The sequence below is a fragment of the Bufo bufo genome, chromosome 1, assembly GCF_905171765.1.
Source record: "Bufo bufo chromosome 1, aBufBuf1.1, whole genome shotgun sequence".
NCBI lineage: Eukaryota > Metazoa > Chordata > Amphibia > Anura > Bufonidae > Bufo > Bufo bufo.
The window spans coordinates 741,117,897-741,238,646 of record NC_053389.1 but is presented as its reverse complement, the minus strand read 5'-3'; the positions used below and the strand labels follow the sequence as shown (position 1 = coordinate 741,238,646).

The following is a 120,750-nucleotide window of genomic DNA, read 5'->3' as shown; positions in this document are numbered from 1 at the left end:
AGAACGGCCTGGGTAAGTAAAAGCGTTTTTAAGTTATCAGCACTTAAAGTGACACTGGTCAGATTTGCAAAAAATGGCAAAGTCCTTAAGGTGAAATAGGGCTGAGTCCTTAAGGGGTTAAAGGGTGAGAGATATGCGTACGGTAACCAAGACGGTAAATAAGCAGCCAGAAACGTTTACTCAGGTGATTTTATTTTATCCATTTCATTTTACCCCTTGAGAAATACAGGGGAGCAGCACTTTAAGCCTTTACACCAAAACAGATGCATCTTCTGGCTCGATGTTGTGTGGTAGCATTCAGTACACCAACAGTATGAGGCAGGGGTGTTCTGGTAATGCCTAATAAATAGCATCTAAATTTACAGTACAAGCCAATCAAAGCACAGGTTATACAATACATCTGGTCACACTACAGTACAGTCCATGCTGGGAACACTGCTTTATCACGGTGATACTGCTCGGTGGTGTGTGTGTTACCCCATTATAATATCGCACATCCAATATCACAGGTCTTTTTACGTGCTGAGTCTATCCTGATGGGAGTGCGGCACATGTACTGAAAACTGGTGAGATGTGCACTTTAATTCATTCAAATATCATGTTCTGGCTTGATTCAATTTCAACTATAAAAGTATATATATTTTATTTAATTTTTTTTCCTGCAGAAATATAACACCTGGGTGAAAACATATACTATACGGTCATGCACTTTTTTTTTTTTTTAAAGTGTTGGAGAAGTACATGTAACAAATCACTGGGGCCCCATCAATCACGAGAACGTGGGTTCCCAAGTCCCTTGTGTGAACGGAGAGGTAGTGTGTGTAAATGTCCACTGCTCCATTCAATGTTTATGGAACTGCATGCAGTGCTCACTCCTCTCTGCCAGGCTAAAGCTCCAGAGGAAGTGAAAGGGGTTTTATACAGTCATCAGTATCTGATCAGTGGGGGTCCGACACCTGGGAATCTTGTTGATCAGATGTTTGAAGACCCTGCTCAGGTGAGTGCCACAGCCTTCTTGCAGTGTTGTCACATTCATAGGTCAAATGGCCTAGGAGCAGCTCAGTCCCATTCAAGCTGAGCTGGTAAGCTGCGGCACTCAAAGAGCTGATCGGTGGGGGTCCCAGATGTCAGACCCCCACCGATCAGATACCGATGACCTATGCCGAGGATTGGTCATAAGTATAAAACTAGAAGTGACTTCAAAAAATTATACCCAGTATATCATCCACCCAATTTTTTAAATAAAATGTTAATATAATATTTTTTAGTCCCTTTTTAGAGGGCTAACCAATGAGGTATATACCTAAAATGATGAGTGAATGATATGCAATAAAAGAGGAAAATAATATGTGGCATATGACCCAGAAATGACCGATTGTCAGGTAAGCCAAAGATTAGGCCATAATAACTTCTTACATGTTTGGAAAAAAATGGGAAGACTGTAAGTGGATTACCAGATATCAGGGACTACATGACTAGTATTTGAGGCGCTGCTTCCAAGTGATAACAGGATGACCTGCAGAGGGGTAGGACAGCCTGCCATTTACTCCTAATATAAACCGTAATTACCCTGAAAAGCTTTGCAGAGGATGAGCAGCTTCTGAATCACTAGCATGATGTGGCTCAGGACCTGTCACCACTCCAGACATGTCTCAGGACCTGTCACCACTCCAGACATGTCTCAGGACCTGTCACCACTCCAGACATGTCTCAGGACCTGTCACCACTCCAGACATGTCTGTTTCCAGTAAATAATTGTATTTGGCTTGAAATTACCATTCTGGAGTATCTATAATTATAACTATGTCCATTATTATGTCTACTAGAAGTTTATGTATAAAGGTACAGCTGAGTGTTACCAGTAGGGGGTGTGTCTCTGCACAGTCTGAAACTGGCAGCATTGATTGGATAGTAGCAGACTGTGCAGGGACACAACCCCAACTGGTAACACCCAGCTGTACTTCTGGCAGGAAATATAGCGTAATGGCACAGCATAGAGCTCGAAGAATTGATGCTCCAGAATGGTTATTACATGGGGAATGCAAATCGTTATTAAAACAGACATGTCAGGAGAGGCGAGAAGTACTCAAAGCCCTGGGACTGTCAGACACTGTCAAAACAGTGACACACATCTGACTAATAGTTTCAGTCCATTGTAATCCAGACTGCAATGGTATCACCCATGCCATCTAGTCACTATCACAACCTTAACCTTCACTTACACGCTCGGCAGCCTACCTCATCTTAGAACAAGGCTAGGTGACAACTTTACTTAGAATTACACATCAAGTCAAACAACTTGTAAAGTTCATGGCAAACCTGAACTAAGGTGCACATGTACCTACAATAGCGGATTTGGCTGTCACCTATTTCTCTCAACTCAGCCGAGCATGCATGTGGGAGAGAGGGGAGAAGTTGCTGTCAGACACCTCCTCCCTGAGGATCGTCCACTGAAATCTAACATGCTCGACCTTTCTTTCTCCAGATATCATTTTGTGGGGGATAGTCAGGAGTCCCCTGTACACATTAGATAACCATCCAGTCCCACCAAAATCAGAAGGTGCGGAAATCTTTTTTTCTACATAATTCAAAAATTCTGTACCGACTATTTTCTCAACATTTTTTACAGCTTTATTTTTTTATACAGAGCTCCAAATAAGGCTGCGGATCCGTCATGGATCTGCACAGACGGATCCGTTCAGATAATACAACCGTCTGCATCCGTTCAGAACAGATCCATTTGTATTACCTTTAACATAACCAAAACGGATCCATCTTGAACACCACTGAAAGTCAATGGGGGGCGGATCCATTTTCTATTGTGCCATATTGTGTCAGTGAAAACGGATCCATCCCCATTGACTTCCATTGTGTGTCAGGACGGATCCGTTTGCCTCCGCATCGTCAGGCGGACACCAAAATGCTGCAGGCAGTATTTTGGTGTCCACCTCCAGAGCGGAATGGAGGTGGAACGGAGGCAAACTGATGCGTTCTGAGCGGATCCTTATCAATTCAGTATGCATTAGGGCAAAACTGATCCGTTTTGGACCGCTTGTGACAGCCCTGAAACGGATCTTACAAACGGAAATCAAAACGCCAGTGTGAAAGTAGCCTAACCTGCATCACTATAGATTTAAATGACAACCTTCTAGGCTTACTGCATACAAAACTAAAGGAAACTTACTGAATACTAAATATACATTGAACTCAATTATAAAATTGTTTGCAGTAGGCTCCCCCTAGTGGTTGCTGTGCGGAGTAAGAATTTATCACCGAACTGTCTATGCAGGGAATTTGGAGCTCTGTAACAGAAAAACAGACCTCAGAGTGCTATAAAGATATATAAAGAAATTGATCAGCACAGAATTTTGGTTTTAAAGGAGTTTCCCAAGACTTTTATACTGATGAGATATCCTCAGGATAGGTCATCAGTATCCGATCAGTGGGGGTCTGACACCCAGGACTGCACCGATCAGCTGTTTGAGACGGCACCCACGTTTGCAGTAGCGTGGCAGCCTTCTCCAGCTTTGCCTAGGCCATGTGGCGTCACGTTCATTGGTCACATGGCCTAGGCACAGCTCAGGCCTGTAGAAGTGAATGGGGCTGAGCTCAAATACTTAAGCGCTACTGCGAACGCCGCTGCCTTCTCAAACAGCTGATCAGCAGGGGTCCCGGGTTTCGGACCTCAACCGATCAGACCTGAGGATAGGTCATCCGTATAAAACTCCTGGAAAACCCCTTTAAAATAACATCATGCTGGACATTTTCTATAGGCAAATCAAGGTAAAAAGACACACTACATGATACCAGTACAGTAAATTGCTTGAATCTTTAGGCAAAAGGCCTAATTATGATATCTTGTGCTAGCCTTACAAATGATTCACAGTATCTATGGGGAAAAAAAAAAAAAAAAAATTGTAGTCATTAGGATTAAAGATGAGAGGGTAGAGTATTGGTAGCTATTCAGAAGCAGTGTATCCATCATGTAAGTGAAGAAGGTAAACGCATTCCGTAAATCCAGTTGTCCTATGCGTAAATCTAAACTGACAAAAAATTCTGACAAAACATGAAGTAGTTGACCATATCAATCAGGTCACATTTGACATATGAGAGCTGGATTGGATTCTATGGGCACCCGCTCCACTTTTTGTCTTCACTCATGAGGCCAGAGAATTTGGTGGATAAAATGTACAAGGTATCAGCAGCCATTCTTTCCAAGTGCTTTTTAATATGTTAGAAAGAACACTGAAAGAGGCAAGGGGGGGGGGGGGGGGGGGGGGACGGACTTAGAATTAAAACAAAAAATATACAATTAAAGTTAATAAAATCTAAGGAAGAGATGGAGGATTCCTTCTCATATTTCTAGGGCTGGTGGACCAACGTCAGATCCTATATACAAATATAATAGTAGGCACTCTCCACCTGGCGCTGCATGGATCCGTTTTTTGTAGATTCTTAGCAGACCTTTTGTATATATTTTCTGCTGTCCTTTGTGGCTCTCTGATTTATAATATACACTGTAATGATGTGTGAATAATTTACATTTGCGTGACAGAGATTTTTGTGCACTTTTTATATATATGATCCATACCAGCTTTTTGAAAAAACTATGCATTAATCGAAATCCCGCCATGATGTTAATGAACTTCCCTTATAAAGCCAAAAACTTTGCCATTACTATCTACCACTGAAGAAGGAGAACTTTATCTCCAAAACGCGTTTGGTGATTTATTTGGCAATATTTGGCATGGAATAAGAAGAACCATCACTCTACAACCAAAAATTACAAACATGGTGTATGTGCCTAAAACGCATGATTGAGGAACTTTTTCATCCACAAACGCAGCTATACAACCCGCTCAAGGACCCGGCGCATCAAGTGTAAGGACTGCCGCCCGATCACGTGCCATTCCAATCTGACCGGCACAGACAGCGGAGAACTGTGGACGCTGCAGCGCAAAGTCTACAAGTGGTAACGTAACTAATAATCTGTGTAAAGATTTCATGCATGCACATACCATGTCACAGAGTGCCTTGTGAGAAGTGGAGAAAGGCTAGTCATTTTACATAAAGAAGATTTGCTACTTACCTATCGGGATTGGGAATCCCTGGGGTATCAATGATGTGCTATTTAATAAGAACGTCTAAAAAAGAACTGCCATATTTGGTGTCATAAAAGTGATAAAAACTAGACGATATTATCAATATACTGCCATTGGAATATATTATGCAGATATATGATCGCAATATATTGGTCACCATATGTGTTTGAACAATACCAATGAACAACTGCAATTGAATATCTGTATCTACCTCTGGGATTTTTCAGTTTTTAGTTTATTTTATTGACTATATTTTTAGAAGTTTCTAATAAATTGTTGTACATGTGACTATAAGGCTATTTGACTGATCCATGCAGCGCCAGGTGGAGAGTGCCTACCATTATATTTGTATATTCATTTTAAATTGACATTTGGACGAGTCTATTGTTTTGTGCACCCATTCCTTGTTTGAGTGGAGTTTTGAGCCACTGGATACCTGTTTATCTAGAGCAGGCATCCTCAAACTGCGGCCCTCCAGCTGTTGTAAAACTACAACTCCCACAATGCCCTGTTGTAGGCTGATACCTGTAGGCTGTTCGGGCATGCTGGGAGTTGTAGTTTTGCAACAGCTGGAGGGCCGCAGTTTGAGGAAGCCTGATCTAGAGCCTTAAAGCAGTTATCTCATCTTAGACATTGGTGGTATAGAGGTGGGACCCAGACCTATCTCCAGAACGGGCCCCCCAAAAGTGATGCACGGTGTGCTTTCCAGAAAATAGCTAAGAGAGCATGCTTAGCTATTTTCAGAAGCTCTATTCACCTCTAAGGGACTTCCGAAGATTTTCAGCAGCCCTATAAAAGTGAATGTAGGGCAGCGGCACGTGCACGGCTGCTTTCTGCTCACTTTTGGGGTCCCATACTGGAGACAGGGTAAGGTGGTACCCACATCTACACTTCCTGATATTGGTGGCATATGCCACCATTGTCTAAGATGAGGCAACCCTTTTAAAGAGATGCTGTTAGAGCACCAAACCCTACACATCCAGTAGAAATCCTGCATCTCCATAAATAAGGCACCTCAATGTCTATGGTCTTAATACACCCTACACTAAACACTGACAAGGATTGAATGAAGAAAAAATAAATCAAAAATATCACTAACACATTAAACTATTATAGAAATGGCATACAATAATAGAAAGCGAGAAATGGATAGCTAAAATACATCTGTCATCTACACACAGTTAGCAGGACATGTTGGAAATGCAGTTTGATGGTTCATGAGTATAAATTTATTTATCACAGTGATTTCAGAGGATCCTGGTGAAGTCAGGCTACATTCGAATTAAAGGGACTCTCCAGGACATAGAAAGAGATGCTGAAACCTCCTTGTGTCTCAATGAGGTCCAGGGGATCTCGTAGACCAACACATCTTCATACAGTAAAGTCTCAAAGATCTCAACTTCAAGGCCACAAGTACTTGAGAAATGTACAGCACTATAAAATTAAAACAATTTCTAACTCCTCATGAACCCAGACCAGCTACTGTGTGTAGGTGCCAGGTGCACTTTATTGAATAAGTCCCTTCTGTGACAAAACAAGAAACACAGAGCAGCATAGAGCAGAGAATTGATTAATACATTAATAGGAAGTGCACTGCAAAAAGAAAGGTATGGGTTCTAAGGTAGATAGCTTCACCTATACTACGGATTTTGTCTTCCAGCTTTGGCAGGAAATGGAGCCAAGCCAAATGGATCTGCATTTGCAACCTCTGAAGTTCTATAAGTCACTGGGGTGATGGGAATAGATCCAGCTACAGAGGCTTTTGCAGAATGAGACACTACTTTGTAAGCAGCAATGGGCTGTGCTTCCACAGCCTGTCCTTCTTGCGGACTGTAGTGCCGGGAATACTTGGATAAAGACTGAGGGCAGAATGGTTTGGTTACCACAGTCCCAAACACAGTCTCTTGAGATGCCTCATGACCAGGAATCTTATGGTTTTCAGCACTGTGTAGCTCCTTAGTAGCGTTTAGATACAGAGAGGCTTCAGCTGGTTCAATGCTTCTGCTGGAATGTGCATAAAGGTTTCCAGTAGTGTACGAAGTCTTCATGGAACTGCCTCCCACCTTTAAGTCAGTATTTCGGAATGTAGAATTTCCCACTGCCGTCACTTCACCTCCTTTTACAGAATGATGTGCTTGAGCACAGGAGGGGTCTTCAACGCTAATCTTCCTTGTAAAAGGTGCTCTGAGGAACACATCAGGTTCCTCCAGCTGGTTTAAAGAAGTTGAGGACTTACCGAAAAATGGAGCATTGGTGAATATATCAGAATCATCCTTTGATATTTTTGAACTTTTGAATGGCGCTGTGGCAAAGACATCTACCTCTGTACCAAAGTCTCCTGCAGGCATATGGGCCATCCTTTCTGATGGAGTGTACATAGGATTGCCCTGGCTAGAAGTAGGCTCTTCAGAATTGGGAAATGCTGCATCCTTAACTTTCTTTGACCCCTCCTCCTCATCCGAGTCCATTAAGAGAGGTCTGGAACCACTACAATCCAAAAGGTCTGGCTCATGGTCAGTGCCTTCTTCTTCACTGCTGTGAAATGAACTGCAACTAGATGGGCCTTTCGATGGACTCTCCAGCTTTAATTCTAATTCAGATGATAAGAGACATGCTGCAGAACTAGGACCTTTAAAAATCCCATCATTTCCCATATGGAAAGGCTGGGAAGCTTGTAGTAGACCTGTAGATGGAAAAAAAAAAAACATATTTAATGTTAATTCTAGAAAATCAATACCAGATCATAGTGGTGCTGTAATGAAACATGACAGATGTCCACTATTGAGAATTACTAAATGTTCAGTTATACTGACAGGTCAAGTGTGGCTTCCTTCCCTGTAATTATCTTGGTATTTCTAATGAATTATACTAAAGCTAATGGTTGCCAGAAATTGTCTGGAGATGATCTTTAATTCAATATAATTATGAAGAGCAGAGAGGAAAGCCAGGGAACATGGATACAGTATAAAAAACACATACGGTAATATGATGAAAAACATTTAGCTGTAGGCAGATCAACATTGCAGTAATAAGTACCGTAATCAATTTGCAGTTGACTGCAGAGTGCCTGATACAGCTTCTGAGACGACCAAGAACCCATCCCATAATGCACAGTGAAACCTCTCCAGAAGACCACCTCCTTGAGAAAGCCACCCCGATCTATTACAAATTGTCAGATCACTTTCATCTTGTGGATATCCTTGGCCCTCTTCTTTGAGAGAACCAACCCTCTAGAAGGCCATTTTAGATGCTGCATATTTTCCACCGCAGAACTATGGGAAATTCACAGCCTGTGAGCTGAGGAAAAAATCTGCAGTGGAAATTGTCCTGTGGTGTGGATTTTAAAGAGGTTTTCATATTGAGGACCTATACTCAGGACTCCAGGCACCCCCGCCTATCAGCTGTATAAAGTGGCCACAGCGCTTTTTAAGCACTTAGGCCTCCTCCTAGGCCGTGTCACATTCATCAGTCACAAATGAATAGGGCTGAGCTGATATACCTAGCACATGCGCTATCCAACAGACGGCCCTGTGCTTGGTAAGCTGCGAAAAGGCAGTGGCCCTCTGTCTTCAAACAGCTAATCGGCAGGGGTGAAGGGAATCAAACCCACCGCCTTTCTCATATTTATGACCTATCCTAAACATAGGTGATCAATATTGTACTCCCAGAAAACCCCTTTAGATCAGCATCATGTGAATTAATGATACGGATTTGACCCTTTATAATACATAAGATGAACTCCGCTGACAGTTCTTGACAAGTCGTGTAATACACGTACAGTACATACAGATTTTGCAGCAGAATCACTGCAAATTCAGTGATGGAAATTCTGCCTGTGTGGCCATAGCTATAAAATGAGATTTTGGATGGTTTCACTGGTCACAATTATGGAATTTATGGAAGAGTTTAAAGGTCATTTCATCATCCTACACATTACATGTGAAGCCAGGAGTTGATGTATAATACACAGGAACCAACATAACACTCAAAGAAGAAAGCTTACCTTGAAGTTAGGAATTGCAGGTAATTAGTATTTGGGAAGAAATGCTAAGAAGTAGCCATGAGAAGATGAGGTCAGAAGAGAGAATAATCTGGAGTCTCCTTGTGCATGCACACCAGACTGGTGCCCATTGCAAAGAGAAGTCTCAGCTTTGTCCAGTGATTACTGATATCATGAACGCAAACCCACCTGTCCTGGTATTTTCTGCACATGGCAATTGTATATTGTATTATAAGACGAGACCTATCGTATACAGTATAACTGTTACTGACCTGAACGATCCTCAACAGATTTTCACACTACACTGCCATGGGACTGATGGGACCGCAATACGGATATAGTTGTGTGCAAAAGGCCTTATGAAAACGTGGATGAAGAGATTTCTAGTTTTATCCAAAGAAGGCTTCATGGGACTGTCTAGTGAAGGGATAGGCAACCTTCGGCACTCCAGCTGTTCCGAAACTCTCATAATGCCCTATTCACTTCTATTGGAGTTAGAAGAACAGCTGAGCATGTGGCATGCTGGGAGTTGTAGTTTCACAGCAGCTGGAGTGCGGAAGGTTGCTGATCCCGGGTCTAGTAGTATTGATTTGACTCACAAGGGCTTAAAAATAAAAAGAAAGCATACTCACCTTACCTATTCCCCTGATGCTTCTGTTTTAGCTCTGGTCCCTACTCGCAACAAGAAACGCCAATCATTGGCCACAGCTGTGGCTGACCTCAGCCAGTGATTGGTTGAACACGGAACAGGAAGTGGAAAGTAGTGGGACGGAAGCCTGTTTTGGTTGTTTTCTACAATGTGTACACTGCAGGAGACAGATTTGTGCTTTGACCAGGTTGTAAAGAACCCATCTTGTGGATGAAACAAGAAGACCAGGATGGACAATGGTATAGATTGCAACCAGATAAGGAAAATATGTGACAATGTCCTGCTATAAATGAAAGTGCGGGAGGAACGATAAAGAAAAATGTAATTTTCAAGGGGTTCTCTGGGATTTTGATATTCATGGCCTATCCTCAGGATAGGTGATCAATATAAGATGGATCCAACTGCCAGCACTTCTGCCGAGCATTTGTCTGAGGAAGCCATGGCACTCACTGGATCTCCAGTGAGCAACGTCGCCTCATCGCAGCTTACTAAGCACAGCTCCGTCCATTTGATAGCAGCTGTGCTTGGTATAGCATGAATCAGACTGAGCAGCGCCTAGGCCATGTGACCAATGAACATGACGTCACTGGCCTAGGAAAGGTCTAAGCGCTGACAGAGCGCTGCATTCTCTTCATACAGCTGATCGGCTGGGGTGCCAAGAGTTGGACTCCTGCCAATCCTTTTTTGATTTCCTATCCTGAAGATAGGCCATCAGTACGAAAATCCTGGGAGAACCCTTTTAACAAAATTGCGTCGACAATTTTGGCTCTCCATGTGCGTCCTTTAAAGGAGAGCCTAAGGAAATGAAGAAGAACTTGTAGCAATCAATTGGAATTCAACTTTTCAATTTTCTATCACAGGTAAGAATATGTAAGAAGAGATCCAACTACTGTGTTTCCCCAAAAATAATACATGCCCATAAAATAAGCCGTAGCATGGTTGCGGCTTATATGCTCAATATAAGACCTAACCCGAAAATAAGCCATAGTGATGGGCGTGGCTATGTACCGGCGCAGAGCGGTAAAGAAGACGCTGGCAGCCCTTCTCATCTGCCGCATTGTGACAGCCGCTGTAGGTGCTGTCTCACCTACTGTACCCCATCGTGACAGCTGCTGTCTCATCTGCCCCACATCTGGGAGAGTTGCGGGCAGCCACATCAACACGGTCGGCTCGCCCTGTCAGGTCCCGGTCGTTCTGTGCACAGCAAGCTGAGGGAGAAAGTTAAAGTAAAAGTCTCCTCAGCATCAGTGTGCAGATTGGACCCAGTTCTCACAGGATCCCTGATAAATAAGCCATAAGACATCCCCTGAAAATAAGCCATAGTGTGTTTTTTTGAGGAAAAATAAATATAAGAAAGACTGTCTTATTTTCGGGGAAACACAGTAGTTGCCGATGCCCAGTGTCCCTATGATGACACTGAGCTGCCAGAACACAGGGGCAGAAAGTGTTGCCACAGTGTCACAGACAGACACTCGTTAGTTTTATTTTGTGAACCTTGAATATGATTTTTATTTTATCACTATCCGCATTTATTAATATTAGGTGTTGTAGAAAAGAAACTTTGCATAAATCTAAATAATTAAAACCACTCAAGTCCAAGGCCATTGCCATTCTTTAAAATACTTTAATTCACAGAAATAGATTGGAATCTACTATACAATCAGGAAATGTGCAGGTTGTAAATGCCATATTTTTGCTTTTATTTCCATCTCTACTTAAATTTTTTTTTATACTTTTTTTTTTTGGAAAAACATAGACCTGGAGGGATCTGAACTGAAGTAGGGAGAGGAGCATGAACTAAAATATATTTATATATTTATATATACACAAGTCAAAATTCTACCAATCACTTCACTAAAGGATTTTTTATATTTTTTTGCCTACAATAATGATAATGCTCTCGGGTTGAGAAAACTTTTTTTTTTTTTTTTCCCCTTTCCATTCAATACAGAAGAATAAAGTAAGATCAGTGTATTGGAAACAGGTAGAAATTTGTTATACAGAGGAGATCCCCACAGACTTCGAAGGCTTATAATTCTATATACAGACAGCAAAATCCAGGACATTGCATGGAGAGCTTCCCGGAGACATACAGAGATAGGCCACCCAACAACTTGTACATCTTGTGTACAGTGTACAGATATATAGGAAACTCTCACGGACATCTGCACAAACAAAAGTTACACTGATCTTGTAGGACACGCGCACGCACACACATACTCACAGATACAGCATTAAATACTATTATAAATAACAAAAAATTATAGAATATCGGCTCACGCAGGTATCCCCCTTGTAGATTAAAGAGGTCCAGGTCACCAGTGCAATGTAAGAGATGGCGGATCCACAGACTGATATCTTATGCAGGGACATCCTGCAATGTTAATAGATGAAGGTCTCCAATTTTTGGAGTAAGACAATATCAGAATGACTGGTTTTGCCCATTTGCTAGTGACATTATGCATATTTTTGGCATCTACTCTACAACATTGCACACTGTGATATTCTATTTTGAACACTTTCGTCAAGTTTTTTTTTTTCGCGCCGGCCTTTTTGTTCATTTTAAGGGGAACCAGAAAAGTGCACTCTGATTACGGCATCTGAGAAATGCCCCATTTAGATTATGACATTCCAAATGGAGTCCTCAACTACCAAACTGGATGCCATAAAAAGCGAGTCCCACAGTTTCTTTCTGAATTTACTTAGGAGTGAAGTGCAAGTGTAAGTGTAAGCTGCAGTGAAGCGTCTAAAGTTGTTCCCAAGGAGAGAAATATCCAGCACCAAATCCGGATTCTTGGAAAAAAAAAAATCGAAATCTTCACAAAATCGATAACACAAAAACAGGAACCCCAAAGACAGGTCAATGCATTTCGTATTACTGAATCCTTATTCATTAGCTGGATTCAGTAATTCAAAACGCGTAATACACATTTTGGAAACCTTATTCATGATTCAGTAATCTGAAACGTGTAGACCCGACTGTTGGGTTCCTGTTTTTGTATTATGGATTTTATAAAGACTTAGATAAATTTTTACGTATTTTATTAAGAATCTGGATTTAGTGCTGGACATTTCTCTCCTTGTGAAGTTTTGGAAGATTGATTTCCCAAGAACCCAAGCACAGATTGGAGACAGGTAGTGAGCTGATCATTGTATGGTTTGTTGATCCAGTCAGATCGCCATGGAATGAATTATTTGACTCATCCCTTAGAGGTTTTACAACTTCTTCTGGATCAAAAAAAGTAAGCTAAGAGCTCATCTATCTTGATTGGACTGGATGTTGTGACTCCTCATGCACCAATTTATGGAGCAGACTTTTGACCCAGTCTCAATTTTCTGACATACAGCCTACAGCCTTAGCTGCCTTTCTACATCTTCTTCTTAGAGGCTATGATATTGTCTTGTAAATGTTTTAGTCTCCATACAGAAAAGTCGAAGCAAGTAGGACAAGGATATGTCTCTGCATCCTCCTCATTCATGGAAACGGATGGCAGGGAAATGTGTTGAACCATCACAGGAAACTTTAATGATGTCCATGGCTTCCGGAAATTACTAGGGAGGCAAAACCGCACTCACTTTTCCACCCTTCAAATTTTATAGTGTTTTATACAGATCTCCTAATATACAGGGAGTTATTTTTTATGCACAAAAATCATGCTCCACACAAGTAAAAGGCAAATCTGTCTACTGCAGACTCAAAAAGTTCTTAAGTTTCATAACCTCATGCTACCTTTCAAGAATTGATATTTAGAAAAGTTAATGAAGCCTTCTGCTCCTCTGATACTTGTTATATAACGATGAAACCAATGCTTTTTAAGCAAATCATGTGCAATGTAAACCGTAAGCTTACAGAAGAGGTCTAGTTTGCATAGCAAGCTTTGGTAAACCATTCCCGTCACGACATACATCATACATATCACTCATTAGATCATGCACACGGCTCGCCACTTACCATAAAGGCCTATATATTTATATACCCTGCTTCAATATGATATATTATACAGTGATTTCAGAACCTCTCACGTTCTGAGTCTTTCATATGACAAAATCTATTGCACCAGACTTGATTTTATAATATTTGCCTTTCAAGACAAGTCAGTTAAATAAGTCAAAAAAATCAAAAAGGTGGAAGTCTGGCAGCTGGGCCAAGAATGGACCCCCTTGTCCCCCAACTTCAGTAGAGATTTGGTTGTGAACTGTGCATGAAGATCAATGAAAGGCTTCCTATGAATGGTCTTAATGGAAGATGGAACTGGAACTATCCCCTCTTGGGTCTTGAGACTAGCTGATAGGTCTCCACCATTGTGGCATGGCACACTGACATGTCATAAAAGCAAATTATTACAAACTCACTTCATTTAAAAGGGTTTTCCGAGATTTTTATACTGATTTACCTATCCTCTCGTCCGACACCCAGGACTGTTAGCGCCGGGCCTTCTCAAACAGCTGATCGGCGGGGTCCAGGGTGTCGGAACGCCACTGATCATATACGCATGGCCTATCCAGAGGATCGGAATCTCGAAAAAACCCTTTAAGCTTATCAGTCTATGAATCTCCACGGTTTACTAGCACTAAGTAATAAATTCTGAAATACTTTTCTTTATTCTTTCATTAAATATGTCAGAGGAAACAGAGGTACCGAGAGAAAAGCACATATGTAACAAAGTAGAGGACATACATCCATTAACTTCGTAGATACCTTGAGTTTTCAGTTTAGGACTTTGTGTGCGGTATAGGACACCTTTCCTTAGGTTCCAAGAACTGCTGTTGCCGGGTTGTGCAGCCGCCGATAACACAAAAATTTTAAAGGTCTCCACTTCAATTTATTCTTACAAAAATCTGATTAGCATTACAAGATACAGGGACATGGCAAGCCTTTTTGACCCTTTTTTTTTTAATCCTAAACTTAGTATCAGTCTTGACCAGTTGGTAGGTATATGCTGCCTGACAACCCCATTTAAAAAGGCTTTAGCTATCGGAATGTGTACCATAGCATCCTGTTGTCTCACATTACTCATGTCAAGCCATGCCATTCCCCATCCGAGCCTGCATTATTAATCAGATTTTTCTAAAAATAAATTTGGGTGGTGAACTCTGTTAAGCAGAAACCCTAATGTGCTCTGCTTCCTGAGATATGAGTACTAACACTGAGTAGTTTAGGCAAGATCGATAGCATTGCAATCCTCAATGTCAAAAGGTCACAAGCTGTTCCCTTATACAACCAATCCTGAAGGAGTTATGTTCCGTCCCGAATATCTCAGGGTGACAAATTAGAGGCCTGCAGAAATTTCTTCCAGTACATCCAGAAGTATACTGAACAAGAAACATGGAGCAATAGCATTTCCACAGCTTAAGCACAACGGATTTTCTTTCATCTCCCACCCGACACTCAGTCGTCCATCTCGCACAGTCCTTCCACCACACAGGTCTTTCTGTCGCTTAAGACGGAAGCAGTTTGTACACGACGAAATAAAAAAAAAAAGGCGGTAAGGATATGTATTCAGAGTCAGCCAGAGGCTCCATAGCAGATCCACACTATACGGATGTGCACAGAAGGTCGAAATAAAAAATAAAGAGATGTACATATATCTATCTATCTATCTATATATATATGCAGGGTTACTCCTCTGTGGGGGAAGGGAGGATAGTGGGCTTCGCTAGCATGTGCGCCTTTACAAGTCTATGAGCTGATCCACCAGTAGAAGTGACCTGGTCATGTTTGGTAGGCTGGAATCAGAGTTCCCACTGCTGTTATTAGAGTGAGGACCTGGAAAGTGGGGGAAAGAGAGCGAATCAGTAGGTGTCTGGAAAAAACAGAGAAAGCTTGAGCAAAAGGTGAGAGCGCAGAAATGAGAGGGGGCAGAGACAGCAGTAATACATAAAAGTTAGCCACCAGGACTTGTTCACATCTAGCATTTTTAAAGCCAATCTCCTTTGTGTTTTTTATAGATTTCAGAGGGGAGAAGGATAAATATTTGCGTCGGCAATTAAAATGCTGAATGTGAACGGGCCTTAATACTACAATTAATTTGCCTTTTAAGCAGGTAGAGTTAAGCAGTGCAATATGTTCTGGCATATAGGGGGTTAATGCATTCACAGACTTACCAGCTGGTTATACAGAGCTTTACCTTAAATCAATGCATTTTTAGGATTCAAACTAATAGATACATTGATCTCTTCTTTTTGTAAAGGTTTCATGCAGCTTCAAGATTTAGAAGTCGCTGGGTCCCTCTTGTAGCTGAGCGTTACATGAATCCAATAGAAAATAAATAAATAATGCTCCAAAGGAGGTCTTATCACTAAAGCTTTATTTCTAGAGGAGGCCATGTGGTGGCATCATGGACATACAGGCAGACTTAAAGGGAACCTGTCATCAACTTTATGCTGTCCATACTAACGGCAGTATAAATTAGAGACAGGTGAGTTGATTTCAGTGGTCTGTAATTTAAAAGTTAAGGGCTCTTTCACACTTGCGTTGTTGTGTTCCGGCATAGAGTTCCGTCGTCGGGGCTCTATGCTGGAAGAATCCTGATCAGGATTATCCTAATGCATTCTGAATGGAGAGAAATCCGTTCAGGATGCATCAGGATGCCTTCAGTTCCGGAACGGAAAATGCTGCAGCATGCTGCGCTTTTTGCTCCGGCCAAAAATCCTGAACACTTGCCGCAAGGCCGGATCCGGAATTAATGCCCATTGAAAGGCATTAATCCGGATCCGGCCTTAACGTCGTTTAGCTTTTTCTGAATGGTTACCATGGCTGCCAGGACGCTAAAGTCCTGTTTGCCATGGTAAAGTGTAGTGGGGAGCGGGGGAGCAGCATACTTACCGTCCGTGCGGCTCTCGGGGCGCTTCAGAGTGACGTCAGGGCGCCCCACGCACATGGATGACGTGATCGCATGGATCACGTCATCCATGCGCATGGGGCGCTCTGACGTCATTCTGGAGCGCCCCGGGAGCCGCACGGACTATAAGTATACTGCTCCCCTGCTCCCCACTACTACTATGGCAGCCAGGACTTTAATAGCGTCCTGGGTGCCATAGTAACACTGAACGCATTTTGAAGACGGACACCTCCGGCAAATGGAGTGCACGACTGATCCGGACAACGCAAGTGTAAAAGAGGCCTAAAAGTAAGTGGTTGCCGAGAACCAACATCACAATCATTGCAGACTAGACCTGGAAAAGAGTCACAGCCACCTGAGAAGAGTCCTAGTTATTCCTGCTCTCCAGCATAAAGTTGATGACAGGTTCCCTGTAGTACAAAACTGCAGGGACTCCATATACACTGGCCCAGATTTACTATTATGTTTGCGCCTTGGCTATGGCACAAAAAGGTGTCTCAATTTGGCGCAAAAAGTTATACCTACTGTTTTAGACAGTTTTATCTGCCAGTGCTTAAAGGCTATGGAGACCTCTGGGGCTTTTTTATGATTGCATTTTACTCATTATGGGCTAAAGATAATTTTTTCAAAATAGTCTTTATTAAAAAAAAAAGTTCAGCCATCTTTGAGATACAGGGGTTAACAAGTCTGTTTGCAGAGTACCACATCTCAGTCCTGTCAGCTGACACCTCAAGGGAAACCCGATAGCTTGATCTCCTGAGTTCATAAGTATCCATTATAGCTAAACTCTTATTAAACTGATAAGTATATAGCTTAAATGAGTGTTTATGGGATTAGGAGATCAGAGATAAGGCTTCTCATGAGCTGTAAGCTGACGGGACTGAGAAGTAATACTCTGCACACAGACTGTTTTTTTTTTAACCTCTGTATCTAAAAAATGGCTGAACATTTTTAATAAAGACCAACTGAAAAAAATTATTTGTATCACAAAATGAGAAAACTGAAATGATAAAAAAAAATTGCCCCAAAAGGTGTCCATACCTCTAACAAAGGGTGGCACCAGTTATATATGACTTGGTTTGCTTGTTGTCATTTTGGCTTTTGTCATAACTTCTTCCTAATGGCCCACAAATGCAGGTCTTATGCCAATACTGATGTCCGGTCATTAAACTGATCAGGAGAACGGAAAGCCCTGACCAGTGTGGACAGCATTTTATTAGGAGGCACTGGTGAGGGAAACTGGTGGCATCTTGGATCTTAAATCTCACAGAGGTTTTCTCATTGAATGAGAAAACATCTTACAAAGCTGAGCAAAACATAAATAAATAAAAAAAATTTACCAATAAGATCAGGTCGATACAATATAAAAAAAAAAAAAAGGCATTGGGTAACATTCACAAATATTTTGACAATACGTAAACCGTCAATGTGATTGATCAGTACACAGAGGAAGGATTTGGGCCAATGCTTGAAGGCTACGAGACAACATCCTAGGGAATCAATCATATGACTTCACTCAATTCTAGTTTATAACATGGCCTTGTAGACACAAAGGTCTCGCCCGTGTCTTATAACTGTGAATGTTACTTGTGGCACTTTTTTTTTATAAATCAACTTGCAATTTAGTTAAAGGTACAAATCCAACTAAAAAGTAGAATAAGTCAATGCATAGCTTTAACCCCTTAATGCCAGAAGAAAATCAGCTCTGCGTATGATTGTTTGCACCATTAAAATCCTCGACCCACTGATCATCTCCCTTTTCTGTCTTACCTTGGGAGTTTTTGGAAACCAGTACCGGAATAGGATCAAACTCATCATCAGCCCTTTTTTCTGTATCATCCGGGATATCAAAGCCCGTTAGAAGGTTAGTATCATCTGCAGCGTGCGGAGGAGAAAGAGAGAAGCGGGAAGCTCAGACAGCGAAAGTGAGAAGCCTGTTAGCAATTTACACAGAGCCAAGCAAGGGGAGATCTAAGGGAACAATAACACAAGGCGATGGCCGGGGGGCAGGGAGTGTGTGGTGATGGGTACAGTCTTTCTCTAGCAGCTCCCTTTGGCATAAGAAAGCTTCTGCTTAGGATATGAAATATCTGATATTTGCGTAAATCTGAGAATCCTACTGATAACCTATACATGCATTTTTGCAAATCATTCTGTTTTTGGCATCACTGGTTCAATTGCGATCAGATCAGGGGCAAATTGACCTGTGTATGGAGGAACAGACTACCGGAGTTACCCCATCTGGATATTACCCGACTATAATGGGCTTTTCGGTATAAATGCCAAAAGCCGGAATTTATTCCTAAAAGCCACTGGTTCCTATTATAGTCAACAGGGATCTGGTGGTATCCGGCTCTGCTCTGCTGGAACAGACTACTGGATTACCTTTAGTGCAGATGTGAACCTACCCTAGGGGTTATTCCCATCTTGACATTTATGGCATATCCACCTCTATCTCAAGAACGGGGGTCCCAGACCCTTCTCTTACGACTATGGTGAATGGAGGGGATCACTTCTATGGGAGTTCCAAAAAACTAGCTAAGCATGCTTACTTGGCTATTTTCAGAGCTCGCATAGATGTGAAGGCAGCGAGCTGTGCATATACAGCCTCCTCTCTATTCACAGCAGCCGTAAGACGGGGGTCTCAAAGTAGGTGCTAGTGCCAGAGGTCACGTGGATATGTCATAAATGTCAAGACGGGAATAACCTTTTATAGAATCTGTCATATGATATGGTCATAAGATTTTTATTTCATCTCACCAATATGCTGTTTCTTCCATTAACAAAGTCTCTGTTCACACATGCTGTTCAGGTTTCATGCAACGTTTGGGTTTATCCAGCAGCAAGAATGCAGTCTGCAGAGTTATTTTTGCTATTAAAAATATCAAAACCGCATTAGCCCACATTAAAGTCATTGGGGGTCCATCAGCTAAAAAAAGCAGTGGTCATAAACAGAAGCTATGTGTGAACAGAGCCTAATTCTCGGCTGTAGATTTCTAATTCTCATTTTTATTCCCTCTCACTAGTTCTAGAAAAAGAGAAAAAGGTTTGTCCCCCTCAGACTACCCATGATCACTCCAGTATTGAGCCGCTACCATCAGGGGAGATGCCAACATGTTCACATTCCCTGCAGCAAAAATATCATAAAAGATGACTAGGGAGTCAATGGATGACCATGCCAAATCCCCCAGAGAAATGCTTCTGACTAATTACAAGTCAAACAGCTGATGGGTGGGGTTCCCGGGTGTCGGACCCCAGCAATCAGATACTGATGACCTGTCATGAGGATAGGTCATCAATATAAACAGGCTGCACAACCCCTTTAAGGCTACTTTCACACTTGCGGCAGAGGATTCCGGTAGGCAGTTCCGTCGCCGGAACTGCCTGCCGGATCCGTCAAAACGTATGCAAACTGATGGCATTTGTCAGACGGATCAGGATCCTGATCCGTATGACAAATGCATTGAAATGCCAGATCCGTCTCTCCGGTGCCATTTTTGCTTTTTTTTTTTTCACATTTTTTGCAGTCTGACCATGCGCAGACCGCGGGGCCAGATCCGGCATTAATGCATGTCAATGGGAAAAAATGCCAGATCCGGCATTCCGGCAAGCGTTCCGGAATTTTTGGACGGAGATAAAACCGCAGCATTAAAACCGCTGAACTGAAGACATCCTGATGCATCCTGAACGGATTGCTCTCCATTCAGAATGCATTAGGATAAAACTGTTTTTTTTTCAGTATTGAGCCCCTAGGACGGAACTCAGCGCCGGAAAAGAATAACGCTGGTGTGAAAGTACCCTAACGCATGCTTTTTTGGGCTTGTAAAAACCCCTTGAATTAAAACTTTTTGGGCAATTTGACTTACTGTAAGCATCGGACCACAAAACAAAAAAAACCAAAAAGGAAAAAAACACCAGGAAAAGTGATGCAAAATAACACAGCATTTATTCCTAAAAACGCTATAGGTAACAGTTGGACAGATAACCAGTGTGTCTTATAAAAAATACTGAACTGATAAAAATGTATCAGATCAAAGAATGATTTGTGGTCATGAGGTTTTCATAGAATCTTAATTTGCTGAGAATTTACCCTAAATTTGTCCCAATCGAGGCTAAATGTCATTTAATTTATGGCACTAAGCACACGTAAAGAGTACAACAGGACTGTTTAGCTCTGTATGTATGAGGATCCTTTGCTAGCTGCAATCACCGTTGTATGCAGTTTAGCAGTGTTTCTGTAAGGGGGCTGCTGCTGTGGATACCAATTAAATGGTCTCGTTTCATTATATGCATAAAGTTCAAAAAATTGGATCCTTCCTGGAGCAGCTTTCTGGTTAATGATTCATATAATTCCTTAGGACAATGTTTATTATGCAGTATACTTTATACATGTACATATTTAATACTCATTCTCTGAGGGTACATGGGAGCTATATGACCTAATCGGGATGCCAGGCCAGGAAGGATCACATTTTTGGACTTTTAAACATATATTAAACTCATGGATTCATCTTGGAGGATATTTGTATATCCACCTATTCTTATAGCCAGTAACTAAGGAAATGTTCTACGCAATTTAAAGTAAAAAACAAACAAACATCTGTTTAGTAAGAGGTCAGGATTGGGAATGACATGATGTGTATGGACAATCTATGATGGATCTCCACTAATAAGGTTTTATATGGTTGGTAATCACAAGTCACAGAAAAAGAGCGTTATAGAGAACAGATGGCCGATAAAATGACAATATCTGTATAATATCATATGAAACGTTATTCTTATTAATGGAGAATGGGGGGGGGGGTGTGATGATAACGATGGTATAATTAGATCATAAAATTGTGCACACCAATATATAATCAGAACATAGTAATCTTTATCACTGTATTCAGTGGCCTCCAAAATTGTTGAAGGCTGGGAAATGGGTCAGTAAGTGTTCCATTTCCCTGCAGCATCAACAATCTCCAACACTTTGTAAGAGGTGCAGATACTAAACATTAGACCCCCCACTATTAACTCAGACTATATGAAAATGGCTTGTCTTAACTGGACAACAGGATAGGTCACTCAAGCAATATACGTAACCGTACAGTCTCACATTAGAGGAGATGCAGTATGAGAACGCTATGGGCGGTGTTTCTACAGAATCAGGTCCGATGAGACATGGACTTGATGATGCTAAAATCACTCATTGGTGAAAAACATTAGAAAGCTGTTGGTCAAACCACTTCTTGGTTGATATCAATCTCCCCTAAATTGCAGCTTGGTTGAACATGCAGGTTATTTGAATAGAATAGGGAGATAAGTGGCAGTAGATGTTTCTAGTATCCTCTCATCTTTCTTGGAAACAATCTGGAAAATTCAGCCCGTGCCAATCTACGTTTCCCTTGATGCCAACCATCAGATACGATTCTGGCAGGCCCCACAGACATTTGATTATAAGTAGATTCCACTCTCAAAACTCTATGGACAGCTTTATATAAGCCTGTAGGCCTCTAAATGGCTTTTAAGGATAAAACTTTGCCTTAACACTCATATAAATAACACAGACATACATGAACATAATACATACAAGCATGCAGTGATATAACTACATGGAATAACGAGATTTTTGTATAACTTACCAGTAAAATCTCTTTCTTGCTCTTCCTTGGGGGACACAGGAGACCTTGGGTATAGCTCAGCTCCCTAGGAGGCGTGACACTAAGTGAAAACTGTTAAGCCCCTCCTCTAGCAGCCCCTCAGCCTGGAGAGAGAGACTGCCAGTTGCGTGTCCAAGTAGTGAGAAAAGGCAATGTCCAACAAGTGGAACCAACAAGCCAACTACCCAATGGGGTAAAACAAGTCCGGAAACCGTGTAGAAAAAACAATGAATGGGTGGGTGCTGTGTCCCCCAAGGAAGAGCGAGAAAGAGATTTTACTGGTAAGTTATACAAAAATCTCGTTTTCTCGCCCATTTTCCTTGGGGGACACAGAAGACCTTGGGACGTCCGAGAGCAGTCCAAGAGGGGGGGACCACAGCTCCAAGGCGATGCACCCGAAGGCATCAAGAAACCGCCGCCTGCAAACCCAGGCGGCCCAAGGCAGCATCTGCCGAAGCCCAAGTATGCACCCTGTAGAACTTGGTAAGGCGAGCAAGGAAGACCGGTGGCCGTCTTGCACAATTGCGCGGCCAAAGCCCATGTCTCCGGCCCAGGATGCACCGACCGCTCTGGTGAAATGAACAGTGACACCGAAGACGGAACCCTGCCCTTGGTGCGGCAACCTCCGCAATAGCCATTCTGATGAAGCGGGGGAAACCCACCCTGGAGGCCGTCAAACCTTTGCGCGGACCTCCTGGAAACACAAGAGTCCGAGCGTTGACAATTGCCGGTGATCTCCAAGTAAAACTGCAAGGCCCGAACAATGTCCAATCGGTGAAGTGTCTGTTCCCGGGGGTGGGAAGGGGAGGACGATAGCCTCGTTGAGATGAAAGGCAGATACCACCTTCAGAAGGAAGGAAGGGATGGGATGGAGAACAGCCCTGTCCTGGGGAAGGACAGAAGGCTCGGAACAAGAGGGGCCGCCATTCAAAATTTAAACAACAAGGAGAAAACAGCCCTGCAGAGCAGGGAGTGTCCTGCCTCCTTGGACACTAAGCAAAAACTGGCAGTCTCTCTATCCAGGCTGAGGGTATAGCTGCTGGAGGAGGGGCTTAAACAGTTTTCACTTAGTGTCACGCCTCCTAGAGAGCTGAGCTATACCAAGGTCTCCTGTGTCCCCCAAGGAAATGGGCGAGAAAGAAAACTACTGCACCAGCTACTTGCAGGTTTTACCAAACAACTATATGGCCACGAGACAGTACAAAACAAGTTACTATAAGGGTCCATTCACAAGTCTGTGGTGTATTGGGGATCCTCAATACACCTGGCCGGCACCCTTATAGAACTGCCTATTTTTGTCTGCAATTGCGGCCAAGAATAGGACATGTTCTATTTTTTTCCGGAGCTGCGGACCGGAAGATTGAGGCCGAGTTCCAGAAATGCGGATGCGGAGAGCATACTGAGTGCTCTTCGCATCCATTCTTGCCCCATTGAGAATGAATGGGTCCGCACCCGTTCCGGATATTGCGGAACGGATGCGGACCCATTCCAAGGACGAGTGAATGGAGCCTTAAATGTTGTTGCTGAAAACGTACAGAAATAAAATCACTTAAAAACCAAAACGCTAATATGAAAGCTGCAATAAAGGATGCATGAACAAAAAGCTGGATGTATGAAATCATCAGGCTCACTACTTACTATTACTACTTACTATCAAAAAGGGAATATTCCAAAAGACCCAACTTATATCACACAATGTATAATAATGAGTAATGTCATGTCCACCTTCACAATTGTCACAACGCATCCAAAATAAAAAGAAAAATACGTACAAAACAACCTTGTAATAGATCTTGATTAAAAATTTTCTAACGTTTTGTTTCTATGTTTCTACAGGAATATGCCTCCATGGTAACAGACAACAAACAGACCTTGTGCAGTCTGATCCTGAAGTCACATTCCCTTTCCAACTCTCCTCTACTTCTGGTTAGCCCACCGAAAGTGAGGTATAACTAAGAAAGAAGTATGAGACTGCATGTAGGATCATATGTCACAGACGTTTTGTTGTCTGTTACCATGGAGATGAATAGTTTACATAGAAGCTGTAGAAGCAAAAACGACAGGAAATGTTTAATTACAACCTTTTTAATTTAGTTGCTTGTTTTTAGAGTTGTTGGAACAATAAATAAAGTTTCGTTGGTGAATGTGTATATAACCTGTAATGGAGACGATAGGGACGGGTACACTTCCTCGGCACATTTCTTTACATTTAATTTAGACTGATAAATAATTAAAGATGCACTAATGTAAAAGCCAAACAACCATCTAATGCTATAGATGCAAAGATAAAAATAAATCTTCAGAAGCCCACAGAGAAATACTGTCTCAAAGTCATTATCTAAAAATGAAACATGGTTTTACAGAGAATCCTCTGTCAAGGTCCAACCTAAGATTTTCCTTTTCTTCAAAGGGTAGTGTCAGGATAAAAAGTTATCCTCTATCTACTGGGTAGGGAATAACCAACTAACCGGTAAGTGTCCAATCACTGGGACCTCCAGTAATCATGAGGAGTATCCCATTGCGCCATTCCGACATACAGCAGACTGAGCATGTGCCCTGCCGTTACTTGGGACTGTTGGAGATCGCCAAGTACAATGCTTGACTAATTCCAGCAGTCCCATAGAGAATGAATGAAGCAGCAGGGAGCATGGACGACTTGCTGCACCATCAAGATAGGGGAACGGGACCCCTTTCCTCAGGATCGGTGGAGGTCCCACAAGTCGGACCCTCACGATCAGTTAAGTTATCCCCAGCTAGTGATTCACTCTTTGGTGTCACCACCTCTTCAGGCCCTGCACGAGAGGTAAACAAATGGGGTAGATTTACTAATCCTGTGGAATATTTAGACAGTGTAAACTTAGACCAGACAGTATAAATATGTGTCAAATTTATCACCGTGGCTGATGCTGTATAATAAATTTGGTGCATCTTGCTAGACATGTTAGATCCTTTTGTCTAACTTCACTCCACCTATTAATTGGCTTATGTTGCATCAAAATTACTCTGCACGGTGTGGCATTTTAAGTTGAATCCTTTTTTAAGCTAAGCCATGCCCATTTTACCTACAAGCCACACCACCTTGTCTTGTGAGACACTAAATGTCTAAAACACATAATAAATGTACATGGTATATCCACTCGTACATACAATTCTGGCGCATTTAGCTTAGTAAAGCTCCTCCAATATGTTGGTTTTGCCTTTAGTGTTTCTTTAGCTCATTATGCATTTGATGATCACTAGGGAAAACGGATAGACAGGTATCTCTATGACACCAGTGGTGGCTGGCACACCTGGTCCTTGGCCAATCTTGAGGGCAGTGCATGAGCAGCAAACAGTGCCTAGAGATCTCCATTTTGGAAGTATTCATAATTTGCACACTATGCAACCCACTGCTCACCCCATGTATGGACAGTGATAGCTTCACTTCTAGGTCTTACAGGAAAAACAGATGAATGATATATTATATATATATATATTATATATATATATATATATACACACACACACACACACACACACACACTGACCAAAAATATAAACACAACACTTTCGGTTTTGCTCCCATTTTGCATGAGCTGAACTCAAAGATCTGAAACATTTTCTACATACACAAAAGACCCATCACTCTCAAATATTGTTCACAAATCTGTCGAAATCTGTGTTAGTGAGCACTTCTCCTTTGCCGAGATAATCATATCAAGGTGCTGATTAGACTGCATGAATATTGCACAGGTGTGCCTTAGACTGCCCACAATACAAGGACACTCTGAAATGTGCACAGTTTTGCCTTACTAGAGTGTGGGTCAGAAAACCAGTCAGTATCTGGTGTGGCCACCATTTGCCTCACGCAGTGCAACACATCTCCATCGCATAGAGTTGATCAGGTTGTTGATTGTGACCTGTGGAATGTTGGTCCACTCCTCTTCAATAGATGTGCGAAGTTGCAGAATATTGGCAGGAACTGGAACACGCTGTCGTATACGCCGATCCAGAGCATCCCAAACATGCTCAATGGGTGACATGTCTGGTGAGTATGCTGGCCATGCAAGAACTGGGATGTTTTCAGCTTCCAGGAATTGTGTACAGATCCTTGCAATATGGGGCCGTGCATTATCATGCTGCAACATGAGGTGATGGTCGTGGATGAATGGCACAACAATGGGCCTCAGGATCTCGTCACGGTATCTCTGTGCATTCAAAATGCCATCAATAAAATGCACCTGTGTTCATGGTCCATAACATACACCTGCCCATACCATAACCCCACCACCACCATGGGCCACTCGATCCACAACGTTGACATCAGCAAACCGCTCACCCACACGATGCCACACACGCTGTCTGCCATTTGCCCTGAACAATAAAAACCGGGACTCATCCGTGAACAGAACGCCTCTCCAATGTGCCAGACGGCATCGAATGTGAGCATTTGCCGACTCAAGTCAGTTACAACGACGAACTGCAGTCAGGTCCAGACCCCAATGAGCACGACAAGCATGCAAATGAGCTTCCCTGAGATGGTTTCTGACAGTTTGTGCAAAAGTTCTTTGGTTATGCAAACTGATTGTTGCTGCAGCTGTCCGGGTGGCTGGTCTCAGACGATCATGGAGGTGAACATGCTGGTTGTGAGGCCGGTTGGATGTACTGCCAATTCTCTGGAGACGGCTTATGGTAGAGAAATAAACATTCATTGCACGGGCAACAGCTCTGGTAGACATTCCTGCAGTCAGCATGCCAATTGCAGCTCTCTCAAATGTTACGACATCTGTGGCATTGTGCTGTGTGATCAAACTGCACATTTCAAAGTGGTCATTTATTGTGGGCAGTCTAAGGCACATCTGTGCAATATTCATGCTGTCTAATCAGCACCTTGATATGCCACACCTGTAAGGTGGGATGGATCATCTCGGCAAAGGAGAAGTGCTCACTAACACAGATTTAGACAGATTTGTGAACAATATTTGAGAGTAAGGGGTCTTTTGTGTATGTAGAAAAGGTTTCAGATCTTTGAGTTCAGCTCATGTAAAAAGGAAGCAAAACCGAAAGTGTTGCGTAATATATATATATACACACACATACACACACACACACACACACACACACACACACACACACAGACATACACACAAATACTGCATGTATATACCAAATATGAAAGGTAAAAGTACAGTACGATACCACAGAATGTTCAGTATTACCTGCAGATGCTGGAGCAGAAAGAGTTACTGGAGCAAACTCATCAAGGAGGTCGGCCGCGGGGTTAGACAGAATAGAATAGTCAAGCAAAGAGTCCTCACCGGTGAGGGAGTCTGGAGATTCCAGAGAGCAGCATTAAAAGGAAGGTAAAGTGTTAGAAGCATGGAGGTCAGTCTAGGTAATCACAGGCTTGCTATGGAATAAAATGATGGAATGAAGGATTCAGTATAAATTCCATGCAGTATGGAAATGTAAGCAAATACTCCTATGGCATACTACTACTATTCTTTACACCCTAAGGGCTCATTCAGACGGCCGTATGCTGTCCGCAAAAATACTGAATGCTATCCGTTTTTTAGCGGATCCGCAAAAAAAATGAAACATGTCCTATACTTGTCCGTGAAAATCAGGACATGGCCCCATTGAAGTCTATGGGTCCGCAAAAATACTGAATGCTATCCGTTTTTTTGCAGATCCGTTTTTTTGCGGATCCGCAAAAAAACGGATAGCATTCAGTATTTTTGCGGACAGCATACGGCCGTCTGAATGAGCCCTAACTCAGATGCATCAATACATTTTTAGCCTTTTCATTATGGGAATCTAGTCATGTGACCTCACATGTGACCAGCAGCCCAGAGCTTACTCTAATGTGTAAACAGGAACTTGGTCTCTTCCCCCACGTGGCTGACTTCCTGTAAACTACAGGATGACATCACCACCAATCAAATCTCTCCTGGCAGCTCTAAGGCCCGCCCCTCTCCACCCTTCGTGTTCCTCTGTATATCTCTGTATTCGGTTAAAGATATATTGGGTCATTTATCAAACTGGTGTGAAGTAGAACTGGCTTAGTTGCTCATAGCAACCAAATTACAGTTTTCATTTTCCAAAGGAGCTGTCAAAAATGAAAGGTGTAATCCGATTGGTTGCTATGGGCAACTAAGGGTACTTTCACACTAAAGTTTTTCTTTTCCGGCATAGAGTTCCGCCACAGGGGCTCTATACCGGAAAAGAACTGATCAGGTATATCCTAATGCATTCTGAATGGAGAGTAATCCATTCAGGATGCATCAGGATGTCTTCAGTTCAGTCGTTTTGACTGATCAGGCAAAAAATAAAACCGCAGCATGCTACGGTTTTATCTCCGGCGAAAAAAACTGAAGACTTGCCTTAAAGCCGAATCAGGCATTTTTTCCCATAAGAATGTATTAGTGCATTCAAAATACCGGAATGCCGGATTCGTCCTTCCGGTCTGCGCATGCGCAGACTGAAAAAAAAAGGTTGACACCGGATGACACCGGAAATACGGATCTGGCATTTCAATGCATTTTTTTGACTGATTAGGCATTTTTAAGACTTATCAGGATCCTGATCAGTCTTACTAATGCCATCAGTTGGCATACGTTTTCCCGGATCGGGCAGGCAGTTCGGCCACGGAAATGCTTGCCGGATCACTCTGCTGCAAGTGTGAAAGTAGCCCAAGCCAGTTCTACTTTAAACCAGTTTGATAAATGACCCCAATAATGTCTTCCCTATCTAAAGGACCATAAGTGGAGATACAGAGCAGGTGAATGTATACAGTAATTAGCTGCAGCCATATAAACCTCCTGACTCACACTTTCTGTATCATCTGTGTTTGTTGACTCTCCAGTGTAGTTTTATGAGATGTAGCTTCAGACTAGTCTCCCTGCCTCCTGTTTGTAAGAGCTGACAGGTTAAAGAGAGATGACATGACAGATAGGGCAGACAGGCTCAAACTGCATGACATAGGAAAACATGGTGACCCTGCAGTGTGAGGGGACAGCAGCTCTGTGTCACTAATTTGGCTGACCTTACAAAGGACTCAGAGCAGTGCGGTGAGACTCTGCCCCTTTTGTCTCTGCAAAGCCAGATGTGATGGGAAATGTAGGATTCATTAGAAAAAAAAAACATATTGGGGGGATCAGTATGGCAGACAACCCACAAATGGCACACCAAATAAGACAGGTCTATCCTGCACTATATAGGCAAAGGTTAAAAATCCTGGCATGTATCTTTAAGGCTCCCCTACAACAGGGAGACAAAGTGTAACAGAACAGAAGGCCATAGACCTCATATCTTCTTGGGCTGTCAGATTCTCACATGCAGTCAATGAACCAAAAGGAAATATACTTTATGCTTGATCCTTTTTTAGACCAGCAGTGTCAAGCTTATGAGGCAGCCACTTCCTGCACATTTGAGGAAAAGGTGGGCCTACAGTTTTCCTAGGTCTATCTTCAACAGGAACAAATGGTTGTAAGTAGTTAGGCAAGAAAAGTCAGTGGTTAGTTAAGAAAAAAGAATACATTTCACAGATGAGACTATACAAAATGACAAGTGTATGAACGGAGATTGCGAGATGGAAATGGTTGAAGGCAGAGCACCACTTGGTATACAGACCAGCTTAATGACATCATTCAAAATATATTTCTGTGAACAAAATCAAAGTAAAATAAAAAAAAGAGATTGGGTGGCTCACTGGCTGACTATCAGGAATTGGTGCTCTAATCAATATGGTTCACCCAAACACAAACAAATCAATGTGGATAGATGATTGGCACTATCTCCAGAATCACAATGGAGCATAGGGATAAAGAATATATACTTTATTCTAAATTGTCCACCCAAGATAATAAAACACACGCTAATATAATCAATGAAATATAAACGTAATATATAAAAAATTCATAGAAGTAGTATAGAACTTGTAGTGTATCTGATCGTACACTATATAGTATGGATGAGAATAATCCAGTATATAGTGGGAATAGTCCCCAAATGATAGAATATGTATCCTTTGAATGGTCCCTTGATGACAAACAGCAATGAATTGATGCGGCAATGTCCGTCCTTGTGACCTTTCATTTGTTCATTTATTAAGGTATTGAGGTAAGTATATATTGTAGAGTATATAATGTATATTGGTTACATTGACGGTAAGGCTTACTTATCCAAGACTTTTTTTATCAATACTCACTTGTTTGAGACCTATCAAATATCCCTGCTGGTGCTGTGACTGCGATCATTCATATGTGTATAACAGTTTACCCCTTTCTCATGCACTTGGGTATAAACCCGCTGACTTACAGTTGGTTGCTGAGGGATCGGGATCTTGGGTATAAGTTTATATTTCATTGATTAGATTTTAGCGTGTGTTTTATTATCTTGGGTGAACAATTTAGAATAAAGTATATATTCTTTATCAATATGCTCCATTGTGATTCCGGAGATAGAGTGCCAATCATCTATTCACATATTTCTGAGAACGCTGATCCTTCAGTGAAATGACCCTGGCAAAAAACTTTCAGCATCTCCATATTCAAAAAGCTGACTATTCTACGACAACATCTAGCACCAACCTGTGCGATTTGATGTAATGGAGTCTGCCTGGGAAGAGAGGCGCTGAGGCATGGGAGGCTCCAGCCCAGGAATGAGGCTTTCCACCACAGGCTCTGTCTTCCCTTGTATGGTGAAGGATAGTAGAAGTGGAGGTCACCAAGTAGAAGAGGGGAGTAGATGACAAAAGTAGAAATGAAACACGTGAGAAATCCCAAAGGTTCAGGACCAGACTTAGTATTAGAGATTAGCAGTTGCATATCCTACACAGATAATCTTCAGTTTATACAGCCATCTCTATAATGCCTCATGGATTATACAGTTAAGGGTCTGTCAGCTCAGCAATTCCACAGCAATGTATCTCAGAAAACCAGAGCTGCAGCCCATAAGTTCTCAAAATAGTGGGTTGTGTGGCTCACATATCCCAGCTAAGATCTCTTCTGATGCGAATCTGACTTGCGTATAATAGGTCACTAGAACCCCAAATAGTGCTACATTTTTCTGGTGCACTCAAAAAAATGTCTCCTGTCCGACATGACTGCTATTGATGGAAGCTGCACCTCAAAGACTTCAAATTTGGACCAGAAAGCAAAGAGAAATAGCTGACTGGGGGCAGAGAGCTCTCAGTATTAGGGCTCATTCAGACGGCCGTATTTTGTCTGCAAAAATGCAGATCCGTGCAGACAGTTCAGCATGTCCGCAAAAAAAATAAAAAACGGATTGCATACCGTTTTTTTGATGATCTATAGACTTCAATAGGGCCATGTCCTGATTTTCACTGACAAGTATAGGACATGTTTCATTTTTTTGCAGAGCTGTGCAATGGAAGAAAAGGGCCCCCATAGAAATGAATGGGACAGCATCTAATCCGCAAAAAAAAACGGATCCGCATTTTTGCGGACAGCATATGGCCATTTGAATGAGCCCTTACAAGTATTATGTGCAGTGGATGGGCAGAGCAGGAAGTCTGGGAGGTACAATTCCAGCCAATTGCAGCAGAGCAGGAAGTGATGTCACAGAAGGGATAATCATGTTAATAAGTTCTCCTGTACATGCCAGTAACATACAGCCATTGTGTATTTTGTTTGAAGTTAAGGACCTAGTATACAGAGCGCCTTGGAAAATTGCATTTGTGGGGGCCAGAGTGAAAGTATTAACAGCCTTGGTATGTTACATGACTCTAGTAAGTTAGTTTTATTTCCGCGTCCCTCCAGGCACTGTTCATCGAGGAACGTCTATGAAAAGCGACTATTAAAACGCATTAAAGAACACATTTTGTACACAAAACTACGAAAATCCAGAAAGCAGCCATGATTTCCTAATTTTTCTCTTTAAGGGCCATGATAATAAACATCAACTATAAATTACAACTCTGGCTACCTCACAACCACCATGGTGGAAATAAGGATTAAGACTTACGCCAAACATCTTGGTTTCCTTAGCAGTCTTTTTTCTCCCTCAAAAATATAATAGTTCCCTGCACCATGAACAAGGAAACCATTTTATAATGAAACTCAACCTTTCCTTAAAGCGGTAATCCAGAATTTTACTATTGATGGCCTATTGTGCATTAATTAGAAAGGGACCCATTAATTACAAAGAGACTCATGCCGAACACTCACTGGACATCAGATGGTTGCCCCACCAGCCAGACTACCTAGTGTACAGTTGCATCTCTTCATACTCGATTAGGCAGATGAATATGCCTGGGCAACCTCTTTAAGACTACTTGTGTTTTCATGCAGTACTGGGGTGGTACTGGCTCACTGAAGAGACTGATCTCACTGATGGAGATAGGTCATTAGTATCTGATCAGAGGGGGTCAGACACCTGGGACCCGCCAATAAGCTATTTGAGAAGGCACCAGCACTGGCAGTAGCGCAGCGGCCTTCTCCCTGCTCACCAAGAATAGCACCGTACATTGTAGAGCGGCTTTGCTTCGTATAGCAGCTCAGCTCCCTTCATTTCAATGGGGCTGAGCTACGCCAGGCCATGTGATTGATGAACGTGACGTCACATGCCCTAGGAAAAGCTGCGAGAAGGCCGAGACGCTACTGCAAGCACTGGTGCCTCCTCAAACAGCTGATCAGTGGGGGTCCCGGGTGTTGCACCCCCACCAAACTGATACTGATGGCCATTTAAGGCCATGCGACATGGGTAAATAGTAGCCAAACAAGCTCCTATCCTTAGACAGCACTATTTTGGGGTTCTTGCTCCTCATCAATACATAGCAGCGTATTGGCTGGATGAATGACATGCCTCACATCCAGCTCAGGGAAGCACAGGCTCTGATTGAGGAGACTCAGTACTGTATGGAGACTTCTTTTCGGGCAATGCTCCATTGGGGGGGGGAAAAAGCACATTTAATGTAACTGACCACACAAGGTTAACTACTGTGGTCTGATGTGGGCAGTGATAGAACTACCTGCATCATGAATATGACGTCCTATTGCCCAGTAAGAGGGGAAGGGGTTGCTGGGAGTTGAATCCTCGCCAATCTGATATTAATGACCAACCCTGAGAAAAAGCCATCAATATAAAAATCTTGGAGAAACCCTTTAATTACTAGCAACGTGAATATTCAAATACAGGAGTTCTATATTTGGCGGTATTTCTACGACATTGCTAGAGCATTACGTCTTCACCAGCCTCTGAGATGATTCATTATCTATAGAACACATCCCTAACACAAAGTGAACACCACAGGTCAGGAGCTTATCAGTGAAACAGTACATATCTGCCAGACATTTAATATGTGGCATTTAGCACAAGTTCACTGCTGACATTATTCAGCGGAAATGTGCTCTCTCTAAAGATCACACTGTAAGAAATAAAAGTCTTCCTTCATAATAGAGGCAAGTGTAAGTCGCTGTTCAAACCTGACAAGGGAGCCATGAGAGAATTATCTTACTAGAAAAGGTCATTCCTTTGTAATATATGAGCTGTTTCTTGACTTCTACAACACAATGCTGGACAGCGGATGCCTCTATTTGCCAAATATACGGTTTCGCTTTTCAGTTGGCCCATCAAGGGTCTTAGTAGTAGAAGCCTGTGGATTTTTTGTCTTTTCTGTCATCTGGGGAGCAGACGGGCTCCTTATCTCTGCTCTCTGACCCTATAAACACTCATTATAGCTTAGTTCTCATCTTACTGATAAGAATGTGGCTTAAATAAGTGTTTATGACCTCTAAGAAGTTTAGAGATGAGGTTTATTAGATGACCACACAAAGTGAAAGTAGTATGCGCACAGCTAGAAAAACAGTTAACCCTTTGTGACAGAATGGCTCAATATTTTTAATAAAGGCCAATTAAAAATAAGATTTTTAGCCAAAAATGAGTAAAATTGCCTCCAAAAGGTGTACCTAGCCTTTAATGTCCTTTTTTTTATCAAAGTACACATTTGTATTATTACTTTTACAATATTGATCCAGAAAGTGTTTCTATGGTTCCTATCTGTATATTAGTGCCCGCCTTGTATTTGTATTTCAGACACTTCAATATTCAGATATTTTTGGCGCAATTGTGTAGAAGAAAACCATTGAACTGTATAGATATGCAGGAAAAATGGAAAAACCATAAGTGCCCCTCTTTGACCTTCCAAATAATTGGGAGGTTTGCTCTATGTACTATTCTCAATGTTTATTGCCCACCCCCCCCCCCCAAAAAAAACCCACAGCTTTTGATCCATATGCAAATTACAATAAAAGGGGCTGTACCCATCGGCAACAGAGCCCAGCTGCTCCCATTTGAATTAAGACCTGCTCCTCCCGTTTGCACCTTTACTCCACCTCCCTCCGTTCCTGGCGTCATCTAACCACCACTTGAAATTTAGCGCAGGTGCATACCTTAGCTCTGTTTGCACATGCGCTGTCTGTGCCCTTCTGTGGGAAGCAGTATCAACAACTGAACTGCACATGTGTTCAGTTCAGTGAACATGGAAGAAGAGATCACACAGAGACGAGATGTGCAACTGCGTGAGATTTCCAATAGTGACCTGATGACATCAGGAGCGGAGGGAGGTGGAGTAAAGGTGCAGAGGGGAAGAGCGGGACTTAATTCAAATGGGAACAGCGGATATACATCATATAAGCATATAACGGTATGTTTGGGATTGGGATATGAGAACAATAGTGCATCAGGAATAGTTTAAAACCATACAGAAGTGGTGACAGACTCCCTTTAAAGTTGTGTAACTGTATACTATACAACTACAACTATGTTTATTTTGATATAAGACTAAAGAATTCCTTTAAAAACCCAAAGGAACAAAGGGCATGTAAACTTTTGCAACCATTGCTACATTAAAAAAACTTAATAATTTGTTTTCATTAATAAAATATATTCAGTTTTGTATCTACAGCTGCTATTTAGACACATGTGTCTCCATGGTAACAGACTACAAACAAATCCTGTGTAGTCTAATCATGCAGTCATGTTACTCCACTCAATCTGTCTACTCTACTTTCTTTATCTTAGAAGAAAATAAAAAAATATGGAAGAGTTACTTGTAGTCTGCACAGGAGGATATTTTTCAAAGACAAAAAAAGAAATAAAAAAATGATAGAAAAAAAAAGAAAAGATTATGTTTTTTTGCTTAATAAAAATTATTGTAAAAGCTCAAACAGGCAAAAGTTGTTGTTTTTTTTGCACTTTTCTGTAACTATTCCTGTCTTTTAAAGCATGGTTTCTACACACAAAATGGTTGCCGATACTGTGAAGTCATACATTAACATCTCATATATAATCATAAAGTTATATGCTGCCCCATCCCTCAGGTCTTTACCATTCACAGCCTCAGAGGTGCTCCCAAAAGGATCTGCCAGCTGAACAAGGTGAGGAAGCAGAAGCTGCGGCTCTGGAGATTTGAGACCCTCAATCAATTTCTCTGGGTAAAGCAGGAAGAAAAAAAAAAAAAAAAAAAGATAACATAAAGTAGGATAACAAAAGAACATTTCATAAAGGACAAGCAAAGCTTAGGGCACAGCATGCAGGTGAAAGGCAGAAAAACTGCTGCAGGTGGCAGATAAGTGGTGCTCGGCACAGCCATATCCAAAGAGTCCCTTGAATTTTGATGGCATCTACACTGTGTACACAATTGTTATGAAAGTGAATATTTTGACCATATAATTTTTATGCATATTTTACAACTCCAAGCTGTATAAACTTGAATTCATATTAGATTGAAGCATATCAGGTGATGTGTATTTATGTAATGAGGAAGGATATGGCCTAAGGAGATCAAGGCTGTGCATAATTATTAGGCAAAAAAAAAAAAAAAAAAAAAATATATATATATATACACACATACACACAGTACAGACAAAAAGTTTGGACACACCTTCTCAATCAAAGAGTTTTCTTTATTTTCATGACTATGAAAATTGTAGATTCACACTGAAGGCATCAAAACTATGAATTAACACATGTGGAATTATATACATAACAAACAAGTGTGAAACAACTGAAAATATGTCATATTCTAGGTTCTTCAAAGTAGCCACCTTTTGCTTTGATTACTGCTTTGCACACTCTTGGCATTCTCTTGATGAGCTTCAAGAGGTAGTCCCCTGAAATGGTTTTCACTGCACAGGTGTGCCCTGTCAGGTTTAATAAGTGGGATTTCTTGCCTTATAAATGGGGTTGGGACCATCAGTGGCGTTGAGGAGAAGTCAGGTGGATACACAGCTGATAGTCCTAATGAATAGACTGTTAGAATTTGTATTATGGCAGGAAAAAAGCAGCTAAGTAAAGAAAAACGAGTGGCCATCATTACTTTAAGAAATTAAGGTCAGTCAGTCAGCCGAAAAATTGGGAAAACTTTGAAAGTAAGGGCTATTTGACCATGAAGGAGAGTGATGGGGTGCTGCGCCAGATGACCTGGCCTCCACAGTCACTGGACCTGAACCCAATCGAGATGGTTTGGGGTGAGCTGGACCGCAGAGTGAAGGCAAAAGGGCCAACAACTGCTAAGCATCTCTGGGAACTCCTTCAAGACTGTTGGAAGACCATTTCAGGGGACTACCTCTTGAAGCTCATCAAGAGAATGCCAAGAGTGTGCAAAGCAGTACTCAAAGCAAAAAGGTGGCTACTTTGAAGAACCTAGAATATGACATATTTTCAGTTGTTTCACACTTGTTTGTTATGTATATAATTTCACATGTGTTAATTCATAGTTTTGATGCCTTCATAGTCATGAAAATAAAGAAAACTCTTTGAATGAGAAGGTGTGTCCAAACTTTTGGTCTGTACTGTATATATATTGAATTGACTCTGAAAATTCAAAAACTGTTAAGTCTTTGCAGTACTCTTGAAATTGCTAGGATAAGGTGGTGTGATCACAGAACCATCAAACGTTTCTTTGTAATAGTCAACAGCGTTACAAGAAACTTGTTGAAAAATATAAAAAAAGATGCAAATTAACTGCCAAAGATAAAAGAAGAATCAAACGTGAAGCGACCAGGAACCAGTTATACTCCAGTGCCGTCATATTCCAGAACTGCAACCTTCCTGTAGTGCCCATTACAAGATGTTCAGTGCTCAGAGACATGGCCAATGTAAGGAAGCTCGAAACTCAACCACCACTAAACAAGGCACAGAAGTTGATACGTCAAGACTGGGCCAAGAAATATCTGAAGACAGATTTTTCAAACGTTTTATGGAATGATGACATGAGGGTGACTTGACAGACCAGACGGATGGGCTCATGGCCGGATCAGTAACGGGCAAAGAGCTCGACTTCGACTCACGGGTCAGCAAGGTGGAGGTGGGGACAAGTTCTTCAAACAGTGCTACAGGAAAAAGTCTGCATCTTTCAAGAAACCATTATTTTTATGCAGGACAATGCTGTATCGCATGCATCGAAGTCCTCCACTGCATGGCTAGCCAGTAAAGGCCCTCATGTATGTTTTTGTACTCATGGATGTTTTTGCTTGCAGATTTGAACAAAACAAGAAATCGCGTGCAAAAATAGAGGTGATACTATAATAATAATAAAATGTATTTATATAGCGCCACCATATTCCGCAGCGCTTTACAAATTCATAGGGTTCATGTACGAAACAAAACTAACTGGCTAATATGCAACGGAAACACTAGGAGTCAGGGCCCTGCTCGCAAGAGCTTACAATCTATGAGGTACACTTTAAATACATTCCTAAAAAAAAAAAAAAAAGCACAAACAATACTGTAAATACTTTATAGGGTTTCTGTCACCCCACAAAACTCCTTTTTTTTTTTTTGGATAGTTATATTCCTTATAGCGCGATATAGGAGAATATAATAGTCTTACTTACTTTCATGCGGCCGATTCTTTATAAAACGAAGTTTTATAATATGTAAATGAGGGCTCTACCAGCAAGTAGGGCGTCTACTTGCTGGTAGCCGCAGCAGCAATCCGCCCCCTCGCCGTGTTGATTGACAGGGCCAGCCGTGATCTCCTCCTCCGGCCGGCCCTGTCAGTAATTCAAAAATCGCGCGCCTCTGGTCATTCGGCGCAGGCGCCCTGAGATGAGGAGGCTCGTCTCCTCAGTGCGCCTGCGCCGATGACGTCTTCTCTTTCGGTGATGTCATCGGCGCAGGCGCACTGAGGAGACGAGCCTCCTCATCTCAGAGCGCCTGCGCCGAATGACCAGAGGCGCGCGATTTTTGAATTACTGACAGGGCCGGCCGGAGGAGGAGATCACGGCTGGCCCTGTCAATCAACTCGGCGAGGGGGCGGATTGCTGCTGCGGCTACCAGCAAGTAGACGCCCTACTTGCTGGTAGAGCCCTCATTTACATATTATAAAACTTCGTTTTATAAAGAATCGGCCGCATGAAAGTAAGTAAGACTATTATATTCTCCTATATCGCCCTATAAGGAATCTAACTATCCAAAAAAAAAAGAAGAGTTTTGTGGGGTGACAGAAACCCTTTAACGCGATTCATGTCTCCTGACTAAAACTGTTCATGTGCTTTTACTGCATGCTGAATAGAAAACACAGGCTAAAATTTCTACAGACGTAGCAGAGCAAAATATGTTAACACTTTCTTTTGTAAACCTGGATAAGCCTCTATTGGAGTAGGTTTACCTGTAGATCTGTGGAAATCCACAGATAAATACATGACCAAATGACAGACCTAGCCCTGCTACATCTGTATGACTAGATGTCATAGCCTTTGATAAGAAGACCATGCGATCAACATCACCGTGTCCATACACCTTGGCTAGCTGTCGGCTAACATCTATGCCTCCTAAGATCCCCCAAATGCATGCATGTCCTGTTTGGCCAAGTGTGCATGCGTTCTCAATAGGCACACTGCCAGACACCTCTGGCAGGAGTTTGAGTCAGGTGAGAAGAGGGGATTGGGCATGTTGAAGTCAAACTTGCCAGATGTCAGGGAAGGACTGGTTACCTCCTCACATATTAGATGGTCAGTAGACCTTTTGAAAAATCGATGGGTTTAGCCAGTGTTCATCTAATGTGTATGGTATCACCAACATTAACTATACTGTCAGCAAATATAAAATATTGCATGTATATGACACATTCCCATTATTCATTTCTTGTGTTTCTTTTTTTTACTCTGTGCAATATAGAAATAAAATCTGCTGGAGACCATCAACATAAGTCTAGCCTCTTCCGAATTCTCTTTGGCCTGTTGCACACTGACGTTACTCGTTCCGACAGGGTAGTAGCCTGCCGTAATGACCGTCTACAGCCGTGCGCTGCCTGAAGTCCACCAGGCCTCATTCACTATAATGGTGAATGGTGGAGATCCGTCCGCAGCTCAGCAACTATGCCGAGAGGCGGCTGGACAAATGGGGCCAGGCAGACTTCAGACACCGCACGGCTGTACACGGTAGTTCCCCTGCCTGAACGAGTAACGCCAGTGTGAAACAGGCCTTTATTATAACTTGATGACTCTTAGTCATGAAAAGTTAAGCTTTATTTAGATATGAACATTTATACAGGATGAATACCCAATATCACTGGTTATGGCGCAAACTGAAAAAAAAAATGCAGACAGCACATACACTGCATCAGTATTTAGCAGATCTGCAAATCTGATACAGTCGTGTGCATGAAGTCTGAAAATGTAAACCGCAAAAAGAAACCGAAACATCAGCAGATCGAAAACATGGGCAAGGGGTAGTGAGAAGGGGCGCCACCTCCGACAGTCCCACAGTTACTATAATTTACACCAGGAACTAGCATGAATTAAAGCACAAATCTACACCAGCTCATATAGACTATATTTTCTGGTGCACGAATGGCCAGGAAATGTGGCAAATTTCTGAAGAGGCCTGTGCCTCTTTATAAATTTATGAAATTTACTCCAGTGCATTTTCTTTAAAATGAATACTAGTGAATGAAACGGCAGTCTCAATTAATTGCCCCTATTGTCTTCAGAATGTACTTAAACTGTTCTAATGCTGTGCTCTTAAAGGGGCTGTCCTAAGACCGTCTGTTGGATATGTGCTAAGTGTCAAGCTTGGAAGAACCCCTTTAACGTGCCACACAATGTATCAGTATAATAGCTTGGTGGTTAGAACTGGTGCCTTGCAGCACTAAAGATCTGAGTTTGAATCCAGCTATGCGCAACACCTGCATGGAGTTTGTACGCTCTCCCAGAGGTTCAATCAGTTTTTTTTCTGGTGGCTCCGGTTTCCTCACAAACTCCGAAAACATACTGATAGCCTTCTTCGCATACATTTGCTACTTTCTCTGCTATATTTGACTAAAAGGCCCAGTATGGGGTCAGGAAAAGAATTCTAAGACTGTTAAATGATTTGCCTCCACCCTCTTTGAGCAGCATGAAATCTTTCCATCCCTACTGTAAAAACAAAAAAAAGACAGCACAGTGGTTTTGAGGAAAACTGGGATTTCAGCAAACACTAGTTGGGAAGTACTGGTGTATCAATAACAAAAATAGTGAGAAATGTTCCCTTTTCTGGTGTCTGTGTTATTACCTGGAGTTTCAGAGATAGGAAGAGGTAAGAAGGGGTCAGGAGTTTTATGCAGCGGAGGACTGGGATCCTGACCCTGCAAGTCAACAGGTTTATCCACAGCTGGGTCCCAGAAAGGGATGAAATAAAGAGGAGAAAAGAAATAGGAGAATGGTAAGACAAGTAAGAAGACAGAAGAAAATTTGCAGACACACACTAATAGTCCCCAAGATCTAGTTGTCTCAGTGGTAACTGGTAAAGGGTTGTCAAGAACTATGGAGGCGTAAGGATCAAGGGAGCGTCTACATGCTTGTGTCTGTGGTCACATCTCAAAGGATGCATCTGTTTACATAGAATTTTCTGTACAGAACTAAGGGAGTCATTTATAAACAGATATAAGCCACTTTTGTGGCGTATATCTGGTGCCGATTCTGTCACACAATATATTGCGGCGGAATCTGCGACTTTCCCCCGCTCATGTCTAAAAAAGTGCTCTTGGGGAAGGGGACGGGCCAGTCTCATTCATCATTTTCTACGCCTGGTTTAGGCGTACAAAATGGTCTAAATATAAAAGACAAGGAAGCTGTCTTACATTTAGAATCGGTGGTGTACACGCCTCTACATCACTTGGGCAGATCCACCGCCAGAGCAGGGGCTTATTAAGAACGGCGTCTAAAATGTGCCCCTTAGTCCTTGCAACTGGATGAATGGGTGCCAAAAAGCAACCCTTGTTGCCTCCTGCTTCAGTCAAAATCTCCAACTCTAATTCTGCCATTGCAGACCTTAAGAACTGGAAGTAATACAGGTGTAGCCCATGTGCTGTCATTTTCTTTCACTGACCCATTGACTTGAATGGATCAGTCCTGCGCGAAACATGGATGACGATAGAAAATGGCTTGATTTTTCCTTACAAACAGATGCTCACTGAAAAATCGAGCTCATGGGCATATATACTGTATATACTCAATAAAATGAATGGGTCAATGCTCACTCCGGATGCTGACCACTGTAAAAACGGAACGCATCTGGACGGACACATTGCTAGTGTAAAATTAGCCTTATAGCCAACAATGGGATTCTATCAATTACAAATCATTCAGCTGTATAGCAGCAGGTGGGGGATAGACTTCTACCGCCCTCTGATGGGGACAGAACAGGATGAACCTAACGCGTTTATTTTGAGATCATGTTCCCACTGATTTCTTACTATCCTTGTACGTAATGCCCGTGATCACTGTAGGTTATTGAAGGTTTACTGAGAATGTAAATCATCAAGAAAGACATGCTGGGGGGGAATATTGGGCATTGTGGTGCGGGACTATATTCTAAATAAGAACAGTCATTAGGGCACAGTTTTCCTACATTACAAAAAATTCCAATACGTTCCAACATTCAATACACACTTAGAAATAAAATGTAATTAGTCACCTGCTCCACCAGAAAACAGAGAAGGTCCAAAAGCATCAGCTTGTGAGACAGCAGGGGGCGCTGGGAAGCCAGACAGAAGATCCTCTGCAGAGCTGCCTAATTGCTCTGGGGGTTTACCTAGGGAGACCATGGAAATGTGTAAAAGACCAGACAGGACATAGTCACCCAAAAGGTAACCTCACACCACACGGTGATCAACTGGGGGTTAGAAACATCAGTGAGACATCTCTCCACATCTGCCCTTGTTAGTGGGAAAACACCTTTAAGGGCACATTTAAAAAATTCTATTAAATAAATAATTGAACAAACAACTACCGTATTTTCCACTTTATAAGACACACCTTTTTCCCCCAAAAGTGGGGGGAAAATGGTAGTGCATCTTATAAAGAGAATACTAGTAAGGGCTTTGATTATGGAAGTGCCCACTAGTATATAGAAGGCGCAGGGAGCAGTGACTGTGGCGCTGCTAGAGCCGTATATACTCACTGCTCCCTGGTCTTCTGGGCACTATGCTGTGTCCTCACTGCATACACCATCAGGACACAATGTGCAAACTTTGACCTGACGCAATCAGCAGCGCGAAACTGAAAAGACCAGGGATCAGTGAGTGCAGGGGAGACTGCCGGACCTGCAGAGTGGCAGTGGAGTAGGAGAGGTAAGCTAATTTATTTATTTTAATTCTGAGTTCTGATATGGGGATCTGATCTGAGCTCTGATATATAGGGGTCTGATCTGAGGTCTGATGTCTGATCATGGGGATATGATCTCAGGTCTGATATGGGAAAGTGATCTCAGGTCTGATGATGATTGGGGTTTAATTTGGAGGCCTGATGAAAATTGAGGGTCTGTTCTTATTTTCCTCCACTAAAACCTAGGTGCCTCTGATCAGGTGCCTCCTATAAGGCAAAAAATACGGTAAATATATAAATAAACAAACAAAAGTACAACAATATCATACATAATAAAAATAAAAGTGCCAAAAGTTTTCTCACTTTCTCCCAGCTTGGCAAAATCCTTATTGAGTAATTCCTCAGCAGTGAGTTTGGAGAAGTTGTCATCATCAAATGGATTCCAACCAGAAGACTCTGGTGGGTTGTGGACATTCTGCTGTGAGGTCCTTGGAGAACCAGAGGGGGTTGTAGTAGCCGACCTTTGAGATTAAAAGACAAAAACAAAAAAAGCCGTCATATTACCACATCTATAGGAACACACGCAGTAAATGTTGCCTTAAAAGGGACACTGTCACCTGGATTTCATTTACTGAGCTAATAACATAACCACATCAGTCTCCACGATTTACATTAAAATATACTAGTATTACTGCCCTGTGTCTTTTATTTTGTCTATAAAGTTGGTTTTATTAATATGCAAAGTACCTCAATAAGGAGCCCAAGGGACGTCCCTCCGGCAGTTGGAGCCCAGCCGCGCCCATTACTTCGGAGCCCAGCACCGCCCCACTGCTAATTTATCCACTCCTCTTCGCCGACGTAATGTTTGTGCAGCGCCCGTAATCCCGCGCATGCGCCCTGGATACACATGTCAGTGCCCGTGCGGTATCCTGGCATCGGCCTCACAAAAGTAATTACGCAATAAAATCTACAGAACACCTGACCCAAACCCGAACTTCAGTGAAGAAGTCCGGGTTTGGTTCTGGGTACCACATTCAGTTTTTTCTCACGCGCATGCAAACGCATTGCACTCGCACGGAAAAAACTGAACATCAGAACGCAATCGCAGACAAAACTGACTGCAATTGCGTGCCTACTGGCACGGATTTCCCGCAATGCACTCTGAACCCATCTGGCCCTCACCCATGACGCCAGTGTGAAGGGGGCCTAAGACATCTTACCCAATCCATGTCATCAGAGGAGCTGAGCTCTTTGCTACATGCATAGATGTTTTCTAGATTCCTGGCCCTTCCTGAAGGTTTTCAGTGTACAGTATGCATGTACAGTTCCCTCATCTCTTAGGAATACGGCCTGGTAGCACATCTGTATATGCTCATTAACTAACTACATTAACAAATAAAGGAAATAATTAAAGGGAAGGGACCACTTAGAATAAACCACGCCGCCATACATATATTTAACGGGACACTGTCACCTGTCACTTTTCATCCACCTAAACCTTGGCGAGCTTACCCGAATTCTCAGATCTCAGAATTTACTATAAAACAAATATACTAACGAATATAAAACTCTATGTAGCGCTGCTCATCTGTACACAATGGCAAAAATAAATCCACAGATGAAGCAGAGCTAAATTTGCCGTTTTGCCCTTCACTACATTTTAATGATGCATGTCCTCGATGAAGAGTATGTACCTTGTCACAAAGTATCCAAAGATGCCTGTAAGAAATGCTAATAGTAATTTTACCTATTAGGAAGTAGCAGGACATTCTGACAAAACATGAACAATGCCCAGGCAGCCATTACTATAGTTATGCGTTTACTTATACATACTTGGATTTATTGAGGTTTGCCTCCGCCGCAGCGGCCTGTAGTAGTTGTGTAGATTTACTAGCAGGAACACCAAAGACGGCGCTGTGTGTGACATCGCTCAGGATCCTCCTGTGTCCCCCACGTTGTGTCTTAGGAGAGGAAGGAGGGGTGAGGGAGCCCAGTTTAGGTCCTGCAGTGGGTTGCGTTGTTGCTGGCTGCGGCTTTTGAGAGGCTCTTGCTGGAGCTTGGATCTGCTATGCACAAGAAACCAACATAATGCTAAGTATCGCAGAGTATCACCACCTGCGTGCGTACCAGTCTAAAAATGTCCACCAATGATTCTCCCAGGGACAGAGCTAGCAGCCGCAGTCCTTGAAGTAATATGTAGAATATGTATTAAAGCAGTCGGGGTCCCTTCTATCTAAATCTAAAATCCATTCTGGTACAGTAAGGCGTATACACAACAATGTGGAGTATTAGGATAAACATAGAGGTAAAAATCCGCAGCTTCTGATGGCACTCACCCCCTGTTCCTGAGCGGCAGATATTTGGACATTTACTGGTGCAGCTTGTGGCTGGGCAGGAGCCTGCATTGGGGCTGCCACTTTTTGCTGCATGGCAGCCTGCTGAGCCAGGAGTTGCTGCTGCTGCTGTTGTATGTAGTAGGCTTGAAGCATCTGCTGCTGCTGCATGGCCTGCATCTGTGGATCAGAGGAAAGATGACCATCGGTTAAATTAAATGAACTCATAGACACACTTTTTTTTTATCACCCTCAGGGACCACTTAGCTCCACCTTGTGCCCTATTCCCCTAGACCCAATAGTTACATGACCGACTGTTCAGCTGGTACTCTACCAGTAACTGTTCCTCTTTAGGTGGTTCTACGCTCTGGATCAACACTTACCGAACCCAGTGATATTAGTGGGACCGGCCAACCACCTAATGCGTATCGGGGCCTACAGGGAACCCTCAGATGTCAGGGTAAAAAATAGGATTTTTGTACTTACCGTAAAATCTGTTTCTCATTAAATTCATTGGGGGACACAGCACCATGGGTATATATGCCCAGCTACCTCTAGGAGGCGACACTAGATATTAAAAAGGTTGGCTCTACCCAGGTGGGCTGTACCCTCTCCACAGACACTAGGCTAATCAGTTTGTACCAATAGTAGTAGGAGAAAGAAACAAAAAGCAAAGAACCAACATGTCCTGGACCGGGGAAGGAAAGAAGAACAGCAGCCCGATGACAGAAAGAGAAATGAAAATAAAAAGGTGGGATCTGTGTTCCTCAATAAATTGAACGAGAAACTGATTTTACGGTAAGTACAAAAATCCAATTTTCTTGTTAAGGTGATTGGGGGACACAGCACCATGGGATGTCCCAAAGCAGTCCCCGAGAGTGGGAAGGAAATCTCATGCAAAAAGTTGGGCGCACAGGTGCAGGAGAACAATGTGACCCAACAGGACAAGGAGAGGCCATAGCATGAAATGATTTCAAGGAAAAAAAACTGTGGGAGACCCCCAGGATCCCAAGGACATTTGCCTGGGAAAAAAGGCCATATGCAAGAAAGGAACAAAGGGAAACACCCAGCTCCAGCCAAGGTGGGAAAAATAGGATGCTAGAATATAGGGAGCAGGGCTAGATGTCCTGCACAAGAACCAAGAGTTAAACAAGTGCGCACTAGAGAGCCAGAGGAAGGATCTGGAAGAACCAGGGCTCCCCCTAAAGAAACAGGAGAGCAGCACAACCGGAAGGCGTCTGTTGGTAATGACCTAGCGCTCTGCATATAGAAGGATACTCCAGGAGGAGGATCTATGAGAGGACAGACCCAACAAGAAAAATTAGACCATGAGGGAACCTGTCAAAAAAAGTCACAGCTATGACTATCACTAAAATAAGACATAGCCTTTAATAAATATACATTAAAAAGTAACCCCCCATTAAAATAAAGAAGGTAATAAACATACATAATATAACAACTGGGTGTCAGGATAGGGCTCTTGTACATACAAAGTTTGAGTCCCTGAATGGAGACTTTCCCTAATCCTGCCCCTATGCCTTCGGCCCTTCCTACAAACGGAATGGCCGTCCCGACAGGGGCGATCCCGTATTCAAGAACCTCCTGAAAGCCCCTAGCATATATTTGATGACCTAACCTAAATGCCAAAAACAAAAAACAATAATTATAGATATACAGATTATTCACTAATAAAATGTCGGATACTCTTTCCACTTGCAATTAAGCAAAATATACAGTCACCAATAATTGGCAACTTATTGCGAATCAATCTCATGTAATGTCCCATATTCTGATCCCATAGTTCCAATGCGTTTCGCCCGATACAGTTTAAGGGCTCATCAGGGGACCCAAAAAAAATATCACTGTCAATAGTGCTGCCCTCAAGCAGTGGATGGACACTATACTGCTGTGCGCTCTTCACCACGCCTGGGCAGCACTACATCTGGAAACGGTGCTACTAGGGGCATTCTGTCTCTAACCATGGGACGCGCGGGTATCACTGGGCTATTTATTAGTATAGCAGGAGTCTGATGTTTACATTTGTGTATGCGTTGGAGGAGGTTGCCAGATGACTTAATGGCCATGGTTTTCAGTCATTCATGTATTGGTACACCTGTGCTTATTGCATAATAGGGGGCTGGATGATTTACTGGCCACTATAACTGGTGACTTATTTCTTGCAGTATTGGTCACTCTTGGTAGTAGTATTCTGTCGGATAAGTATATTTTGGTTACCACTGCGTGAGGGCAGCATTATTGACAGTGATATTTTTTTTCCTGAATACGGGATCGCCCCTGTCGGGGAGGCCATTCCTTTTGTAGGAAGGGCCGAAGACATAGGGGCAGGATTAGGGAAAGTCTCCATTCAAGGACTCAAACTTTGTATGTACAAGAGCCCTATCCTGACACCCAGTTGTTATATTATGTATGTTTATTACCTTCTTTATTTTAATGGGGGGTTACTTTTTAATGTATATTTATTAAAGGCTACATTTTATTTTCATGAGGGAACCTGGCAAGAGAGAACATGCCTGGAAAAGGGCAGTAGCAGTCCTGAACCAAGGAAAAAACTTCCTGGAGACAATCTAAAGGAAGACCCAGTGTACCACCCCTCCGCAAAAGGAAGGCGATTCTATAAGGCCTGGAAGCAAAGGAACCCGACCAGTAAGAGGACCCGGCAAGGAAAAAAACTCTAAATTGTCTAACATGGCCTGTGCAAACACCATGTGAAGGGCATGGTAGAGAGGAAACAAGGAAGCACTGGAGGCTGAACAATTGAAAGAAAGAACAGCAAAGACTCACCATGGGAAGGGAGCAAGGCAGGTGGGAAAAGAGAAACACCCTATGAGAAGGTGGAAACCCCATCCTGCCAGAAAAAGCAGCCAACCTCTATGGGGAGAAAAAAAAAAAAAAAAAAGGAGGAGAAGAGCAGGTCGTGTTTGCCTCCTACAGACACTAGACTAAAACTGATTAGCCTGGTGTCTGTGGAGAGGGTATAGCCCACCTGGGTGTAGCCAACCTTTTTAATATCTAGTGTCGCCTCCTAGTGGTAGCTGGGCATATACCCATGGTGCTGTGTCCCCCAATGACATTAACGAGAAAAGGGTAGGGCACGATGGATTTCTGGAACAAGCTTATTTCCCGCGTGTACTCTCTTTTATCCTCAGATATCTAAGGTGTATGGGCACCTTCAGGCAGGTTACTTGCCTCTTGTATTTTGAGACTGTGGGGTCATTTATAATACTCAAATGCAAGGGGCAGATGGCCTCCAGAAAAGGTTAAAAAAAATAAATAAAATGGACCAGCATTGCTCACTCCCCCCCCCCCAGCTCCCAGTTATTCTCCACTTCCTGGCCCTGGCTCCACACACAGGAAATGGCTCGAAATGGCCACTCAGCCAATCACTGACTAATCCCTACTTCAAGATGTGGCCAAGAAATGGAGAGCAGCAGTGGGACATTAGTGAGATAATGAAGCCTTTTTATAAAAATTTTAACCCTTTCTGGCTTTTTTTTTTTTTAAACTAATTTTGCAAGAACCCCCCTTTAAATGACAAGTTCACTTTGTCCTGGCAAATAGAGATACATCAGACATGAAATTATTATTGCACTGTTTATTTAGTGTGAATGCATCTGTGTAATGGCCATATGGCCTCTCTTCTTGCCATGCATATATAGTTCAACAAGACTGGGTCTGTAGGTCCAGTAGTACGAAATGCCTAAATCACAGGCAAGGCATAGAAACATGTATGCAGGACTTTGCAAGGAAGAGGTCTATGTTTGTGGTTCACATAAACTACCAACCTATATCCCACCACCGAAAGAGGCGGAGAGGACTATAAAATACCAGACAAATATTTCAAAGCATCTGACTCCATATTGTTTAAAGGGGTTGTCCCACAAAAAATATTCTACAGTGTTTGAACCAGCACCTGGATCTGAATACTTTTGTAAGTGAATATAATTAAAGATTTAGCATAGCTACTGAGTTATTCACTAAAATGTATCTGTATAGCGCCACCTGCTGTTTGTTTCTTTGATCTACACACCGAGATGGTCGCACATGCTCAGTTTTATCCTTCAACTGCCTTCTGAGCTGTGACAGGGAGAGCATGGACACACCCTCCGAGTTGTGATAGGGAGAGCATGGACACACCCTCCGAGTTGTGATAGGGAGAGCATGGACACACCCTCTGAGCTGTGACAGGGAGAGCATGGACACACCTTCTGAGTTGTGATAGGGAGAGCATGGACACACCCTCTGAGTTGTGATAGGGAGAGCATGGACACACCCTCTGAGTTGTGATAGGGAGAGCATGGACACACCTTCTGAGTTGTGATAGGGAGAGCATGGACACACCCTCTGAGTTGTGATAGGGAGAGCATGGGCATGTCCCTTTAGCTGCAGAAGAGAAGATACTCCCCTTGAGAGGTCAGCTTGATATAAATCTAGCAGAGCAATGAATGTGGAGATCTCTAGATCCATGTGAGGTACAGAGCTGGTTCTGGCTTTGTTAGAAAGAGATTTCTTATTTTCATTTTTTACATTAGTCATGAGATAACCCCTTTAACTTGTCCATTGCTACTTACCTGCTGAGCTTGGAGCATTTGCTGCTGATACAGAGCTGCTGCCTGTTGCTGCTGCAGAAGTTGCTGTTGCTTGAGATAAAGTTGCTGCTGTGGATGAGATGCTGGCTGGGCAGTTGGAGTTGCAGGCGGCTGCGCAGGAGCTGCAGTCTGAGCAGCAGTGGTGACAGGAGTGGCCGGTTGCTGAGATGATTGGGCTGGTTTAGGTGCTTGCTGGGGCTGAGTAATAGGTTTTGCAGTAGGCTGCACAGAAGCAGGGGCCGTGGGCTGGATTGTAGCGGCTATAAGAAAAGACATGAGTATGAAAGACTGAGAAGATACTTGACTAAGAAAACTGCAACTAAAAGCAGCACTTGGGCTTCTACAGTCAAGCACAATGGTGGTACTATAGTTGTACGTACAAATTTTTAATTTTTTTTACCCACAGTTTATAAAGACTTTCGCATCCGGGACATGGACCAAACATATAGCTGCAAAATGTATTTTCATCAGCCCCTAACTCTGGAAAACCAGATATGTCTAATATCCTGGACCAAATTATCACCTGAAATGCAAATGGAGGCATTAGGATTCAATCCTCTAAAGCCTGTGGGATATAGACAGGTGTGCTCAAAGAATGTCAAATCACTTCAGTGAGGTTACTGCATTGTGTATGTGCACATATGCTAAAGATATACAGTAGAAGGGCACTTTTTTGTGGGTGGATCTTGGTGGAATGGACATTGACCATAACTGGAATTCGCCAAGCCATTAAATTTGCCCCACATGCAAAGAAAATGTAAACAGTATCTCATAAGCGACTAACCGTCCCACCTCTTGGCGTTCCCACATACTGGGGATAATTAATATAAATCCAGCAGATTTCTGGTGCACACATATAATATAATTGGTACTCTGGGAAACAAAATTTAAAAAAAAACCTTCAAAATATAAAAAAAATGACAATATAAATAAATTCCTAAATGCCTTTAAAGGGCTTCTGTCAGCCCACTAAACCGTTTTTTTTTTTTTGTTTAATAATAATCCCTACACTGCGATCTCTGCATACATAAGTAAAATAATAATTTTCGTTCAGTAGAATTTGATAAAACGCTATTTTTATAATATGTAAATTACCTTGCTACCAGCAAGTAGGGCGGCTAATTGCTGGTAGTAGCCGCATCCTCTGATCCTAATGACGCCCCCTCCGCATTGTGATTGACAGGGCCAGGGAACGGAATCGTTCTCTGCTGGCCCTGCCTGTTTTCATTCAATATCTGGCGCCTGCGCCGCGGCCGTACCTATCTTCAATCTGCGCAGGCGCACTGAGAGACGGCCACTCACTCGGCCGCTCCATCCTCAATGCGCCTGCGCCGATGATGTCACATCTACACCTGGCGCAGGCGCATTGAGGAGCGAGCGGCCGAGTGAGTGGCCGTCTCAGTGCGCCTGCGCAGATTGAAGATAGGTACGGCCGCGGCGCAGGCGCCAGATATTGAATGAAAACAAGCAGGGCCAGCAGAGAACGATTCCGTTCCCTGGCCCTGTCAATCACAATGCGGAGGGGGCGTCATTAGGATCAGAGGATGCGGCTACTACCAGCAATTAGCCGCCCTACTTGCTGGTAGCAAGGTAATTTACATATTATAAAAATAGCGTTTTATCAAATTCTACTGAACGAAAATTATTATTTTACTTATGTATGCAGAGATCGCAGTGTAGGGATTATTAGTAAACAAAAAAACCAAAAACGGTTTAGTGGGCTGACAGAAGCCCTTTAAACTTTTTTGACCATTTCAGTTTCTCACGTTCCATTCTGAAAGCATCTTGCCATAAACGTATGGTGCCCGGGTGGTCTTCCTGCATTAATAAGCATGTAACCAGAACTCCAAAACAGGAGCCCGGCAAAATGTAAATGTCATATGCAATAAAAAATAAAAAGTTGGGGGGGGGGGGGGGGAGGGTTCTTAGAATAAATCTGGAGAAGATACCTGGTGGGGCAGCAGCTGGCTGCACTGTGGGCCTTTTTCGTGGTGTTAGAGCCGGTTGAATGGGAAGCATTCCAGGGTTGGGTTGAGTCTGACCTGCTTTTGGCCTCTGACGAGGAGCAATGGAAGTTTCAGTTGTTGGAACAGGATCAGTCAGCCTGCAAAACAGGTCAAAGAAAAATTCACTTAAAATTCATTCCAAGATGGTTAGGAAATTCAAGTCTTCAATTAAAGGGGCTATGCCAAGTGTAGATGCACAGGATAGGGGTTAACCAACTGATCACTGGGGGTCTGACTGCTGGAACCCACACTGATCCCAAGAACGGGAGATCCTATCCTGCCGATCTGATGGAGCGGCAGGTCAAGCATGCACCCTGTCACACCATTCATTCTCTGGGGGACTGCCACAGATAGCAGAGTACAGGCTTTTTCTTGCGGTCTCAGAGAAATTCTAAACTTTGCTCAACACCTTTGACTTTCCGAGAAATGTTCTTTGGGTTTCTCCTTAGTACTCAGTTCCCTGCACAAAATAAAAACTCATCAGCCAGTCGCTGGAGACCTGCTAACAGGCCAAGAATGGACAATATTTAATTTTTTCCAACAGTTTTTTTGCCTAGAAAATCAGACCATGGGTGGCATTTCTTCAAGAACAGGCAGGTTAAAATTGCCCAGTAAAAAAATGACAGCCGAATTCACCCAGTATGGAGCTTACCTGGCCTTCGGTTGGGATTTCTTAGCTGCGGCTTCTCCTGCTTTCACTGATTCAGGCAACTTTGCAGGGATGGTAGAGTCCTAAATAAGAGAATAGTATAGGCTCTCAAACGCTTGCTCCTCAACGAGAAAGGGAACAATCATGGGCAGACATACACATGAAACTCCTGTGCCACAGTGTAGAATCTGTAACTATGTGCCCTTTATAATTGTATCTAATGAGACACTAGGGCCAGGGTGGCTCTGAACCACCTACAGCGACACATCTGATGAAGGGATATACTGTTTTAACTTTTGCGTCTTTTTAGTGACTTCTAATGCACTGCAAATCTGCTGCTGTTAGGCAGTTTCCTTAAAGGGGCTCTCTGAAATTTGTTAAAAACTGGCCAAAAAAAAAAAAAGCACACTATACTCACCTGCTCAATACCCTGTAGCTTCAAAAACACCAATCTGGTGGTCCCCGCCGGCCTGTGCAGCCAATCACTTGCCTCAGTGGTAATTCTAGCATGTACGGCTTGTGACCCCAGCAGCCAGTGATTGTGACGAGACATCATCCCCGCAGCACAAATAAACAAAGACTGCCAGAGACCACCGGTGAGTAATTATCAATCGCGGACAGCGCGGTTAATTTTAAGAGATCTGTATTAGTAACAGAGTCTGTCTCTGTAATATACTGGGACTGGAAGCAGCCAGAGTATACAACCTGGTCTCCCAAGGATACCATACATATATTCATATCTTCAACATTTGTAGATAAACTTGTAAGGATGTATGTGAGGCAATTTGGTCAGGAGTAGCCAAATATGTAAAATCCCTTTAACAGTCTAACAATTGTCAGAGATAGGATTTATATCTCTCTATATATAATGCGAACATTTTGTAGTACACATGTTTGTGTAGTACACATTTTTGTCCACTAGATGGCCGCAAACCAGATGTAAGAGCCATGTGTGCATTAAGGTCACTAGGGGAGGGGGAAGGAGGGAGTTAGGTTGCAGTTTTCAAATCTACCTATGAACTCAGAGTTGAAGTTGCGGAAACCACTCCTATCAGGTTAAGGCGCCAATAGTCTCTCTAAGGAACACCCCTTTTGTGATGTCATGTCGGCTTTTTAAGTCAATGTAACTTGAATAAAGCTCTCTCTTCTACCATGGCTCAGGGGGGATGAGAAGATGCTTTCATGAAACCAACTGTGTGTCTGGTCTCATTATGAAAGTAGTATGGCGCGCACCTACTTATACTTCTAATTGATTTGGCACCACACAAAAGAAGATGAGAATCGCATGAATTGCGACAACACAATAGACAGGAATTATGTGGAACCAGTACAGGCACTTACATGTACATTCGGTACGGGACATTCCCTCTTCGCTAGCTTAAAGGCAAAATAGGATACTTGATAGATGTCAGGTCTCGTGTCTGGATCTGGCTCAAGCATATACCCTAAGAGACGAATATATAAGCCATGAAACAAAATCATGTTCATGTGTTACCATCCACAACAAGCGCTAAACAGGCGGTAAAGATACGTTTAAATATGGATTTCTTGTTACTTTACTTCTATAGGAACAGAAAGTGTGGCACTCACCGACCAGTGAATCATAGCATTTACTGTAACAAGTAAAACACAGAGGAGCAAGTGGGTAAGAGTGGGCAACGACTGGTTTGCAGCACCGAGCACATGGGTTCAGCGACCCACATGTAAGTACTTGCAGACATGAATATATGCCCTTATTACTTATAACATTTTATGTAAAGGGGTTTCCCCCATATGCAATAATCTGTGCCCCTTCACATTATTTTGCTCTGGTCAGACGCCCTCCGATGAGAAAGTTGGGGCATACTGTTGTGATGTACTATGCTGTAGTGGGAATACCACTAAACCGATGACAATAGATACCACAAAGCTTTTCCTAAAAACAGATGAAATGAACAGAGATATAGCTAAATCTTATACATGATTCTGGAAACGTTACAGCTTAGAAGTGGTTGTCACTCAGCTTCACCAGGCAAATGAATGGCTAAACCCCCAAGTACCGTGCACATATCCAGCTTTGCCTTTTAGGTTAAATAATGCATCATACTGGTTCAGGATATATCAATTTCTGGAAACCAATAACTTACAGTTACAATTTCCAAAGAGGTTGTTACCCAGACTACCGATTAGTACATGGGCTCAGTAATCTAGTAATACAATTTGGAGCTTTGGAAGGTTGACTGACAAGCCAAGTGGAAACTGACGGCACCCAGCTTGCCCAAAAACCAAACTTCAAAAAGAATTCAGATGGGCACATTTATTAAGACCAGAGTTTTAGACACCGGTCTTAATAAAGCCCTAAACTGGTGGTGGATCCGCCAAAGTTATGAAGAGGTGCAGGCCTCTCCATAACTGCAGTGCATCCAGTGCCAGTTCTAAATGCAAGACCACTTCTGAGCCGTCTTACATTTAAACCTCTTTCTACGCTTAAAACAGGCATAGAAAACGGCGAATGAGATGAGCCAGTCCGTCCCCTTCCCCTCCACAATTTTAGACCGCTCCGATAATGCAGACGTTCGCATCCGTTCAGAACGGATCCGTCTGCATTAAAACTTAGAAAATTTTCTAAGTATGAAAGTAGCCTGAGCGGATCCGTTCAGACTTTACATTGTAAGTCAATGGGGAACGGATCCGCTTGAAGATTGAGCCATATGGTGTCATCTTCAAGCGGATCCGTCCCCATTGACTTACATTGTAAGTCTGGACAGGTCCGCTCGCCTCCGCACGGCCAGGCGGACACCCGAACGCTGCAAGCAGCGTTCAGGTGTCCGCTCACTGAGCGGAGCGGAGGCTGAGCGCTGGCAGGCGGATGCATTCTCAGTGGATCCGCCTCCAGTGAGAATGCATTGGGGCCAGACGGATGCGTTCGGGGCCGCTCGTGAGCCCCTTCAAACGGAGCGCACGAGCGGACACCCGAACGCTAGTGTGAAAGTAGCCTTAGGCGTATATTAGCATAGTAAATGACTCCCAAAGTGTTTTCCGTGAAAACAATACTATACTCTGGAAAGGTCACCAATATCTGATCGTAGGGAAAGACCATGGCACTCACTGAAGTGCCACAGCCCCTTCAAACAGCTGATCAGCAGGGGTGCCAGAAGTCGGACCCTCGCTGATCAGCTAATGATGGCCTATCCTAAGGATCCAGGAAAACCCCTTCAAAGAATCACAGGAGAATAATGAGCTATCACAGGATAAATAAGTATCCCTAGCTGGATGCCCACCGATCAGAAAGTAATAGAAATGCCCCTTTAAGAAGGCTTACACGTTTCTCCTTTTCGTGATGAAAAATGCAGAAGATTTTACCAATTATGTTACATAACAATGGACTGAAAAGTATAAGGATACTGTGGTCGGTCATATGGAAAGAGAATTATGTTACTGAACAACGGCTCAAGTTTTTGCAATTAAATGAATTAAATTGTTGCAATTCTCAGCTTGATGTGAGACTGTAAGACTTCTCCCTCCTGAGCGTGCGAGTCCAATACCAATAAAACAATGAATAGCATCTTTGTCTCCTCATATTAATCCACCACACACTTACTGATGAGGCAGTGCATGTCCTGGGAGTACCGGGAGTTGTCAGGAATGGTAAAATTCCCATCACAGATGGAGACCTGACTCTCCCCAAAGGGCAGCGTGAAGAAGCATAGCTTGTAGAGCAGACATCCCAGGGCCTGTCAGACAAGATTATCAGCATTAGTTCACATTATGTATTACACATTCCACGCACTGTACACAGATTGTCACCCTACTGGAGCTCACAATCTAATTCCCCTATCTTGGTAATAATAATTAATGTAGGAGTATATTTTTGTAATATAGAACAAAACCATGTACGCAGGGGAAACCCACACAAGCCCTAAAAAACAACAGTAATGGCCAAAGGACTGAACTGCTTCCATAGTGCGCAAACTATAACAAAAAGTGTCAGAAAGGGCTTATCCCCAAATGTCAAGAGATAAAACGTGAATGCTGGGGGTCGGATCCCCAGTTTTCATACAAGAATAGGGTGTCCCATGGAGATATAGTACTAGGCAGTCCCACAGAAGTGAATGGAGTGGTGGTCACACATGCCCCCCACCACTCCATTCACACAGACGTCTCGGGGCCCCCAAGTTCTTAGGATCACTGGGGGTTCCGGCTGTTAAATCCCCAGCGAACATGCATCAGCTTTAAACGAATTGCCAAGCAATGACCAGGATCAGTGCCTAAAGAGATGAATTCTCAAAAAGCTTACTGCTTTGTCAGCAATTCACTAATCTATTCTGATCTATCAAGGTAGAGGTCGACACTACACCCTCTACCACATACGATCGGTAGAACAAGTCCCAGTGCAGGTACTATTCTCCCGTTCATGGTGCTGAGTATATAGAAGATCCAGTAATGTGTGTAGCAAAGAACAAACGCACGGCACTCACCATAAAAAAACAAAAAAAAAACAGTACCTCTATTCAATGGTCTTCCAATACAACCACTGTCACAATCCCACTTGGTGTACAGGCTTGCAGAGAGTTCTGAACATCGGATCTAGCACGACAGCCGTTTCGCATCATGAGGAACCACGTAACACCGTGTAACACTTTAAGCCTGTACACCAAGTAGGATTGTGTCGATGGTTGTCTTGGAAAACTATTGAATAAATATACAGTGGGTACCGTGCATTTATTCTCCTTTACTACACTGATCTATTCTGAACCTACTACTATATCTGGTAGAGAAAATCAATGAGCAGGATTCAGATTCAGACACATGGTGTCCTGTCATTGAACAGTCAGAAGGTCCTGTGGAGGAGTGAGTCATACGACCATTTTCCGTATATTGAGCGGCAAATTACATCCGGAACACAGAACTGCTCTACACTCTCAAAATAAAAGGAATCAATGGAAACCACATTAATTTGAGACATTAAAACAACACTTGACTTGAAAAACCACAAGAAAAGCTTGTACACTTAAAGCGCAACTCCAGTTATAAAACAGCTTTCCATAAATGAAGAGCGCAGATGAATTTAAGAAACTTTATAATATATCTTATTAAAGAAAAATGCTATGCAGAGAGGACAGTGAGGAGGAGGCTGCTGGATAACAGATTATGCACAAAAAGCAGTTTCTTAGGCCTGTATTACACCAACAGATTATCTAACAGCTTTCCTGACCAATCATTGGTCAGATGGCCAATTACACACTCAGATCTTTTGTTATACACAGCAACTATTGGTCCGATTGGACAGATATTGATCAGATAATCTGCTGGTGTAATACAAGCCTAAGCTCTGCTACACTTAGCCCTTTTGACTCTACTATATCTAGTGAGATAAGGCTCTACCACTTAGATAATAAGTCACTTACTAGCTAAAACCAGCCTCCTCATCCCTCATCCTCTCTCAATAGACTTGTGTGTGTGAAGCTGGAGGGTGAGATCAGGAGCTAATAGAGATAAGAAGCTGAGTGAAAGGAAAAAGGAGGAAAGCAGTTTGAGATTTCTTATTTTCACCTGTACTGTTCATTTCTGAAAACCTGTTTGCAAAGAGGCATCTCCCAAGGAAAGAGAACCGTTTCACTGATCCCACCTTGTGGAAGAAGTGGCCAGTACCTTGCTTATGCTGCATCCAAGACATTGCACCCAGCCAGCCAGAATCCTACTCCATACTGATGAGGAGCAAGCACTCGGAAACAGCTGTCTACAGATGGATATCTGGCTTGGAATTTTCCCTTGTTATATGCCAAGGATTGTTAAAAGTTGTATTTTGACTCACAGGGAGCCACTTCCCCAAGGTGGCACTACCAAGTTCTTTTTCCTTGGGAGATACCTTTCTGCATATTATTTTTCCCATGGAGCACTATCCATACAGTGTTGGTCTCATTAAGGAGAGCCAGTACTTCGCTTGAAGGGAACCTGTCACCAGTTTTATGGTGTCCTAACTAAGGGCAGCATAAATAAGTGACTGATTCTCTTCAAAATGCTGGGTCACTTTCTTTAATTGACCCAGTCAATCTGCCAACATCTTGTATTGAAAAGCTCTAGCTGATAATGATGAGTCATGAATATTCATGAGCTCCTGACTCTCCCCGCCCACCTGCTGCCGATTGACAGTTTTTTTCCATATGAATCAGCAGCAGGTGGGCAGGGGAGTGGCTATAGCTCTGAATTAAATATACGCTGGACTCACTGACATCACGCTGGACTCAAATCAGCTCATTAGCATTCAGCATCTTTGTGTGTATATTATGAGATAACCATCTGTCACACCAGTAAGTGAATACATCTAAGGCACTTTTTAGTAGTTAATGATTATAATCTAACTAATTATATACAATCAAATATCCACATGACAGATTCCCTTTAAGCTGAAAACTTGTTTATAATTGCGGGTACACTTTAATGCCTAGCAGGTTAGAAGTTGTAGTCTTCCACAGCGGATGGAAGGGCACAGACTTCAGTTTTCTATCTTGAAGTCAATGCCACAATTTCATTCCTACCGACTAATGATGGAGGGCTGGCAAAAACAACCCCCTGTGCAGCGGGTTGCCAAAATATGACCAGGGTACCATAACTAAAGTAAATGGAAAACCCTCTCCCGTATAGCTTTTAAAGTTGAACTGACGCACCCAAATGTCCGCCTTGGCAGTGATGACTTTGCCACTGTAGAGGTTTACCATCTCTGGTGCCCGATAAGAAAGCGTGGTGTACCTGGAAGAAAGAAACTGGTTAAACTCCATAAACCCAAAGCTCTCACACATAGAACGTATTTTGGATTAAACCTACAAGGTTGTCAGCTTTTCAAGACATGGCAGATCTTCATTAAAGCAGTTGTCAACTATGAGCAAAGTATGAAGCTGTTGCACAAAATGGAGCTCTCTGTCTGGAGGACAGCGATGGACCATTAAGCACAGTGGACGCTCTCTGACTTTCATAGGCTTTTTGGAACGTTTCACTTTCCTCCGGGTAATGTTTGCACGCAACAGATTTGTTGCAGAAATTACTGCAACCAAAAATCTCTTCTGTGTATGCGAATAGGGCTCCTTCAGATGTATGGGAAAGACCCAAAAATGCCTACAACTGTTCTGCCGTGTGTGAATGAAAACTTGGCACAGCTACCCTGGAAAAGCCTGCTCTTTTTGCAGATCAGCCCATGGGAAAGAGTGGATATTCTGAATCCACCTATATGTCACACTGGAACTTTTACACCAAAGGTTTACTTTGCAATGTAAAATATTACAGTGATCACATACACCCATTTCCTAATATTCAGGATTTTTAGGGGGGGGATTTGGGGGAAGAATATACTGTACAAGTGCTGACCCATGAGTAAAGGCTGCCTTTACTTTCATAGTGCAATTCCATTATGTAAGATGACGTCCGATACAGCATCCTACTTACTTTTTAATCTCGTCCTCCACTGCAGTGACACCTTCAGTCTGAGGATTCTGACATTTATTTGTTGCACTCCCAAAGTCACACAGCACATAGTGACCACGATCATGTAGCAGGATATTCTCCACCTGCAGATATGAAAAAATAATAATAACCCATGACTATCTGTGAGAACTTCTTGTGCTGACTCTTCAACTTTATTTGGTTTGCTGTGCTAATAATCCAAACAGCCTCGCTTGACTTTCTCAATCATATGAATTACTGCAGTCAGGGAGGAAAAAGGGATGCGTGGCGCAATCAGAACATTAGTGCAATGCTCTTCTGTCGACATCTTTATCAGGAGAACAACAGAGCTGCCATACTGGTATCCTAATTCTACTAGTCTAATATTATGCTAACAGATAACATCACCTCACAGCAGCAGTAAAATAAAAATGGGATCCCTATCAATATGATAACAGCAATATTTTGTATATGTATCATTTTCAATGGTATACTATACTACAGTATACCTACAATTCTTTAAAAAAAAAACTGACTACTGAACTGAAAAATACCAGTTTCTGACAGGTGTCCCTTAAAAATAAAATTGCATATGTTACTAAAATATTTGTATTTTTGTAAAAAGCATTTTCTCCTTTTTTTTTATTTTAGTTCCCATAGGGAATAGCAATCATTAGAAGCACTGGAGTCTATGAGAAATACACTATGGGGGTAATTTCCAAACAGATATATGCCACTTTTTGGGGTATACCCGTTGCAGATTGCAGCGCAAAGGTTATTCGCGCCACAATCTGTGACTTTTCAGCATGCTGCGATTTTCACGCAACACACAAGTGATGCGTGAAAATCACCGCTCATGTGCACAGCCCCATAGAAGTGAATGGGTCCGGATTCAGTTCGGGTGCATTCCGGTATTTTGAATGCCGGATCTGGCACTAACACATTCCTATGGGCAAAAATGCCGGATCCGGCATTCAGGCAAATCTTCAGTTTTTTTCGCCGGAGATAAAACCGTAGCATGCTGCAGTTTTATCTTTTGCCTGATCAGTCAAAATGACTGAACTGAAGACATCCTGATGCATCCTGAACGGATTGCTCTCCATTCAGAATGCATGGGGATATGCCTGATCAGTTATTTTCTGGTATAGAGCCCCTAGGACGGAACTCTATGCCGGAAATGAAAAACGCTAGTGTGGAAGTACCCTAAAATATTAAGTTTAAATCCCACTTTCCCAATTTTACATATAAAATATATAAATAATAAATAAAGGAACATAATTACATAGCGCTGCGTCCGAAAAGTCCAAACTATTAAATTATTAAAAAATATCTCCTATGCGGTGAGCATTCGCCATTTTTTAGTCACCCCAAAAAATAGGATAGGACTGTTCTATTATGGGCCGAACGTTTCAAAAATGCGAAATGCACGCGGCTTTTTTATTTTATTTTTTTGCGCGGTATTTATGGTGACGAAAGCGAATCAAAATTTTGGTATCGAAACAGCCCTACGCCGATCTGATCGGCGTAGCGTTGTCACGATACCAAAATTTTGATTCGCTTTCGATTTGGCGACTAACAAATTTGATTTGGCTCCTAAATTTTTCAGTTCAGGAGCCAATGGCTACTAGGTATTTTTTTTAGTCTGGAGCACTGTAAGAGCAATCTTAGAGGAAAAAAGATGCATCACTTTGTTGGCCATATTTCAAGTTTGTTCAAGCCCAGAAGAAGGCAGCGGAGATTCTAACTGCGATGAAAAAATACAAGTAAAAAAAAAAGAAAGTAACAGAAGGTAAACTTAACACTTAGAACTATCTTTGCAAAATAAAAAGTGTGTACTCCAAATTATTAGTTCCAACTACTCATTAACTAGGATATGAAAAATGTTCCAAGAACAGGCCGTACTACAAGCAGAAGGTAAAATGTGATGCATCTGAGCACAGGATGTGGTATTGTGTTTAAAGGGGTTGTCTGGATTCAGAGCTGACCCCGGATATAATCTATTCTTTTACTATGTATTAGTGGAGCATCTGAGCATTTCCGATGCCCCCCCTTGTATTGAGCTGCATCGCGCAGGGCAAGGTCGGTATGTTTGCTGCCAGGGACGCACTAGGCTTCACATCACTATGCTAGGAGGAGACGTCCGTCTTGCAGTGAGCCCGGTGACATTACCGTCCCAGATGGGCGGTCTATAGCGCTGCCCTAGGATGCTTTAGAGGCGGGTACTATGCAAAGTAGCAGGTGGTGCAACTGTGATTGATCCTATGAGATGACCCTGGAGGACAGCTGATGTTCGAGCCGTCAGAGCAGCATCCTGAGGGGTTGAGTGTGAAACCAGAAGCAAGACTGAAATGTAAAAACACAAGAACTGCTGAACATATTTTTTAAAAGACCAATTGAAAAAATGATTTTAACCCAAAATGAGAAAAATGCAATTATAAAAATGCCCCTGAAGGCGTTCATAACCTTTAAGCACGCATTAACTCAGACCACTAGATGTGATCCAAACAAACATTCATGTTTAATGTGCCTTGAAAACTAAATTACCTCAAATTTATTCCACGTAATTCTCTCACAGCTGAAACCACAGCCCATGGTGAATACACAACGTGACCTCTCTACAAACATGTTTTCACTTAAGGGCTCATGCACTCAAACGCATTTTCTTTCTGTGTCCGTTCCATTTTTTTTTGCGGACCGTATACGGAACCATCTATTTCAATGGGTCCGCAAAAAAACCGAAAGTTACTCTGTGTGCATTATGTTTTCGAACGTCCGTTCCACAGAAATATAGAACTTGTCTTATTACTGTCCGCATTATGGACAAGAATAGAACTGTTCCGTTCTGCAAAATACGGAATGCACATGGACGTCATCTGTATTTTTTGTGGATCCGTTTTTTTTGCGTCCCGCAAAATACATATGGTCGTGTGCACAAGCCCTAACTCTGTTCTACATCCCCAAGCGCAGACAACCACTGTCAACTAACAGCTGAAAATACCCCAAGTGTTCTGCGTACTATTTGGCGGTTTTCACTCACATGTTTCTACCTTCATGGCAGACTTTCAACTTGTATATAAGGGCACGCTTACTCCTATGAATACAGTTGTAGCACAGAGCCTGTTTGTCTACATAAATACTTAGAATTCATTGACAGATTTGTCTTTAACTTGTTTTTGTAGAACGCCTGCATTGCCTCCTCAATTACCGCCACTGACCGTGCTGTTTTTTCACCAAGCAACTTCCATTCAAGATAATTACCGGCAGGTTTCCTGCTACTTTATCTATACTAGAACCTCATTTAACGTGTACCTGACACGATTAGTGTGGGCTTTCCATTACCTTCGTATTGACGGAACCGCTAACAGACTAATTGTACTTTGTGATAATCACGTAGTAGCAAGTAATTAGGCGCCTAATCACAAAAGTAATGCTTCCATTAATAACTAGCCTTTTCTAACAAATTATACAAATTATTTTATTATGTATAATATGCAAATTGAAAAGCAAAACATACAGAATAATCAGGACACATTAAAAACTTTTAATTAATACTGCTAAACTAGAAACCTATAAGCTCATACATCAGTTCCCAGAGGCCTGCTGATGAGGGCTGGGGCACCTTTCGTAGGATGTAATATTTTAAATAAATACCGGCAGCGGGTGCTTCAGATTCGACTTGCTGACCAAATAATGATAAATTATTGTATGAATTTAATGAGGACTGTAGAAACATCACAAGTTGTTCTACCTCAAAGCCTTTCATGTCTCCTAGATCTGTATGACCCACTCTCAGGGTCTGCTCAGTATATACTCTGTGCATCCTCCGGGCTCTCTTTCCCAACACACACAACCTCCCCCCACCAAAAGGGCCTCCACTTGACCTCTATTCCCTCCACCCACAGAACCTCCCCTCACTCACCGAGCCTCCATTCAGTCTTTTACACTCGTCCCAGAGCCTTCACTAGGTCTCGCTCCCGACCCACAGACCCTTCATTTAGTCTCTATCCCCTACCTCATAATCTCCATTTGGTCTCTATCCCTCCACCTCAGGGCCTTCACTTGGTCTCTACCTCTATCCCAGAGCCATTTACATTTATGTCAGCCATGTTTTGCATCACTATGTGCAGAGCCAAAGACGATGGTGTGGTATGGTTGTAATAAACCTCGGTGCCCTCCAGCGTCCTTTTCCTTACATAGTTCTTTGCTCCCCAGGCACCTTTAACTATTGATCTGTTTATGTCTATTTGGAGATGTGGCATCCACCTTTATAATGAGACAGCATTTCACTGCCAAGGATAAGCACTTATTCACCAGGCGGGAAACCACATCTGTCACAGTAAATGTACGTATATGAAGGCAACTGAATGCAGAAAGAAAAGATTAACGCATTGTCTACATAGCTTGCAAAGAGACATTCTCTTCTGTATCTTTTTACCTCTTCCTTTACCTACGTCAGGATCAGTTGTCGATCTATGGAGCCGCTTTGCAGCTTCTCTGTGCAAAATTCACAAGAATGCACATACCGATGATTTTTTTTCATGCCACGGACAAAAAGCCATGCATAATTTTTCCAGATTTGCGAGGTATTATCTCTCCTTGGGGAGAGAGCGCCTTAATCGGCGTGAGGAGACTTATAGGCCATACATGCTCCTCTGGAATTCTGGGAAGGGATGCAAATGAGCTCTTAACAAGCTCTGCCTCTGATGCCACCAGATGTAAGGCAGCTATCCTAGAAGTCAATGTTAGACCCTTTAAATAGGCCTTGAGACATGACTTGAATATTAAATAAGCCAGCACCTCACCTGCAGACAGCTCATCAGCACAGAGCAGAGAGTTCTGGCTTACCTGGCTGAGAGGCCTAAGTCAGGACTTGAGGGAGGTTCATAATTTCTCCAGAGCATGGCAACGGCACATATGATACCCCAGTGAGTTGTAATGGTGGCAAAATGTAGGCACAAATCCACACCTAAATCCTAAATGTGCCAACCAGTCTTAGCTCCTTGCTAGGGTAGGGCTGTCAGTGTCACAGCCCAATATGCTGATGGTACTTTATACGGCAGCATCCAGCGCCATTATAGAAGATATGCATATCCATGAACATCATCTACGGAGGCTGATCCCACAAGGACATTCCATATCATCTCCCAGAGTGGTCACCCCTCCTCACCATATTAATGCTGCTTATCCTAAAACCACCAGTGAGCACTATACGTAATGGAAAGAACAGATGAAGCCTGTAATGGTAGTATTAATGTAGTAAATATCAGCATTGGTTCTATGCCGTATACATCCTTGGAATGTCATCCTGCCTATGAAAGATGAGTCGCCTGTAGATATATGCATGCTACAATCCATGTCTACACACGTGGCTCTAATGGGAGGCTTACATACACTCGCTATGTATTCACCCCATGTCCTACTCATGTCACTGACAAATAGGTAGACCTGAAAACTGGCCCATAGTGAGTCAATAGGAAACGAAACCGCAACGCCAGTATCACATTCCAGGAAAGCTGATCCAAGCCCATAGCACTTAGAGAGCAAAGGATTAATGTATTAATCCACCACGGATAGGACCTGTTAATCTCCCGCTGGGGTGACAGCTTTCCAAGTTTAGAAGCCGTAAATAAAGGGAATTAGGATGGCAAAAAAAATAACTACTGGAAGACGAGTGACTGAGAGGACCCTGGCCGACAGAGATAACAAGTGCTAGGGTTGAAGTACCACCTACAATCCAAGCAGAATATGTAGAAAAGTCCATATAAACGTACCACTAGTGACACGCACAAAACCCTACAACAATATACGACTATAAGGCTTCCTTCATATCTGCTTTAGTACTTCAGTCATTTCAACCAGGTTTCTGTTCTGTGTCCATCATTTTGCTGGATGAAATGGCACACTGAGCCATTTTGTCGGGGCAATTTTTTATGGAAACTGCAACAAGACCCCGACACAGCAAATGTGAACGTAGCCCAAGTCACAAGCAGATGCAATGTTTCTAAAGATTTTGTCTAAAACGATTGCTCGCAGTGCGTCCAGAATCAGCAAGCCTGACAACTACTCCCCATGCAGCAGTCACCACAGGGGACATTTATGGCGGTTATTCATAAATACCTGTTAATGTAATACATGCACAGGCCGGGTCCGCCATTGTGAGTGGCGTCACACTGCGGCTCATTTGGGAGGTCTTGAGCAAATATAATATTCTCTATGGTGACCATATAGAAAGGGGTTGCCTTAGTAAGAAATAACAATGAATCATAAGGCACTGAGTTTACCTTCCATTTAGTTTTTTAAAGGGATTATCCCATAAAGATTATTTATCACCTATCCATCAGTCCCATAGAAGTGAATGGAAGGGTGGATCAATGAGCGTTACCACTCCATTCAGACACGGGGACCCCTGGAACAGGCTGCTAATAAGTGGTCTTTTCTAAAAGAGCAATACTATGAGGAGGGAGAGAAGGCAGGGCATATGCTGACGATGATGGCTAAGGCTCAACAGGGGTCTACAAACGTGTCGTGCTTACAAAATAAAGAGGGCAGGACTTTAGATAATGTTCAGGGAATATTGGAGATTTTTAAGGGGTTTTATGAAGCTCTATATAAAAGTAAGGTTACATACACAGAACAGGATCTGGAAGGTTTCCTGGATGGGGTGGGACTGCCGGCTTTATCGGCAGAGGAGAGGGACTGGCTAGATGCTCCTCTTACTTTAGAAGAACTATAACAGGCGGTGAGAACAATGCCAAACGAGAAAGCTCCCGGTCTTGACGGGTTGCCTTTGGAATGGTACAAGGAATTTGGGGAAGATTGGCGAACTAACCTGTTGGAGGCATATGAACAAGCTTATGAAGTGGGTAGGTTGCCCCTATCCATTGTGACACAATGAGGGTAATGGTCTGGGAAAACAGGTATTTTCCTCCCAGCGTGTGCTGCTGGGCTGATTTGCAGCCAGGTGGGGTCAAATATCGGACTGGATTTTAATTGCCGGTCCAGGTTTTTTGCAGCACCTGGCTGTCCTTAAATAGGCAGCTGGGCTCAGCAGCAGGATCTGTGTTGGGATCTGAGGCTTGGTGCCAGATTGGAGGGCTGAGAAAACAGGGCCCCTAAAGCCTGCCGTGGACTGCTGGAGGCAGAACTGACATCAAGATGACTTGTCTTATATGAACTTTCCAAATTGTGTGAGGTAACACCAAGATGTACTTTACCAAAACTGCAAAGTAACGCATTGTTTTGTGCATTTGCCTCAAGTGTGAATAAACACTGAAGTTTTTTGTTAAGAACTTGTCTTCTGCCTCTGCACTGCATCCGCTTACCCTATCCAGGGCCGTCTTTGCCACAGGGCAAAAGGGGCAGCTGCCCCGGGCCCAGTTGCTCCTGGGGGCCCAAGGGAGCTCAGTTTCCCGACTCCCATTCACTAGTGACTGCATCGCTAGGTTAAAACATTCAGGGCCTGGGCCCCTGATGTTTTGTCCCAGGCCCCGAATGTCCTGCCTGTCTGCTAGATACAACTGTATTGCCGTACACAGAACGGCAATACAATTGAATCTAATACACTGGGAAGAGGTGAAGGACCTGTGGTGACATCACAGGTCATGTGATCAGCAAAACAGGCTGTGATAGGATGACCTGGATGATGTCACCATCATGTGACCAGTGCAGGATTGGACCGGAGTGAAGAGGAGAAGGAGCCTAATGCTGATGTCTGTATATGAGGACTGGAGAGGTAAGTGAAGGGAGAGGCAGAGCAATGCTGGGAGTTGTAGTTATTTAACTAGGATGTATGTTAGGGCTGAAGGGAGGGATGTTATTGACATGGAACTGTGTGCTTGAGGTGGCTGGGGGAGGGAGTGATGTTATTTACATGGGTTTGTATGTTGAATGTGGATGGTGGGGGGGAATGATGTTTATGTACATGGGACTTCATGTTTAGGCTACGTTCACACTTGGGTTTGGGGATCCGCTTGTGAGATCCATTTCAAGGCTCTCACAAGCAGCCCCAAATGCATCAGTTTAACCCCAATGCATTCTGAATGGATGCGGATCCATTCAGAATGCATTCGTTCGGCTCCGTACAGCCCCCCGTTCCGTTTTGGAGGCGGACCCCAAAATGCTGCAAGCAGCGTTTTTGTGTCCGCATGGCCTTGCGGAGCCAATTGGATCCGCCCTGACTTACAATGTAAGTAAATGGGGACGGATCCCTTTGCATTGAAACAAAATGGTGCAATTGTAAACGGATCCGTCCCCCATTGACTTTCAATGTAAGTCAGGACGGATCCGTATTGGGACTTAGAAATTCAAATCTAATACAAACGAATCGGATGCATTCGTTTGTATTATCGGTGCGGATCCATCCTGTACAAGTACAGGACAGATCCGCACGAACGCAAGTGTGAAAGTAGCCTTAGGGAGTGATGTTTACATGGGACTGTATGGTGGAGGGAGGATTATAACTGCAGGGGGCACTGCAGATCCAGGGGACATTATAGGCGGTCTTATTACTACTGGGGGCTCTATAGGAGGGTCTTCTAGATCCGCCTTTTTTCTACTAAGCGCACTATGGGGGCCTTATTACTACTGAGGGGTCTGTAGGGAGCTTTATTACCACTGGGGGAACAATAGGGGGCCTTATTTCTACTGGGGACTCTGTGAGGGTATTATTAATTTGGGGGCATTGTTGAGGAGCATTATCACGGTTGGGGCAGTGTTACTAATGAGGGCATTCTAGAAGGGAATTACTATTGGTGGGACTATGAGGAGAGCTATTACTATGGGGGGCAGTAATGTTTCTTCAGGATAGTATTTGGTGGTATGGGGGGGCAGGGGCGTAACTAAAGGCTCATGGGCTCCGGTGCAAGAGTTCAGCTTGGGCCCCCCTTCCCTCAGTGCTTTGTGTGTCATCTTATGCGGCACAAGTGTCTTTGGGCGCCTTCATGCTCCTGGGCCCGGTAGCGGCTGCTACCTCTGCACCCCCTATAGCTACACCCCTGGGGGGGGGGCACAGCAATCAGCAGGATAACACTGTGGGGACTCCAGTTGGGGGATAATGATAGAATGTGAGGAAGCTAAGATGTCTGTGTGTCACACTCTGCAGAGACGAGGCGGCTGAGAGAAGTTGTCCAGACCGAGTAGAGAAGATGATGAGAGAGAAGATCTACAGAGAAGATGAGGACAGAGAGGAGACGTCACCTGGAGGCCCTGGACGTGACAGGTAAGTGCTGCTGTATAGCTAGTACAGCAAAGTGCGGGGGGGTGGGGTGGGGGGGCGGGATCCAGGGGGCCAAAGCAAATTCTTGCCCAGGGTCCAATCAATATTAAAGACGGCCCTGACCCTATCTACCAGAGCAAAACCCCACACCATGTATAAATCCACAATTGTGGTTTTACCTAAACCGGAGAAGGATCATAAACTGCTTGAGTCATACTGGCCTGTCTCTCATGTCAGATGTCAAGATATTGGTGACACGGCTGTCCCAAGTTGTCAAGTCAGTAGTGCACCCGGATCAGTCTGGATTTATGTTATGTCGGCGAAGTCCACCGCTATCAATCTGAGGAAAGACTTTTTAAATCTCCAGGTGGCCCCAGGTGATCTAGCTGATAAGGCGGTGCTATCATTGGACGCCGCCAAGGCGTTTGATAGCGTAGAATGGAGATACTTATGGGCTGTCCTAAAAAAAAAAATGGTATTTGGGTCGTCTTTCATAGCCTGGGTCTGACTTTTGTATGCTGCTCCCACTGCTAGGATTGAAGTTAATAATGACATGTCGGATAGCTTTAAATTAGAGAGGGGTACTAGGCAGGGGTGCCCATTGTCCCTATTGCAGTGGCAATAAAACCTTTGGCGGGCATTTTGAGGGGATCCCAGGAGATTCAGGCGTTCAAGTATCGGCAGGGAGAGGAACGAGTGGCTTTATATGCTGATGACCTTTTAATATTTGTAATGGAGCACTTGGTAATGGAGCACTTGTCCCCAATAATGAGAATTATAGATAATTTTGGAGCTCTCGGGGTTGTCCATTAACTGGTCTAAGTCAGCGCTGCTTCTTTGATTCCTCGAGAGGTCCCATCTAGCCTGGTGAATATCCCCATTTTATGGGTGGCCAAATTTAAGTATTGGGGAGTGTGGGTCACAAGAGATGTTATAAGGACTATATTGAGCTCAATTTAATACCCCTTTTGGATAGGATAAAACATAAAATTGAGGCATGGTGTAAGCTACCGATTTCTATGATAGGTAGAGCGAACCTGAGCAAGATGATAATAATGCCCCAACTGCTGTATATTCTGCACAATGCTCCAGTTTGGATTGCCTGGAACTTCTTTAGAAGGATAGATGGGGCATTTAGAGACTTCGTATTTAGCAAAGGGGTATCTAGAATTAAACTGAATAAGCTGCTTGCTAAGGACAGAGGTGGAGTGGCATTGCCGCATCCTTGGACATATTTTCTGCCTGCGCAGCTCCAACATTTGCAGGGATTGAACCAGGACGCAAGGAGGTCCATAATCGGGTCGCTTATCGTGAACCACACTCGGTTGTGGGCGCTGGACGCGCAAGCGTTTAAACTAAACTATTCTCCCCTAGTCTGCCTACATTCCAGCTTATGCATAAGGTGTGGTGGACTGGTAAAGACTTGCTGGGTATTAAGGGCTGTACTAAACATACTCCGTTGTGGCATAATACATACTTATGGGAAGTGTATAAATTGGAAGGCTTTGAGGACTGGGCTCAAAAGGGGATTAAGTACGTGCACCAGGTTTTTGATAAAGGGATATTTCAGTCCTTTCAGCAACTCCAGTCGGAGTATGGACTGAAAAAGTTAGTTTTTTATGCCTATTTGCAACTGAGACATGCTATGCAATATCAAGAGAAGGAACTCTCTACATCTATTGCTACTACAGCTTTGTTCGATCAAGTGGTGCAGGCATGAGCCTCCTATAAACTCATCTCGTTTGCCTATGTGTTCCTTTTGGAGAGGAGTTGGGGGGATCCAATAGCTGGCCTACAGGGAAAATGGTAAAGGATGTGGGACCTTTAACTTCTGATCAGGGGCAAGCCATCCTGGAAAATACACCATTGTTGTCCATCAGTGAGGCCCAGCATCGATCACAACTATTCCTGTTACATAGAGTGTATAGAACACCCCTAATGCTCCACAGCACCAACTGCCCTCGCTGTACAGAGGCAGATCTTATTCATATGATGGGTTCCTGCAGAGAATTGGGTGCCTACTGGTCGGAAGTGTTCAGTATGGTAGATACCGTGTACAATATTGAAGTTCCTAGGAACCCAGTGGTTGGTGTTCTGGGCCACACTCAGGATCTAGCAGTAGTTTTGCGAACTTCTGTTTTAAGTTCGGCGTCTAAAGTTCGGCTTCCGGTTAGCGGAGAATCCAGATATGGATTCTGAATTCCGTTGTGGTCCGTGGTAGCGGAATCAATAATCGGCCATTATTGATTCCGCTACCACGGACCACAACGGAATTCGGAATCCATATCGGGATTCTCCGCTAACCGGAAGCCGAACTTTAGACGCCGAACTTAAAACAGAAGTTCACTCAACACTATCTAGCAGTAATGGAGGGGTGTAGGTTGGCGATAGCGAAAATTCTGTATTGTTCAAGGAAACTGATTGTGAAATATTGGATACAATCAATTGGTCCAAATAAGCAAGAATTGATAGGGGCTGTAAACCATCTAATTCGGTTTGAAAGGGGAATCTACCTGAAAAGAGGAGCACTTAAAGAATTCCAGAAACAGTGGGAGAATTGGACAGTAAAATCCAGTTTATCCTCCGAGGGCTTGACGAGATCATGGTTAGTAGACACCATGAGAGTAGACAGCTTAGATCAGAGAAGTAGGACTGCCCAATAGGTGATCACTGGATGAAGCAGCTGAGGATGGAGAGGTTAACTCTTGTTTTGTACTTATGTACTGTGTGTTAAAATAAAAAAATAAAAAGACACAGGGACCACTTGTTTTCAGGACATCGCCCAGAAAGTGTCCTTCACAATCCAATATGGACCACCTATCATGGAAAATACATTTTAATTTAACATGCTAGTCACACCTCATTTTTGCCTTCTGTCGGAGTCAAATAAAAAAAAAAACAAATGTGAACAGAGCTTTAGTTGTATGCCACTGTGATTTTCAGTTCTCCATTGTATATTACATATAATACAGTATCTTTACAGCTTGTCATTTACAAGTCAGGGTAAAATGGGACTGAGGCAATGGCAGCCACATTGGTAGTTACCTAGCTAGAAATTGAACTAAAAGTCAAACACCTGGGTAAAATCTTTAGACAAGGGCTACAAGGGTGACACTGGTCGCAGCCAGGATCGCTGACCAGCGGTGATCCCATAGAAATGAATGGGATCGCCGCGGCAGTCGCCAGATATCCAACACAGCTGGATTTCTTGCGAATGCTGCGGCGATGCCATTCATTTCTATAGGATCACCGCTGCTCAACGATCCTGGCCGCGACCAGTGTCACCCTGTAGCCCTTGCCTCAACAATCAAGAGAAAAATATTCTTTTCACCAAGAAAAAAAAAAATTTGATCTTAAAGGGGTTCTTAAGCCTTTACTAAAGGGCCCTTTTACATGAGCAGAGAATCCCCCAAATAATCACTAACAAGCATTCATAGGAACGCTCATACCAACGATTACCAGATGAGCGAGTTTGTGTAGGCACATAAATGATAGTTTGCCGGCAGCGGATCGTGCTGTGGAAACAGCCTGTGCTGCCGGCAAACAACTAGTCGTTATGGGGACGAGCGATGGCATTAGCGATTGCACCTCCCGCATACTGTGGCGGACACGTAATGCAGTGCTCTCCTTCACTGGCAATCAGGAGATTGCCGGGAAGAAACGCTTCCTTCAAGACAATTGCCCAATGCCCGCTGTATCGTCCCGTCTAAAGAGACCTTCAGTGGTGGCCTATCCTCAAGATAGACCAGCACTAGCTGATCGGTGGGGGTCCAACACCCTGCACCTCTACCGATCAGCTGTTTGGGTGTAGCTCCATCAGGGGTGCAGGGTGTACAACCCCCTACAATCAGCTAGTGATGGCCTTCTTAGTAAAAGCTGCATAACCACTTTAATGCTGGAAGAGGTTTGTTTAGAAGCAGAGATTATCTGCAGGAACGTGTGTGTACACTGGCTAATGCTCGTGTATTCCCTCTATGAAAACTACACATACACCGATAAGGATCTAGATCAGATGTAGGCAAAGACTGGAAGTATATTTAAAGGAAACCAGGAACTTAAGACTATTATCTGTAGTAATACATGAGTAAAACTGCAGATAAGGAGTTTCTCTATTCAAAGAGGATCACTATTTAATATTTTCCTACTACCCCCTATTACCCCACTGTCAGGTTTTAAGGCTGGGCTGAAAATGATTGTGAGGACTGCTGTACACGCGCACGAGTCCTCTCCGTTATGTTAGCACAGCAGTCCAGACTGTATTTCAGAGCATCTTTGACTGCGGACAGAGGGGGAAGGGGGAGCAATAGGAAATTAAAAATTGGTGGTCTGGACTCCTTATCTGCAGTACTACTCATGAATTACTGCTGATAATAGTCCAGAAAATGATCTAAAAGTTCTATGCTGAACATATTTGTAAAAAAAAAATTTGTGATGTTACTATCCACATTTTATAAAAAATAAAATACTACAGTTTTCACTCTGGCAAATAAGGGCATGTTGACATCTGCGCTGGACACTCTGTTTGGGGCCTCAATTACAGTTTTAATCCAAGACAGCGGAAAGAAAAGTCCTGCGTGCATTCACTTACTTCTCCCTCTAAAAAAGCGTTCTCTCAGACGGAAACCGAACAGGTGCCATTATAGTCAATGGGATCTGCTCAGCCCCTTTTCACATCCGACATGTAAATAGGGCTGTGGTTGTCCAAGGGGGCATTTACAGGGACTTCTTTCCTCAGACGCTGTCCAATAAGCAGGGACAATGTTACAGCAGCAAAAAGATATGCTCGTAACTAGGCGGATTCAGAAAACGTATGTGGAGGAACAGCCGATCCTCAGCTTCCTCTGATCTAGGTCAGTGCTGGATCCTCTTCTGCTTTTCTTCTCCTCAACGCTGCTGAGTGCTGCTGCTTAAGGCTACTTTCACACTGGCGTTTTTGGCTTTCTGTTTGTGAGATCCGTTCAGGGCTCTCACACGCGGTCCAAAACGGATCAGTTTTGCCCTAATGCATTCTGAATGGAAAAGGATCAGCTCAGAATGCATCAGTTCGCCTCCATTCCGCTCTGGAGGCTGCTTGCAGCGTTTTGGTGTCCAACTGACGAAACAGCCAAACGGATCCGTTCTGACACACAATGTAAGTCAATGGGGACGGATCCGTTTTCTATGACGCAATCTGGCACAATAGAAAACGGATCCGTCCTTGATCGACTTTCAATGGTGCTCAAGACAGATCCGTCTTGGCTATGTTACAGATAATACAAACGGATCCGTTTTGAACGAATGCAGACATTTGTATTATCTGAACGGATCCGTCTGTGCAGATCCATGACAGATCCGCACCAAACGAGAGTGTGAAAGTAGCCTAAGGCAGTAAAGCCCAGCAATGGTACCCAGACAGCGTGGACATGCAGAATGTGCCTAATCTCTGAGGAGATAAGTCAAAGTAACCCCCCCCCTCGGATAACCACAGCCCTATGTACATAAAACAAGGGCCAGCCCCACATAGACGGGCATGCTCGGCTGAGTGTGCAGGAGAACTATAGGATTGTGCATGTTGAAATCCAACTGTCCACTCATTCTTCCTACTAACGCCTGCTGTCCAGGAATAGTCAGGAGGGCCCCATATATACAGTATTAGATGCTCGGCCCGTCCTGCCAACATTAATGTACATGGCCAGCTTTAGATCATCATCATCTTCACTTCTTTCCTTAGACAGAGACAGAATCAACCTGAATTCCATGATACAAGGCACACAATGGCTTCATCTCCCCTTGCTAGGATGATGGCACCAATTAACTCTGCGTTATCTCCCAGTAGAAGGCACACAGATATTGGAAGTTCTGATGGTCTAGGGAACAGGGAAGTAAAAGATTACCTTTAGATCCCGATGGATGATAGGAATTTTGCACTGATGAAGACGAGCCACTGCTTCGCATGTGTCGCAAAAGATCTGCAGCACCTCGTTCTCTGTAAATCCAGTCTGTAAACGCTGATTCATTAGATTTACCACCTGCCCTCCTGCAGAAAGTAGAAATGACTAATGTTAAAGGTATATGCCAACAAAAATTACCAGACCGCATGAAATATAAATATAATTTATTGACACAATTTATAAATAACAATTCATACATGAAACCAAGTGCAGGAAAAGGCGACATCCACATCAGGAGACAACTGGTGACTCAATCCCCATTATACATAATATAAAAGTGCAAGTATCTCATACATACAATGAAGAGAGTCTATTTACCCATTATGTGTCTCCTCTGGGATGTGAAGCGCTTGCTATTACTCACCGTGGTCACCCGCCAGCCGGTACTGTGCTGCACTGTATCCTACGTGCACTATGACGTCAGAAGATGGAGGAGCTGTGGAGCGGCGCCCCTACAGGAAAGGCAAGTACTGGCGCTGGGGACATGGTTAGGAGGGAGAGATGTTGGCACTGGGGGGCAGCAGCTGATGGCACCGGGAGGGGGGGGGGGGGCTGATGAGTTTTTAGAAAAAAAAAACGTTCTTTTAATTAGTTTTTGTTATTAGAGTACTCGATTAATTGTTGGATTAATCAATAGAATACTCTATTACAAAAATAGTCGATAGCTGCGCAGCCCTACACGTGCTTGTACCGATATAGACACTATAGGAAGCACAAATCATGATTGGCAGCAGCATTCTCATATCAGCTCGTAGACAAAGGGGTTATTCAAAATTTAGCCAGAGATTTATTGCCTAATACCGCTTGCATGGAACTGTTCTTCGACAATCATTGTTGTGACAAAACTCCCGTAAAACATGAAGACCATTCCCTTAGCCTCACCTCGGCAGAAGTCCATGAGGATAAGTACTTCCCATACATCCCCATTGCTCATAGAATTGATGCTGGAGTCTATGTACCCGACAATGTTCTTGTGCCCAGAGAGATCCCTCTGCAAACAAAACAGCATTAGTAAGGACTGCAAGAAACTGCATGGACTATCCACATGAAATCAGACATAGCCCCCGGTTCCTTAGTACCTGTCATTTTTGGGATATAATTTTTGAAGTCACTCCATGTATTCTACTTCCTGTCCTGGATGTTTTAAGGGGTTTTCTGAGAACTTAAATACTGATGACCTACCTTCTGGATAAGGCTACTTTTACACTAGCGTTAGTGTGATCCGGCAGGCAGTTCAGTCGTCGGAGCTGCCTGCCGGATCCACCGATCAGTGTGACAACCGACAGCATTTGTAGACGGATCCGGGTGCGGATGCGTCTACAAATGCATTGCAAGAACAGATCCGTCTCTCCGCTTGTCATGAGGATGGACGGATCCGTCTTGCAGTCTTTTTCACAGTTTTCCCGGTCTGTTTTGCAATGCCGGATCGGGCACTAATGCAAGTCAATGGGAATTAATGCCGGATCCGGCATTCTGGCGACACATCAGGCATTTTGGACGGACATAATACCGCAGCATGCTGCGGTATTATGTCCGACCAAAACGCCTGACAGTGACTGAACGGAAGGCATACTGATGAAAACTGAACGGATTTCTACCCATTCAGAATGCATTGGGATATGCCTGATCAGTTCTTTTCCGGCATAGAGCCCTTTTGACGGAACTCAGTGCCGGAAAAGAATAACGCTAGTGTGAAAGTACCCTAAGTCATCAGTATCTGATCGGTGGGGGTCCGACACCCGGGACCCCCGATGATCAGCTGTTTGAGAAGGCACCAGCGCTCGCGAGTGCTACGGCCTTCTCCCTTCTCACCAAGCACAGTACCCACACGTAGTATAGCGGCTGTGCTTGGTATCGCAACTCAACCCCATTCACTTCTATGGGTCAGAGCTGCACTTAGGCCATGTGACCAATGAATATGTTGTCACTGCGAGCGCCGCTGCCTTCTCAAATAGCTGATTGGCAGTGGTCCCGGGTGTTGGACCCCCACCGATCATATACTGATGACCTATCCAGAGGATAGGTCATCAGTATTTAAGTCTCAGAAAACCCCTTTAACCACCTCCTTTAATAGCTTCGCTTGACTCTCTCAGACCATTCACTGTGACCACAGAGGTAAGGGAAATGAGAGCATCATACATTTCACTAATAAGTACAATGCTCTTCGGTGGGCCTAGGAAGAGAGTGATAGAGGTGTCATACTGTTATCCCAGTCCTACACCTACTATTTTATTAACAGATAACATCTTTCCCTTACAGCAGAAGTAAATTAAATAATGGATTATCTATCAGTATAACTGTATTGCTTTGTGCTGACTGTTACAGAAGGACAGTATTTTATATTTCATTTTCAATTAGTACAAAAATAGAAAAACAGCCCAAAATTCAAAAATAAGATTGTTTTCTATGTTATCTTCAATAAACAATTCTGAAGTAAGTGTCTTTTTAAAAGGGTCTCTGTCCAATGCTTTATGCCTAGTAGACTCGATACAGCTGTGTCTGCTAAATAATAAATGGGACATGGTGCTACTTGCAGAACCACGGCCCTTTCTGCCAGCCAGTTATGGCACATGGACCATCCGAGATATGCCACCATTATTAAGAGGCAATCCGGCTCCCATTGAAATTAAGTCTGCACATTTTCTGGTGCAGATCTGTACCAAAAAACAAGGGCTGAAAATGCAGTTTTGTATATAAAAAAAGAAGAGAAAAAAAAATAAAAATGTGCCAAAAACCAAAAGAAAAACAAACAAAAAAAATGCACTGGAAATAACAAAACGTGGATTTTGCACAGAATTTTTTTAGGTGGATTTTCGAAATCCATCACGTGAACACATCCTTATAGCAATATACATATTCTTGGGGTAAATAATGTTTATAGGTGTACATTTTCTGGTACAGGGTCCATTAAGATATCTCCCAATGTAACACAAAGACGTCAGATGTGTGGTCAGCGAGCTCGGACCCCCAAGCTGGTGAATGGGAATGTCTAATACTGTTAGAGCAGAAACCTCAGGACAGGAATCTGTAACTAGCTGGAAATATGTATGAGTGCTTCACCATGACCTTCCAGTATGGTAAATGGAGATAAAGGTCGCCCACCATCTCCTGACATATGTCTGTGACATGTAAATTCTGTAGTCTGTATCCCCAAAAGGTATACGAGATACTTACTGTAATTGTCTCATTACTATGGGCAACTACGCCTGATTTGATATATCACCCCCAATATACATGTCCATAGATACACAGATTACGGCTACATGCACACAACCACGCCGTGTTTTGCGATCCGCAAATTGCAGATCCACAAAACACGGATGCCGCTGTGTGCGTTCCGCAATTTGCGGAAAGGAATGGCCCGACCATAATAGAAATGCCTATTCTTGTCCGCAAAACGGACAAGAATGGGACATGTTCTATTTTTTTTGCAGGGCCACAGAATGGAGCAACGGATGTGGACAGCACACGGCCCAAACAACAAACAGTCGTGTGAATGTGGCCCAACACCAATAATAATCAACATTTTCATATATAGTTTTTTGTTCATTAAAGGAGTATTCCGGTTTCAGGATATAAGTGCAATTCCTCATATAAGGAAGTTTTTCACAATAATGGTATAAGGCAACTGCAAGCCCATTACATGACCAAGGAGAGATTTCTATCCACCGAAATTCCAACAATGAAAGCAATCAGAGATCTTGAAAACAATAAGGAACAAATATATAAAGTAGACGGGGGCAAAAAACAGTATAATTTTTCATCATAAAAACTTAAGACTTAGTTTCGGAATCCGGAATACCCCTCTTAACAGTCGCAAAGATTTTTCACAGCAATGTCACGCACTAGAGCACGAAATCACTACGACAAGGCGATGGCATTGTCTGAATGGGGAAGGAGCGTGACCACTTGGTAACCCCAGATAAGATTAGAGGCAGGTTCCTGTTTGTATTTGCCGGTGTGCCTATGACCACATTACATAACTGTGTTGTCACTTGGTTTCTGGCATTTGAAGTATTTGCATCATTCAGAATGATGATTTAATAGAGGCAAACACAGCCCTCCAACATTAGGGAGCGGGGGGGAACGAAAAGGTGACTATGGTCTGGCAGGTTATTAATGGATGCATGGCTGTGAGAGGTCATTTCTTACCATGATCTGAATCTCTCGCTTGCAAACCTGAAGGTCGTGTTCACTATTCACATACAGGCGCTTGACAGCCCGTCTCATCCCATTACTCGTACGGACAAGGAAGACCAAGGCAAAGCCACCTGTTCGAAGACAGAAGACAAACATTAGAACCAACGCCAATAATATCTAAATCCTGTAGCGTCCGTTTTATATGTTATTTATATGCACAATGGTCATAAATTTCTCATGTTTAAAATAACTGGCCCACCAGAGCACCAGGGACCCCGTACCAGCAGCCTCATGCCGTAATACAATGATGGGCCACAAAAGTCCAGGAAAAGGCACCTGAGGCCAATTAACCTCCTAAAACTCCCAAAAACAGTCACCTTTAGGGCTGTTTCACACGAGTGAGTCCATTGCGGGAATCACGCTCCGTGTGTGAGTGTGATCCTCCGCTCTGGATTGCAGGAGCGCACGGCGTTATCATGATGTATAATGCTATGTGTCTCTGCATGGCCTTTTTTCCACAGAATCATAGTGACATAAAGCTGTCAGTATGATTCTGTAGAAATAAGGTCAAGTAGAGGCACATAGCATTATAAATCATGATAATGCCGTGCGCTCCTGCAAGTCCAGAGCAGAGGATGACACTGACAGACGGAGCGCGATTCCCGCAATGGACTCGCTCGTGTGAAACAGCCCTTAGTGTCACATATAGTGTATTAAATATAATATATATATTATATATACACACACACACATATATACACACATTATAAAAATAAAAACTGCAAATTTAGCATCTGTGGGATTTATTTACAGCGTTCAATGTGTAGTATAAATAACATAACGTTATTCTGTGGGTCAGTACAATTATAATAATGCTACATTTATATTTTTTTTCTTTCCTTCTGCAGGCTGTCAGCTCCCGAACTGCCCCCTTCCTCCAGACTGAAGAGAGGAGGGCTACTTTAGCTGTTTATATCTCTAGACTGGTAGCAAGAGATATGGACCTGGTTTTTTTTAAAAGCAGACATTCCAAGCTTTCAAACAAGACCAGAATCACAGCATTTCCTCTACATCGGGAGATATAGCTGTGGTAGTTGGCAGTGAATGCAGCTGAAAGTGAGAGTAAAAGTAGGTTTCACTGCTTTCACTCCTGACTGAACTGTTAAGTACTTTCCTCAAACCCAGTGTAGAGCTCAGGAAAAACTGTTAGGTGGTTAAACTACAGTATTTAGGGTTTTCCCCATTACTAAGATTTATCATCAATGCAGGATAGATGATAACTGTATGATCGCTGGGGATCTGATAGCTGGGACCTCCACCCCTCATGACAATGGGGGGGGTCACTGTATCCCATATATGAATGGAGAGGTACCGCGCATAAGTGAATACTGTTCCATTCACTTCTATGGGACTGGTGATCTAACCAAGGGCTCTAGTCAGCAGTCCCATAGCGAATGAAGCAGTGGTCGTGCATGCCCACCAACTCAAACATGTTCTATACATAGATGGAAGACGGGACCTCAAGGTCATCTCCTCTGGTACCATTCCAACGCTACGTGAAAGTCTTTAACCTCTCCGAATCCTATTAGGACACATGACATCATGCAGTGCAGCTTTCAGTCTGGTGGATAGGCGTTAAGTTAAGCTCGCTTTTACCCATGTGTCAACATGGTGGTCTGAAGGCAGCATGAGAGAGGTATCACCAAACTTGTGACTCTTTAAAGGGGAACCTGTCATCAACTTTATGCTGTCCATACTAACGACAGAATAAAGTAGAGACAGGTGAGTTGATTTCAACGTTTAATAGTAAGTGGTTGCCGAGAACCAACATCACAATCATTGCAGACTAGACCTGGAAAAGAGTCCCGGCTACCTGAGAAGAGTCCTGGTTATTCATGAATTCCTGCTCTCCTGCCCACTGCTGATGACTGACAGTCTTCTACCTAGTTTTCTCCCTTTCTCTCTAGGAGAGAACTGCCAATCATCAGCAGATGGGTGAGAGAGCAGGAGATTATGAATAACCAGGACTCTTCTCAGGTAGATTTGACTCTTTTCAAGGCCTGTGCTGCAATGATTATGATGCTGGTTCTCGGCAACCACTTACTTTTAGCTCATGAGTAACACATCGCTGACATCAGCATTTCTGTCACTAATTTATGCTGCCCTCAGTGAGGTTAGCATAAAGTTACTGACAGGTTCCCTTTAAAAACAGGAAACATCAAGTCAGGGCTTCAGAGAAGAGTGTAAAGCGAATGAATGGCCAGGAAGGAGGTACACAGAAGTACAGTATGGGCCCACCTATATAGTTCAATGGGCGTTTGTCTATGGATCTGTAAAACAGCCATGTGAGGGAGCCCTAAATATTACCAAGCCAGTCCCCAATGCAGTATTAGAAGAGGCACTAGAAACAAAGCGCCACGGTCAATAAATCCTCTAAAATGGCTCAAACCCATTATTCTTATTTACATCTACGCAATCCCATGGTTTCCCCCTGCCAGATTCGCAATCTCCGATGTAAATGACAATGTGAATAATGGCGTATGGCGCTGCATTTATTATAGGCTGTGAATGTCTTTCCATCACCTGGGGACGGATTCTATTCTGGAATGGACGCAGGAAGTGGAGAAGACATTGTTTAGGTTCTTTCTTCTGCAAGTTATTTTTATATGCAGAAAAATGCCTAGCTACAAGGTGTGGATGATCAGTAACAGGGAACAGATGGGCTCCGCAGACACATCCGTATGAAGAGAAGGATTATTACATATCCGTGGAGCATAACTTCATCAGGCAGGAAACGAGTTGTCAAATTCACATCAATGCAGAATTTCTTTGTGTTTCCAGTAAATAACCCCACATCATAGAGCCGCGGCTTTTCTTTATTCTGTATCTATTAACTACCAAATGTAATAATAAAATGTATCTAATTAATTATATTCTCTAATTAACTCGTTACATTTTTACCCCCCCGGCTACATAAATGATCTGGATAATTTATCTCTTATATTTGATAAATTACAGAGCAGTGCAGAGCTCTCACCCACACATATTAGTAAAAATATTGGCTTCCTGTGCCCACCACTAGAGGGCCACTCGGTATACAGGCCCAACTGACCTGGAGGGGGGGCTGAATACACGTCGGTCACCCTAGTGGAGACATTTCAGTCCACTTTGGAGCGATGGTTGAGTCGCACATGGAGGTCACACTGCAGTTTTTGTTGATAAGGTCCTATGTAGTATGCACATGTAATATAATGAGGCGATAACTATAAAGGATGATTCCCCATCGTTGTCACACAGAGACTTTTGCTGGGAATTTAATTTCCTCAAGAATGTTCTCCATACACTTATAAACGTGCTCTGACTCATTGATTTGTTTAATTATTTCATATCTAAGTGAAAGTTAATGTAATCACAATGATCTGGTTGCTCTATTGTTGTAGTGACGTCACTGTGTAGCGGTCTATGTGTCGTAGTGAGGTCACTGTGTAGCGGTCTATGTGTCGTAGTGAGGTCACTGTGTAGCGGTCTATGTGTTGTAGTGAGGTCACTGTGTAGCGGTCTATGTGTTGTAGTGATGTCACTGTGTAGCGGTCTATGTGTTGTAGTGAGGTCACTGTGTAGCGGTCTATGTGTTGTAGTGAGGTCACTGTGTAGCGGTCTATGTGTTGTAGTGAGGTCACTGTGTAGCGGTCTATGTGTTGTAGTGATGTCACTGTGTAGCGGTCTATGTGTTGTAGTGAGGTCACTGTGTAGCGGTCTATGTGTTGTAGTGAGGTCACTGTGTAGCGGTCTGTGTGTTGTAGTGAGGTCACTGTGTAGCGGTCCATGTGCTATAGCGTGATGTCACTGTGCAGCGGTCCATGTGCTATAGCGTGATGTCACTGTGTAGCCGTCTCTCTATGCCCTATAGGGTGACATCACTGTGTAGCCGTCTCTCTATGCCCTATAGGGTGACATCACTGTGTAGCCGTCTCTCTTGCCACTTGGGCAAAAAGAATTGCGCAAGAGGCGTTTAAAAAGAGTCGCAAACGTGCAAGTTTGGTACTTTTTCACACCACAAAAGTAGAGTATTCTAATGATAAATCTGCCCCAATGAATTTGTATAAGCATGAATGATCACAGACTGCTCATCCCCATACAGCAGAAGTTTCTGCTGCAGGTTTCTGGCACAAAAAATAAATAAATAAATAAATAAATAATTTTGGAGTATGCCAGTTGCGCACAAAAAATTGTGCCTCTTTTAATTTTACGCTGCCCTTGCCAGTTACCTCCACACAGAGCTGAATGGAGAGACAGTTCACACAAGTGGCCAACTGCTCCATTCAAACAGGGGAGAATGGGCCCTTGCTCTTCTTAGGCCTCATGCACACGACCGTTGTTTGTGTCCGCATCCGAGCCGCAAAAGATGCGGACAGCACTCAGTGTGCTGTCCGCATCCGTGGCTCCGTTCCGCGGCGCCGCAAAAAAAATATAACATGTCCTATTCTTGTCCGCGCTTTGCGGACAAGAATAGGCATTTATATTGCCGACACCCGTTTCCGTTGCGCAAATTGCGGAAGACAACACGGGCTGCTTCTGTTTTTTGCGTTTCCGCGATTTGCGGACCGCAAAAAACGGCACGGTCGTGTGCATGAGGCCTTATAGTCAGGGCCCCCAGCAACTGGACTACTGACGATAAGACACTTAGCCCCTATCCAGTTGTCTTTAAGGGACAGTCCCTTTAAGTGACCTGCACAGCTTAATAAATTTGGCGCCTCTGAAAGATTATTACATGACTAGACATTAAGCCCGTCACAATAACGGGCGCTAGAACAGTAGTGCATAAACATTAGTAGGAACAGTGTATATTAAATGGCAAGGGAACTTGACCACACTGATTGCTGGCACTGACTGGTGGCTGTTTTTTGTGATGTAAGGTGATAAAAAACGGCTTTTTTGGCACTTTTTTTTTTTTTTTTTTTTTTTACGGCATTCACCAGACAGGTTGGATCACATACTATTTTTATAGAGCAGGTTGTTACGGACACCGCTAATTTTAGTTAACACAATAAAGGCATTTTTGAAAAAAAAAAACTCATGTTTTTGTGTTTCCATTTTAGGGCGATTGTCTTAGGTAGGGTCTCATTTTTTGCGGGATGAGATGACGGTTTGAGTGGTACCATTATGGGGCAAATCTGACTTTTTGATTGCTTGGTATTACACTTTTTGTGATGTAAGGTGATAAAAAATGTGCCAAAAAAATATTTATTTTTATTTTTATGGTGTTCACCAGATGGGTTGGATCACATGCTATTTTTATAGAGAAGGTCGTTACGGACATGATGATACCTAATATGTGCCTTTTTGTATTACTTTATTTTATTCAAACGACCGCCTTTATTCAAAGGGGTTAAACGACCGCCATCGGTTCCAGCACCGATGACACACACACACACGAACACAGCGCATTCACACCGGGATTTTATTTTATTAGAGGAGCTGTGCCAAAAAATCCAGCAGTGATGATCAAAAACATTAAACGTGACACACAGGTACCAGTGGTCGTCGTATTAGGTAGCCTGGCGTGCAACAACTGTGGCCTCCTCTGGTCACTACCGCTGACGGACCGCTCGTCCTCTCGTAGAGGCATATGACCGTCACAGCTTTGTGCGCAGCTGCAGTAAAGCAAGACCATGAGAAGTCATAGAATATTAAAAGGTCTCTTGGATGGAAAGTCAACGTCCCACAAATGGCACTTTCTACTCGGACTCTGGTTTCCTCTGTTACCGGGACTATGACTGATCCCAACAAATCCTGATAACAGCTTTGTCTTATAATGTTTATAATAATAAATAAAAAGTATATGACATATATATATATAATAAATGGCAGGAATGGCCGTGGAGACGACACGACTCAAGCTGCCACAAACACCATTGCGAACAAAGATTTAGGCCTCAAGCAGACCATGTTCAGCAGGCCGCACAGTACGGTATGGAGAAGAAGGGATTGTGTGTGGCCATATGGTGCTCCTAGCAGGGTGATATTTTAATGTAGCGTCCAATATAGCATATAGTTTTTTCTTTAGAATTCATACAGAAAAACCCTCCAGATGAACAGAGGTAAAGTAGAAGAATATGGTGCCCTCTGTTCTGTACAACGCAGAGGTTATATGAAGCAGTAGTGCAGCCCTGGGCATGAGGCCTTACAGCTGCAGAAGCCTCTTACCCATAGCTGTGTTATGCTCCAGTGACTGGACATAGTTAAAGATACAGAGCAGGGTCAGGGTCGGAGCCTTCCAAAATGTGCACAGACACCCAAATACATGAGTGAAACCTTGGCCTCAAAACAAGATCTGCCAAACTGGTTCTGTAAGAAGAACTGGGAAACATCTAGCGGTGATTGATGGCTCCGCAGTTTACACATAAACCAATCATCGCTAAATCATTAGCTAACAGGGGAATGTATTTACCACAAGCAAGACAAACAGCCCTGAAAGCAAAGCCACGTATCCTGGAAGGTACGTCTCAGGAGAACAACTTAGTCGATGAGGTTCCTCAAATACCAGCTCTGGTGAAAAGAATTCCATAAGTCCATGTGTGGAATTTGGTACCTTGTTCTATTACTCCTTTAAAAGGGGCTTTCCATTTTGCATCAACATTCTTTAAAATAGTCGTTTATGAAGGGAGCTGTAGTTTTGTAATGTGTTTCTGTCACCTTTATTGCTGCTATCTTCTGTTCTGGGCTGTGGTCACATGACCATGTCCATGCAGCTCCTTCTTATTTCCTGTGAGGTTATGTCCATAGAAGGGCAGTGTCTATGTAACTAGCTGGTGGGAGGAGCTATAAACTAGATGGGTGTTGTTAGGGGCGGTGAAAGGGGAGGACATGTAATTAGCTGGTGGGAGGAGCTATAAACTAGATGGGTGTTGTTAGGGGCGGTGCTGGAGCTGTGGCAGAGAAAGAATAAGTGCATCATGGGTTTGGTTGGATACAGGAACAGGAAGTGCTACATACAGGATGGAAGCAAACCAGATTGGTGACAGGTCAGGGGAGTCCAAACTGCTAAATTGTACAATTGTAAAATTCCACCTTTCATTTTTCAAAAGAGCTCTGAAAATGAAAGAAGAAATCTGACTGGTTGTTATTGTCAAGCCAGTTCTACTTTACACCAGTTTTGATAAATCTCTCCCTATAAATTTTACAGTTAGCTAGGCGGCCTAAAAGTCGAAAATTTTGAATATTAGTAATATATGTGTACTACCTTTTTTGTAAGCATTTCTATTAGCTTTTTATGTATGTGTTTTACATTTTTAGACTATACAAAAGTTGGTGTAGAACTTAATTTGCAATAACGTGTCACATCAAAATGTATTGAAATTATATATAAAAAAAATAAATAAAAAAAAGGAAGAAGAATCAGAGCAAACCGTTAATTACAGTATATGAAAAATTCTCCATGTGGATAATAAAACATTAAAAATAGAAACTAGCAGAGAAACGCCATGCCTGAGTTGATTTCAGTGGCCTGCAGCTTTTCTATATGAGGAGCACTACTGAAAAGCTCTATATTTTCCTAAGTCTGACAGGAAATGGCTAAGCAAACACAGCGCAGCCCTGGTCTGAACGGTACGTCAACAAAGAAACACGGTCCAGCGAAGGTTACAGCCACACCCTGGCCATTTATATTCTGATTTATATGACTAAGGGCTCTTTCACACTTGCGTTGTTCTGTTCCGGCATAGAGTTCCTGATCAGGATTATCCTAATGCATTCTGAATGTTCAGGATGCATCAGGATGTCTTCAGTTCCGGAACGGAACGTTTTTCGGCCGGAGAAAATACAGCAGCATGCTGCGCTTTTTGCTCCGGTAAAAAATCCTGAACACTTGCCGCAAGGCCGGATACGGAATTAATGCCCATTGAAAGGCATTAATCCGGATCCGGCCTTAAGCTAAACATCGTTTCGGCGCATTACCGGATCCGACGTTTAGCTTTTTCTGAATGGTTACCATGGCTTCCAGGACGCTAAAGTCCTGTTTGCCATGGTAAAGTGTAGTGGGGAGCGGGGGAGCAGTATACTTGCCGTCCGTGCGGCTCCCGGGGCGCTTCAGAGTGATGTCAGGGCGCCCCACGCGCATGGATCACGTCATCCATGCGCATGGGGCGCCCTGACGTCATTCTGGAGCGCCCCGGGAGCCGAACGGACGGTAAGTATAGTGCTCCCCCGCTCCCCACTACTACTATGGCAACCAGGACTTTAATAGCGTCCTGGCTGCCATAGTAACACTGAACACATTTTGAAGACGGATCCGTCTTCAAATGCTTTCAGTTCACTTGCGGTGTTACGGATCCGGCGGGCACTTCCGGCAAATGGAGTACACGACGGATCCGGACAACGCAAGTGTGAAAGAGGCTTAACTTTAAGGGACTGATTTCAAAGAGGGAACATTAATCCCCTCTAAAGAAAAAAAAAAAGAAAAGAAAAATGAATAATGCCCACTCACTGCCTGCAGAAAACTGAACAGGCAATTATTGGGAATTAACAGTTCATTCCCGATAATTGCCTGATTGTCAACATAGGTGAGAGCTGGATTTACAAGCTGCAATCATCTCATCTCTGGTGCGATCACTTGTCCTCAGAGAATAAGGCTAGGTCTACACGACAACATTTGTCGCGCGACAATTTTTATAATGGCAGTCTATGGTGTCGTACTGCAACATGCTGCGACGCAACAGTCGCAGAAAATCCATTCGAGATGTATTTTTCTGCGACTGTCACGTCGCAGCATGTCGCATGTTGCAGTGCAACACCATAGATTGCCATTATAAAAATTGTCGCGCGACATTGGTGCAACAAAATGTTGCACGACAACTGTTGCAATGTAGCTGTGCCCTATTTGTCGCGCGACACATGTCGTCGTGTAGACCTAGCCTTATTGTTTCTGCAATATTACCGCTACTGTCGATTTGCCAGGATCAATAAATCTGGAGCCCAAGGGGATATACCTATATACGTCTGTGGTGGATGTTGGAGTTATGGGTAAATTCAGATCTAGTGTTTTCAAGGCTGACAATACATGACAACAGGTACATGACAGTATTGCAGCTCAGTTCACATTCAAGTAAGTTGCTGCTGCCGCAAACATCTGATCGCGCAGGGGTGCTGGACTCCTACCAACCTGACATAAACATTGTGACATAATGATGACATCATCTAAACTTTAAAGGATATGTCATCAATCTCGGATGTATAGGGCTCCTTTAGCACAACCAGATGACTGCATTTAACATAGGTAAGAGCACTGCGCAGTATAAGAAATACTGCACTTACATGATTCAGTCCAATGTGTATAAAAATGTACCTGTTGTCATGCCATAGGCCTCATGCACACGTTTTTTGTGTCCGCAAATTGTTAGTCCCTCCAAAAAAAACTGATGCAGCATCTGTTTTTTTTAGGGGATCCGTTTATTTCCCACAGATCCCTTGTAATAAATGCCTATCCTTGTCCGCAAATGTTAAAAAAGTAGGACATGCACTTTTTTTTTGCTGAAGGAAAACACGGACAACGGAACACAAACGGATGAACTATCAGCATTTTTTTGCTGACCCATTGAAATGAATGGGTCCTCATCCTATCCGCAAAGAAAACGGAACGGAGGCCGAGAAAAACAACTGTTGTGTGCATGAGGCCTTAAGGTCCCGTTACATGGGACAACAGAGCAGCAGATTATCGCTGGTGGAGGAGACCATTACATTTTCATGCTGCGATCTCCTCCAGACTATGAATGGGAGAGATCGCCAATGCCATCCCTCTTCCCATACTGGCACGTTGTTTGCACGATCTGCTGCGGGTATTTACTTGGCGGTACATTTACACTGCCAGATAATCGCTATGAACGCTCGTTAGCAAGTTTCTTAAGGCTGGGTTCACACCTGCGCGCTGTAAAACGCTCAACAGGCAAGAACCAATGATCCCCTATGGGCATGGTTCTCACCTGAGCGTTTTACAGCGCGTACGAACACGCTGTAAAACGCCCTACGCCCCAAGAAGTACTGGAGCTTCTTTGGGGCGTTTGGTCGTGCGTTGCCGTACATAGACTTCCGGGAACGCGCGACAATGGGCGTTTGCTTGTTGCCGGCCGCGAATAGTAAACGCCCGATAAAATCGCGCATACAGAGCGCTCCTTTAGTACGCTCAGGTCTGAACCCAGCGTTAGGATGCTCGGCCCATGTAATGGCTCTGCTTTCCACTTCTACAGCATTTTTAGGCTACATGAACAGTTCTTCGCTAGCGCTGGCTACATGTAGTACTGTCCAGACACCCCAATTGTAGCCATGCATCCAGCTTTATTAAATGTGACCTTTCCCAATCACATCACATTTATCACAGATGAGCGCCGTGTCTGGTTTTCACATCGGATGATAGTTTTTTATACACATTGGACTGAATCACGTAAGTACAACACAGTACTTCTTATACTGCGCAGTGCTCTTACCTATGTTAAATGCAGTCATCTGGTTGTGCTAAAGGAGCCCTATACATCTGAGATTGATGATATATCCTTTAGATCAGGGGTGCACAACCTTTTCTGGTTGGGGGCCACATTCTCAGACTGAAGGAATCCCAAGGGCCGAAAATAAACGTTATAAGGGTATTAAAAACTGAAATACTGTATTTATGGTGTATTGTGCATACAGTATATATCAAATGTCTGGTAACACCTCCAGGATTCCCATCTAATGGGAGAATACATGAAAAATACATGTGAGCAGCCACAAGACATAGACATACATGTCTGTCACCAGATGGTTGGGGGCCACACAATGATATCGAGGGCCACATGTGGCCCCCGGGCCACAGGTTGTGCACCCCTGCTTTAGTTGATGCCATCATTATGTCACAATGTTTATGTCAGGTTGGTAGGGGTCCAGCCCCCACGCGCGATCAGGTGTTTGCGGCAGCAACTTACTTGAATGTAAACTGAGCTGCAATACCCCAGTGCGGCCACTAGACAGAGGACGGATCTTACGCTTCCAACTCCATTCAAGGTTAAGTTTCCATTGTTGGAGGCTTCTGCAAACATATGATCAGTGGAGATCTCCCACCGATCAGATACTGATGACCTATACTGAGGATGGGTCACCCATTTCTAAAAAGGTGGACAACCCCTTTAAAACTCTGTCCAGTGTGCCATTTCCAGCTCCAGCGGATGATGAGAACATCTGATCGGTGGGGATGTCCGGTGTTGGTCCTCCACTGATCTGACACGGATGACCAATCCTAAGAATAGCATAGTTTCCATCTGCCCTCATTTTGCTGGGACAATCCCAGAAACCAGGCCACAACCAACGGATTAGGCATGCCCTGCTCCAAAATGGATGCTTTGTGGGTATTCCAAAAGCGTATTGGGGTGTCCCCAAGAATTCTAAGGTCTTAAATATTCCTAATGTTACTTTTTTACATGTCATTAAGTATAGGATAGTTTATCAGTATCTAGAGCCCGGACAACCCCTTTAAGGTACTATCGCAGAGCCTTGTTGGAGACTCCAAGAGAACTAATTAACACAATGTATGAGGGGGGGGGGAAGCAATTACAATTTTTTTTACAGGTGTTGGAGATTTTGGCTCCCTGCAAGAAATCAGGAGATATGTCACAAAATATCTAAATCTGTGGGGGTTAAGAGCATTTCCTTTCACACATTTAAGTAAACCTGCCATTAATAGCTATACTGTACCTCAGAAGAAAGGGAAACGCAGCCAGATGACACTAGCACATAGAAATGCCTTGGCCTCCTTCAGAAAAAAAGATCATCTTTCTACATTTATCTTCTGAGACATAGGCCCAAATCTATGCCTTCTTATTACCATGGAAACAAGTAAAGGAGGCTTTCCCAGCACAACTGAGGCCTATGTGACGATGAAGATAGCTCACCACCTAACACAGGCCTGTCAAGTCCAAGGAGAATGTGATATATGTAGGAGCATGCAGCACCGCATAGGTTTTAACTCCTGAAAGAACAATGACCGCCATGATATTTCATAGCATGCTAAGACCTGTTTCACACTTGCGTTGTTGTTTTTCGGTATTGAGATCCGGCAGATGATCTCAAAACGGGAAAAAAGCGGTTTCAATTAGTCATGTATTCTGAACGGAAAGAGATCCGTTCAGTCAGTATTCCGTTTTATGACTGGACACAAAACCCCTGCAAGCTGCGGTTTTGTGTCCGATCATAACAACGGAACAAACCGTATCCGTCACTAAAAACAATGTAAGTCAACGGTGACAGATCTGGTTTTTAGGAGCCTAAAAAAATGGATCCGTCACCACTGACTTTCAAAGTATTTAGCGACGGATACGGTATTTCACACAACCGCATCCTAACGGAACGGATACATCCCGATGTGCAAAATCCAAAGGGATCCATTTTATTCTAGTTTTGAGATCCTCTGCCAGATCTAAATACCGGAATTAACAGTAAGTAAGGCCTCATGCACACAGGTCCGCAATTCCGGAGATGCGGAACGGAATCACGGAAGGGAATACCGGAAGCACTACGGAGTGCTTCCGTGGTGTTTCTTTCCGTTGTTCCGCACTGCAAATAAATATGACATGTCATATTTTTTTGCCGTGCGGACAGACCACGGACCCATTCAAGTTGAATGGGCAACTGATCAGAATGGTTTGCAGGACACCTTTTTATCATAAACTAAAGCATAGTCAACTAGCGAAATAAACGGTATGGAAATGGTGACTTGTGTTCGAGCGTCTGTAGAGGCACAAAACATAATCCATCCTATAACTGAAAATAGATGGACAGATAATCAGACTCCTAAGTAACAAAATGACTGCTTTTGACAGAAACTGCACATTAATGCATCACTGGTTATTACATTCTAGTTGCCAATAGTCCAGATATTAATAGGACAGTCCCTATTTTTTAGGGAGCAGACCAGCAATTTATTATCCCAGGGTAAGGTGTCCAGACGTCCGGCTTCCCAGCTCCCAGTCCTCCGTCTGGTGCAAGGCCTAGACCAGGGATCAGCAACCTCAAGCACTCCAGCTGTTCTGAAACTACAACTCCCAGGATCCTCCTTTCAATTCTCTGGGAGTTAGAAATACAGCCGAGTAAGGCCTCATGCACACGACCGTGGTGTGTTTTGCAGTCCGCAAAACACGGATGGCGTCTGTGCGCGTTCCGCAATTTGCGGAACGGCACGGACAGCCTTCAATATAAATGCCTATTCTTGTCCGCAAGGTGCGGACAAGAATAGGACAGGTTATTTTTTTTAGCGGGGCCACGGAATGGAGCAACGGATGCGGACAGCACACGGAGTGCTGTCCGCATCTTTTTTAGCCCCATTGAAGTGAATGGGTCCGCACCCGAGCCGCCAAAACAACGGCCGTGTGCATGAGGCCTAAGTGTGCATGCTGGGAGTTGCAGATTCAGAGCAGTTGGAGTGCCAAAGGTTGCTGATCCCTGGCCTAGACAGACGCCTGGGATTCTCTCTTTTCTACGCCCTGGCACACTCAATCAGTGCCACATTGCGTGGTCTGAGCTCGTACTGCCGCCATAGTGGTCATCATATTCAGTTCCGTGAATGGCTGACTGTGATGATGCAAGCCATTTACTCATGCACTGTATAAGGGGCAGGTAGAGTGGTCTGGTGGCACATTGTGGGGCAGAGTGGTGGCGGCACATTGGGGGTAATTTGAAGGCGTATTGGGGACAGAGTGGTGGCCTGTTGAAAATTAGAGAAATCTTCTTGAGGCAGATAGTGTCAAGGCAGAACTTCAGATCTGTGTGACCCTTGAAAAAGGGTGTACCGAGATGGACCACAAATTCCTGGCCAATAGGGAACTCTTGGAGGCACCAACTTTGGTGTCACAGAATACTGCTTTGGCGACTTTTTGCATTTTTACACCACTCCCTTCAGTTTGGAAACGTGGGTGGAAAAGTGGCAGTGGTTAGCTATGTTAACGCGTTTCACTCCAGATTTATCACAGAGACTTTTTTTTTGAAGTCACAAAAAAGTCGCAATCTCACTCCAGTAGCAGGGTAGAGTAAGAAAACTGGAGATAACACAAATTTATCAAACATGTGACACTTGATAAATGTGGCATAAAGTAAGTCAATGCAGATACAAGCAAAACTGACTTCAAAATGTTGCCTTATGATAAATTCCTTGTGTGTTGTATTGCCACCAACTGTCCCACAGAATGATGTCCTCCTTTTGGGGGCGTGGCACTATCCCAGGCACTGCCCCATAAACTGTCCAGTGGGAGACTTGGTGGGGTGATGGGCGCAGTCGATGAGGTTAACCCCTTAAGGACACGGCCATATTTCACCTTAAGGACCAGGCCATTTTTTGCAAATCTGACCAGTGTCACTTTATGTGTGAATAACTTTAAAACGCTTTTACTTATCCAGGCCATTCTGAGATAGTTTTTTCGTCACATATTGTACTTCATGACACTGGCAAAATGGAGTCCAAAAAATAAATTTTTATTTATAAAAAAAAAAATACCAAATTTACCCAAAAATTTAAAAAATTAGCAAATTTCCAAATTTCAATTTCTCTACTTTTATAATAGATAGTAATACCTCCAAAAATAGTTATTATTTTACATTCCCCATATGTCTACTTCATGTTTGGATCATTTTGAGAATGCCATTTTATTTTTTGGGGACGTTACAAGGCTTAGAAGTTCAGAAGCAAATCTTGAAAGTTTTCAGAAAACTTCTAAAACACACTTTTTCAGGACCAGTTCAAGTCTGAAGTCACTTTGTGAGGCTTACATGATAGAAACCACCCACAAAATAACCCCATTTTTCAAACTACACCCCTCAAGGTATTCAAAACTGATTTTACAAACTTTGTTAACCCTTTAGGTGTTCCACAAGAATTAATGGAACATAGAGATAAAATTCCAAAATGTCCATTTTTTGGCAGATTTTCCATTTGAATCCATTTTTTCCAGTTACAAAGCAAGGGTTAACAGCCAAACAAAACTCAATATTTATGGCCCTGATTGTGTAGTTTACAAAAACACCCCATATGTGGTCATTGCTGTACGGGCACACGGCAGGGCGCAGAAGGAAAGCAATGCCATACGGTTTTTGGAAGGCAGATTTTGCTGGACTGTTTTTTTGACACCATATCCTATTTGAAGCCCCCCTGATGCACTCCTAGAGAAGAAACTCCAAAAAAGTGACCCTATTTTGGAAACTACTGGATAGGGTGGCAGTTTTGCTGGTACTATTTTAGGGTACATATGATTTTTGGTTGCTCTATATTACACTTTTTGTGAGGCAAGGTAACAAGAAATAGCTGTTTTGGCACCGTTTTTATTTTTTGTTATTTACAACATTCATCTGACAGGTTAGATCATGTGGTATTTTTATATAGCAGGTTGTCATGGACGCGACAATACCAAAAATGACTACTTTTTTGGGTTATTTGTTTCAGTTTTACATAACAAAGCATAAAAAAAAAAAAAGATTTTGTGTCTGCACATTCTAAAAGCCATAGTTTTATTTATTTTTTGAGCGACTGTCTTGTGTAGGGGCTCATTTTTTTCGGGATAAGATGACGGCTTGATTGTCACTACTTTGGGGTGCGTATGACTGTTTGATCACTTTCTATTACACTTTTTGTGATGTAAGGTGACAAAAAATTGCTTTTTTTTGTTTTGTTTTTTTACGGTGTTCACCTGAGGGGTTAGGTCATGTGATATTTTTATAGAGCAGGTTCTTACGGACGCGACGATACCTAATATGTATACTTTTATTTACTTAAGTTTTGCACAATACCAGCATTTTTGAAACAATAAAAATTATGTTTTAGTGTCTCCATATTATGAGCCATATTTTTTTAAAATTTTTGGGCGATTTGCTTTGGTATGGGCTCATTTTTTGCGGGATGAGGTGACGGTTAGATTGGTACTATTTTGGGGGGCATACGCCTTTTTGATCACTTGGTGTTGCATTTTTTGTGATGTAAGGTGACTTTTTTGGGGGGCTTTTTTTTTTTTACACCGTTTTTATTTAACATTTATCGGACAGGCTGGATCATGTGATATATTTATAGAGCCGGTCATTACGGACACGGCGATACCTAATGAATGCCCTTAATGCATTCTGAATGAAAAAGCATCCGCTCAGAATTAATCAGTTTTCCTCCGTTCAGTCACCATTCCGCTCTGGAGGCAGACACCAAAATGTTGCTTGCAGCGTTTTTCTGTCTACCATGGGATCTCTGACACAATGACGGATCCGTCCCCCATTGACTTTCAATGGTGTTGAAGACAGATCCGTCATGGCTATAAAAGGCATAATACAACCGGATCCGTTCATGGCGGATGCATGCGGTTGTCTTATTGTACATGACGGATCTGCAAAAAAACGCTAATGTGAAAGTAGCCTAACATGTAGTGCTGTTATCCACAGCACGTCAATTAATGCTTGCAAAGCAGGATTTTCTGGAAATAACCTTAAAGGGAACCTGTCACGTTGAACATGGTGTCTGAGCTGCAGCCATCAGGCGCTGCATTCTGAAAGTCTCCTATGGGACAACCCATTTAGGGTATAATAACAGCGCGACACTGGTCGTGTGACAGCTGTGACCCCTGAATCACAGAATCCAGCAGAGTTGGATTTTTTTGTGATTCAGGGGCTGCAGTACAAATGCGACCCCATTCAGGGGTCACCGCTACACTGCAATGCCTCTGCAATCAGGGGCATAGCTAAAGTGCCCTGGGGCAAGAGCTCAGCTTGGGCCCCCCTTCCCTCAGTGCTTTGTGGCCATGGGCCTGGGAGCACATAGCCTTCGTTCTGCCTGAGGAGAAACGGCAGCCCCCCCACCACCACCATGCCAAATTCTTGACCCAACCCCTTCCCTCCAGCCAGAGGTGTATCTTGACCAGCATGCACTTTATTGCCAATATTGGCAAGTTTTTATGCATGCAACCTACATTCCCAGCAATAAACGTACGTGCCCTATTGTATGCACATTAGAAGATCACAAACCAGTTCTAATGGATTAGCCCGAACGTTCCCTCACTATCGGATATTTTTAGGCAATTGACCAACTGCACAAGCTAAAGTGAGCCTGGCCTTGATGAGAAGTCAGGTTGTATTAGAAGTATTATAAAGATGAGACGGCAGGGAAATCAAACATGTAAAAGGTAGTAATATGAATGATAGTACACCGCAATAGGTAAGATAACAATAATAGGACATACATATTTTACACTTTGCCCACTGAGTACAATGAAGAACATTTTCTCCCAGCATAAAATAGAAAAGAAAAAAAAAACTAACATACTCAAGGATGTTTTATCGAGTAGTCCTCTTATGTTTAAGTGCATTATCACTTTTTATTTTTGCTTTATTTCAAACTATTCTGTGCTTATTAATTTTATATATTTTCTAGAGCTCCAGATCCACAGTTTTCCTTCAAATATTCATAGTTACATGGGGTTATCTGGCCTTTAAAAAAAGAATAGAATCAGCAGTGATAAAATAAATAATAAAAATAAAAAAAAACACACACTCTTACCACTTCTACAACCACCAACGATCAAGAACAGTGGCCTCGGCGGTCCATCTTTTATGTTTACCAATTGCAAACACGTGACTGCTGCAGCCAGTTAGTGGTCTCAGGAGTCAAGTGTCGTTCTACTGGCATTACCGGCCAGTGATGGGACTCATGATGCCAGCAGTACAATACGCGACTGCTGAGGCCACTGACTGGCTGCAGTGTACATGTGCCAGCCACTTGTAAACAAAGACTTGGAGGGCCAGTACAGCATCAACACTGCTCTGAAGGGCATTGGAGAGGAGAGGATTGTTCTTTTTTTAAGCTATTTTATAATATTTGCTGCTGTGTTTAGATTCTCAAATGCTACAATTCTGTCCTTCTACAGTCACCACAAGAGGGAGCTCAATGAAGACAGACATTTATGTATCCAGTAAATATGACAAAGACGTCTGAATCTGTGGGGTCTGATGGCGGGTACCCCAAATCTTCACAAGCACGTGGGATGCCAAATTCCACATTTGAGAGATTGCTGAGCTCGCAAAATCACCATTCATTACAGAGAATGGGGGATTTACCCCTTTCATTTCCAAATCTCCCAGTGAAGAATGTTCTGTTGTTGCTTTGTGCCAAAAACAATGCCCTAGGCACCTCGGCATCGGAAACATTTGGGCTCCAGTGGTTGAACCTGCATCGACTAGGCATGTTCATAGGGCATGTTCGATTAGTACGGCATCAAAGTTTTTACTGCAGAAAACATCCTGCACTTTTGACAGCTCCCATTTTTGAAATGCCTATTCTTGTCCACAAAATGGACAAGAACAGGACATGTACTATAATTTGCAACATGGCCTCACAAATGCGGACGGCACACGGATGACGCTTTTTCTGCGGCCCTATAGAAATAAATAGGATCAGGCAAAAAATGCGGACCGAAAATACGGTTGTGTTCACGAGGCTTAATATTATGACACATGGTCTCTGTAGGAGTGACATGGCTCCAATAACGAAATATATGGTTGAGGGGAATGTCAAGACAGAATACAGACCATTTCTTACAGTGACCTGCATGTTACTACTACAAGAAAACTGCTTGACAGAGCAATTCCGATAAGCAATTCCCTAAAATAATTAAGGGTGAGAAAGTACCCTAGTGGATGGTCACGTCTGCCCACCCAAGTTGATGAATGATCCAATGTTTTCAGTGTTTTCGCTTGCTTGGCTGTGAAAGGGTTATTCATTCCTGTACAGAGCTGGGGACTATGACTGTGCTGTATTTGAGAATGGAGTGAAAGAGGAGAAGCCTGGGTATCCCATGGGCATTTCATAATGAAGCTTTGTAAACCATCATCAGCCAGAGAAACACGCTGAGCCAGCACGTTACCAGCAGAGAGACGGGAGGGATCGAGAGGAGAGATGGAAGCGTGAGTAAGGCAAAAACTAGACCCATCATAAGGAATGACTGGCGGATCGGGGAAAAAAAAAAAAAAAGTCAACTGAATTACAGGAAGAGTCAATTAACCAGGAAAGCACATAAAAAGGATGAAATGGGTTAAACGTGCCCTCGCTGACGCTCCATGTAGGCCGACTAAACGCTGGACCGTTTATTCTAAGCTCTCCGTCCCAAAATATCCATCACAGCTGCTAAGGAACTCCTCCTAGAGAAGCTCTTCAGAGTTTATGATCTGCAGAATAAGTACTTATCTGGAAAAAAAAAAAAAAAGGATCCGTAGCCTCCCTCAACCTGGCCATAGACATGACAATATTCAGAACAATATTGGTGATGCTATGGAAAATGATTCATCGAAGTCCATGAAAGAGTTAAAGAGGACCTCTCACCACTCCTGACATACCTATTTTATTAGCTTCATGCATTCCCCATGTAATAACATTTCTGGAGCATCTATTCTTATGTCTCTATGTTGTGCCATTCCTTTATTATTTCTACTAGACGTTATGAATGAATTTCTAGCAGTCTGCAGTAAGGGTACAGAGGGGCGGTAACCAGTTTGGGGGGGGGGGGGTGTACCTGCACAGTCTGAAAATGGCAGCACTGATTGCACAGACTGACTCTATCCAATCAGTGCTGCAATTTTCAGACTGTGCAGGTACACCCCCCCCCCCACCCCCAACTGGTTACCTCCCCTCTGTACCCTTACTACAGACTGCTAGAAATTCATTCATAACTTCTAGTATAAATAATTAAGGAATGGCACAACATATAGACATAAGAATAGATGCTCCAGAATTGTTATTGCATGGGGAATGCACGAAGCTATTAAAACAAGAATGTCAGGAGAAATACAGAGAAAACGGAAGGCTGCAATGCCAGCCATGACCCAAGAAGAAGAGTGCCACTGTCTCTACACAAAAAAAGAGGCTTTTTCTAATACCAGGCTTTTAGGCCATGTTCACACGCTGAGGATTTGATAGAAGTCCACTGGCAACAAGCTGAAGAAACCAATCTGCACAAAATAATGAATGTGCTGTGGATCTTAAAGAGGTTTTCTGGGACACCGAGAACCTCCGCCAATCAGCTGTTTGAAAAGGCAACGGCGCTCACAGTAGTGCCGTGGCCTTCTCTCTGCTTTTTCTAGGCCAGTCACGACACCTGTCACGTGGCCTAGGCGCAGCTCAGCCCCATAGAAATGAATGGAGTTAAGCGCAATACCAAGCACAGCCACTATATAATGTACAGCGCTGTACTTGAGCTGAGAGCTCAAAAAATTGCAGATCGGACACGGACAAAAAAATACGTTTGTGTGCATGACCCCTAACTAAGCAGTAGAGTTCCCAACACTGAGCTCTGCTACCTCTGAAACTCCTATAGAAACTAATGTAGTGGCTGTGCACATGCCCAACCGATGCTTCATTCATTTCAGGGGGCTCCACAGGGTACAGGATCCCCGTTCTCCTGATTGGCTGGGGTCCCAGCAGTAGGAACCCCACCGATCTAATAAGATATCCCCTATTCTGTGGATAGAGGATAACGTCCGGCGTTCTTAGCAGCAGACCGGCCGCACCGCGCGTGCACTTTTATGAAGACAGTGTTCAGTGTTGATCAGATACAGTCAGGTCCATAAATATTGGGACATGGACACAATTCTAACATTTTTGGCTCTATACACCACCACAATGGATTTGAAATTAAACGGACAAGATGTGCTTTAATTTGAGGGTATTTACATCCAAATCAGGTGAACGGTGTAGGAATTACAACAGTTTGCATATGTGCCTCCCACTTGTTAAGGGACCAAAAGTAATGGGACAATTGGCTTCTCAGCTGTTCCATGGCCAGGTGTGTGTTATTCCCTCATTATCCCAATTACAATGAGCAGGTAAAAGGTCCAGAGTTCATTTCAAGTGTGCTATTTGCATTTGTAATCTGTTGCTGTCAACTCTCAAGATGAGATCCAAAGAGCTGTCACTATCAGTGAAGCAAGCCATCATTAGGCTGAAAAAACAAAACAAACCCATCAAAGAGATGGCAAAAACCTTAGGCGTGGCCAAAACAACTGTTTGGAACATTCTTAAAAAGAAGGAACGCACCGGTGAGCTCAGCAACACCAAAAGACCTGGAAGACCACGGAAAACAACTGTGGTGGATGACCGAATAATTCTTTCCCTGGTGAAGAAAACACCCTTCACAACAGTTGGCCAGATCAAGAACACTCTCCAGGAGGTAGGTGTATGTGTGTCAAAGTCAACAATCAGGAGAAGACTTCACCAGAGTGAATACAGAGAGTTCACCACAAGATGTAAACCATTGGTAAGCCTCAAAAACAGGAAGGCCAGATTAGAGTTTGCCAAACGACATCTAAAAAAGCCTTCACAGTTCTGGAACAACATCCTATGGACAGATGAGACCAAGATCAACTTGTACCAGAGTGATGGGAAAGGAAGACTATGGAGAAGGAAAGGAACTGCTCATGATCCTAAGCATACCACCTCATCAGTGAAGCATGGTGGTGGTAGTGTCATGGTGTGGGCATGTATGGCTGCCAATGGAACTGCTTCTATTGTATTTATTGATGATGTGACTGCTGACAAAAGCAGCAGGATGAATTCTGAAGTGTTTCGGGCAATATTATCTGCTCATATTCAGCCAAATGCTTCAGAACTCATTGGACGGCGCTTCACAGTGCAGATGGACAATGACCCAAAGCATACTGCAAAAGCAACCAAAGAGTTTTTTAAGGGAAAGAAGTGGAATGTTCTGCAATGGCCAAGTCAATCACCTAACCTGAATCCGATTGAGCATGCATTTCACTTACCGAAGACAAAACTGAAGGGAAAATGCCCCAAGAACAAGCAGAAACTGAAGGCAGTTGCAGTAGAGGCCTGGCAGAGCATCACCAGGGATGAAACCCAGCGTCTGGAACGCATAGACATCACCAGACTTCAGGCTGTAATTGACTGCAAAGGATTTTCAACCAAGTATTAAAAAGTGAAAGTTTGATTTATGATTATTATTATGTCCCATTACTTTTGGTCCCTTAACAAGTTGGAGGCACATATGCAAACTGTTGTAATTCCTGCACCGTTCACCTGATTTGGATGTAAATACCCTCAAATTAAAGCTGACAGTCTGCAGTTAAAGCACATCTTGTCCGTTTCATTTCAAATCCATTGTGGTGGTGTATAGAGCCAAATGTTAGAATTGTGTCCATGTCCCAATATTTATGGACCTGACTGTATGTACATAGATAGGCCGGGTCAGGAAATCCACAGAGTTGCTCTAGGATGGGACACTGATAAAATGCGTTAGCCACAAGAGTACTATTCCCAAAAGTTCTTCACTTTTCCTCTGTAATATATTCGCAGCAGTTGCTTTGCAATGAGGTCTAAACTCCACCAATACCTACCCATGGTTGCCGAATATTACTTACCAGACTGCACATACCTGCAGTGTCCCTCTCGCCAAGGATATTCACTTTAGAAAGGTCATGATCACTGATTTTCCGTCCTTGACCGATTAGTATATATGTTTATAAGGGTTTTCCAGGTAAGGGCTCTTTCACACCTGCGTTCTTTTCTTCCGGCATAGAGTTCCGTCGTCGGGGCTCTATGCCGGAAGAATCCTGATCAGGATTATCCCCATGCATTCTGAATGGAGTGAAATCCGTTCAGGATGCATCAGGATGTCTTCAGTTCCGGAACGGAACGTTTTTTGGCCGAAGAAAATACCGCAGCATGCTGCGCTTTTTGCTCCGGCCAAAAATCCGGAACACTTGCCGCAATGCCGGATCCGGAATTAATGCCCATTGAAAGGCATTGATCCGGATCCGGCCTTAAGCTAAACGTCGTTTCGGCGCATTGCCGGAGCCGACATTTAGCTTTTTCTGAATCGTTACCATGGCTGCCAGGACGCTAAAGTCCTGGCAGCCATGGTAAAGTGTAGCGGGGAGCGGGGGAGCAGTATACTTACCGTCCGTGCGGCTCCCGGGGCACTCCAGAGTGACGTCAGGGCGCCCCAAGCGCATAGATCATGTGATCGCATTGGACATGTCATCCATGCGCATGGGGCGCCCTGACGTCATTCTGGAGCGCCCCGGGAGCCGCACGGACTGTAAGTATACTGCTCCCCCGCTCCCCACTACTACTACGGCAACCAGGACTTTAATAGCGTCCTGGGTGCCATAGTAACACTGAACGCATTTTGAAGACGGTTCCGTCTTCAAATGCTTTCAGTACACTTGCGTTTTTCCGGATCCGGAGTGTAATTCCAGCAAGTGGAGTACATGCCGGATCCGGACAACGCAAGTGTGAAAGAGCCCTAAGACCTTTATCACTTATCCACAGGATAGGTGATAAACATATTATTGAGGAGGATCCCACTGACTGGGACCCCTGTTCTAGTGAGGAGGCCCCCAGCCCTTAAACATGTATTATCTACTGCACTTCTTTTCTCAGAAAGCCCCTTTCAGGGTGGGGTTCACTGCGACACACTGCACACTATGGGGGAGATTTAACATGAGGGCAATTTTTGCAGGATTCTGCGTTTCCGTGTTTTGCACTAAATCTATCAAATGCTGCACAAAGTTTGATAGATCTTTAAAGGCCTCTTTCACACGGGCGTCGCGTGCGAGGGGCGGATAGGATGCAGGTGCGTTGCAGAAAAATGTGCGATTTTTCCGCGCGAGTGCAAAGCGTTTTAATGCGTTTTGCACGCACGTGAGAAAAATCGGCCTGTTTGGTACCCAGACCTGAACCTGGACTTCTTCACAGAAGATTTTATTATTTTCCCTTATAACATGGTTATAAGGGAAAATAATAGCATTCTTAATACAGAATGCTTAGTAAAATAGGGCTGGAGGGGTTAATAAACAAAAACTAAATTTAACTCGCCTCATCCACTTGTTCGCGCAGCCCGGCTTCTCTTCTGTCTTCTTCTTTGATGACCTGGTAGGAAAAGGACCTTTGGTGACGTGAGTGCGCTCACCGCGGTGATGGACCCTGTGATTGGAGCATGTGATCTGACGTCACCAAAGGTCCTTTAGCCCATAGTTCATCTTTTTAAAGAACTAAAGACCGGGAGAACTACGCGAACAAGAGGACAAGGTGAGTTAATTTTTTTTATTTTTTAACCCTCAATTGATCACCTACTAAGCATTCTGTATTCAGAATGCTATTATTTTCCCTTATAACCATGTTATAAGGGAAAATAATAACATCTACACAACACCGAACCCAAACCTGAACTTCAGTGAAGAAGTTCGGGTCTGGGTACCACAGTCGGTTTTTTATCACGCGCGTGCAAAACACATTGCACACGCGCGATAAAAACTGAACATCGGAACGCAATCGCAGTCAAAACTGACTGCAATTGCATTCCTACTCGCGCGGGTTTGCCACAACACACCGGGACGCATCCGGAACTAATCCGGACACGCTCGTGTGAACGCAGCCTAAGTCTAACACTTCTGTCTTGAAACATTACTCCAATTTCTATGCCACCCCTTTACTGGAGGAAGACTTGGACAATTTTTAGGACTTCTGAGGCTACTTTCACATTAGTGTTAATATTTTCCGGTATTGAGATCCATCATAGGGTCGTCTCAATACCGGAAAAAAACGCTTCCGTTTTGTCCCCATTCATTGTCAATGGGGACAAAACGTAACTGAACAGAACGGAGAGCTCCAAAATGCATTCCGTTCTCATACCGGAGGGTTTGCTTTCCATCCTGGGATGCGGAGCAAAACGGATCCGTCATGATCCACAATGCAAGTCAGTGGGGACGGTTTTCTCTGCCACAATAGTAAAAAATATCCCCTATTGACTTTCAATGGAGCTCATGACGGATCGGTCTTGGGTATGTTAAAGATAATACAACCGGATACATTCATAACGAATGCAGACGGTTGTATTATCAGTAACGGAAGCGTTTTTTGCTAAACCCTGCCGGATCCAGCAAAAACGCTAGTGTGAAAATAACCTTAAAATAGTCACAGTCGATAAATTTGGCTAAAACAGGCCCTGTCAGGTCTGTTTTAGTGATTATTTGAATTCCCTTTGTAATAACCATTCTAGAGCATCTATTTTTCTAACTCTATGATGAGCTATTTCTTTATTATTCCTGCTAGAAGCTATAAATTAATTACTAGCAGTTTGTAATAAAGGTCCAGATGGGTGTTACCAGTTGGGGAAGGGGGGGTTCCTGCATGTTTTGACACTGACAGCACTGATTGGATAGTGTAAGACTGTACAGGGACCCCCCCCCCTTCTCCAAAACTGCTAACACCCACCATAACTCATAACTTCTAGAATTAATAGTAAAGGAATTAAAGAATCATAGGAATACTCTAGAATTGTCAGGAGAGGTGACAGGTCCTCTTTAAATCAGCCGGCCAGGCTTACCTCAATTTTCCAAGACTGAAGTGAGTTGTGTAAAAATGCTAAATGTTGCATTTTCTTTGCGCCCAAAAAAAAAAGAAAAAAAAAAAGAAGAGCAAAAATTATCTATTTTGCGACTTTAAGCCACAATATTGGCTTGATATTTCCCAACTGTGTTTCGCTCTTGTACGAACATGCTGAGCCAAGCTACACATGATGTCTCGGTGACCTGACACAAGAAGATCACAATCCACCCGCACTTGTGAGCATGGGTATCATTACGGGCATCTCTTACTTTCAGTCTGGTGGACTACAGGAACCAGTGTTACTTTCCCTTTAAGGGAGCAGCAGTATGTCTGCATCTACTATAAGAGCCAGTTCACATGATGGATTTTGAAATGCAAGCTGGAAAAAAATAAAAAATCAGCGTAGAATCTGTACTGTACTACTGTAGTTTTTGGCATGTTTTTAGTCAGCTTCCCATTCATTTCATTGGGAGGATCAGCGTGGATTCAGCTTCTAGACAGAGTACGCTGCTGCTTCTTTTTTTCCAAGTGGAAAAGAAGCAGGTCTAGTCTTCCACTGAAATGAAAATGCAAAAAACAGCACCAAAAAATTTTGTGTTGGCCTAAGAATAAACATATTGCCCGAAACTGTTAATCCCTGCTAGACCGCCTCACGTATATTTAAGTCGGCGATCGGGTATTTTATAACGGCGCCCACTCGTGGATCAGAGAGGCGGAGTATGTGGGCGGCAGCCTCTGTCCTGAGCGACAATAGGCTGCCTGTGGCTGGGCTCCTCAGGAACATCGTGCATTTCTGATAGACTCCAATACTAATGCAATGGAGTCCGAGTCAGGGTAACGACTACCGTCACACGCAAACAGGGATAGTGCAGCCCTAAACTGCCCGGACCCACTATCTTCTACCAACTTGCGCAATCATCCTAGTCAGTGACCCACAACTGGACGATAGTCTCTACACTGCAATATGTGAAGGGCGACACACAAACAGGGACAAAAACGCACCAAAAAAAAAAAAAAAAGAATAGTCGTAGAAAAAGGGTCAAAAGACAGGCAGTCAACACAGTACAAATACGCCAGAGGCACTCCAAAGAGCCAGAACCAGGAGATCAATACAATACCAAACGGCAGAAGCTGAAAGCACAGTCACAAAGTCCAATCCAGAAAGTAACAGCCAGGAGAGTCCGTAATACTAGTAACGAACAGTAGGGGGAGCCAGATAACTAGAAATTCACCGGCACCTGCACACTGCAGATGCCGGCCTTTAGGCTAGGGCTACCCCGCGACATGTGCTGCGCGATATTTTTGGATTGATTTTTTGTGTCCTATTGCAGTCGCAGCATGTTCCATTGCGACACCACTGACTATCATTATAAAAAATGTTGCGAGACATGTAGGTCACGCAACACATGCAGCAGTGTAGTTGTACCCTTTTTGTCATGCAACACATGTAACCCTAGCCTTATACTGGGAGAATAACAGCTTGCGCCGGGTGGAGCTGCTGCCCGTGCACTCTGACGTTCAGGAGCGCCGGCGCACTTCCTCATTGGCCCGGGCCTCTGATGTCACCGAGGGCCGGGCAGCAGTCCTGGTATCCTGATGTTATGAGAGAAGCAATCTGATGATTGCTTGCTATAGTTCCCTATGGGAGCTCTTAAAAAGTAAAAAGAAGAAGAAAAAGATTTTAAAAATCTAAAAAATTAATTTATAAAAATAAATTAAAATTGCCTCCTTTTCCCCCCAAAATCAAAATACATAAACAATAAAAAAAAATATAAATAAACATCATGGGCATCACCGCATGCAAAAACGCCCGGACTATTAAAATACAAAAATATTGATCCCATAGGGCTTTTTTGGTCACATTTTTATTTTTATTTTTTCTGTATTAAAAACACAAGAAAAACTATACGTGTGGTATCGTAATCGTACTGACCCAGAGAGTAAATGGTGCCTTTAGGCTAGGGCTACACGGCGACATGTGTCACGTGACAAAAAGGCTACAACTACAATGTGACATGTTTTGCGCGACATTCATGTGGCACCAATGTCGCGCAACATTTTTTATAATGATAGTCAATGGTTTGCACTGTGACTTGGTCGCCATGTAATCCTAGCCTTAGAAAGTACAACTTGTCCCGCAAAAAACAAGCCCTTATACGGCCATGTGAATGGAAGGAGGGGGGGGAATATGGCTTTGGGAAGGCTGGGAGTAAAAAGTGAAAACGGGAAAAAAAAAAAAAACGGAAAATGAACCGGTCTTGGCGGTTTCGGGCGACGACTTTTACCTCAAGCTTTAGGCTGGGTTCACACTTGAGCGTTTTACAGCGCGTTCAAACGTGCTGTAAAATGCTCAACACATGAAAACCAATGCTTCCCTATGGCCCTGGTTCTCACTGAAAAACGCCCTACGCTCAAACAAGTTCTTGAGCTTCTTTGGGGCGTTTTGTCGCGCGTTTGCAGCCATAGGACACTGCTGTTAATCACACAAACGCGAGTAATACGCGAGTTGACTATGGACAAAAACGCGCGACACAAACGCGCGTTAAACGTGCATATCAAATATGCTCAGGTCTGAACCCAGCCTTAGTCCTTCCTTGTAATCTGAAACAGACTAGTTGCTACAGACACGATGTCTGACAACCCCATATAGGTTGCAGTTGTCAGGCAATGGATCACCTAACAACCAAATGTCTCTGATGTTCCACAATCGCCCGACTGATAGCAGAAGAAGCCTGGATATTTCCCATCTCAGCTTTTTTTTATTAATCAGATTAATGTGTCATCCTCTCGTCCATACAGGCGGACAGATAATAATGTGCACGGCTCGGCATTGAATGTCATCTAACGAGACCACCCATGTGGCAGAACAACATGCAGATAAATAACCCCTCCGCAGTGGCAACCAGCAAACCCACTCTGAATGTTAACACATGACACGTGCGGTATTATTTGTGCTCTTTTGATATGTAACTATAGGACCCCTTTAACCAAAAATCACAGAAATTCCACCATGGAACCACAAAAAAAGCCTCCTTCTGTGAGGCACTGTACTGGGGAGAAACACCCATGGAATAGTAAGTAGATGGCAATTCTATGGTCTTTCAGCCTATGCTAATCCTACACAACTGGACATAAATTTGCCAATGGCGTCCGCGTCCCTCAGCTTCTATGGTTCAGCAGGTTCCATGTTACATCGCAGGCATGACGGAAAGCAGGGCCTTTATACAGGATCTACAGGCATATTCACACGGCATACATAAAGTGAAAGATATATTTATAAAAAAGCCTCAAGATTATATATATCTGTAGTAAAAAAAAAAGAAGAGGTGTATGAGGCGCCACTGTACCGCCATATAGCAGCGATTTCACACAGAGGTTTATCTTTCTGAAATACTAAACGAATCTGACAGAAAAAAAAATTGTGAAGTGTTCCTTTATATCCTGTATTTTGGAATATTCTTTGCTAGAAGCCTGGCTTTAGGGGAAAATATCTCTGACAAACCATGCCCACATGTGGCGGCACTCGGAGCCCCGGAGAAATCCGTGTGCCGCTGCACAGCTTTGTGTACACGAGGCCTGGCTGGCTGCACATTGTGCGTTTCTTCCACATTCATTTTCTCCCAGGAAAAACGTAACATAATACAGTACCAGCAAAGTGAATGACATCTGCCAAATCTCACGTAAACTTCGCGTATTCTCGTACGTGCAAAAGTTGACCTGCCGGGTGGTTTTCAAAATCCGCAGTGTGTCAATTGTTTGTGTGATTCTGCACCTTAGGCTACATTGCACACGACCGTTCTGTTTTTTGCGGTCCGCAAAAAACGGAAACCGCCCGTGTGCCTTCCGCAATTTGCGGAACGGAACGGGCGGCCCATTGTAGAAATGCAAAGTAGTCCTTGCAAAACGGACAAGAATAGGACAGGTTATATTTTTTTTGGTCCGCATCTTTTGCGGCCCCATTGAAGTGAATAGGTCCGCACAACGGTCGTGTGCATGAGGCCTTATGTAGTGGTTTTCCTCAGATTTCAATGGGGTTGTCAAAATAAACTGAAAATCCTCACCCATAACCTCACACAAAAAAAAAAACAACACAAACATTTTTAATGCGGTTTTCATGCCGATTTTCGCATACAAATCAGCGCCATGTGCGACTAGCCTAAGGATCCCCACACATATGAATATGGCTCTGGGGCTTAGTTACCCCTGGTTTTTATGGCGTTTTCATGGCAATTTTTTCTGGAAACTGCTCCAGCCGCTGACTGGCATAGTGTTCAGTCGGCTTTTAAAAGTTATTAAATTTGTCAGGCCCGATATCGAACCTGGTCCCCGCCACACCCTTGCCATTCCCCAAAACACTGTTGCAAAAATGTTCAAGAGACATATTGTTGCACGGTCATTTGCCGCATCACACAACAGGGTCTTTTACGCCAAAAACTCGTGTAGAGCCCATCGTAAATGACCCCCAGTGTTTCATACCACTGGCCTTTCCTTCATGGTGTTTTTTCTCCTCTTTGAAAATGCCAAGAGCTACAGCACGCTGTGTTTTTAAAAAGAAGCCAGAAAGACAAAAAACACCATCTAAAGAAAAACGGCAGTAGCAAAAAAACAGCACCAAAAAATGACATCTATGTGTAAAAATTTCAGTTTTTCACCGACGTGTGATGTCCCAATGATTTTAATATGTTTGTCCACACTTCAGTATTTTTGCACTGACCATGGCTCAGTGAAAAAAAATGCACTACTTTGGTCCGTGATGCAGCTATTGAAGTATGGGTACGTGAAAAATCACGGACACAACACTGATGGCATGAGCGTTTGGCTACATGCACATGACCGTTGTGTGTTTTGCGGTCCGCAATACACGGATGGCGTCCGTGTGCGTAAGGGCACGGACAGCCATTGATATAACTGCCTGTTTATGTCCGCAAAACGGACAAGAATAGGACAGGTTATATTTTTTTTGCAGGGCCACGGAACGGAGCAACGGATGTGGACAGCACACGGAGTCCTGTCCGCATCTTTTGCGGCCCTATTGAAGTAAATGGGTCGGCATCCGAGCCGCAAAAACTGCGGCTCGGACGCGGACCAAAACAACGGTCGTGTGCATGAGGCCTTTGGTCTGTGTTTTTCACTGACAACTGGTAGGAAATGCTCTGGAAATTACCAAAATTTTCAGCCGAGCAGTGTCTGTGGAATTCGGATGGCACACGGGGGCAAAAAACGGACACAAGGTCCAAACATGGATCCTTCATGGAGAACTTCACGGATGAAATGCGGACTGATTTGTTCAAGGACGTCAGACGGACATAAAAATGTGAACAAGGCCTAAAAAAAGGCAAGTTTCACCCGTAGCAAGCAATACTTAAAATTTTCAAACCTGCCGTTAACAAACGAAAGTCACAGTCTGAATGGTTTTTATAAATCTCCACGGAATGACTTTTACTGAGAACGCAGCTCTATAAATTTAACACTGTACACCCGATGACCAGTAACTTATATACACATTACGTGAGGCAATCTACGGCAGTTATGGAAGAGTCAATGACACTCAGAAGGATGAAGGAGTCAGCCATTTTGTGGGCTGCACCCACACTCATCGGTAAGCTGCTGCGAGGCTGATCAAATGACTATTACACAGGCAAATTTTTTGTAAAAAATATAAAACTGCCTACACCGTGTGACGATGACAAGCACTTTATACAAACATATTAACCTCATGTGATAGAAACTCCTGACAGAGCCATATTTACCAGAGCTGCACACCTCAGCTAAACTGACTGGAAATACCTTCATGGAAAACTAATAATACGCCACAGCGAGACCTCTGAACACACCAGGCCTCAGGCTAGTCCCACGGGAAGAGCACCTCATCTATAAGGGCTCATGCACACAAGCATCTGTGATGAACTGCCATTTTCCCTCAGTTTTGCTTCATTATTTTCTACAGATGTTGTTTTTCATGCATGTGGAAAAAACTGAAGACAAAGCATCTCCAGGCAAGCATTAGCCATACTTATCCGCCGCTCCGTTTTAGCTCCATGGCTCCCATTCTGTGTTCAGTGGACTTCAATGGTTCCGATCTGTCCACATCCACCGGGGCCGGGACATGTGCGCCACTGCAGCCAATGACCAGCCTCAGCAGTGACAAGACTTGGGGACACGTCACTTCTGAAGCCAGTCCTTGGTTGCAGTGGCGCACGTGACCCTATCTGTGCAGAAGGTGACAGACGGGGACCGGAAGTCCAGTGAAAAGAGCCACGGAGCTGGAACAGAAGGAAGCAGAAAAGCATGGGGCAGATGGATTTAAATTTTAAAAAAAACTGAAGAACCTCTTTAATGGATCAGTTTTCAGTCTGGTTGCTTGCAGTTTTCAACATGTACATGTGCACAAGCCCTAAGCCTGTTCATGATGACACCTCCTAACTGAGAAAAAGAAGTCAGTGGGTAAAGTACTTAAAGGGGTTGTCCCATCTCAACATTTCTGACATATCGCTAGGCTATGCCACAAATGTCAGGTGGGTGCCACCTCCTGGACCTGCTCCTATCTCCAGAATGGGGCCTCCGAAGTGAGGGAAGAGTAGCTGTACATGCGTGGCCACCCTCTATTTACCTCTATGGGAGTTCAGAAACTAGCCAAGCGCTGGCTCAGTTATTTCAGAAAGTCCCATAGTAGTGAATGGAGGGGTGGCCATGTTTGTGGGTCATCTATGTGCCGCCCGCATATATAAGGTCCGTTTTGGAAATTATAGAACATGTCCTATTCTTGACCGTACTGCAGACAAGCATAGCCATTTCTAGAGTGAGAAAATGTGGAATGGACATGGAAGGTGTCCGTATTTGTGGATCTGTGGACCGAAATACAGACTTGGTCCTGTGCATGAAGCCTAAAACAGAGGACCCATAGTCATCTTCCAATACTGTGCCCTTCAGTCCCCTAATGAAGCAGACAACTCACCCATGGGTTCAAGTGGTTACCTGCCAATCTTCCACCACTACAGATGACCACCCTGGATCTCCATGTTCTGGCGATTCCAGAGTGGTCACCTTCAGTGTTGAGCAAACTTCTGTTTTCAAGTTCGGCGTACAAGGATCGTGTTATCTAAGAATTCCGTTATAGATAGTGTTGAGCGAACTTCTGTTTTAAGTTCGGCGTCTAAAGTTCGGCTTCCGGTTAGCAGAGAATCCCGATATGAATTCCGAATTCCGTTGTGGTCCGTGGTAGCGGAATCAATAATCGGCCATTATTGATTCCGCTACCACGGACCACAACGGAATTCGGAATTCATATTGGGATTCTCCGCTAACCGGAAGCCGAACTTTAGACGCCGAACTTAAAACAGAAGTTCGCTCAACACTAGTTATGGATTCCGCTACCATGGACCATGATCCGTGCTAGCAGAATCCATAACGGAATTCTTAGATAACCCGAACTCGAACCTTGTTCGCCAAACTTGAAAACAGAAGTTCGCTCATCCCTAGTCACCATTAATACCACCAAGCTGGTGGCACCATACACTGCCCTTCATTTTTCACAGGAAAAATGGCCACCAACACCTAGGGGAATATTATAAACTATGAAAACTTTTTCATTTATATTTTTTAGTCTGCAGTGTGTCGGAAAGGCGGTGGCAAGAGAAACAACGTGAAATACGCTCCTTATGTATGGAGGGACTATAGGTATGACGCTCTTTCATAACTTACAGGTCTGGTATACACAGACTGCATGGCTGCACCCAACATTAAGATCAGCAGCAAAAAGTAACCGACTACGAGTACTGTAACTATATAGTCAAAGGGAAGCCACCATATAGGGCTCATAAGAAGCCTGACCACCAGAGGGCGCAACATATTATTCAGCATACACAATGACAGTCTATGTCAAAGATCAAGGCTTTATTGAAAAAGTAGGAGGAAGGAACTGCAATCTGTGTGGAAGGTGACAACATCTACTAAACTGGGTGCTACAGTGCCAGCGGGGTCACAGACGTGTCGAATTACCGGCTAGATATGAGTTAGCAGTCCATAGACATGTAAGGGCAATCATTAAGCAGCCCTACTAGTTTATTCAGTACGCACGTAATATAATATTATATATGTAATATAATATAAATATGTATTACTTATAATACTCTATATATTAGTTACAATATCTACAAAGGAAAGGCAGTAGTGTTGAGTGAACTTGTGTTTTAAGTTCTGCGTCCAAAGTTCGGGTTATCGAAGAATCCCGTTATGGATTCCGCTACCACGGACCATAACGGAATTTAGAATCCATAACGGGATTCTTCGATAACCCGAACTTTGGACGCAGAACTTAAAACACAAGTTCACTCAACACTAAAAGGCAGCTATTGTTATTCAGAATACCGTAATCCGATTATCAGCACGCGATAATCCAAAAACTCAATGGTACCCGTTTACAAATCTGCAAATTAATCTGGACTCCTAGAAGCAGAAGACAGAGCAGAGAGATAAAATTGCCAAACTCCTCAGTTTAAAAAAAAAGTTAGGGTACTTTCACACTGGCGTTATTCTTTTCCGGTATTGAAATCCGGTAAAGGGTCTCAATACCAGAAAAAAACGCATCAGTTTTATCCTATTGCATTCTGATTGGAAAGTAATCCATTCAGCATGCATCAGGATGTCTTCCGCTCCATCCCTTGTACGGTATTTGACTGCTGTATTTTTTTCAGGCAAAATCCCGGAACACTACCGCACTAATTTCCATAGAGATATATTAATGCCGGATCTGGTACCAAGTGTTACGGAAATTGCCGCGTTGACAGATCCGGTTTTCCGGTTTGCGCCGGGATATAGGAGGAGCTATTTTCTCTTTTGATCTTTGAAAAAATGTAAATACCGGATCCGTTATTACGTTTGAAACCGGATGATAACGATGAGACAGATCCGGTATATATCACTCAATCCGGGGGAAAAAATATATATATCCGTTTGCAAACGGTTTGCCGGATCCGGCAGGCAGTTCTGGCAATGGAACTGCCTGCCGGATTCTAACAATGCTAGTGTGAAAGTACCCTTAGGGTGCCATATTTCCTACTGACATCCAGTTATCTAGAATAGCTGGTAATCCGGCATACATCACGTTGTCGTGACTTAGAGGAACTGTACGTCACGTACGGCGGTCAGATAATATCTAAGTAACCTAAGTACTCTGAGCCGGTTGATGACAAATTCAATTCTCGATTCGCAGACGGCACAATGGAATATCTTACTGTACATGGAGCACTGATAGATATATATATATATATATATATATATATGTCACACTTTTATATTAACCCCTCCCTAGTCACCAATTTTACAAATCATCAGCCATTACCTTCAGCCAAAACCTCGTCCACGGTCACTTGGTGTCTTCCAATGGTGAATACTCTGCCAATGTATCCAGTGCCCAGGACGCTAGAAGCCACCCCGCCGACTCCAGGTCCAGATCCACCCAATTCACGCCGGGAGTCAAAGAACTTCTTCATGTTCATGACCCCCCAAAAAAAGTCTTCAGCAGGAAAAACAATCGTATCCTTTCCACGGGATCAGGCCAAATGGTTCATTCAAAATGCTTCTCCACCCCGGTGACCAGAGAGGTGAATGCCAAAATAAACAGGAAGGAGAGATCTGCTGCAGCAAGGCAATCAATGAGGAAAGATCAGGGTGGAAAGCTAGAATTTCGGGTGACAGCCCTACAGACAGAACACTAATGACTGCCTAGCATTGCATCCTGCACAGGAGATGGATTGGAGGTGTCACCCATTAATAGTTAGAGCAATGGGTGTAGTCTGTGCTCCCCATAGACACACATCACCAGGGTCTTCCCCTAGACGATCAGCAGAGGGGTGAGATGCTCTGCAGCGCTCAGCTCCATGGAGAATTAGATGGGATATTGTGTATGGGGACAGCACAGCAGCTGATAACTGGGTCTCAACCAGGAAATGAACCTGAACAGGAAATGACTTAGATTTACAAAAATCCTGCCCCCTCCTCCCTATGTCGATCAGCAACCAGCTTCATCATCGGGATAGAAGAGCCGCCCTCCAGCCTCCAAGATGCCCCTCTCACAAGGCACAGCGCCGGCTCCGAGGGTGCAATGAGGAGTGTGCAAGCGACCGCACGGCAAAGTCCTCTGCCACAACAGTGTATTACCCGGCCGCGCAATGCACGCTGGGTCATGTAGTCTTTAGGGAGCGCAGCTTTATGAGGCACGGCCGGCGCAGGAACTACAATTCCCGAGAGGCTGCGCGGAGCCATCTGCCTGTCCTTCTGTAGTTACGCGGTAGCGCTGTGTGCTCTTACCTGAGCCGTGTGTTGTACATGACCTACATACTGCTGTGTGACAACACTGACCTTTCCAGCTGACGGCCTCTCAGCTCCCAGTGTCTGGTTCTAAAATCTAAATAGAGGAAATTCTGTCAGCCATAGCCCGACCACAATTCAGCCAATAAGTCACTGAGTATGTAATGGGGCAATATCATTATTGAGTTTTGACACCCTGTAAGGCTAGGCTGGGGTCCATGAAGGTGGTAAGGAATGGTGTTTGGAGAGGTGCACATCCTCTACTGACCCCTCTGCCGCCATTGCCCCCCCCCCCCCCCCCCCCCCGAATGTCGTCATGACCGACTGGCCGGGGTCCTTTTTGTTGGTGTTAAGGATATATTTATAGTTGTGACGCCAGTTGCAGTGAAGCAACAAGGGCACAGGGGCCCTTTTAGTGATACTGTGGATAGTACCCAAGTGTAGGAATGCCAGAGTGGTGGCCTATAATGTCCCTTTAGGTGTTGTGCACGTGTCACGGTGCTCCTACCTGGATACACTGGAACCCCAGGCGTTGTCGTCCGAAGCAGAGCAAATAGGGAGACTAGTTGATGGATTTGAAGAAATGATTGAGTTCAGACCTTGTATATAGTTGAACAGCAACTTTACATGAATAAACTTCCTTCCAAACAGTTTACAGACTTTGTCTTGGTTTCCAGCAGGCGTTGGCATTAACTGTGGCAGGCAAACTCCTTTTTGCTACCTCTGTTGCTCTCTGGCTCTGCTGTGCTAACAGGATTAAATAGGAATCTTTTCCTTTCTGCTGTACTTAACTTGGTAGACTGGTCTGTCTCTAGCTTTGTCCAGGGAACTTTACTCCTGGCTTCAGAGGCTTCAAGTTTCAGCCTCCATGTCCAGCAGAGCTGAAGGTGCTCTGGCTGGCTTGGACATAGCCTTCCCCTAGCAGGGGTTAAGCTAGACTCACCTCTCACTAGCTAAACTCCTCTCTCTCTCTCTTAGAGACAGCTAGAATGGAAAGAAGGGTTCCATTCTAGGTAAAATAGCTCTGCCATGTATGCATCCATCTGCTGGTGAACCAGGCACATTACACTTAAACATAACAGTTACATGGAAATATACATTTTGCAGGCCCTCGAAATTAATACATAGGGTGACCGTAGGTTAACCATAGGAGATAGTAAAGGGGTGCAGAAGGTGGTAATTCACCTCTGGGGCGTTACAACAGCAGCCACCCGTACACCCACCCAAAGTACAAGAAGGGGCGCATGGTTGACTCATTTATATGGTTCTGTATTGGACACCATGAGGTTGGCATTGTAATGGAAACCCTGGGGCAGTCACTTACCTTATGTCGGGCACCGTTATGTGCACCCTGTGGTTGACACTGTTATAGGTGAACCCTTATGAGGCTGGCGCTGTCCTTGAGACACTGTCCAGGATTGTGACTAGGATTGTTATTGGGACACAGTGGCTGAAACTGTAATGGCGTGTTGTATGGCAGGCACAGTGAGGGCAATTTCCCCCTGCGTCTATGATTATTTGTTCCGAATTCAAATAGCGTAATGTGCACAGAGAAGGCTGATACACGCAATGGTTGTAATCAGTAATCTCCTTTATTGAATTTTAGCAGACAATCTTATACCATGATTATTGGTAGACGCCCAACAGCCGTGCGTCACATAAACCACAAAGACAGAAGAAATGAAACCTTTATCAGAAAGAGGATCTTAAACTTAGAACAGCAGAAACTAGCATTTATAAAAAATAGAGCAGGAAGGGGGGGGGGGGGGTTGTCTGCTGAATTTTAATAACCTCTAATTGAACTCTGGTTCAGATAGATATAGGATATACAAGATGGAGTTCTATCTCTCACAATTCCCCCATTTTGAGAAATCTGTGAACTGTTACCGCCCAACTTCAGAACAAGCTAATCCTATTCTGCCCTAAGGATTCTCTTCAGGGGGAACAGTACCACAGATACTCTCAATAATCTCGATATTGTTTCCCCTTCTTACAAACTTTATTAATAAACATATCTATGTCGGAATGGGGTATTCTAAAGGTTGCAGGAGTAAGGCTACTTTCACACTAGCGTTCGGAGCGGATCCGTCTGATGTTTCATCAGACGGATCCGCTCCTTTAATGCAGACGTTCGCATCCGTTCAGAACGGATCCGTCTGCATTAAAACTTAGAAAATTTTCTAAGTATGAAAGTAGCCTGAGCGGATCTGTTCAGACTTTACATTGTAAGTCAATGGGGAACGGATCCGCTTGAAGATTGAGCCATATGGTGTCATCTTCAAGCGGATCCGTCCCCATTGACTTACATTGTAAGTCTGGACGGATCCGCTCGCCTCCGCACGGCCAGGCGGACACCCGAACGCTGCAAGCAGCGTTCAGGTGTCCGCTCACTGAGCGGAGCGGAGGCTGAGCGCTGGCAGGCGGATGCATTCTCAGTGGATCCGCCTTCCAATGAGAATGCATTGCGGCCAGACGGCTGCGTTCAGGACCGCTCGTGAGCTCCTTCAAACGGAGCTCACGAGCGGACACCTGAACGCAGGTGTGAAAGGAGCCTAAGTCGTACATAAACCAGTGACACTTCTGAGCAACCACTTGTAAGCCTTATGTCCACAGACCAGGAATATATCTTCTAGGACTGCAACAACCGTGCTATTAAACAACTGAGTTATCAATTTGGCCAGTAGGACATCTGCCAGTTTTGGTCCCTTTTCCTGACCCTCTGAGGAGTTAGAGGTTATTCCAAAAATTAAATCAACTAAGGTACGTTTGTTGCAGGCCAGATTCTTACCTTTTACAGGATCTATACCAACACACTGCACCAGGCTGTTCGGGTTAGAGTCATTGCAGCCGAATTTGTTATGAGGACTAAAAGACATACCTTTCGACTGTATTTGCAAACAATAACAGTGTGTCCAACTTGGAAAGCATGACACATTGCACCACATGTTCTCGTTCCAGGGGGTAGAGCTATAATCAACTGGTGGCCCTAATCTGTTTACCATGAGCCAGGGGGGCTCAGCCCATCCTGCAACGGGTAAGGGTACCTCCCTGTTTTTTAGTTTTAGACTTAACCTGCTGTCATGGATCAGAGTGGGGGTAACTCTAATCCGTGGGATGTCAATATGAAAGATAGCTGCTAGGCCAGGACAGGAATCAGGGAGCAGGTCACCTCCTATCACATCCCTAATTCTGACCCTGTCTCCTAGCCGTATGAGTCGACCCTGATGGTAGGAGGGCTCATACTCAGGAACCTAAGATCCCTACTAGCCCTCAGGATGGCCCTGGACTAGGAGCAGAGTAAGACGACCTGTTCCTCCACATCACGGACAAACAGGAGTCTCAGTGGCCAGGCTGCAAGGAAAGGGGCAGATGTACAGCATATGGCAATGGCAGGTAAGTAAACTAGTATTACACGTACCTGCCACAGACACACAGGCTGGAACCCATGCACGAGAGCTGCTGTCCACAAGAACACAAACGGACACAGCCCACACGAGACATCACACAGGAACCCAGGACCATAAGCTGCAATAAAGATAAAGACACCACTAGACATATAACAATACAAGAACAATAATGTCTAACATAACTTATGACCACAAGGGTGGCCCTCACTGGCAGATGGTGTATAACCAGGAGGATGACATCAGCTAACCATGGCTGAAGTACCCCCCAGCTACAGGCATCCAGAAGAGGCTAAATAGCCCAAGTAGCCACACCCACACACAGACACACCCAGTGTTCACACACTAAGGAGGGAGTTAACCCTTTCTACACGAGGCAAGGGAAGAAAGCCACTTAAAGGGGAAGTGTACAATCAACTATCACACTGCAGCTGTTACCGCAGGCAACGACATGCGTGGCAACCATGTCCTGGGAAATAGCCAGAAGGCCGAGACACTGCCACCACATGTACACAACACCACACGTTGCCACGGGCAGCCACAAGTGGAGGGAAGTGTCACAGTGCACACATACATAAACCTCGTGCACACCAGACAGAGAAAGTGCATACATACACACACACATAGCCAGAGGCAACCGCACGCATTAACAGTGAGACGCCTAGCAACCAGCTCAGGCTGCTACACTGCCAACAAACACCTGTTGTCCGCGGCAACCGCACTTGAGGCAAACTACTAACAGCCCCCAGCTACGGTTGACAAAACACCCAGACCGCGGGCAACTTCATGTGGCTCCCAAGGAGTCACGACCATGCACATGGGCGTGACACCTGCTTCATGCCTGTGAAAAAGATAGTAGAGTTGGCCAGTTCAGTCAATTCAGAAAAACTGAGGGGCACGGCGAAATAGGGCATACTGGCTGAACTCACAGGACTGTGAGTACAGATCCAACAGTCTATCACTTTTCATTCAATTCCTTCAAACAGCACCCGATGGTTCTGTATCAAAGCATTGTCCGATTCATCATTCAGTGGATGAAACACTGCTGACACGCTCAGGGTCAGAGCCACTGTCAGGAGAAGGACCTTCATCCTGTGGTTCCAAGACTTTCTTGCAGTGAGAAGCGTGTATCCTGTTGGGTTTTCCTTCAACCTTTACAGCGGTGTGGGTGGTCAACAGTACTTGAAAAGGACCATCGAATCTTGGAACTAGTCTTTTTCTCACATGCACTTTTATCACCACCCAGACCCCGGGCTGCAAGTTGTGAGTTCCTTCTACTGAGTCAGGATCTGCAAGTGAAGCAAACACCTATTTATACGTGTATTCTAGCCTTTTTGTGAGGGCCCGTATGTAACTGGTCAGACTGTCATTATTCATCTGCAGCTGCTGGGGAAAGTACAACCCTAACCTGGGGGCACTTCCAAACAGGATCTCAAATGGGGACAACCCTGTCCTCTTGTTTGGGGTAGTCCTTACTGAATATAGAGCCAGAGGCAAGCACTCTGCCCAGGGCCTCTGGATCTCCCGCATGGCCTTTTATCCATTCAAATGCTCAACTCGGAAAGCTTGTATCACCTCTAATGCTTGCATAACTTCCCTCATCAGTTCAACTGCCAAATGAGAACCTCTATCTGACTCAATAACTTCAGGAACACCATACCTGCATATCAGTTCACTGATCAGTTTGCCATATTCTTGCCATTTGCTTTGGCTATTGGGAAGGATTCCGGCCAACCTAAAAAGAGATCAACACACACGAGAACGAATTCATACACTCCTACCTTTAGTAGTTGTATATCTGTAGTCTATCTGCAGTCTCTGAAACGGGTAAAGTGGCCTGGGCGTGTGCTTGCTTGGAGTCTTCACCACTTGACCGGGGTTATTCAGTGCACAGAGAAAACCCTTGAGCAATTCACCCTGTATTAACCACACTTACCATGGCACCTTTTGATAGGTGAGTGGGCCCGTGGGCCTCCTGAGCCATCATAGGATAGAGGGCTCTGGGTAGGCATATTTTTCCTGACACTTCCCAGAGTCCCTGCCCATTCGGCACTGCTCCTCTCTGAGTCCAGGAGCTCTTTTCTCCTTCATCTGCCTGTGCAGACAGTTTAATCAACACGTCTCCAGGACGCCGACAGGGATTACCTCTGGTTTCCAAAACTTCACTGCTGCCGCTTTTGCAGCCCCATCTGCCCTGTTGTTGCCCCTAGCCTCACGGGTTTGTTGTCTGGTATATGCCTTAACCTTGACAATGGCTACTTCCTCTGGAAGCAGTAGTGAGTTCATTAGTTCAAACACTGAGTCTTTGTTTTTAATGGGCTGACCTGCAGAGGTTAGAAAGTCTCTAGCCCGCCATATGGGTCCATAGTCATGTGCAATACCAAAACCATACCTTGAATCTGTATAGGTGTTCACCTTCTTCCCCCTCAGCCAATTTACACACCTCAGTGATTGCCTTCCGTTCTGCCTCCTGCGCAGACATGTGCGGAGGGAGTGGTTCAGCAATGGCTACCTCATGCTGTGTGACCACTGCATATCCAGTGTGGAACCGACCATCCTCTCCCATATTCCTGCTTCCATCTACAAAACACTCAAA

General features: G+C 43.6%; 1 protein-coding gene and 2 long non-coding RNA genes across 16 annotated transcripts; 2 read left to right on the top strand and 1 right to left on the bottom strand.

The window, feature by feature from the left end:
• Nucleotides 1-1,719: 1,719 nt before the first annotated feature.
• AAK1 (AP2 associated kinase 1) lies at nt 1,720-114,608 on the bottom strand. 14 transcript variants are annotated; one of them, XR_005775636.1, is made up of 22 exons: nt 113,783-114,608; nt 79,074-79,192; nt 75,804-75,912; nt 74,865-75,007; nt 59,781-59,902; nt 59,009-59,090; nt 55,942-56,074; nt 53,703-53,806; nt 52,365-52,444; nt 51,656-51,810; nt 49,689-49,966; nt 45,103-45,279; nt 44,600-44,832; nt 43,130-43,287; nt 42,138-42,254; nt 40,734-40,832; nt 35,566-35,667; nt 30,806-30,907; nt 27,434-27,544; nt 6,738-7,785; nt 3,322-4,043; nt 1,720-2,649 (listed from the first exon to the last, which is right to left on the bottom strand). XR_005775636.1 is itself a non-coding variant. In XM_040414437.1 (21 exons), exons 1-20 carry the CDS (start codon nt 113,937-113,939, stop codon nt 6,743-6,745), a joined length of 3,624 nt encoding a protein of 1,207 aa, XP_040270371.1. In that variant the 5' UTR covers nt 113,940-114,608; the 3' UTR covers nt 3,005-4,043; nt 6,738-6,742. The 14 variants fall into 14 exon arrangements, 13 of the variants coding, with proteins under 13 accessions (XP_040270371.1, XP_040270370.1, XP_040270372.1 ...); XM_040414437.1 differs by lacking the exon at nt 1,720-2,649 and having other exon boundaries at nt 3,005-4,043; XM_040414436.1 differs by lacking the exons at nt 1,720-2,649; nt 3,322-4,043 and having other exon boundaries at nt 5,702-7,785.
• Nucleotides 11,370-19,894, top strand: LOC120986098. The gene is made up of 3 exons (XR_005775637.1): nt 11,370-12,718; nt 12,770-14,155; nt 19,880-19,894. It is a non-coding gene; the product is annotated as an uncharacterized LOC120986098 (long non-coding RNA).
• On the top strand, nt 57,520-85,534 carry LOC120986099. The gene is made up of 3 exons (XR_005775638.1): nt 57,520-57,654; nt 81,690-81,694; nt 85,523-85,534. It is a non-coding gene; the product is annotated as an uncharacterized LOC120986099 (long non-coding RNA).
• Nucleotides 114,609-120,750: the final 6,142 nt, after the last annotated feature.

Bases quoted from the DNA above. Each gene is read 5' to 3' on its own strand.
- AAK1 (XM_040414437.1), bottom strand. From the start codon at position 113,939: ATGAACATGAAGAAGTTCTTTGACTCCCGGCGTGAATTGGGTGGATCT. The intron at 44,833-45,102 runs GTGAGTGCCATC...TCTTGTGCATAG, and splicing joins CTGCCGCTCAGGAACAGGGG to CAGATCCAAGCTCCAGCAAG. The intron at 7,786-27,433 runs GTAATACTGAAC...TTCCATCTACAG, and splicing joins TTCTGCTCCAGCATCTGCAG to GTCTACTACAAGCTTCCCAG.